At 37.8% G+C, this 144179-nt stretch overlaps 11 protein-coding genes across 11 annotated transcripts; 6 read left to right on the forward strand and 5 right to left on the reverse strand.

Annotated features, from left to right (window-relative positions):
* Positions 1 to 12339: 12339 nt before the first annotated feature.
* LOC309401488 (olfactory receptor 13H1-like) lies at positions 12340 to 13209 on the forward strand (the record flags this gene model as incomplete). Its single annotated transcript, XM_081970550.1, has 1 exon — positions 12340 to 13209. The coding sequence occupies one exon, from the start codon at positions 12340 to 12342 to the stop codon at positions 13207 to 13209; it is 870 nt and encodes a 289-aa protein (XP_081826676.1).
* A 6432-nt stretch (positions 13210 to 19641) lies between these two features.
* On the forward strand, positions 19642 to 20697 carry LOC309401489 (olfactory receptor 13H1-like; the record flags this gene model as incomplete). Its single annotated transcript, XM_081970551.1, has 1 exon — positions 19642 to 20697. The coding sequence occupies one exon, from the start codon at positions 19642 to 19644 to the stop codon at positions 20695 to 20697; it is 1056 nt and encodes a 351-aa protein (XP_081826677.1).
* An 11606-nt stretch (positions 20698 to 32303) lies between these two features.
* LOC309401490 (olfactory receptor 6B1-like) lies at positions 32304 to 33128 on the reverse strand (the record flags this gene model as incomplete). The annotated part of the gene is made up of 1 exon (XM_081970552.1): positions 32304 to 33128. One exon carries the CDS (start codon positions 33126 to 33128, stop codon positions 32304 to 32306), a length of 825 nt encoding a protein of 274 aa, XP_081826678.1.
* Positions 33129 to 38314: 5186 nt separating this feature from the next.
* LOC309401491 (olfactory receptor 2AP1-like) lies at positions 38315 to 39253 on the reverse strand (the record flags this gene model as incomplete). The annotated part of the gene is made up of 1 exon (XM_081970553.1): positions 38315 to 39253. The coding sequence occupies one exon, from the start codon at positions 39251 to 39253 to the stop codon at positions 38315 to 38317; it is 939 nt and encodes a 312-aa protein (XP_081826679.1).
* Positions 39254 to 45623: 6370 nt separating this feature from the next.
* On the reverse strand, positions 45624 to 46586 carry LOC309401492 (olfactory receptor 6C75-like; the record flags this gene model as incomplete). Its single annotated transcript, XM_081970554.1, has 1 exon — positions 45624 to 46586. One exon carries the CDS (start codon positions 46584 to 46586, stop codon positions 45624 to 45626), a length of 963 nt encoding a protein of 320 aa, XP_081826680.1.
* A 10073-nt stretch (positions 46587 to 56659) lies between these two features.
* Positions 56660 to 57430, reverse strand: LOC309401493 (olfactory receptor 2AP1-like; the record flags this gene model as incomplete). The annotated part of the gene is made up of 1 exon (XM_081970555.1): positions 56660 to 57430. One exon carries the CDS (start codon positions 57428 to 57430, stop codon positions 56660 to 56662), a length of 771 nt encoding a protein of 256 aa, XP_081826681.1.
* A 23456-nt stretch (positions 57431 to 80886) lies between these two features.
* Positions 80887 to 81852, reverse strand: LOC309401494 (olfactory receptor 6F1-like; the record flags this gene model as incomplete). Its single annotated transcript, XM_081970556.1, has 1 exon — positions 80887 to 81852. One exon carries the CDS (start codon positions 81850 to 81852, stop codon positions 80887 to 80889), a length of 966 nt encoding a protein of 321 aa, XP_081826682.1.
* Positions 81853 to 91822: 9970 nt separating this feature from the next.
* LOC309401496 (olfactory receptor 5AP2-like) lies at positions 91823 to 92773 on the forward strand (the record flags this gene model as incomplete). Its single annotated transcript, XM_081970558.1, has 1 exon — positions 91823 to 92773. The coding sequence occupies one exon, from the start codon at positions 91823 to 91825 to the stop codon at positions 92771 to 92773; it is 951 nt and encodes a 316-aa protein (XP_081826684.1).
* Positions 92774 to 97708: 4935 nt separating this feature from the next.
* On the forward strand, positions 97709 to 98740 carry LOC309401497 (olfactory receptor 6B1-like; the record flags this gene model as incomplete). Its single annotated transcript, XM_081970559.1, has 1 exon — positions 97709 to 98740. The coding sequence occupies one exon, from the start codon at positions 97709 to 97711 to the stop codon at positions 98738 to 98740; it is 1032 nt and encodes a 343-aa protein (XP_081826685.1).
* Positions 98741 to 110840: 12100 nt separating this feature from the next.
* LOC309401498 (olfactory receptor 1M1-like) lies at positions 110841 to 111683 on the forward strand (the record flags this gene model as incomplete). The annotated part of the gene is made up of 1 exon (XM_081970560.1): positions 110841 to 111683. One exon carries the CDS (start codon positions 110841 to 110843, stop codon positions 111681 to 111683), a length of 843 nt encoding a protein of 280 aa, XP_081826686.1.
* A 24604-nt stretch (positions 111684 to 136287) lies between these two features.
* On the forward strand, positions 136288 to 137211 carry LOC309401499 (olfactory receptor 6C4-like; the record flags this gene model as incomplete). The annotated part of the gene is made up of 1 exon (XM_081970561.1): positions 136288 to 137211. The coding sequence occupies one exon, from the start codon at positions 136288 to 136290 to the stop codon at positions 137209 to 137211; it is 924 nt and encodes a 307-aa protein (XP_081826687.1).
* Positions 137212 to 144179: the final 6968 nt, after the last annotated feature.

Here is a 144179-nt window from a genome sequence, read left to right on the forward strand (position 1 = left end):
GAGACAAAGATAGAAAGAGAAAGAGAAAGAAAAAGAAGGAAACTTCTTTCACAAAGGAGAAAAACAAATGCTGTCACTTTAAATTGGAACTGAGCCTGGCTGTGGAATTCTGGGAGTTGAAGTTCACAAGTCTTAATGCTTATAAATTAAATGGAAAAGGTGCAGGGAACAACACATTTGTTATATGGTTATATGTTATATGGTTTTATGTTTTTGAAGTTTTGTGGTTTGTGCAATATGGGCTTTGTGTTTCTAAAAGAGTTTGGATGATTCCCTGCTTGTGAATGGAGCCAAACTTTCTCTAGGGTCATTATCTCATTCTCTCTATCTGGCAGGAATGTGGAATGAGCGTCAGGCAGGTTTCCTTGCTGGCAGAAAGAAAGAAAAACAGCACAGCAATTTAGGGCTACTCGGAGGTCATCTAGTCCAACCAACAGCTGCAGCAGGAAACCTTACATTGTATGGATTATTTTGATCCCTCTAACAGAGAGGGAAATTGCCAGAAAGGAGAAGGTGTTCACTAGGACAAGGCTGCCATGCAGAGGAAGGCAGAGATAGTCCTTGACTTATGACTACAATTGAGCCTAAAACTTTGGTTGCTAACAAGTGTTGTTAAGTGAGCTTCACCACATTTTACACAATCCATGACATCTCCTGGTGAGTGGCATCAAGTTGGCCACTCCCACCCAGTCACATGACTGCCAAGCAACTCCCACCTGGTCACATGACTGCCAAGCCATTCCCACCCCAGCCATATGACCGCCGAGCCACTCCCACAAAACAAGCCATACTTACAGAATAGGTTCTAATTTTTTTTAAACCCACCACTGGACTAGGGGACACATCATAGCAGTGTTCCAATATCTCAGTGGTTGCCACAAAGAAAAGGGAGTCAAAATATTTTCCAAAGCACCTGAGGGTAGAACAAGAAGCAATGGGTGGAAAATAATCAAGGAGAGAATGTGCTTGAGGATACAGAAACAGGTTTAATTATACATTGGGAAATATGAGGGTAAATATTCATTCTCTGAGCTGAATTAATAATATTAGTTAGAAATGTTATTTCTTGGAAATTAAGGAAGAAACAGAACTTTTCATTTGTACAGCAACAATTTTTCTTCATATGTGTCAGTCACTCACTCCAAATCATAATGCACACAAACCCTAAATATAGTTATACTCAAGCAATAGCTCCCCAGTATGCATATTCCCCAATGCAATGGTGGCAACTATCTGTAATTCAGATGTAATATGAGGCTAAAGTTTCATTCTCTGTGCTCTGAGCTTGTGGGTTGGTTTCCAAACATTTTGTTACCAGGCTAGGTAACATATTCAGTGGAATTTAGGGGATGTCAGTGTTCTGTTTATAAGGCTTTAGATGAGGGTCAAGTGAGGGTTTTGTGATGGGTCACCAGTGAGTCTTGTGATGGGTGTTGTGATAAAGAGATTACCTCAGTCAGTGTTGTTGGGAGGTGAACTGCTGGTGGGGATAATTGCGTGGGTTGGTTGAGGGTCGGTGCTGTCTCTGGTTGGCTATGAGGTTAATTTAGATTCTGAAAGGTTTGTATGCTGGTTGTAGTTCAATGTGTCTGTTGATGGAACTATTTGTGGAGTTCCAGGCTTTGATAAGCTCACAAGCATGATGGGATGTTTGTGCTGCTTCAATTGAATTAGTGCTGTTTGGTGTGGGTGTGGGTAGAAATTAAGGATTTAGGATCAAGCCATTTGACTGCCTGTTGATGTTCATGGAACCCAGTTTTTAATTGGCATGATGTTTGTCCCAGGTAGACCTGGTTGCAATGGTTAAAGTTGGTTTTATAGATTACATTGTTTCTTTTATCCTTCTGTATTTTACCTTTGGTTCTGGATAATTCCTGGTTGGAGTGTGGCTGTGAGTTGTGAGTTATTGTTATTCCTAGGAGTTGGAATATTCTGGCTGTTATTTCTGACACCCCTTTTGTGTACAGTAGGGTTTGTTGTCTACTGTGCAACACAAAGTACAACATTAAACAGTCAGCCAAAAAGAGAAAAGAGCACTAAAGACACTGAGACAAGATGAAAGTATTGTCATCCTACTGGCTGACAAATGTAGACTGACGGTAATAATGGACAAAACAGACTATATTAGCAAAGCTGAAAATCATCTCAACAGCCCCAACACCATCAAATAACCCACAATGACTCAACAAAATAGATAGAGAACAAAATAAAAGACACTCTAAGAAAAATGGAAAAAGAAAAACAGGTAGCACCACTGGAGAGAAAGCACATGACATCCCTCAAACAGAAGGAGAACTCTGATCACTATATTTAACTTCCAGTGGGAGAAATTTAACCCTTTCCTTTAATCACTTTCTATTTTGGGGGAAAATATCTCAATTTTTCCTTGAGGACACTGGGTGATTTATCAGCTTCTCTTGTCTTAAAAGAAACAGTGAGTTTTCACAACGTTTCTAAAAGGAGATAAAGTGTTCTGGGAACCATTTAAAAAAAAAAACCCAATGCTCTCTAATTTACAGTTTATTTTTAATATATAAATAAAAAATGATGGATTAACTAAACCAAAGCAAACCCAGCATGATACCAAAGAGCAGAAAATAATAGTTGGGCTTGACTTGCAATTTGATTGATTGGAATCTGATTTGTTGCTTCAACATAGGAAGAAAAAATAGGTAGGTGGATAGGTGCCCATTGAGAAGGACTGGATCAGTCTATATACAAAACAAATGTTCTCCATCTCCAGGATGATGGGATTATCTTTCAGGGCAAAGCCATTCAGCCACAATAGAAACTGCACAACAAAGCTCTTTCATTGCATTATCCAGCAAGCTTCATCCAAGCCTATATATTTATATATGTTTTACAATTTATATATAAAGAAAACATATAATTTATAATTTCTTGGTTGTCATATGCCAACAATACTTCACTTTATAAAAACATATCTCTTAAATTATGATACAATGTAAATTTAACACTAGTTACCCACATTCTCTTCCAAGTATCTATCTATGTGTAATCCATCTACTGGTAATCCTCACTTACTGACTATTTGTCCAGCAACATTCAATGTTATGACAGAGCAGAAAAAATAATGTTACAACCATTTACATTTGTAGCGCCCCTTAGTCATGTGATTAGCCAATTACAGCCAATACTCATTATTCTGTGCTTTACCTGTGCTTGTCCATTCTCTCTGTTCTGTAATAGTGATGGAGGAACAAATTTCTGACCCTTACTATCTGCCAGCTCTCAATGTATAGAGGATCAAAGAGCTCTTGAAATCTCTCTTCAATGTTTCTGCTCTTGTGAGGGAGGGGGGTTGGAGACAATGGCCAGGCAAAGAAAAGATTGCCTACAGAAAATTATTTTTCCCTTGCTCTCTTTTCCCACTACCACATTTAATAAAGTCAGACAATCATTTTTGTCAAACAACCTTAACAATTCTTTGTATGTATGTGTGTGTGTGTGTGTGTGTGTTCGTGTGTACACACACACACACACACACACACACACACACACACACACATATATATATATATATATATATATATATATATATATATATATATATATATATGTTGTATTTGTGCTGATAAATAAATAAAGGGAGATTAGTATAGATCTATTTCAAGCTATTTAGCTTTCATCAGCTAGCCATACCCTTACTGGGATTTGAACCTGGGCTGTATTACATATTAGGCAGGAGTCTTAGCCACTAAGCCACAGGCTCTCCTCCTTACCAGCTGAGCCAGGAAAATAGGTATGTATTTGTGTTACAACTCCTGGTATGCCCAAATATGGGAGGAAGCTCACTACTCCCTCTTTCTGTCCTTCGGCTCATTACAGAAAACCATCCACACAGAAAACCATATTTTTATTTTAAACATAGAAGACAACAACAACAACAAAAAATTCCCATCCATTACATACAGCATGTCATTTGGTTACAAGGTTTTGTGCATCCATATTTTCAGTTACATATACAGTCACAAATTTTCCATCTAATATGACTAGGTACCTCACTTTCATTTTACATCATATATTCAGTTACAGTTAATATTTATTTCCTTTCAGCATACCTAATTCCCTTGCATTCTTGATTGTCTATTTAATAACAATATACCTTTATGTAATCACTTATCTCATTCTGATTATTTTTACAATATAAAAGATTTTACCAACTAATTATGTTTATACATCACTACTTCAGTTATGCATAGACCCACTAATCATCCATCAGGTATGCTTATGTTCATTTTTGTCCTTGTACATCATACATTCAAACAAAAATATTGTTCCTTCATTTTTAAACAAAGTATTCTAAATGCTCACTTCATAAATATACCAATCTTTCATTACTTCCTTATTAAACTCTTTATCAACAACAAAATATCTTTATAATATACATCACTACCTAGAGTTATGCATAATATTATCAATCGTCTATTAAATGTACACAGATTCATCATTATCCTTATCCTTCATTTTAAAACAAAATATTCTAAATTATTCAATTCATATGTATGTCAGTCTTTCATTGTATTGTCATTAATCTATTTAACAATGTAATTGTAGTATTATTTATCTCCTTCAGTTAAAACATTCATAAATCATTTTTCATTTCCAGGTTTTTTTGTCCAACTACTGATAAAACAAGTCCCATATCTTATAAAATAGCTCATCTTCTTATTCTCTGACTTCAAATGTTAATTTACTCATTTCAGCACATTCCATTATCTTTCGAATAACTCCCTCCTATTTTAGTATTGTTCCATTTTTCCAATTTTTTGCAAATACAATTCTAGATGCTGTTAGAACATTTATAATCAAATATTTCAAGTCTTTATTGTAAGTTTCTGGTGTAATTCCCAATAAAAAAAATCTCTGGTTTAAGATCTATGTGTTTGTGTATCATTTTCTCCAACCACATGAGAATCTTAGTCCAGTATCATTTAGCTTCAATGCAAGTCCACCACATGTGGTAGTAAGAACCCGGTATCTGATGACATTTCCAACACTTTTCGGATTTATTCTTGGACATTCTTGCAATTCTCGTTGGGGGTAGATGCCACCTCTAAAACATCTTATGCAAATTTTCTCTATATGCAGTTGACATTGTCATTTTATAATTTTGGGACCACAATTTCTGCCATTTCTCTAAATCAATCTCATGTCCAAAATTTTCTCCCAAGCTATCAAAGTTTCTTTAACTTGTTCCTCTTGTAGTTTAACCTGTAATAAATATCCATATAATTTTAAATTTCTTTTTATATAATAATACAATAGCAGAGTTGGAAGGGACCTTGGAGGTCTTCTAGTCCAACCCCCTGCCTAGGCAGGAAACCCTATACTGTTTCAGACAAATGGCTATCCAACATCTTCTTAAAGATTTCCAGTGTTGGAGCATTCACAACTTCTGGAGGCAAGCTGTTCCACTGATTAATTGTTCTAACTGTCAGGAAGGTTCTCCTCAGTTCTAAGTTGCTTCTCTCCTTGATTAGTTTCCACCCATTGCTTCTTGTTCTACCCTCAGCTGCCTTGGAAAATAGTTTGACTCCCTCTTCTTTGTGGCAACCCCTGAGATATTGGAACACTGCTATCATGTCTCTCCTAGTCCTTCTTTCTAATAAACTAGACATACCTAGTTCCTGCAACCGTTCTTCATATGTTTTAATCTCCAGTCCCCTAATCATCTTTGTTGCTCTTTTCTGCACTCTTTCTAGAGTCTCCACATCTTTTCTACATCATGGCGACCAAAACTGAATGCAGTATTCCAAGTGTGGCCTTATCAAGGCATTATAAAGTGATATTAACACGTCGCATGATCTTGATTCTTCCCTCTGTTGATGCAGCTTAGAACTGTGTTGGCTTTTTTGGCAGCTGCTGGCTCATATTTAAATGGTTGTCCACTAGGACACCAAGATCCCTTTCACAGTTACTACTGTTGAACAAGGTACCACCTATACTGTACCTGTGCATTTCGTTTTTCTTGCCTAAATGTAGAACCTTACTCTTTTCACCATTGAATTTCATTTTATTAGATAGTGCCTAATGTTCAAATTTGTAAAGATCCTTCTGTATCTTTAGCCTATCTTCTGGAGTTTGGGCTATTCCTGCCAGCTTGGTGTCATCTGCAAATTTGATGAGTTCCCCATTTATTCCCTCATCCAAATCATTGATGAAGATGTTGAAGAGTACTGGGCTCAAAACAGAGCCTTGGGGTACTCCACTGCATACCTCCCTCCATGTAGATGCAGTTCCATTGAGGACTACATGTTGATTGCGGTTGGTCAGCCAATTATGAATCCATCTGGTGGTGATGCTGTCCAACCCACATTCTTCTACTTTATCTAGTAGTAGGTTATGGTCTACCTTATCAAATGCCTTACTGAAGTCCAAGTAAACTATATCGACAGCATTCCCCTGGTCCACTAATTTTGTCACTTTGTCAAAGAATGCAATAAGATTAGTCTGACATGATCTGTTTTTGACAAACCCATGTTGGCTTTTGGTTATTACTTTGTTTGCTTCTAGGTGTTCGCTAATTCGTTACTTGATTATCTTTTCCAGAATCTTTCCTGGTATTGAGGTCAGGCTGATAGGTCTGTAGTTTCCTGGATCTGTTTTTCCCCCCTTTTTGAAGATGGGAACCACATCAGCTCTTTTCCAGTCCCCTGGTAGTTCCCCGATGCTCCAGGATCTCTGAAAGATATAGTTCAATGGTTCTGAGATCTTGTCTGCCAGTTCCTTCAGAACCCTGGGGTGTAATCCATTCGGTCCTGGCGATTTGAACCCGTCTAGAGTAGACAGGTGCTCACTTACCATTTTCTTCCCTATTTCAACGTGTTCCTAATCTGATTTTTGTGGTGCTGTTTTTGATAGGTTGGACTGTTTTATCCCTTTGTCTAAAGACATGCAAAACATGAGATAAATAGTTCTGCTTTCTCCCTGTTGCTTGTCACCTTCTTGCCACTTTTTCCCAGCAATGGAACATTTTTTCCTTAACTCTTTTCTTGTTTTTAACATGTTGGGAGAAGCTCTTTTTGTTATTTTTTACTTTTGTGGCAAGCCTTTCTTCATTGTGAGCCTTCGCTTTCCTCACTTCATCTTTAGATGCTTGGACTATTTGCTGATATTCTGCCTTAGTTATGTCCCCCCCTTTCCACTTTTTATACTTATCTTTTTTGTCTTTCAATTTGTCAGAGAGTTGTTTATGCAGCCATGCTGGTTTCTTTTGGGAGCTGTTATTTTTCTTCTTCATTGATATTATGCTAGACTGGGCTTTTGTAATCTCATTTTACAAAATTTCCCAAGCTTCTTGAGTTGTTTTCCCCTTGAGGATTCTCATCCATGGAATTTTTCCCAAGCTCTCTCTAAGTTTATTGAAATTAGCTCTCTTAAAGTCCAAGACTCTAGTTTCACTTTGTTCTACTACTTGTGTTTGCATAATGTTGAATTCCAATATTACATGGTCACTTGCCCCCAGGGTTCCTGTGGCTTCAACACCTTCTATCATTTCCTCTCTGTTAGTGAGAATTAAGTCCAATATGGCTGATCCCATTGTTCCCTTCTCTACTTTTTGGGAAACAAATTGTCTGCTAAGTTTGTTAGGAACCTGTTGGATCTTCCACTTGGTGCAGAGTTTGTTTCCCAGTTGATGTCAGGGTAGTTGAAATCCCCCACTACTATTGTGGTGTGCTTCCTATATACCTTAGTTAGCTGACTAGCAAAAAGTTTATCTACTTCCTCTGCTTGGTTGGGTGGCCTGTAGTATAGACATATGGCAATGCCATTCCCTCCCCAACCTTTAATATGGACCCAAATGCATTCGAGGTAGTTCTCATCATTTTGTTCTATATTTCTGTAGAGAGGTAATTATTTCTTATAAATAGTGCAACTCCACCTCCTCTTTTATTTGGTCTATTTCTTTTAAATAATTTAAATTCTTCTAGCTGTATGTTCCATTTGTGGGTTTAATCCCACCAAGTTTCTGTAATGGCAACAATATCGTATCTGCCCACTTTTACTTGAATTTCTAATTCGCCCTGTTTATTCCTCATACTCTGTGCATTGGTGTATAGACATTTGAGTCCCTTTTGATTTACCCTGTGTTTATTGTCTTCATAACCTGTGTTTTGCCTGACTGCCCCTATTTTCTTGCCACTTGTATGATTCATGCACATGGTATGGCACTCGCTATTAAATGCTTGGTTTTGCTTGACAGCGGGAGTGATATTCTTACTCGCACAAACATCTGTGTTATATGCACTGATAACCCTATAAATTTTAGATTGCTGGGGACAGAAATGTTCTGTATCAATTAATTATCTGTCCCCGCTATTCAGTTTAAATGTTTAACCAGAAAATTTTTGAATTTAATGCCAAATAACTCAGTCCCTTTCTTGGATGGGTACAAACCATGTCTTTTGTACAGTTTTTCATTGCACCAGCTGCAGACATCATGTCTAATAAAACCAAAGCCTTCCCTTTTACACCATTCCTTTAGCCACACATTAAACTCTGCTACACACTGGCCCTTCCCTTTTTGTTTCTTATATACTGGTAAAACTTCTGAAAAGGTAATCCTACAACCTATACTACATACGCCAAGCTCTGGAAATCATTCTTCACAGAAAGTACATCTTTTGGTGACAGATCATTTGTGCCAAAATGTATAATAGCATCAACATCACAGTCCTTACTTGCATTCTTGTCTATCTTAAGAATACTTATCTTGTCTCTGCTGGCAGTAGCACCTGGCAGACACCTGACCTCTTTTAAAACCTCCATATCCTTTCCTAAATTTACATCCCTCATGATTGAATCGCCAATCAGAAGGTGACTTCTCTTTTTGCATACCTTGCTCTTCTTGTGCAATTGATGTGTGATACCTATTCCCATTTCGCCATGGTCATTTTGGACCATGATCCCCTGCTTATTTGAGTCATCATTATCACAACTACCTTGACCTGTCTCTTTAGTGTTCCCATTAGGGTTAGCAAGGGCGCTATATCTGTTATGCTGGGTCACAGCAAAAGCTTTGTGTTTATGGTTCACAGCTCTCACCCTGCCAGATCCCACGGTTGTCCAGACTGCTCTTCTCCTGCAGGATCTTTGCGGTAGGGGTGGCTGATAGCGTGGCATCTCCATAGAGTGGAATGGCCGAATTGGACACCTAATTTCCTCTTGGAGAGCACAGATTAGAGATTCTAGATAGGTAATCTGTCTATGTAGACTAGTAATTTGTTTACAAAGGGGACAATATCCAAATTTGAAAAGAGTACTGCAAAAGACAGGTGCAAGACAGCTATTACATTGAACTAAACTGGTCATTTTGAAATAAATAAAATCCCAATTTTAAGCACACTAATCCAGAATGTATTATTACTATTTTGGTTTATGGACATATGATTTGTACGCCATTAGGCACACGGGCCACTACTGCTCCTCTTTTTCTCTCTCCTTCCCCCCTTCCAGCCAGCAGCTCTAATCACCAGCCACCGGAAAGTTCAAATGAAATGGAGTTAAAGGGCCACTACTGCTCCTCTTTTTCTCTCTCCTTCCCCCACTTCCAACCTGCAGCTCCAATCACCAACTACAGGAAAGTTCAAATGAAATGGAGCTAAAGGGCCACTACCTGCTCCTCTTTTTCTCTCTCCTTCCCCCCCTTCCAGCCAGCTCCAGCCAGCTCCAGCCCCCCTTCCAGATCCAATCACCAGCCACAGAAAAGTTTGAATCACTACCTGTTAAAATTTTGTCTAATTCAGTCATTTTGTTATAAAGACCTTTTGATTTTCTATCTTCATTATATCTAGAGTGTATCTGCACATATGAATACCAATTCATTTCTATTCCTTCTTGTTTCAACTCTTGGATAGATTTTAGTTCACCCTCTGCATTCAATATTTCAACATATCTAACTGTTTGTTCCTTTTTATATATTATTGGATATTGAAATGCTTTAATGGTTGATATCCAGACTGGCGTTTTTAAGTAACGTAATCTTTTAACCTTTTCCCAATTGAATAGCAAAGCCTCCCTTATATAATGTCTTCTAAAATAACCATGTGCTTTAGTTCCCTTATACCATAAAAAAGCATGCCATCCCAACAGTAAATCATAACCCTCTACATTCAATAATCTAGAGGTTTTTTTTTAGTGTTATCCACTCCTTAATCCATATCAGGTTAATAAAACTCCAAATTTGACTATTGTTTTATCCCATTTTTAACTTTCTTACCCCAAGCTGCAGGCAAACTTTTTGCTTTAAATCCTCCTTATTTTTTTCTCTCTCTTAACCTTTATTTGTTTTCATGGAATGATGTTCCATTCAATTGGTATTAGGCTCTCATGTCCATTGAAAATCTATATTAGTTGTAAATTATATTTACTCAAATAGCCAGTAACATTTAATGACCTCCATCTGAAATTTTGAGCTTAGAGTTGTCTCTATTCAACAATGGCTGACAGTTTGCTGTTGGATCTTGAGAATTTTCTTTGAAGAAATAGGCTCTGGAGCACAAACAGGCAATCTCTTGCCTTCCTCCTTGTCTGGGTAAGCTCCATTCAGTAAGGCATAAAGTGTGGCTACCAGTGAGTTCATTAATGTCTTCCCTGCCATTCAAAATAGGTGTGTTAGTCTGCCATTATTCTAACGAGAAGCTTCTCACATGCACATTTATCTCTATAAGCATATCTCTATGGCCACACACATTGTGCATTTGAATGGTCAGTTTATCATTTTTAAAACTTGTATATAACCAACGAAAATGTATGTAATATAAGTTTAAAGCTGTTGGAAAATAAGAAAGATGTCACCATTATTTTAGCCAGAAACATATATATAATAAAAAGTGCTTGGCTATGCTAATGTGTTGCCTCATGTAATCACCAAATCGATTTTCCAGTTCTAAGTGTTTCCTATGAACTCATGCAAAATAATTGTTTCCCTCCTTCATATGTTTAAATTCACTGCAACTCACTATTTCAAAGTTGTAGAGGTGGCATAACTTTAGTAGATAATGAGGCACTGGGGAATATGCCTAATGAGAACAAAGTATGTATATTTTTATATATACAAACATATATTGTGAGTTTGACTGATTATAAAACAAGCATATTTAAAATGAAACAAGAGTTGCTTGCTATTTCAATATTAATTTTCTAACAAAACATAAGGTGATCCTTCAAGATCCAGTTACTAAGAGGTATTTAAATATTTTATGTTCACTTAAACAAAGACTTTTTAAAATAACATATTTATTTTGAGTAATTATTAAAATAGGTTTCATGTGTGTGTGTGTTTTATTATTAAAAAGAACATAGAATCCAGAATCAGCTAACTACATTTGAAGACATTAGTGCATTTCTTTTTGTTATAAATTGCATCACATTTGCAGTAATATCAAGTTTGTTCTTAAATTTACAATAATGTACTTCATTTGGTGCATACTGATGCATACTGAGATATATTGCTAACTCCACAATTACAGAATTATTATGCTAACATTCAAATTTTCACAATTATGTCTATATAGAAGAAATGACATTAGAAGAAACTGACATATTAAAGTTATTCAATAAATGATCAGGTTTAATTAGCAATGTATATCTCTTTCATAAAAACCAGCTTAACTTTCAAATGAAACAAAGAAATAAGTGAAATGAGTTACATATAGAATATTTATTTGAATATATAAATATGCAAATAAATAGAAGGAACAGAAGCCAAATATCAGTTTCTGAAATTCTGAATAGGACTGGTTTTATTATTATTATTACTGCTAGGAAACTACATCTTGCAAAAACATTTTTGTTTAAGTATCTCAAAGCGAATCTTAAAGATTTATGGAAGTTTGTTCTTTCAATAATTCCCTACTAATTGCTGAGACAATTTCATCCAAATTAAAAAAAATGTTTCTGAATAAAGATTTAGTGTAGATTCTAAAAGGAAATCAATCCCATGTCAGCTTTAACAATTAACAATAACCTTCTAGGTAGCCAGCATAGAAAGTAAATATTTATTTTAGTTTACTTTTCTATAAACTAGAATCTTCAGATGAAATTTATCTGGAAATTGAAGATATTCCTTGATTCCTGATCATTTATGGAAAAATAATTCACACACACAGGCAAGATTATTTTAGATGTTAAACATTCAAATATAGATTATATTAAAAAGAAGACTTTCAAACATTTTGCAAATGAACAACATATATATTTGTGTCTTTTCTTCTTGTCCTTTCCAGATCAACCCTAATGCAGGAAATAGGAGAAAATGAGACCATAGTGACTGAATTTATTATCACAGGCTGGTCCAATAGACCCAAGTCAAGGATGGTTTTGATACCAGTTTATATTGTTTCCTATTTTCTAGCAATTGCTGGAAATGTCCTCATTGTTTTAGTAGTCATAAATGATCCACAGCTACACAATCCCATGTACTTTTTCCTGTGTAATCTGTCTTTTATTGACCTTGGATTCACAACATCTACAATCCCACAGTCAATTGCCAATTGCTTAGTGGAAAGGCCTTTGATGTCTTCTACTAGATGCTTTACCCAAATGTATGCTAGTCTCTTATTTGGAACAACTGAATGCTTCTTCCTGGCCATCATGGCTTATGATCGTCTGATTGCAATCTCTAGGCCATTGCACTATATTTTTATCATGAGCAGACCAGTTTGCCTCTTCTTGGCTGCTGTTGCATGGTTTATAGCCTTTACACTTATAATAGTTCCTTGCCTTGCAAAGCCAGCCAAATTTTGTGGAAACAATGAAATTGACCATATTGGTTGTGAATTTAAATCAATGTTTAGCCTCATTTGTACGGATACCTCTTTGAGCCAAATAAACATATACTTCAGTAGCATTTTGACACTCCTTCTTCCCCTTGGTTTTATTCTTTTTTCCTACATGCGCATTCTTCAGGCCATCCTAAGAATGTCCTCAGAAGGAGGCAGAATGAAGGCTTTTTCAACATGTGGGTCCCACCTGGCTGTGGTGACTATGTATTATGGTGTTGCTATATTTATCTATCTTCTTCCTCCAAACAAGAAGATGCATGAGATTGAAAAAACACTATATATTTTTAATAGTGTGCTAACCCCTGTTTTTAACCCTTTGGTTTATACTCTCCGAAATCAAGAGGTTCTGGGGGCACTAGGAAGAATAGTAGTTAAGAACAAGCTCTGCATGCAATGTTGAACATCAGTATACCTTTTTTAGCTTGTTGGTTTTGTAATGTTGAAAAGTCATTCACTGATATATTTGTTGTTCGTTTTCTGTTGAAACTGTGAAATCATTTTATTTCACTAACTGAAGCTGCTTGTGGTTATTGCTATTGATTTCCTAGGCATCTTCACCAAATGCTGCAAGCTGGTGAATAGCATAATGTACTTATAGCACTGTGTGCATAAACCTTAAGAATATAAACTATTTTGAATAAATTGACGAATACATTTTCAAGTACTGTGCTTCAGAGAAAGAAATCATTATTATTATGTAAAAACAATATTGTGCAATTTTTATTACTATTGTTTGTTTACACAGCAAAGTATAGAAATTCATAATAAAGCAGTATCTAAGCATCTTTATATTTTATTCCTTTATATTTAAAGGAAGATAGAGAATAGCAAAATAATGTGCTGATAATCTTTGACTGGGATATCTTACAATTTAGAAACAAAAGGAATTATACATACAAAGACAAACACACAAATATACACACAAATACACTGGCGAGAGGTTTAAAAATAAATCAGACAAATAGGATTCCAATATTAATTTCCAGGAGAAAATGTAATGTTAATGTGTATTATCTTCATAAAAAGCTGATTTAAGAGGTACTGTTGCAGTAAACAGGCTTGGTTTAGGAGTCATCTAAAGTATACAATGCAATGACTACAATAGTCACTACAGAGGACAAACAGCAAGAAGATTAGCAGAAGGTATTAATGAACATCAACTAGCACTCAGAAGAGATAATGAAAACTCTTTAATTTCATAACTCATGGACAGGCATAACCATAGTTCTAAATGGGAAAGTGTGACAATTTTAGATTAAGTCAAGTCCAAAAATGCTAGAGAATTTCTAGAAGGTTGGCATTCTGCTAAACTAGACATCAATAGATAAGTATAAGCAATATCTGCAGACCATACAAAAGAGATAATCAAGAAGCCAAAAAGGTAACAAAAAGACTAAAACAGGCAGATGAACATAGAATAAAACCAAGATTAAGCTCAGACTATCAATCAAGAATCAAATAATACCTCAATCAAGAAACTGCTGTACAAGGTAATAGCAGAACCCACTGGGCAATAGAATCTCCAAGACCACATCCATTAACCGTGTTAGGGCAAACCATTAAAATGTAAACTGAGAACAAACCACACTCCCTACTTCCATGTTTTCCCCAAAATAAGACTGGGTCTTATTTTGGGGGGGGTGTCTTATTTTTTAGGCCCCAAAATAAGCATTAGGGCTTATTTCTGGGGAGTGTCTTGGTAGCACAGTAGTTAAAATGCAATACTGCAGGATATGTCTGCTGGCTGCGTGCAATTTGACAGATCAAATCTCCCCAGGCTCAAGGTTGACTCAATCTTTCATCCTTTGGAGGTCAGTAAAATGAGGATCCAAATTTTGGGGGGAAATATGCTGACTCTGTAAACTACTTATAGAGGCCTGTAAAAGCATTGTGAAGCACTATATAAGTCTAAGTGCTAGTGCTACATTATTGTATCTGAAACTCAATATTACTTTGTTTAAAACTATTAAGTATTTATAAAATACTTTAAACCTTTTTAATAATTGTACATAAGAAATGATTGAAAGAAAGAATATTTTTTCTGTTCTCAGATATTATTTTGGTTTGGTTTCTTTCTGTAATATTCCTTTCTTCAGTAAATTCTACTCCATTGTGGTAAATTAAGTATCAATGCTCACTTATCATTTTGTGTATGTAAAATGCTTCTTGTGCTGATAGGTTTATTTTTTATTCCATCCTCTAACAATGGCCTATTTGACTTAATGAATTTGAAATCCAAATTAACCTTACCTTTGTCATTTCTTCAAATTCTGATATTTCCAAGATACTTCACTATGGGATTTTCCTTATTTTTCCATGATTGTGCATACAATAATCTTGCTGCAGTTACTATATATAATCTACCATGAGGTGTTTTTTTTTTCAAATTTATTAAATCATAATAAAAATAGTTTTGGCTTGTTAGCGATATTATTCCTTTAATTGCTTTGCATCATTGTGTGAATCCAAATGTTATAACTTTCACACAAATTTACCATCCATGATGGCCATTTTTCAATGGCCATTCAGTTATGATGGTGCCTAAAAATACAACTTTACAGGCCATTTACAACCATTCATGACCTTCAGAGGGTCAACATTATTGTCATTTGAGTCAGTACATATCCTATACCTGATCTTTGGTATTTTGGCACTCCCACCCCAAAATATTATTTTGCTTTTCCCCAAAAAATTGTTTTAGAAAGGAGACTAAAGAACTCCAGCATATATTAATGGTCTCTGTCTCAGATTTTGACTTTAGTGTTGTGTTTTATGTTCCTATCACTCTATTCAACAGTAGTTGGCAATAATCAAACTTGAAACTTAGCAATTTTATCACAATTTGCAGCTATCAAGAGCACAGAAGGGTGAACTAATGCCCTATTCCTTTTCCTTTCATTCAAGTGCAAAGCCCAGCTACTGACATTCTCATCAACTGCTGTTCAGCAGAGGGGTGTTAACCATTGTTCTATTTCATTTCACTTATTTGTTATACTTATATATTATAATGTTCTACTTGGAAGCCTTCCCCGTGCACATATATTTCTAGATGGGTATCCTTTGATCCATGGGTGTGCATTTGTATGGCAAATTGTAATTTTGGAAACTTATATTGCCTGCAGACATGCTATGTAAGATTGATCTTCAGCATATTTCTTTAAAAGGGAATATGTCACCATTATGTTAACTGGAAACACATATTACATAAAAGAATGCTTGAACTATGACACAGTCAGTCTTTATCTTATGACCACAATTGAACCCAAAATTTCCATTGCTAAGTGAGACAGTAGTTAAGTTAATAACATGATTGTTAAGTTTTACTAAGTGTTTTAAGCTTTCTTACCACAATTGCTAAGTGAATCACTGTAATGGTTAAGTTTGTAATGTGCTTGTTAATCTGGCTTTCCCATTGACTTTGTTTGTCAGAAGGTCACAAAAGATGATTATGTAACTCTAGGACACTTCAACCATAATAATTATGAGACACTTGCTAAGGTTCTGAATTTTGATCATCTGATCATGATGCAATTTCTACAGTTGTAAGTGTGAAAAATGGTCATAAGTCACTTTTTTCAGTGCCATTGTAACTTTGAATAGTCACTAAATGAACTGTTATAAGTCGAGGACTACCTGTAATGTGTTGTTCTAAGTACTAATTAAACCTGTTTTCCTTTCCAAGTATTTTCTATGAATGCTCATGAAATAATTTTTCCCTACCATCATGTGCATACAATCGCTGCAACTCACTATTTCCAAAGTTTTAGAGATGGCCTAACTTTAGAAGATAATGAGCCATTGGGGAATATGTCATAAGAGAAGAAGAACGTGAGTATATTTTTGTATATACATACATATATTGTGATTTTGACTGATTATAAAAAAGCATATTTGAAATGAAAGATTTCTGCACAGGTCATGATTCTTCCTTAATTATCTTTGTAATGATACCAATGTTAATTTTTCTCACAGAACTTAAGATGTTCCTCCAAGATCCAGCTACTTAGAGGTATTTAAAATATTGTGCACAATTAAACAAAAGACTTATTTAAAATAATATACTTATTTTAAGGCACAATTATGTTTTAATGTTTCATTCTTTAAAAAATGAACTTTCTAGAAATATAACACTGTATCATTAAATAGGCATTCAAGGAAATCATTGCTTTTCTTTTTATTGTACATTTTGTTTCATAAAATTATTTACAATAATATTATATAATTTATAGTAATTTGCTTTATATGGATCAGACTGAGACATACAGCTAACTCCATAATAACAGAATTACTTTACAATCATCACAAATTATAATAGCGCAATACCACTTAGAACTAACTGACATTTTTAGGTTGTTCAATACATGACCAGGTACAGTTAACAATATATATTTATTTCAAAACAACTTCATTAAACTTACAAATACAAGAGAATGTTTTTCATAAGTGGCCACTCTACGCAAAATTTATAGTTTCTGAAATTCTGAGTTTCTGAAAATTCTGTTTTTTTTTCAATGCTGGAAACTTCATTTTGAACCCTCATTATTATTCAGTTTCTTTGATACCTTCCAAATTATGGAAAAAATAATGGAACATGAGAAATTTACACAAGAATCTAGGTAACTAAAAAAAATTTCTTAAAACACACAAAAGAAATAATGAGGCATATGGGAATAATGCATAAAGGGAACAAAATAGTACAATCTGTATTTTTTTAAACTGATGAATATTATTTTTAAGGCAAAAAAAGAATAACAATGAAAATCATTGTTTCTTTTTTTAGTATTAATATTAATAAAGTTGTTTTATCACAGGAGTTCTATTCTGAATATTAATGAATCAGAAATGCCATTTCTTCAAACATGCCTTTGTACAATGATCAGATATTTAAAATGAATTAAAATATGGTTCAGTCTTAAAAGGAGATTATTTGAATGTAGGAATGTGCACCTAGTCCTTCAGTTTTTCATATGCAGGATATAGATTCATAGTGCTGTTTTGAAAACAAAAAGAATTTTTAAAATAATATTTTAATTACTTGCTTTATTCATTTATAATAACAGTATGAGCAATGTATAATATCTTCAGTGGGAAAATAATTCCTAATGATTTCATTGGATAAAATTAATTACTAGTTGTTCTTACGAATTCTGTAGCATATATATTTATATTAATCATTGCTACATATTCATGAATATATTTAATTAAACAAATTACAAATGTATTGCTTTTCATATACAATATAATAATATCCTGGTATATTAAATTTGGAAAATTCTCTGTCTTAGTATTTGTCCCTCAGAAAAATCAAATAATGTTAATAATTGTAATGTTGTCTCTATACTTCCACAAGTGAATAATTTATATGTTGATAATAATTTACCTAGTTCCATATTATTTCATGTTGCTATTCATAAAAGGTATGGCCATGATAAAAAAAAAACATGCTACATGACCCATTTAGCTGCACATATTGATTTCTATAGTTATAAAAACTAAAATCAAATTTTGGGATGAAACTTATAGGGTGAAGAAATTATTCAAGTTTCTTACACAACCAAAGGCATGAACATAATTTGTAGGAGAATCAGAACAGAATTTAATTAAGTTATATGAGGATCTATATAGGTTCAGTAATGGGAAGTTTTTGTTTTTTTCCACTATTTCCAAATTTTAATATTCAGCAGTCTGCAGTAGTACAAATCCTTTACCTTTATTGTAGATCAGTATGATCTAGCAATTATAGACTAATTAATATTTGCATCAATTAGAGAAAAAAGAGAGGAGACTTTCCTTTAACTGGGAAGAATCATATCACTTAAACAGAACTGCCTTTTTCTACATATAAATCCAGTCCACAGGTTTCTATGAGCAAGGCAAAGAAAGAATAAGAACTGTAATCTTCATATTTACTCAGTGATTTCATCCTTGAAGAGGATAGTATTTAAATTTATTTTTTATTGTTTATTACAGTCAAATGTCTTCTTACTTATTATGTTGGAGTGAATAAGATTGAAGAATCTACATATCTGGTCAAATATAAAAGTGAGTTAAGTCATTCTTTTTAAGACTCAGAAATTTCCTTCCTCCCTCCCTCCCTCCCTTTTCATTTCCTTCCACCAAAAATATTTAATTGTCTTCAATCATGCCATTTTAATTCCTTTATTGTATGTTTTTTTCTCCCTCTCTTCAGATTTTTTTCCTGTTTATTTGTGTAAATAGTATTTTCTAGTACATAATTTTATGCAAATTTTCTTAAGTTGAAAGATTGTTTTGAAATATTAATTGAAGTTTGAAGAGAGGCAGACAGACAGACAAACAGACAGAGAGAGAGAAAAGCAATAAAACTTGAATGGAAGTTTTCATGTGAATCTCTTTATACATGTTTTCTGATGTGTGTTTAACACTGTTTCTTTAATTATTATAAGGGTTAAGTTACCAAACAACACTATACTAAAAAGGTTTCTGAAAGATTAATGAAGGATCAGCGTCTCCATTCTACATGTAGGGACAATTTCTTTGGAGTAATGATGCTGATTTATTGCAAGTATATTTCCCATAGATAGACAAGAATCACCTCAATGATTAAACTATATTCAAAAACTGAATGAAAAGAGCACTCACCTACATTTGCAAATGCTGAGACCCATAACTGGAAGATGGATATTCTTTGGGATAAGTAGACTGAAACATTTATGTCAATCAGAAAAGCTTCCCCTGATGTTTATTAGTTCTTTGCAGAGAGATTGCTGAATGCAGAAGAATTAAATCAAAGCATACAGAGTGATGCAATAAAAGGCACAGGGTTTTTTTTTTCATGGGTTTTCCAATAAGTATGCCTAAAATGCTGACATTTGCAAAATTATTTTGGTTTATCGAAAGATTTTCACATTTTCCAGATAAATTTGTGGCTTTTTTTCATCTCCTTTCCAGAACAACTCTAATGCAGGAAGTAGGAGAAAATGAGACTGGAGTGACTGAATTTATCCTCATTGGTTGGTCCAATAGACCGAAGTCAAGGATGGTTTTAATACCAGTTTATATTGTTTCCTATTTTCTAGCAATTGCTGGAAATAGTCTCATTGTCTTAGTAGTCATATGTGATCCACACCTCCACAACCCCATGTACTTTTTCCTATGTAATCTGTCTTTTATTGACCTTGGACTCACAACAGCCACAACTCCTCAATCAATTGCCAATTGTTTAGTGGATAGGCCTGTGATGTCTCTGGCTAGATGTTTTATGCAAATGTATGCTATTCTCTTATTTGGGACAACAGAATGTTTCTTCCTGGTAGTCATGGCTTATGACCGTTTCATTGCCATCTCCAGGCCACTGCACTATACTTTCATCATGAACAGCACAGTTTGCATTGTGTTGGCTGCTGTTTCATGGTTTCTAGCCTTTCTGTTTACAGTAATTCCCTGCCTTGTAAAGCCAGCCAGATTTTGTGGAAACAATGAAATTGACCACATTGGATGTGAACTTAAATCTATGGTGAAACTGATTTGTACTGATACCTCTTCAAGCCAGATTCAGATATCTTCCTTTAGCATATTTATTCTCCTCTTTCCCCTTGCCTTTATCTTTTTTTCTTACATGCGCATTCTTCAGTCCATCCTAAGAATTCCTGCAGAAAAGGGCAGAATGAGGGCTTTTTCAACATGTGGGTCCCACCTGTCTGTGGTGACTGTGTATTATGGTGTTGCCATTTTTACATATCTTCTTCCTCCAAATGGGAACATGCATGAGGCTGAAAAAATCCTTTCTATCTTTAATTCTGCACTAATCCCTGTGTTCAATCCCTTAGTTTACACCCTCCGAAATCAAGAGGTTCTGCAGGCATTAGGGAAAATTCTAATGAAAAACAAGTCAGACATGCAATATTAAATGTCTCTGATGTTGTTCATTCAGCTGTCTATTAATTTCTTTGAATTTAATAGAATTTTCTTTTACTTACTTATCTGTTGTTTATTTTCAGTATGAGAAATATTACAAATCAATGATGGAAGTATTTGAAATCAGCTTCCATTTCAATTTACTAACTGAAACTTTCAAGTATCCCAAATGTGTTTTTTTTTTTCCAAAAGGCCAACTGGACTTTGTATTTCCCTGAGGATGTTTTGCTTCTTATCTAAGAAGCTTCTTCAGTTCTTGGATGAATAGGGAAATGTCTTCAAGGGGGGAAAATTCCAATTGCCTTCTGAAAAAGGACCTTTGGGACAACTATGGCCTGGATGACTGCGAATCTACACAGAGAAACATTTAAGTGGTTATTGAGAATTTTTTCCCCAGTATCTTAACCAAATGCTGCAGCTTGCTAAATAACTTAATGGACACTAAGCATTGGCTGAAAATGTTTCTATTTAGAGCTTTTTTTTTAACTCACAGAAAAAGTACAACCACATGCTATTATCTACTGATTGGGGCACCTTTATAGTTTATAAGCAAAAGATTTATGAAGTTACCACCCTCAATAAAGTTTCCCATGAGAAATTGTGTTGTCAATGTGTATTAACGCTATAGAAAGCTATTTTCTGTTTACATAAGTTCTCTTGCATGCAGAATAGCTCAGTAATGTGATGATGAACTAATTTTGTTCATTATTGTTCTCATTCTTTAACTTCATAAGTAGCACACTGACATATATGTATATTCTAACTCAGTAGCATGGAATTATACTGCTACTCTTCTGAAGTGATTTAAATAATTTAGAAAATGAAATGTTTCACCTGTTCAAGACATGGCCAGCTTCAGTTCCCATCATATATTTCTTTCAAAAAAATCTTCATGAACACTTTTCATGAATTACAAATTATAGAATATTTGAATATTTGATTGATTTTTTCCCTATTTATAGTCCTATATTGACTATTAGCCTTTCATTTTTTTCTTTCACTGTTAGAAATAACATCTCATAGCAATGAACTGTGGTGGAACAGTGTTAGAATAAAAGTATTGCAGGCTACTTCTGCTGACTGCCGGCTGCCAGTAGTTTAGCAGTTTGATTTTACTCAGTAAAATATTTTTTAAGTCTTTACTGTTTTTTATTCAATATATTGATTCTCTATTCCTTATGTTGCCAAATCCTTGCTTCCTAAATACCCAATAAGCTGGTTCTAAATCAGCACTCCAGTTATCATTCATTCTGTGCTAATTCTTGGGTTACTTGGCCAGTCACTCCTTTCTTCTCACTCCTTGAAGAGCCAATGGCAAACCCTTCTGAAAGTATTGGCAAGAGTATAACAGGGATTAGTCCAGGCAAGGTAAGGCCAGATTTGGAATACTGCATTCAGTTTTGGTTGCCATGACTCTAGAAAGAGTACAGAAAAGAATATCAAAGATGATTAGGGCAGTGGCGGGTTTCAATTTTTTTTAGAATGTATTCTGTAGGTGTGGCCTATTTTGTGGGTGTGGCTTGGTGGTCATGTGACTGGGTGGGAGTGGCCAACTTGTTAAATGTGGTGAAACTCATTTAACAAAGCTCTTGCTTAGCAACCAAAATTTTGGGCTTAATTGTGATCATAAGTTCTCTTTCTTTTTCTTTCTTTTTTCCTTTCTTTCTTTCCTTCTTTCTTTCTTCTTCCCTTCCTTCCTTTCTTTTTCTTCCTTCCTTCCTTCCCCCCTTTCTTTCTTGTCTCTCTCTCCCTCTCTTTTTTCCTTCCTTCCTTCCTTCCTTCCTTCCTTCCTTCCTTCCTTCCTTCCTTCCTTCCTTCCTTCCTTCCTTATTTCTTATGTCTCTACCTCACTTTCTTTGTTCTTTCTTCCTTCCTTCCTTCCTTCCTTCTTTCTTGTGTGTCTCTCTTCAACTTTCTTCTTTCTCTTTCTTTCTCTCTCTATCTTTGTCTCTCTCTTTTTCTCTCTCTCTCTCTTCCTTCCTTCCTTTCTCTCTTACTCTTTCTCTTTCTTTCTCTCTCTATCCCCCCTCTCTCTCACACACAAACATATATTCCAATTGGCAAAAATTTCTGTTTAGCCAGCTGTGAGGCTGGCAAAGAAGCCTTGTTTTCCCTGCCACCCGCAGCCTTGTTTTCCTGCCACCTGGTCCTCATCTCTGCTTCCTTCCTCAAGAGCTGGCTTCGGGGATGGCCAGTCTCTCCTGCCACTGCATCTTTTACTCACCTTCCACTCAGAGGCTCTGCTGTCAGGGCACCTCCCATTTCGCCTCTCACGAGCCTGTGTGTGGTGGAACATACAGCAAAGATGCATCCATGCAGTGACGTGCAGTGAGGTTTATGGCTGGTGAGACAGCAATTTTTTTAGACTTGTGGAATTCAACTCCCAGAATTCCACAGCCAGGCATGCTCAGTTCCGATTTAAAGCAACAGCTTTAAACTTATTTAAATAAGTTTTCTTCCTTCTTTTTCTTTTTCTTTTACCTTTACCTTCCCCTCCTCCCTCTCTCCACCCTCCCCCCTCTCAAACACACAAACAGAAACACACACACACACACACACACACACACAGAAGTTGGATTATAGTGTGTGTGTGTTTCTGTTTCTGTTTGACCGAGCACAAGTACGAGCCCATTTAAGGACGTACCTAGTGGCATTGAGAACGGCCAAACGTCAATATTGTGCTGCTCTCATTGCATCCGCAGAGAACCACCCTGCCGCCCTGTTTCAGGTGTCCTGCTCCCTTCTGTTTCAGAGGCCACAGGAGGCCCCTTTACAGGGTAGGGCAGAGGAGTTTGGGAAATATCTGCAGGATAAAGTCGCTCAAATCCGGAAGGATTGGGTCCCCTTCAGTGGCCCAGTCGAGACGCCAGTGGCGAGTCTTGAGAAACCTTTTTGGGAGGAGTTTGACTTGGTTGTCATCGAGGATTTGGACAGATTGCGTGGACGACTGCGACCTACCACATGTTTGCTGGACCCGTGTCCCTCCTGGCTTGTACTGGCATCCTGGGAGGTTACACGCGACTGGCTCCTGGGCCTAGTGAACGCTTCGTTGGGTGAGGGGTCTCTCCCGGCCGCCTTGAAAGAGGCGGTGGTGAGACCCTTGCTCAAGAAGCATTCCCTGGACCCTACGGAGCTGGCCAATTATCGTCCTGTCTCCAACCTTCCCTTTTTGGCGAAGGTTGTAGAGAGTGTGGTGGCTTCTCAGTTTCCACGACATCTGGAGGAGAATGATTATCTAGACCCGTGCCAATCCGGCTTTCGCCCTGGGCACAGCACAGAGACGGCCTTGGTCGCGTTGGTAGATGATCTCTGGAGGGCCAGAGATAGGGGTTGTTCCTCTATCCTGGTCCTATTAGACCTCTCGGCGGCTTTTGATACCATCGACCATGGTATCCTGTTGCACCGACTGGAGGGGTTGGGTGTCCGGGGCACCGTTTTGCGGTTGTTCGGCTCCTACCTCTCCGGCCGGACGCAACGTGTGTTGGCAGGGGAGCAGAGGTCGACCCTAAGCCCCCTTACTTGTGGGGTGCCACAGGGGTCGGTCCTCTCGCCACTCCTGTTCAACACATACATGAAGCCGCTGGGTGAGATCATCCGTGGTTTCGGGGTGGGATATCATCTGTACGCTGATGATACTCAGCTGTACATTTCCACCCCGTACCACCCCAACGAGGCCGTCGAAGTGATGTCCCGGTGTGTGGAAGCCGTACGGGTCTGGATGGATGACAACCGACTCAGGCTCAACCCTTCCAAGACGGAGTGGCTGTGGGTTCCGGCTCCCTGGTTCAACCAGATAATTCCATCTCTGGCCATTGGGGGCATTCAACTCGCCCCCGTGAAGCGGGCGCGCAATTTGGGCGTCCTCCTGGATGCCAGGCTGTCCATGGATGAACATGTGACAGCCGTGGCCAGGGGGGCGTTCCACCAGGTTCGCCTGGTGCGCCAATTGCGCCCCCTATTGGACCGGGACGACCTACGCACAGTCACCCATGCGCTGGTGACGTCTCGCCTGGACTACTGTAACGCTCTCTACATGGGGCTTCCCTTGAAATGCACTCGGAGACTGCAGTTGGTCCAGAATGCGGCCACGCGGGTGATTATGGGGAGTACTAAGTACTCCCATGTGACACCTCTCCTGCGCGAGCTGCACTGGCTTCCTGTGGTCTATCGAGTGCGTTTCAAGGTCTTGATTACGATCTTTAAAGCGCTCCATGGCTCAGGACCTAGTTACCTGCGGGATCGTATTCTGCCCCATACATCCCTACGACCCATCCGCTCGCACAGAGAGGGACTTCTCCAGGTGCCGTCCACCAGACAGTGCCATGGGGCGGCGCCTAGGAGCAGAGCCTTCTCTGTGGCGGTCCCAGCCCTGTGGAATGACCTCCCCCCGGATATTAGGACCACTACTGACCTCCGCTCCTTCCGTGTTAAGCTCAACACCCACCTTTTCCAAATAGCTGGCCTGGCTCAACCATAACTTCGTAACGCTCCTGATGGGTTTTTTAATTTAGTAATTTTATTTAAGGGGATTTTAAATTGTGTTTTTAATTGTGTTTTTTAATTGTGTTTTTAATTGTCCTTCACTTATAAGTCAACTCTCCTCCATGCACATATGTATATGTCTCTGTTCTTTTTGTATATATGTTTGTCTTATGTGTATTTTTATCCGTTTTGATTGTACGCCGCCCCGAGTCCTTTGGGAGAGGGTTGCGGCTAATCAAATAAAATTATTGATTATTGATTGATTGAATTCCATGTAGCTGATTTCCAGGGCAAAGGAGGAGTTATTTTTGCCCTGTCCAATGGCATTTTCTTTGATAAAAGGGATGGAAAGATGGTCTTTGGGTTCCCTCCTTGAATGAGAGAATCTGTTTTAGTCAAAATGTTCAAATGTAATAAAATGATCTTCCTGTCTCGATCTATTTCATTGGAAAAGATGCCCGCCTGAGGAAAGAGCCTTTCACATCTCTGAAAGCCAGCCCAGGGTGGGATCTCTCCAGGATGGGCGCAAGACCGATCCATGTTCACCAGCAAAGGGCAAAACTCTCTTCCATGGCCTCATTTCCCACCCGAAGCTTCCCCGTTTCTTCTCCATTCTTTTGCTTTCCATAAAAACAGGGATTCGCTTTGGGAAGGCAGGAGCCCAGAGGAGCCCACCGGCACCCGCACCGCCCACTCTGGAAGCCAAACTGCCGGCCGGGACTTCCCAGCTCAGCTGCTTCCCGGGCAGGTGGCGCCTGCCAGACGGGACGACAGGAGCTGTGAGGGAGCACCCTGCTCGGCGGAAGGGCTCCAGGGGCTCTTAGCGTCCGAAGAGCTCAGACGGGCGAAAGAAAGTGCTTTAGTCAGCGGGGTGTGGGGGAGAGGAGGAGAGAATGCCTGAGCATTCTCTCCTCTCCCCCTTCACCCCACTGACTAAAGCATTTTCTTTCCCTCGCGGCAGAGCTCAGAGGTTTAGAGGCTTTTTTAAACAGGCAGTCATTCACAGTGAGGCAGCAGCTAGCTAACCTCACTTCAGCACTCGCCTTTTCCCGTTTACATTTTTTTTCCTTTTCATGATTGGCAGTGGTGAGGCTCTGCCTCTCCTGCCTCCCCTGACCGCACGTCACTGCATCCATGTCTACTATTACTATCACCAGCAGCAGCAGCAGTGTGGTAGCAGTGGCAGCGGAGGCTGGTCTCTGCTTCTGTGGGTGTGGCTGCGCTCTGCTACCCATGCTTTGCAGCCTGGCTGGAAATAAGCGCACTGAAGTGGTGCTTCACTTGCTGCCACTCGGACACTGGGGAGACTGTAGTAGCACTTTCTGGGTTTGGGCAAAGGCAGCTGGGGCTGGGCTGCCACAGCCGATCTTTCACTGACTCCTAAAGAAAAAGTGGTGGTGGATAATTGGTTGTATGAGCAAATCATCCACCTTCTTCTCACACTTGAACACATGTGATGGGGATACAGAAATAGACCTACACACAAACACACAAACAGGTTTAATTATACATTGGGGAATATGAGGGTAAAGATTCATTCTCTGAGCTTAATTAATTATATTAACATTAGAAATCTTATTTCTTGGACATTAAGGAAGAAACAGAACTTTTCATTTGTACAGCAACCATTTTTCTTCATATATGTCAGTCACTCACTCCAAATCATAATATATGCATACAAACCCTAAATATAGTTATACTCAAGCAATATCTCCCCAGTATGCATATTCCCCAATGCAATGGTGGCAACTATCTGTAACTCAGATGTAATATGAGGCTAAAGTTTCATTCTCTGTGCTCTGAGCTTGTGGGTTGGTTTCCAAACATTTCGTTACCAGGCTAGGTAACATATTCAGTGGAATTTAGGGGATGTCAGTGTTCTGTTTATAAGGCTTTAGGTGAGGGTCAAGTGAGGGTTTTGTGATGGGTCACCAGTGAGTCACCAGTGAGTCTTGTGATGGGTGTTGTGATAAAGAGATTACCTCAGTCAGTGTTGTTGGGAGGTGAACTGCTGGTGGGGATAATTGCGTGGGTTCATTGATGGTTGGTGCTGCCTCTGGTTGGCTATGAGGTTGATTTAGATTCTGAAAGGTTGTATGCTGGTTGTAGTTCAATGTGTCTATTGATGGAATTGTTTGTGGAATTCCAGGTTTCGATAAACTCACAAGCATGATGGGAGGTAATGTGGCTAGTGATTTTTGTGCTGCTCCAATTGAACTGGTGCTCTTTGATGTGGATGTGGGTAGAAATTAAAGATTTGGGATAAAGGCATTTGACTGTCAGCTGATGTTCATGGATCCTAATTTTTAATTGGCATTCTGTTAGCCCCATGAAGACTTGGTTGCAATGGTTAAAGTTGATTTTGTAGTTTACATTGTTTCTTTTATCCTTCTGTATTTTACCTTTGGTTTTGGATAATTCCTGGTTGGAGTGTGGCTGTGAGTTGTGAGTTATTGTTATTCCAAGAATTTGGAGGATTTTGACTTTTATTTTTGACACTCCTTTTGTGTACAGCACGGTTTGTTCTCTACTGTGCAACACAAAAGGCAAAATGAAACTGTCAGCCAAAAAGAGAAAAGAGCACTAAAGACACTGAAACAAGATGAAATAATTGTCATCCTACTGGCTGACAAACATAGACTGACAGTAGTAATGGCCAAATTGACTACATCAGCAAAGCTGAAAATCATCTCAACAGCACCAATACCTACCAAAAAACCCACAATGACTCAACAAAATAGCTAGAGGACAAAATAAAAGACACCCTAAGAAAAATGGAAAAAGAAAAACAGGTAACACCACTGAAGAGAAAGCACATGCAACTGACACTGATGTCCCCTAAACAAAGAGAGAACTCTGATCTCTATTTTTAACTTCCAGTGGGAAAATTCATTTTCCTTTAATCACCTTTTTTTTGGGGGGGGGAAAAAATATCTAATTTTTTCCTGGAGGACACTGGGTTATGATTTATCAGCTTCTCTTGTCCTTAGAAGAAACAGTGAGTTTTCACAATGTTTTTAAAGGAGATAAAGTGTTCTGGGAACCATTTGAAAAACAAAACAAAACAATGCTCTCTAATTTGCAGGTTATTTTTTAAAATATAAATTAAAAAATTGATGGTTTAACCAAACCAAACCCAGCATAATTCTTCAATCTTTGCCAAAAAAGTAAGTAATTGCCTATGGTGAAAAAAAATCATCTTCATCTCATACGGTATATTTTCAATGTTTGGCTACATCTATATGTACATTCAGAAAATATGAAGAAGGTAAATAACACAATATTGACTGAATTTATCCTTATTGATTTTTCAGATGGACCAAAGTCTATGCTGGGATTAATGGTTTTCCTGGTAACTGTATACTGTGTAACAGTGGTGTGAAATGGCCTTATCATCTTGGTCACCACAATGGATCTTCATCTCCACACACACATGTACACTTCTCGTCAGCAACTTATCCTTACATCATATAAGCTATTCAACATCTCCAATCCCACAGATCATTGAAAATCTTCAAGTGGACAGACTTTCCATGACCTTTTCATTGTGTTATTTCAAATGAGTATTAGTGTATGGTTAGGCATAACTGAAGGTTTCCTCTTGGCTGTTGTGATTTATGACTAGTATATAGCAATTTCTTCTCCTCTGCATTAGACAATAACCATAAGCAAAAACTGGTGTATTCAGTATTCAGCATTTGGGACATGGTCTGTTGGCTTAGTTTTAAGAGTAATTCCCATTTATGTGATACCAGAGGACTTTTGTAAAAATAATGTGATTGATCATTTTTCCTGTGAACTCAAAGCCATTTTCAACCTTGTATGCTCAGATACTTCTTTGAATCAGGTAGCGATGCTACTCACAGGAATTCTCACATTTCTTGGCAGGTAAAATTTTACAGGTAAAAACTGTGAATTTATAGTTAGAGAAATACTTCATATACATGTTGATCTTGTTTGTCTTCAGTAAGAATTCTTTTTTTCCCATTTGCAAGTGTTTTCCTGATTTATGTACACATTTTTTTTATTATTCTTTTCCAAGTAAATAATTCATGCTATTTCATTGTTTTATTGACACATATACAAGGGTTAAATATCTAATTTTCATATTTAATACATACTATAGCAGAATGTATTGACTAGGGGTCACGTGATAGCTGTGTTCCAATATCTAAGGAGTTGTCATAAAGAAGAAGGGGTCAACCTATTATGCAAGGTACCTGAAGGAAGGACAAGAAGCAATGGATGGAAACTAATCAACCTAGAAACAACCTAGAACTAAGGAGAAATTTCTTGGCAGAATAATTAGTCAGTGGAATATCTTGGCTCCAGAAATTGTGAATGCTCCAACACAGGAAGTTTTAAAGAAGAGGTTGGGCAACAATTTGGATATAGGGTGTAGGGTTTCCTGCCAGAACTGGGAATTGAACTAGAATAGGGATATAAAATTCAAGGTCTGGGGGGCTGGATCTAGCCCGCAGGGTGCTTAGATCTGGGGGTCTAAGTGAATGTATTTCACTGGAAACAGTGAAGGACCTGCCTGCAGAGCCTCTGCCAACAAAAAAATGGAGCTTGGGAGGGCTGCATGCAGCCCTATTGAGCTCTGTTTTTGCTGGCAGGAAACTTGGAAGCCCATTTTCGCTGGCAGAGTGCTCGGGCCACAACAGGTAGCCCCAAAATGAGTGACATCAAGCTGGCCACACCCACCATGGCCATGCCCCCCCACCCCCCAGCAACAAGCACAACTCTGATGCGGCCCTCATTGAAATTGAGTTTGACACTCCTGGATGAGAATATCCTTCCAATACTTTTATTGTGTTATTCTGTTATTCTATCATTTTATGTTACTTTGGCTAACTAGCTTTTCTTGTCAATATAAATTTACTTATATTCTTTAAGCATATAGTTTACATTCACTGAGTTTAATGAGTTTCCTCTACAAAGATATCCTAACATTCAATATGGAATTAATATTTTTAAGAGCCTGATATATAAAATTATTGTTTGCCACCAATTGATGATCAATTGAAAGGAGAATATTGCAGCAACAGCTCTAATTATATTGAAGAATGAGAATCAAACCATTTGAAACCCTTTTGAGTGTAAAAAAAGGGAATGTTTTGTATTGCAGGCTACAGTTAGTTAAGTAACCATGAAAATATTATTTCCTACTGTTGTTTTTAATGTAATAAAATCTAGGGAAGACAGTGCTGCTCTGAGAATCCCTCAAGGAATTGGTTGTGTTATTGTATTCTGATTCAGTGCTGAGAAGAAGATATTTTCTGGGTCCTATACCATGATACTTTTTAATAGATAGGACATGGAAGTTGCCTGCTGTAGCCAATATTCTCTCCATTCTGAACCACAACCTAAAACCCAAGTAATCCCAAGTAAACCCAAGTAATCTCTCCCCCATTTTCCATAGAAAGGTGAAGTTAGAGCCTGGATAAAAATAAACATTAACCCTCAGAGAATTGATTATTTGAAGGTGAATTTTCATTTGAATATTATGCTACCTGAAATAAGTGCTCACATAGTCCTTTCCTTTATAAACTTCACAAAACAAAGCTGTAATCTGAACTTGAAGAGTTCCAAAGATATTGAGGAAATATAAAACAGAAACATAATTTTGTAACTTCTTTCATATATTTTTTCTTAAAATTTCTGTGCTTATTCATGGAGTACAAATTAGCAGTTTGGGGAAATGAGATATATACAAATCATACTGTACAGAATAAATAATCACCATTCAATTTTTTTTCTATTTATGTCTGGGTTCCCATAAACTGTCAAAGCATGATAGTACGAGCAAAGGTTAATTGCAGCAGTATTCCACTTCCCATTGGCCAGGCAAACAGCAGCAATGAGCTTGATTTGAATGCTACATTTAATAATGTGCATTTAATAAACTTCCAGCTGCCAAACTTTCATAGTGAGTTTTTCTTCACATTTTTAATTTTTAAAAAATCACCTGTGGTTTAGGGTTCCATTTTTTTCAATGAGCATATTATTAATAAAACCTAGAATAATAATAATAATAATAATTTATTAGATTTCTAGACCGCCCCCTCTCCCCGGAGGTACTCGGGGCGGTGTACAAGAATAAATTTTAAAAAACCATACAAACAATCGTATAGATAGCTAAAAATCAGATTAAACAACCCCTGTACGAATTTATAAAAGTTAAAAACAGGCCATAAAACCAATCATAAAATTTTGAAATAAAACTGAGGTGGGAAAGGTGGAATTAGGCCAAGCCGGCTAGCTGGGACAGGTGGGTTTTAAGTTTCTGACGGAAGGAGCGGAGATCCGTAGTCATTCTAATGTCGGGGGGAAGGTCATTCCAGAGGGTTGGGCCCATCACAGAGAAGGCCCTTCCCCTAGGCGTCGCCCGCTGGCACAGCCTAGTGGAAGGCACCCGGAGGAGTCCCTCTCTGTGTGAGCGAATCGGCCGAAGGGATGTATGGGGCAGGATACGATCCCACAAATAACTAGGTCCTGTGCCATGGAGCGCCTTAAGTTTCCTAGGTTTGGTATTTGCAGAAAGACAACTGACTAGGGGAAGTGGCTAGGTAACCCAATAAATATTATTGATTCAAAATTAAAGCTGCCCCTTATATCATCCTAATTGGGTTATTGCATTTATATAGCATGCTGTCCCCTGAAATTTGGTATATTAATTAAGATGGAAATACTTTATAGTCCTAAAGTATTTCCATCTTAATTAATCTAATTTAAATGCTAATTAAATTAAAAATTCTGTGAATCACCTTAAATTTATTTTTATAAAGGAAGTTTATCTAAGAACATACAGATTAAGAACATGCTTTTTTTGTAGTCATGTCCAAATTTGAAGCAACTCTAACTTAAATTACATTGGGACAAGTAGTTAACAAAAGAATTGTATACAAAGTTGTTGACTAAGAAGTATTTCAGTTATGAATATATATATATGAAACATATTAAAACAATTTCTCAAACTACAATCATTTTTGCTCTATAAGATCTATTCAAGAGAGTTGCATTTAACCTGACATGTAAATATATATTATTCAGCATTTTAAAGATCTCATTATAAGGTCAGTAAAACCACTTTTTGTCTTTATACCTAAAATGTTAGTGACTTTTAGGAAATATATTGAATATTTTCTTCACTGCTCCCTTTACTTCTTTGTTCCTTAAACTATATACAATGGGATTGACCAAAGGAGTGAGTAGAGTGTAGAACAGGGAGAACAGTTTTTTGGGGTTACTTAGTGAATTTAAGTTTGGTAAGACATAAACTATTATCAGGGAGCCATAGAAACAACCGACCACTGTGAGATGAGAAGAACAAGTTGAGAATGCCTTTTGTTTCCCTTTTATGGATGGGATTCTCAAAATGTTCTTAATTATGCAAATGTAAGATGTCAAAGTTATAATAAATGGAGCCAGAGTTCCTATGAAGGAGATAATGAAAGCTGTAATTTCCACCAGAGTGGTATCATCACACGAGAGTCTTATCAATGGGATCAAATCACAGAAAAAATGGTTAATTTTGTTGGGTCCACAGAAACTCAGTTTAGATACGAAATATATGATAAAACTGATAAACAATGAACCACTTATCCATGACCCAGTAATAAGCAGGATGCAACTTTTACTATCCATAAGCATAGTATAATGCAATGGTTTGCATATTGCTAAATAGCGGTCATAAGACATTACTGCCAGAAAATAGCATTCTGTAGTTGCAAGATACCCAAAGAAATAAAGTTGTGCAAAGCATCCTCTAATAGAAATAGTCCTATCTCCACTCAGAAACCTGACCAGAATCCTTGGCATGATGGCACAACTGTAGCAAGTCTCTAGGCAGGATAGGTTTCCCAGAAAGAAATACATGGGTGTGTGAAGTTGTCGGTCAACAATCACTAGAAGGACAATAAGGATATTTCCAGTCATAGTTATAAGGTAGATGAGTAGAAAGAATGTAGAAAATAAAGGCTGAAATTCCCCAGTGTTGAAATCCAGAAGAATAAACATCATGGGAATTGTTTGATTTTCTCTGCCTGGATTATTTTTTACAGACATCTAAATAAACAGTAACAACAAATTTAAATGGATTATTTTAAATTATCATTTTGCTAGGATTTTTGCTTGTAAATATGCAAAGTTAAGTTCGAAATAGTCAATCGTTATACAGTTCATTGTATTTTTATCTTAATAAACTTCAACATATATACAGTTAATTATTTTTCTCATTTTTAATTTAGGTATGATGAGAATAAAAACAGTTCTCTAAGGAACTCATGCATTTAGCATATATTGTTTGGACAAGGCCAAACAAAGAATCAATAAAGTGTATACTTAAAACAAATAATTGTTGTATCCAAGAATCACACACTGGATTTTAAAGTTAGGATAAAGATTATTCCCCAAAATTTTATTTTAAAATTTTCTGACTATTTCATAACAAAATATTTTAATTTAGAGATCATAGGCATTTTTTTAAAATTTCCATATTGACATCTCCACTCATTTTAATTATATATCACACCTGAAAACATGTGAGACTTTCAATTGTTGTATTTATGCTAAAAACATTATACATGATTTTTTTAAAAAGTAACCCTCCATATCTATTAAACTTATATGGATTTAAAATGGATATATGTATTTTAATTTCTGTAATTCCTAAAAATGATAAGAGAGCTGAATTTCATGTTCCTGGAAAGCATCCATCCTAAATAAATAGATGACTGTTTTAACTATGAGTTTTTAGACAAATGTATGGGACCAATACATGGATAGGACATAATAAGAAATAATATTTATGTAAAGGACTATGTGGGAGATAAAATGATAAACTTTTAAAAGAATTATCAATTAGATGTTTAGGAAAATGGATTCAAGTGATTATGATAAGAATACTATTTTTATAATCCCTCCACCAAATCTGTTGGCAAACTGTAGAGATATATAGCACTGTAATAACATTTCTTCTTTTACCTCTTGGCAATGCTTCCAATTGTTGAGATGGAAATCTTAGAGAGAAAAACTTGATTAAATAAGTAAATAAACAAATAAATTTAAGTGTTTTAAATTAAACAATCTCTTTCCCTTTTCCCCTCCCTCCCTCCTTCTCTCTGTACAATTACCTTAAAATCAGTATATCCTAGAAAGTTGTTAACTTGCTTTTTACCAACTACAAAATATTAAGATTATAGAAAGAACTGGAAATTAATTGTATGAGGTTTTCAACATACAGCTGCTCACTACCGATGCTGTCGGAGCCCATTCTGTTATTATCCATTCTGTATTGAATGCTTCAGAACATCTATCCTGAATATTCTTTAAAAAACATGTATTTTCTAATGAGAATGTAGATGAGGATATTTCTGTAAACTGAACCACATTCATTTATGTTTTATCTCAGCACACATATCAATTAATCTTAAAAAAACTTGGGAAACTCCCATATCATTAGTATTAACTCCCAATGGTTTCATTAAATCAAAAGCCATGAAATGCCTGCCTAAAAATAAATGGTTCATCCATTTATTGTACTTGTATGTACATATCTGTATTTGCTAGCTATTTTATTTTGTCTTATTTTGTATTTCCTCAGATACGTCTCGGCATAGGAATATGTAATCCAGGTGCCCTGAGACAAACTGAGATTCACACATGTGTAAGAAGGGGGTCCATGGCTGTATCCTAGATTCTTTGGCCTCTCCTCATTTCTAATAGATTTGATATTCAAAAGAGTAGATTATGCTTCCAAACATACTATTTCCATTTGTTATGCCTTACTCAGTCATCAATTGCTATGTAGGAAAAATAACATCAAGATGTCTGAATCTTAATCTTTGGAACAGAAAAAAAAATGAACAAGTTTTTAACCTCATAATTGTATTCTATAAAACTTCAAAGATTACTTATTTCTGTATGTACAAATTTTCTGTATACTAAAGCACAAGATAAAAGCATAATTTATTAAGAATCAATACTGAAGCTGAAATTGTATAGAGCCATGATAGCACAGTGGTTAGAATGCAATATTGCAGGCTTAGTTCATTGATAGGAGTTCAAGGTTAATTCAGCCTTTTATCCTTCCAAGCTCAGTAAAACGAAGACCCAGAATGTTGGAGGCAAAATCCTGACTCTTTAAACAGCTTAGAGAGGGTTATAAAGCATTCTGAAGCAGTATATAAATTTAAATGCTGTTGCTATTGATATATGTATTTACTCTATTTTAACTACAATTAGTCTTTGGCATACAACCATAATAGAGCCCACCCTTTACTGTCATATATTGTGATGGTTGTAAAATAAATTGGTTACATAATTGACTCAATTTCATGATTTTTTTTCTGGGCACTTAAGCAAGCACAGGGTTCATAAAGCAAATAATACAGTCATTAAGCCAATATCATGCTCATTAAGAAGACCAACAATTCACTATGGGTGTGGCATTGCCAAGAATTAGAAGTAAATGCCCTTTTTTGGGGAAAAGCCATCATCAAATGCGGTCACATAACCTCAGGATGCTGCAAATGGCTGTGTTGCTTGATGTCTGAAGTTCAGTCACATGACTGCAGAGGGAGCCTGACAATCCAAACTTCAAATCCAGGTCATAACCCAAATTATTCAGTATTCAAATATCAATGGATCACAATTCTAAGATGCTCTTTCACCATATATGTGAAGATATGACAATATGTGACTATTTAATTTTGCATGCCATTCTCAGATACATTAATATCCTATTGAACATTGTAAAAAAACATCACTACCTGTTTATTTTGTGTTGTATTTAACTTTTTATTTAAAAAATCACAAACCTTAAGTATTTTAATGGCATTTTTATTACCTGAATTCCCATATTTACATATTTTTAGTGAAGAGTGTTAAGTAGTTTTGAAATATACATGAATAGGAAAAAATCTTAATCCAGAATCATAGAACATTTCTATCATGAAATCCAATATACATTTCTACCCCCACCTGTTTTATAGAATGTTAGCAACTGGGCAGATAACAGAATAACAAAAGTTGGAATTGACCTTGGAAGTCCTCTACTCCAACCCACTTGAAAGCTTTTTGTACAGCCTCTTTGAATTCTTTGTTCCTCTGAGATATTTGTTAAGACATAGATGGTTATGAAGGAACCATAGAAACAGGAAACCACTGAAAATAGCAACTAAATGTTGTACAGCCTCTTTGAATTCTTTGTTCCTCTGAAATATTTGTTAAGACATAGATGGTTATGAAGGAACCATAAAAACAGAAAACCACTGAAAATAGCAACTAAATGTTGTCTAAATCACAGAATAAATGGTTAAATCTGTTGGGACCACAAAACTTAGCTGATGTACAAGAAAATAATATGTATATATTTGAGAGTATTATGCATGTTCCATTTAAAAGTAGGACAAAATTTTATTCATCAGCTCTCCGTTAGGTCTAAGTTGAAAACCAAAGCCAATATTACTTTTTTATATATAAAGTTATAGTAAAAGAATATTGCAAGTCTGAATATGTGTCTCCACTTTCTCCCTTTTTCTTCATAAGAACTAGGGAGGGTCATTCTCAAATTACATGTTTATCCCAAACTTAGATTTCACTTATTTCATTGTTGTCTTGGTTGTGGCTCTTCTTCCTGTTCTTCAAGATTATTCCTTCATCCCATTATCATTGATAAATAATGATCCTCAGTACCAATAAATATTCTGTAGTTAAAAGATACCCAAAGAAATTGTTGTGCAAAGCAGTGCTGGATAGCATTTACATACCGGAACTTTCAAGATAGCAGCACTATTTTGGTCTTCAATATGGATGTGGTGATAGTAGTACAGAAGATACTATGACATGAAAACAGTGTCCTCAGAATTGAATGAGGAACTAGAAAGATTCTTCTAGTTATTATGAAGATCTTACTTGTAATGTGCCCAAAGATTATGGATACTTATTTAGACCAAATTGCCTACTCCTATTGCCATGAATTCAGATATTTCTGCCCTAAAATTAACATCTTGATTATTTTAATGTATATTTGTGATTGAAGAGTTGGAGAAGAAGGTGATACCAGAAGATGTGTCATCAATTGTCTACAATCCATCAGAACTATTTGAAGGGCTGGAGGGAAGACACAGTTGCTGTGGAGCATGACATACAAGAAAGTCATCCTAATATGTTCATTTCTTCTTTAAACTCTCCAAACTCATTAAAAATAATTTTGTGAGATAAGAGGATCATAATTTTATTTGCCAAGAGAGCAGAAGTGAAAGTTATTTCTGTAGGTCCTCACCACTTGTCCAGCAGTTAATGAGTTGGGAATTGAAACTGTAGTTGTAGTGAAAGTCAGATAAAGATGATAGCTAGAGATCTGAGAGAAACAAATTATGCATTGGCTGCAGTTATCTCCAGTTGTATAAAATTTCAACACATTTTCTGGCATACATTTTCACATAAATTTTATTTCTTGAGTAGCCACGAGTATCAGTGGAGCCAAGATATGCTCATTTATATTTTACCACCATGAAAACTATTCTGATCCTGATTTTTATAATAAGCCTAAGCAAAATATTGGAGAGGACAGTAGAATTTATGTACTGCTTCATTCCTCTAATTCAATCATTAATTGAATTATAGGAATTTCAGTCATCTTTTTTTTAAAAAAAGTCAATACTTTTACTTAATAATATTACAAATGCCTGTGCACCATCTTTCATATATTTAAATACAATTCGATATTGTAAATCTTGATGTATGAGAACTACATACATCTCAAAATGATAAACTTCAAGTGATATCTATAATAAATATTCACTCTATAAGTGGTGAAAAAAAGAAAAAAACTGTAGAAGTGGAAGAGAAGTCATTGATCTTCAATAATAGAAATCCATTGAATTAATTTAATCATAGAATTGAAAGAATGTTATAACTATAACTGGAATGATATTTATACATATGTTAATATTCAATGAAAGGTATTCTGCTGCTGTAGTTAAAGACGGTGGGCTGGAAATTGGGAAATCAGAAGTCATAGTTCTGTAGTCATCAAGAGTCTAGATTGACACAGAGCTAACCATGCAAACACACACATACACACATACACCATTAAGTATTCCTAAAAATCTCTGAAATCAGCACAGAGTATTTCTAATAATTACCTTTACCTCTCTGTTTCTCAAACAGTAAATAAATGGATTGACCATGGGGGTAAGAACAGAATATAGGAAAGATAAGCTCTTATTCATATATTTGAATCTGTCAATTGTTGGCATAATGTAGACAAGCATTAAGGAGCCATAGAAAATGGAAACTACAGTGAGATGAGAAGAACAGGTGGAAAACCCCTTTTGTCTCCCATTCTCAGACTGAATTTTCATAATTGCTTTGATGATAAAAGCATAAGATATAACAGTTATAAAAAATGTAGGTATAATTCCTAGAGATGATGTTATCAAAGCAACACTTTCAATCACCCAAGTGTCACTGCAAGAAAGCCGTATTAAGGGTATGAAATCACAAAAAAAATGGTCAATTTTGTATTGATTACAGAATGTGAGTTGGGTCAACAAGGATGTCAAAACACCGATAAGCATAAATCCTGTTATCCATGACATTGAAACTAGCAAAACACATGTTTTGAAATTCATGAGTGTGACATAATGCAAGGGTCTACAAATGGCTAGATAACGGTCATATGACATTGCTGCCAAAAAGTAACATTCTGTAGCTGCCAGAGTACAGAAAATGTGCATTTGTAAAATACAACCCCAAAGAGAAATTGTCTTGTTTCTTGTAAGAAAACTGGCCATCATTTTGGGTAATATAGTTGCAGTGCAGCAGATCTCCAAGAAGGATAGATTTGAAATAAAGAAATACATGGGAGTGTGGAGACGTTTCTCTGCCACAACCAGTGTGATGATGAGAATGTTTCCAGATACAGTTAAAATATAAATGATCAGAAATAGCACAAAGAGGAGAGTATTTAGGTTCTTGGTGTTCCCAAATCCAAGAAGGATGAACTCGCCGATGACTGTTGCATTCTGCTGCTCTGAAGGCTTCAGATGCTCCATCTAATAATTCACACCTCAGATGTTGAGAAAATGTGAATTAAGGACCCATGTTTCTTGCTCTATTGTATGAAATCAAAAACTTTTATAAGATATGCATGCATTGCTAGATATATACAGATGCATGCATTGCTAGATAATAATGATGGTGCATAATAGATAAGAGACAGACAAGCAAACTATTATTAAATCATATTTAATCAAGGCCTATTAAAATCATATAAAATGCATAGTCATGACTAAGCCTGATGTCCTTGTTTGATTTTTTTCTAAATCAAATTAATTTTTTTCTAAATCTAATTAATGAGCTAAGTTTGCAAATTGTAAAGTGCACCAAATGCATTCTAATTTTTAAAATTAGAGTCTAATACACGTCAAATCTTCGCTAAAGATATTATATTACAATTTTGAGAAAGTTTTAATTTAGCAATTAGGCACCAAATTTAGATTAACATGCTAGTAATAATCTTATTTTTTAATATATATATATTTATTTATTTGTAAAATTTCTATGCCATCCATTTTACCTAAGTAATGGGTGATTTACAAACTATACCATAAAATAATATAAGAACATGACTAAAAATAGATAGTTAAAAAAACTTTTCTATCTTCCAAACTGTAAACAACATACTTATGATTAATGTTCTAAACTCCAGTTGCAGCAGTCAAGGTGACACAAGGAAGTCTTGCAAGGTTGTGAAATTTAAAAATTTAAAAACAAACAATCAATGTTCAATTGGCTGTAGATAAATATTATTTATATCACTTTGTATTCTCAATGGTATAAAATAAAGATCAAAACAACCAGAATAGCCCCAAGAGGGTGGTGCTAATAAATGATAATTGGCCTAGCAGAAATGAAGGTTTGAATGGGGTGAGTTTGAGAAGAGTTTTCCTTTTATCTCTCTCCCCCACTCTCTTTTTCTTTTTTTCTGCTAGTTAGAGAGGATATATCTTTATCAATGGAATTAGCAGTGCTAGAGGAGCTGATTCAAAAAAATGTTAGAGAATTCTTCTGTTTGGAAATTCTGAGAGACAGCATTAAATTTTTTTTCTTCATTAGAATTTTATTACTCATACTTTTTGTATTTTTAAATACAATACAACAAAAGACAATAAAATATAAAGATTACATAGCGTGATGATAATCTAAAAGCTACAGACCAGGAAAGAAAATCACTATTAATATCCACTCCTCAGTGTGAGACACTATTCATACCTCGCACTGAGGCATTAAATTTTTTTTGCTTTTCTATCATAACCAATGTGATGATGAAAAAAATTATAAATTTATATTGCAAGGAAATTCACTGTACTTCTTTTTCATTTACATATTTTTAGGTGTGTAAGATGCAGAAAAAAATGGGTGGAAATATCTGTGTGTCTTATACATCAAATTTTGCTAAAGCCTCACCTCCCACTGGTCTCACCCTTTAACCTCTGCCTCTCAGCAATTTGCCTCCTTGCAGCAAACATCAAACATATATCATGGAACATTTCTGATTAATTCTGAATGACTTCTGTATGAACAAATTTCAAATAGCAGCTACCAGTGACATGTGGTGAGGTTTATGGCTGGTGAGGCACTGACACAGTGGTGGGTTTCAAATATTTTTAGACTTGTGGACTTCAACTTCCAGAATTCCACAGCCAGGCATGCTCAATTCCGATTTAAAGCAACAGCATTTTGTTTTTCTCCTTTGCTCCTTCTTTCTTTTTCTTTTTCTTCTCCCTTCCCCTCCTTCCACCCTCTCTCCCTTTCCCTCCCTGTCTCAAACACACACACACACACACACACACACACACACAAGTTGGATTGGACTATTTCTCCTACCATCCTCCCTCTCTTACTCACTCTCAAACAAACACATACACACACACACAAAAGTTGTACTGGATATCTTTTCCAGTGGCTTGAAAGCAGCTCCCCTGCCATCTCCCCCGCCTCCTTCTGTGGTCTCCTAAGTGTTCGCTTGTGCTCCCCCCTCCCCAAGTGTAGTTTGATTGCAGGTTTGTTTGTCTGTTTGTCTGTCTGTCTGTTTGTTTGTTTGTTTTATTGGATTTATTGCAGCCACATTGCCTTTTCAAACTTGTAATCAGTGAAGCTGGGCTGGATTTTTATATAGTTTTATCCAGCTGTGTGTGTGTGAGAGAGAGAGAAATGGATGGGGGCCTGGGGAGGAAGTCATTACATTTGGGGAGGGAGAGCACCCGCGAGGAGACCACAGGAGGAGGCAGGAAGCCAGGCAAAGAGCCATGCTGTAGCACACACACCTTCCTCCAACCCCGCAACGTGGCTCTGCCTGCAATCAAACTACACTTGGAGAGGGAGAGCAAAAGCAAGCCAGAGTCCTTTCCTCCAGCCTTTGCCCAAAGCCCCACACAGCACCAGGAGGATGAAGTTTGAATTCCTCCAACTCCCTCCGACCCACACGTACCTTTTCCAGCTGCTTCAGAAAGGACTTCAACTCTGCTCTTGCCTCTGGTCCTCTGAAGAAGCCCCCCCAAATGAGCACCCTCTACTATGAGGCAGGAGAACTGTGTGCCTCCCCTATGTCAGGGTTTTTTAGGCTTTTAACCCTTGCTTAACTCTGCTTGAGTGATCATAAAATGCCTAAAGTCAGACTAGAGGAGGCATGCAATTCTCCTGCCTCATAGTAGAGGGCACTTTTTTAGAAGCTTTTTTTAACAGTTAAGCAGAGTCATCCATGATGAGGCAGCAACTAGCTCAGCTTTTTCCTTTTACAATTTTTTTCTTTTCATGATGAGAGTGGTGAGTCTCTGCCTCACTTGCCTCACCTGACTGCACATCACTGGTAGCTATAGTATAATACTCCCTTCTGACCAAATACTTTTTTTTCTTCCTAAGCAACTTCAAAATTTTATCAGTGTCCTAAAATGAACTGAATGAACTGAATCTATGTCTGGTATACCAACTCACAACAGATAAAAAAGTTGACAGTTCTTGACCATGATACTCTATTTTTGTCAATGCATTTATTTATTTATTTATTTGTTTGTTTGTTTGTTTGTTTGTTTGTTTGTTTGTTTGTTCGTTCGTTCGTTCGTTCATTCATTCATTCATCCATCCATCCATCCATCCATTCATTCATTCAGCTGTGACACATCATTTGTTCATATTTAGCTCACAAAACACTAAAGTACCCAAGTCTTTTCACATACAATGCTGTGTAGTGTGCTTCCTTATCACCAATCTGCAATATTGATTTTGATTATCTTCTTGCCTGTGTATAACACTCTGCATTTGTCCCTGTTGAAATATATATATATATATATATATATATATATATATATATATATATATATATATATATATATATATATATATATATATATATATATATATATATATATATATATATATATATTTGCCCATTATTATAGCTTGTCAGAGTTCTTTTGTTGGTATCTAAAGTGCTTGCTATCTTCCAACTCTTTGTCATCTGTACTTGCATTATCATATTTTTGTATCTAATTTCAGGGTTTTTCCCAGTACAAATCAAAATTAACACCCTGTGATTGCAGGTTCATGTGCTCCAGGTTAATCCCCACAAACCTCTCGGCAGCTATTGAATATCACATGTCTAATTCAACAATAATAAAAATAAAATAATAAAAATAAAATAATACATTAAAAACAAATAAACCCTAACCATGTCTTTATTGAACTTTGATTGCCATTTTCCCTTCTGTCAGTTGTTCCATCAGCATGCCCATTATATAGAAAGAAAAGCAGTCGTCAGTTAAAAATTAGGTTTTTGATAGTCAGCACCTTGGACTGAAAACTGGCAAATCACTGCTGTAACATTTCAATCCAGCAGAATTTCCTTAAACCAGTTTAGAATCCAATTCTAAAGTTTTAAGAGTAAAAAACAAAACAAAACAAAACAAACCACATAGAATACATTGATAATCACCTTGGATAACCAATAATGTAAGAAGGATGCTAGTATTACTTTGATATCATGTACAATAGATGCAGTTTTCTTTTTTATATAAAAAAAAGTTTTTATTGGTTTTACAAATATTTTGGGGAAAAGGGTACATAAGTATGGATAAAAATTTTGACAGCTACATCATACGGAAGGTGGTGCTTCCCCGGGATCTTACATCTCTCTCTTATTTTATACATATCAAAATATCATTATTACATACATATTAGCAGTTTAAATTTACCTCAAATTCTTTAACATCTTCAATCATTTACTTTACATCACTTCTAACCATTTCACTGTATTCACAATTGCAATGTACTTTTAATTCATTTCTGTGACCTGAGCCTCATTGCTGCCTCCTCTCCCCTGTCTGTTGGCAGAGCTATGGCCCCTCCCTCTTTCATATCTTGTGCACTGTCTCCTGTTCCATCTAGAAGAGTCTTGTGTTTTTCCATGAAGGCTTCCGCCTCCACCACTGTATTAATTCTCACTCTACCTCCCTCCCAGAAAATCAACAACCCTTCTGGAATTAGCCATCTAAACCAGATATTCTTTTCATACAATTATTTGGTTAAAGAGTAAAATTTCTTCCTCTTATCTCTTATTTTTTTGGTATCTGTTTTAAAATGGTTATTTCTTTATCCTTATATCTTAAAGGTTCCCCCTTTTGAACCCTTAGAATTTCATCTCTTGTAGTCTTTCTAAAAAAATTAACATGAACTTCCCTTGGAACATTGTGTGTTCTAGCACATGCTGAATTAATTCTATATATCAAGTCAATATCCCACCCTAGCTGTTGTATCTTCAACCTCCGTTTCAGGTATATTTTGAAATCTAAGAAAGAGGGACATCCTTTCAAAATCCATTTTTCCATATAGTTTTCAATTCCAGCATTTTGTTTTTGTAGTGCCTTCACCTCTTCTCTCATCCCCACAGCACCCTCCTCCAGGACGTCTATTTTCTGTCTATTTTGTGAAGTTTGTTGTTGATTTTCTCTGAGTTGTTCCTTTAAATCTGCCAGCTGCTTTTTAATTTCGCCCTGTCCCTTTATAAGCATCTGGAACATTTGTTGAAACATTTCATGAGACAGCTGTTCCCCCTCAGAGGCTTTAGGTTGTAAAAAAAGAAGATAATTGTGTTTGTTGGGGAACAGGGCTTTAAGCAGAGGATGTTGGGGCTGACGCCGGTTTGGGGGGAGGGCTTCTTCGCAGGCATTGCGAAACTCAGAGAAAGTTATAAGTCTAGACAAAAATATGTACCTGTAGAAGTGCACCGTCAGGCGAGATCCATAGGCAGGCAAAGTCCAATGTGGGATATTAGTCTTTCAATACAGCTCCCTGCCAGTTAATATCAATTTTTTCCAGTCCAAGGAAGATTATACAAAGAGATGCCTCTAGGATTTACTGGGGTATAGTAATTCCAACCCAGAAAATTTTTCAGAAGAGACAGTTCATTTGTAAAGGCAGTAGAATAGGGGGAAGAAACGCCATTTTGGCTCAGCCCTCCCAGAGGATCAGAGAGCAACAGTTCAGAAAGTTTCCATACATAGTTTATAAAGTCAGCTCACATTCTTTCTTTTGCAATTGTTCTAGAAAGTCCTTACCCCATTGCTTGAAAGAAGTGAGTATCAAAAGAGTTTTTTTCCAATTCTCTCTCTCTCCTCTGAGAGTGAGATCTTATAAAGCCACTTTTCTGAGAGGGGGGGGAGAAAGCCCCCCTCTCCAATCTTAACACTTTTCCAGGATCAAAGAGTCTTAAGAAAACTGCTAATCCTTATTTACAAGTTTATTCAAAAAAGAAAAAAGGAGACCCCAGGGGAACTCCCCTCTCACCGCATTTCAGCTGTTGCCTTCATATATAACGTTTCTTCCCATCTCCTCAGGACGAAGGCGCACATGGCATTGCGCACCCCCTATGCCTCTCGGCGCCTAGAGCAATGCTGGCAGCCCCCCTGAGGCCGCCGCCACTCCAGGGGGCTCCAGCAAGCAGCCCCTCCGGGAGGACGCCCCTACAAGGCACCCTGTGCCCCCCCAAATCAGAGGGAGCCCACAAAGATGGCAAATGGCAGACTGCATGTCCGTCGTCCTCAGAAACCGGAAGCAGAATCCAATAGATGCAGTTTTCAGTGATATATAATCAATAAAGATAGAACCTGTCATGAATACTTTATAATGTAATGGTTTGAAATTAACAAACCACAAAACTTTACTGTTAAAAAGTGACATCCCATGAACCAAAGGAACCAAAAGAGGCACAACTGGATTGAATAGATATTTACTGAATATTTATTTCTCTGGCAGTAATTACATTAATATATTCATGATTAAGGGAAAACCGTTTCTAAAAATTATTTGAAATAAAATGATTGAATACCTACAATGGAAATATTTTCAAACTGTATCCCTTGATGTTAATTAGAAGCAAAAAAAATTCCCATATTTGAAGAATTCTTTTCTAATGATTTCTTTTATGTCTTTATTTCGTAAACTGTAAATGAAAGGATTGACAATGGGGGTAAGAACTGTATATACAAAAGAAAAGCCCTTTTTCATATCTTCAAATTTTCCAGTGGTTGGCAAAATGTAAACAAACATTAAGGATCCATAAAAAATAGAAACTACAGTAAGATGAGAAGAACAAGTGGAAAATGCCTTTTTCCTCCCATCCTGAGATGGGATTTTTAGAATTGCTCTAATAATTAGGACATAGGATGAAATCGTTATGAAAAATGTAGATAAAAGTCCTACAGATGATGTTATCAAAGCAACACTTTCAATCATCCAAGTGTCACTGCAAGAAAGTCTTACCAGAGGTGTGAAATCACAAAAGAAATGGTCAATTTTGTATTGACTACAGAAGGTGAGTTGTGTCAACAAGGATGTTAAAATTGTGATGAATAATGAACCATTTATCCAAGATAATGTAACTAGCAAGATACATGTTTTGCTGTTCATAATAAGGACATAATGCAAGGGTCTACATATAGCTAGATAACGATCATATGACATTGCTGCTAAGAGGTAACACTCTGTAGCTCCCAGAGTACAAAAGAAATGCATTTGTAAAATGCAACCCCAAAGAGAAATTGTTTTCTTTCCAGAAAGAAAAATAGCCATCATTTTAGGTATTATAACTGAGGTGTAGCAGATCTCCAAGTAGGAGAGATTAGAAAGGAAGAAGTACATAGGGGTGTGGAGATGCTTTTCCATCACAACCAATGTAATTATGAGAAGGTTTCCAGATAATGTTACAGTATAAATTATTAAAAATAATATGAAGAGTAGAGGATTAAACTTTTTAGTGTTCCCAAATCCAAGAAGGATAAACTCTTTTATCCTTGATGAGTTCTGCCATTCTGAAGACTTTTCAAGCAGCATCTATTAATATGACATCAATCATTCATTATCTGGAAGTATATGGAACAAATAAGTGCATTGAAATATCTGTCAGGTTTATATAAAGTCAGAACTTGTTTAATTCTATGAAACAATTTTTGCACACATTTTCTTCCTTTCATGATTTATAGGAAAATTTACATGGATTTCAACCCAAAAAATATATAAGATATTCATATGAGACCAATTGAAATTATAGTCAGGAGTACATTGATTTCTTTGTGGGGAAGTATTTTCCCCAAATGGAATGAATGGACTAGATTATTTACAAATTACATGCTTTGGGTTTAAATGGGAAAAAAGTATTATTGCAATATATGCTAGTAACATTACAATAAATAATATACAAAATATATGCTAGTGACATAATGACAATTAACAGACACAAAAACCATTAATTTCATTGTAAATATTGCTGTTTACAAATTAAATATGTAAATAATAATTTAAATTCAAGTATTATTTCTGCTTATAGAAAATACTAATCATGAAATGAAAAACACATAAGAAGAATACCTAGGTTGTGGTTCTCAAATGATGTTCCAATGTCCCAGTTTATGTTTAAAGTTAATATTCAAGGATGCGATATTTTAAAGGAAACAAGCAATGTTTTATTAAATTTTGTTCAGCTATCTTTTTGTCCACCTCTGTTGCATCCTTCTTTTGTTGTCAATGGTATGAAGTTATACTAAGTGCAAAACAACCAGAATAGTCCCAAGAGGGGGAAAATGTTTCTAGAAGATAATTGGACTTATGGAAATAAAGGTTTGGGCAGGGGGGAGAGGGAGGGAGGAGAGACAGACAGACAGACAGACAGACAGACAGACAGACAGACAGACAGACAGACATAAGAGAAAAATTCTAATGGCACAATTTTTCAGGAAACTTGACCAACTTCTGATAATATGAAGAATTATCTGCTAAGTGTTAGAATCTAATCCTCCTCAGCACATAAACAAAAAGCAGGCCACAAAAGGCTTAATATAACTGTAAGGAAATATTTAGGTTGGCAAAAATTGACTCATGAGGTATGTCCTTCCCATTTTCCAGTGATTAAATTAAAGCATAGTTTTCTCCTTAATTCTAGATTACATGTTTCCTTAATTAGTTTACATCCATTGCTTATGTGCTTTGGAGAATAGATTGACACCTATATCTTGAAGAAACCACTCAGAAATTGGAACACATATATCATATAAATTTTCTAAATAAATAGTAAATAAGTAAATAATGGATTACCCTAATTTATTTATTTACTATTTATTTAGAAAATTTATATTGCTATCTACTCACACATGGTGACTCAAGACAGCTCACAAGAACATAAAAGTACTATGTAAAAGAACTAAAAATAATAATAAATAAAATAAAACTTTCCGTCCCTCCTCAATAACAACATACATTCATACCAGCCATTCAATGGGCTCCATCTTACTCTCAGTTTCTCAGCCTCCAGTTCCCCAAGCTAAACCACGTTTTCAAAGCCTTCCAAAAAATATTATGGGGGGAGGAGTTTAATCTCTGGAAGAGATTCCAGATGTATCTCCTTAAGGGATGGGACATTCCCTGCTTCCCTGTTCTAGAGGGTCAAGTAGATATGACCAGAGGGTACCCAGATGATCTGGTCCCAAGCCATGAAGTGTTTTAAAGATGACAACCAGCATCTTGAATTTCACCCAGAAGGTGAAATAGGCAACCAATGCAGCTCCTGCAGGAAATATGATACATGTGCACACTGAGGTCTGCAGAAAACTATATGGGCTGCTGTTATCTGCACCAACTGGAGCTTCCAGATCAATAATGGGATTGAATGACCATGATTAGAGATTGCTGCTCCAGGAAAAGCTGGTGCATAACTCACAGTTGTGAAAAGACCCTGTCATGCCACCTTCGATCAGGAGTCGTGGGTCCAGGAAAAACAAAAACAAAATTAGGCATAGTAAAGTGGTAGTAACACATCACATGATCTTGATTCTATTCCTCTAATAATGCAGCATTGGCTTTTTGGGCAGCTGTAGTACTAAAAGGAATATGAATATGAGCAATAAGCTGGCTCATTTTCAAGTGATTTTCAAGTGGCTACTGAGCTACTACATTTGTGCATTTGGTCTATTTTGCCTAAGTGTAAAATCTTACTTTTCTCACCATTGCATTTTGTTAAATAGGGCCCAATATTGAAATATATCAAAATCCTTCTTGACCTTGAGCCTATCTTGTGGAATGTTGGATATTCCTGCCAATTTAGTATTATCTGGAAATTTGATAATTCTCCTTAAATCATTTATATAGATGGTGAAGAGTACTGGTCCTAAGACAGAGCCTTGGGTTACTGTGCTTCCTACATCCCTCCATATAGATGCAGTTCCATTAAGGACTACACATTGAATACTGTTGGTCAACCAGTCCCTAACCCATCTGCTATTATTAGCTTTTAACTCATTTTTCTATCTTATCAACTAGTAGGTTGTGGTTTACTTTATAAAATACTTTGTTGAAATCCAAATAAATTATTTCCATAGCATTTTGCTTGTCCGCTAATTTAGTCACTTTGTCAAAGAAAACACTAAAATTTGTCTGGTGTTGTGTCTCAGCTGTCGATCTGCACAGTTCTGGACTCTCATTGGTTAAAACACATGGGGTGTACTGGCGGGAAAAGTACTCATTCTAATTGGTTGCCAGTTTGACAGCTGCTATATTTAAAAGCTGTCAAACTGGAGATGTTCCGTTCTGATGTTAGAGTTGTCGATAAACACTTCTGGCTAACTTGCCTCTCACCTCAGATCGTGATTCCTTGTTCAGGAATACAGAAAACTGGTGACAAAGGTGGGATCCTAAGTTTCCCTCAATACGCTTGCTAACGAGAAAAAAAATACTGCCTCAGAATAGCGACTATGCCTACATTTGCGCCATTCAGCACAGACAGAAAATCTTGGGAGGCATTCGTAGAATGGTTTGAATGTTTCATGATGGCAAATGACCTGGCTGAAGTTTCTGGTGACAGGAAAAAAGGTTATTTCCTTAGTGCATGTGGGCCGAAAATGGTTGGGACAGCGGGAGCCCTGTCAGCCCCGATGTCTGTCAATACAATGCCGTGGGAGCTTCTTTTGACTAAATTAAAAAGCCATTACACTCCGGCCCCGTCCAAGATCACTAGAAGACATGCTTTCAGGCAGTGTCTCCAAAAAGAGGGAGAATCCATTAGCCAGTATATTAATTGTGAATTTCCTGTGTTGGAGGTTGCACTGCTGGAGCAGTTTGTGTGTGGAATTAGGGACTTGCACCTGCAGCAAAGGTTATTATCTCCTTCCGAAATCAACCTCCAGATAGCGGTTGATGAGGCCAAGGCTGCCGAAATGGCTGAGAAATCGACAGTCCAGATTCAACACTACTAGGCTGCAGCTTCCTCAGGACTGAAATTGGCTACCGTCAACCAACAGGGAAGCCCTGTAGGAGATGTAGAAGAGGACCCTGAAGAAATTGACCACCTCAAAGCAAAACTTGCCAAATGGCCTCAGGAGGGTTGCATCATCTGCGGAGGCAACCATTATAGATCAAATTGCCATTTCAAAGCAGCTGTATGCAGACACTGTGGCAGGAAGGGTCATTTGGCCAGTGTTTGCTGTGCTTCCGTGCCCACTCCCAGCTAGGCAGGGGACAGCTATGGGGAAAAGAAGACCACTAGACAGATTGGAAGGTACAAGGCGTCCTGTGCTGCTATTGAGGATGACCCACCACAAGAAGCATGGGATATGCGATCCACAGGAGGGGGTGCCACGAGAGGGAAACAAAATGTCCTCACACTTCTGTTGGAAGGATCTCCATGCAAAATGGAAATCAACACCAGCTCTGCCAAGCCGATCGTCTCCTGGCACACCCTGAAACATAAAATGTCTAATCTGTCTAAATACTCTTTCTCATTGCAGGTGCGGCCACCGAGATTACTAAGGGAACTTCATTCTCATGCTGGGGAAGATCTCGGTGTTGGTCGGGCACAAGAAGTTTAGAGGCCGGTTATCACTCATTGTTGTTGCCAACCCCTTGAATATCCTGCTTGGTATTGAGTGGTTTGAGCCCTTGGGCCTGTCTGCTGCCGGCATTCACACATCTACAGTTGATGATGATTTTGAAAAGCTCACAAATGAATATACAGATGTGTTTGATGGGACACTGGGTAATTATAAGGGCAACCCTATTATACTTAATTTAGATCCACAGGTTTCCCCTATCAGATTGAAGGCAAGGAGGGTGCCATTCACCCTTAGGGCTAAAGTGGAAGCTGAATTGGATAAATTGATCCGCCAAGGGATCCTAGAGCCTGTCGATCATTCGCAGTGGGAGACCCCTATTGTCACCCCTGTGAAAGCGGAAGGGTCTATTAGGATCTGAGTGGGTTACAAAAATACATTGAATAAAGCCTTGCAATCCAATCCATACCATGTCCCAGTGGTGCAACACTTACTGCACTCCCTGGCCAGGGTTAGATCTTTGCTAAATTGGACATGGCACAGGCTTATCAACAGCTGCCTGTGGCAAGGCAACAGCCAATTCCCAAACAATTGTGACACACAAGGGGGCATTCCGGTGCCGGAGGCTCCAGTTCGGGATCTGTGTTGCCTCAGGTATTTTCCAATGTTTGATGGAGAGGCTGCTCCAAGGGCTAGAGGGGGTAGTCTTTTATTTTGATGATGTATTACTGGCCGCAAAGGATGGGGAAGACCTCATCCACAAATTGCGGGCTGTGTTACAGTGATTTAGGAATATTGGGCTATGTTTAAAAAGAAGTAAATGCTATCTGGGAATGTCCTCAGTAGAGTTCTTGGCATTGATGCTGAGGGAATTCACCCTACCAAGTCCAAAGTGGATGCTATCCACAATGCCCCTATCCCTAAATCAAAGAGTACGCTCCAAGCATTCCTAGGGCTGCTCAACTCTTACGCGGTTTTCCTCCTGCATAAAGCTTCTGTGGCAGAGCCACTGCACTGTCTGGTGGACGGTTCTGCGGTTTGGCACTGGGGCACTAGGGAAACTGCAGCTTTCACAAAAGTTAAGGCTCTCCTCACGTCATCGACAGTCCTCATACAATATAACGAGCAACTGCCCTTGACCCTCACTTGTGACATGTCGCCCTACGGCGTTGACGCTGTCTTAGCCCACAGGTTACCTTATCGTCAACTGAGCATAATTATGGTCAAATTGATAAAGAGGCACAGGCGGCTGTGGCAGAATAAATGATTCCACAATTATTTGTATGGCTGCCAGTTCTTGTTGATCACAGACCATAAGCCCCTCCTGGGCATTCTGGCCGGTGACCGACAAACTCCACAGATACTATCACCGCGTATGTTATGCTGGTCAGAATTCCTGGCTTTGTATTCATACTGCCTAGAACACCGACCGGGAAAGAGCCTGGGGCATGCCAATGCATTAAGTCATTGTCCGTTACCCCGCCTGGTACAGGACTCCACTCCTACATCCACAGTCCTAGCCATGGAAGGTATTAACTTACCACTCACTGCTACAGATATTGCAGCTTGTACTAACACTGATGAGGTGCTATCCCAGGTCCTTGACTATGTGTGCAGGGGGTGGCTGGCAGATGCCATACCGGAAGACTTCCTGCCTATTATCGTAGGTGAACGGAACTGTCCACCCTTAATGGGTGTTTGTTATGGGGTAGCTAGGTTGTGGTGTCGCTAGCACTTCGAACCCAAGTATTGAGGATATTACACAAGGGAAACCCGGGTATCATTCACATGAAAGCCCTGGCCCGCAGTGCAATCTGGTGGCCGTGGATGGACGAGGCCATTCAGGCATGGGTTTATCATTGTCCAAAATGTCAAACTACCCGATCTGCTCCACCTATAGCAGAGCCTTGGGTATGGGAGACCCCATCTTGTCCTTGGTCCAGGTTATATCTGGCCCAATACAAGGGGCCATGATCTTAGTGGTAGTCGACGCCATCTCCAAATGGGTTGAGGTGGTGCCCATGGGCTCAACCATGGCGGCGGCTACGATTAGGATATTACAGAAATTATTTGCATGCCATGGGTTACCGGACATGGTGGTCACGGATAATGGACCACAATGAATGGCTGCCGCTTTACAAACATTTTTAGCCTCCCTGGGCATTAGGCAGGCACTAACAGCCCCATTCCACCCAGCAAGCAATGGCCGAGCAGAATGTGCAGTCCGATCAGCCAAGGCAGCTTTGGGGATGATGGGAGCAGTAAATTTACAGGATAAATTATCACACTATTTGTTAAGGCAGCACACAACACCATGTCCTTTGACCAACAAAACGCCTGCGGAGATGCTCATGGGTAGGAGACTCCGCACAACTCTGGATCGCTTACACCCTAACTATGTCACCTGTAAAGACCCATTACAAGAGTACAATACCCGGGGGTTCCATAGCGGCGCCTGGGTTTTCAGCCAAAATTTTGGTGGGTCTCTAAAATGGGTGGCAGGGACAATAATGGAGATAACAGGACCCTGCTCTTACAGGGTCCTACTAAGAGGTGGTCAAGTATGGCGGAGGCACATATATCAGCTGCGCCGCTGAGAGGCTACAATGGATCTAGACACCACTGGAAAACCAGACTCCGATGCATGCGCACCTGCAAACCCTACCACCACAGAACACCGCAGAATCAACGACCCACTGCACGCCGCCTAACAGGCAAGTTCCTCACCTTCCCCAGTCACCAGACCTGACATTACAGCTGACACCGTGCCAGGCTACCCACCTCCAACATCTGAAGTTCCATCTGATTCATCTGGGGCCCCAGAGGAGGACCGTTGGCCAGCCCCTACTTCAACTCCAACTTGTCCTGTTTCGGCCCAGACACCAGGCCTCAGTCTATGCCGCTTGGAAAGGATCCTGCGCTGCCGGCTTACTTTTTGGGGGAGGGGAGTAGTGTTGTGTCTCAGCTGTCGATCAGCACATTTCTGAACTCTCATTGGTTAAAACGCATGGGGCGTACTGGCGGGAGGAGTACGTGTTCTAATTGGTTGCCGGTTTGACAGCTGTTATATATAAAAGCTGTCAAAACGGAGTTGTTCCATTAGAGTTGTCAATAAACACTTCTGGTTAACTTGCCTCTTGCCTCAGATCCTGATTCCTTGTTCAGGAATACACAAAATCTGATATGATATGTTTCTGACAAATCCATGTAGGCTTCTGGTTATAATGTGTTTTCCTTTAGGTATCCACACATTGCTTGATTATGTTTTCCAGAATCTTCCAAAGTATTATATGAGGGTGATAGGTCTGTAGTGGATCAATTTTTTTTAAAGATAGAAAGTATGTCAGTTCTTTTCAAGTCCTCAGATATTCTCTGGTGCTCCAGGATCTCTAAAAAATATGATTCAGTGGTTTTGAGATCATGTCTGCTAGTTCTTTCAGAATCCTTGTATGTAAGCCATCTGCACCTGGTGATTTGAATCATCTAGAATGTATAGGTGTTTTCTTACCATTTTCTTGCCTATTTTGACTTGTATTCCTAATCTGTCTTTTACAGTACTACTTTTGATAGGTTGTTCTACTTTTTTTCTTTTGCATGAAGACAGTTGTAAAGAATGAAGTTCCACTTTCTTCCTGCTGTCCATCACTTCCTTGCCATCTTCCCCCATTAGTAGACCAATTGTTTCCTTGGCTTTTTTATTATTCTTTCAATATTGAAAGAAACTTTTAAAATTAGTTTTGACATTTGTTGAAAATCTTAGTTCATTCTGAGTCTTAGTTTTCCTGAACTCATCTTTGCAATTGGTATTCTGCCTTTGTTATGTCTCCAATCTTCCATTTTTTATATTTGTCCTTTTTGTCTTTTAGTTTATCAGAAAGTTTTTTATGCAACCATGCTTGTTTCTTCTTTGATTTCTTATTTTTCTTTTCAGAAGTATTGTGGAGGACTGGACTTTTATCATTACATTTCTCTGAGTTCCCCAAGCTTCTTGAGTTGTTTTCCTCTTAAAAATTTCATTTATAGAATCCTTCCCAAGCTGTTTCTAAATTTGTCAAAATCACCTCTCTTAAAGACTCAGACATTCATTTGATTTTGTACTATTGATTTTGTCTTATTATACTAAATTCCAATATGATGTATGGATATATCCTTTCATTATAAAGAACTGAAAAACGTTCATTTAAATTTTATTTAAACAAACATAACTATTAAGGTTTGAACAATTAAACACGGGAGATAATGACTCCCATATCACTAGTGTTATCTCCCAATGGTTTCATTAAATTAAAAGATATTAAATGTATGTCTAAAAATAAATTGTTCATCTATTTGTATTGAATATAAATATTTGCTAGCTGTTATTTTCCACCTCTGTTGTATTTTCCTTGATATCTCTCTGCAGAGGTAAATATAGTCCAGATTCTCATGAGATAAGCTCACACATGTCCAAGAATTAATTCCATTTTTTAGCTTCTTAACTCCATCTCTGACACTGTTGGTTCTTTTTTCCTGATTTCTAATGGATGTGATATTCAAAGAGCAGATATGTTACCAAACCTATTGGTTCCTTTTGTTATGCCTTGCTTGTTCACTCCTCAATTGCTATGTAAGAAAAATAAAACCAAGATGTCTAAATTCATATGGATCAGAAAAAAATGAATAAATTCTCAAATTTGCAATTATACTACATAAAGTCTTAAAAACCTGTTTGTTTACAATCCTTCTGTTTACAAATTACATAAGACATTATTAAAAATCTGACTGAAGCTGCAATTGTTATGTGTCTACCCTATTTTATTAATAGATCTTGACTATCTATAATTATACTTAAATCTTATTCAATGTTGTTTCTGCCTGCATCTTTCCCCATTTATAATAATTGTTCTTGGTTAATTAGTTAGGTGTTACTCTCAGGGTCAATAGTTTATATAGTTTAATTCAGCAGACAAAGTCATTTCTGCATCTTGTGGACTCATCAAATTGAACATGAGAAGTTGTATTTTTAAAAAATGGAATTTTCAAATTCACACATTTCTTAATATTTGCAAATTTTGTACATAGTATGATAATCCATTCTGCTTCTGTGATGTTTTATATATTGTACATAATGCCTCAACTGATATCTGCTTGAAAGTTCATAAAGAAAAAAAATCTTACTGAGTTTAAAGTTATGAATACTGAATCTTTTCCAGCTCATGCAAGAACTATTCTGTATATAATTTTACAAAATCAATAAAAGAGACTTCTAAGAAATCCTTTTACCATATGTATAATGGTAAGAGACCCTATGTGACTGTTTTTAACTTCATATGTCAATCTCAGATGCTCTAATATTCAAATAAAGATTCACCAACAAAAATAAAATATGTATTTAACATATTTTTTTTAAAAAAAATTATTTTACAAACCTTATAAAAAACCCCAAAAATTAAATCAACATTTTTTTATTTTTATTTTATTTTCTGCAAAAGTTATCTACAGAAGAGACAGCCAAGAAACAACCCTTTTTGTAGAAAAAAATAGATCAAGTGCCTGTTAGGGTTGTATTAATGTGTGAAGTGCTTCAACTTCAACCTCAACAGGGCAGACACATAGTTTCCTATATTTCTGACTCTTAGTGAAAGAAGAAATTACATTTTTCTACGTGTACCTATTTGTCAGTGAATAATGTTACACTAATTTTGAAACAGACATGAATAGGAAAGAATCTTAACCCAGAATCCTGAAAGTTTCTCATCATGAAACGAAAGATGATACACATTCTTGTAATTTAAATTGCTGAAGGCAAGAATGTATCCCAAATGATCCAATTCATTGTAAATAAAAGTAATTTATTAATAGAACTGAATATAACTGCAGTATAATTGGAAAGATATCTATGCTATATAATATGTATTGAGAGGTATTTTTGTGGTATGGTTAAAGTGTAATAAAAATTGGGAAACCATTATTTCTAGTCATATACAGTAGTTACCAGAAGACAAGAGTGACTGAAAGACAAGTACACAAATACACACAGACACACACATACAAAAGCTTTAGTGTATAAATAATACACACACAATTAATTATCCCCACCAAAATACCTCCTTAGCACAGAGCATTTCTAATGATTATCTTTATCTCTCTATTTCTCAAACTATAAATAAAGGGATTGACCATGGGGGTTAAAATGGAATACAGGAAAGAGAAGCTCTTATTCATATCTTTGAATCTTCCAGTTGTTGGCATAATGTAGACAAGCATTAAGGAGACATAGAAAATGGAGACAACAGTAAGATGGGAAGAACACGTGGAAAATGCCTTTTGTCTGCCATTTACAGACTGGATTTTCATAATTGCTCGAATGATAAAAGCATAAGATGAGACAGTTATAAAAAATGTAGGTATAATTCCTAAAGATGATGTTATCAAAGCAACTCTTTCAATCACCCAAGTGTCACTGCAAGAAAGTCGTATTAAGGGTGTGAAATCACAAAAGAAATGGTCAATTTTGTATTGACTACAGAATACTAGTTGGGTCAACAAAGATGTCAAAATAGTGATGAGAAGAAATCCTATTATTCCTGATGTTAAAACCAGCAAAATACATGTTTTGTCATTCATAAGTGTGACATAATGCAAAGGTCTACATATGGCTAGATAACGATCATAAGACATTGCTGCCAAAATATAACATTCAGTAGCTCCTAAAGTGGAAAAGAAATGCATCTGTAAAATGCAGCCCCATAGAGAAATTGTTTTCTTTCCAGATAGAAAAGTGGCCAGCATTTTAGGTATTATTGTTGAGGTGTAGCAGATTTCCAAACAGGCTAGATTAGAAAGAAAGAAGTACATAGGAGTATGAAGATGCTTCTCCATCATAACCAGTATAATTATGAGAAGGTTCCCGGATAGTGTTATACTATAAATGATTAGAAATAAGAAGAAGAAAATAATGTCCAAGTTCTTACTGTTCCCAAATCCAAGAAGGATGAACTCTTTTATCCTTGTTGTGTTCTGCCATTCTGAAGGCTTTTCAAACTTCATCTATTAGTAAAATATCAAATGTTGCAGATTGGAAATTTATGGTCCATTTAGATTCCTATATAGCTCGTTGCAATGTACGAAAAAACATTTACAAAATTATTAACTTTCCATGGGGTGCATCAAAATTTGCATTAATTCCACAAAAAAATATAGAGCTTAATCCACATCATGTCACATTCTGATAGCTGATAGCCAGGACTATGTTGCTTTTATTGTAAATATTTCTTCCAAATAAAATTAATAGCCTCAATTATTTGCAACTTGCACATGTGTCATGCAATTAAAAACAATAATTTTAAATTATGTGTTTCATTGAAAATATTACATTTTAAAATTTTATTAGCTTAAATCTAAATAATTTTCAAGATAGAAAAGGTAAAAATATAATAATAATAATGAAATACCTATGAATCTCAATTTGAAAGTGACATTCTAATGTTTAGGTGTCATAAAAATAATTCTTCCAAGAATGTGCCAGGCATTGTTTTATTGGCTAAATATAATCATTCAGTTCATGTGTAGCCTTCTTTTGTTCTCAGTGGTATGACCCTACACCAAGGACAAAGTAATCAGAATAGTCCCAAGAGAAAAAATTGCTTTCAGAAGATAATTTGCCTAGTGGAAAGGAAAAATTAGGGGAGGTAAGAGAAAGAGGCCAGAAGGGAATGAAAGCTTCTTCCCTCCCTCATCTTTATCTACTTTTTTTTCCTTAATATTTTGAGCAGAACCTGGATATCTTCTTCTGTAGGTATCTTTTAATATCTTCCTCTTCTATTTTCTCTCAGCTATATAGGGTTTGAAAGTATTTTACTGCTATGCATTTTCCCCCCTTCCTTTTGGAGTTGTATCTCTCCTTCTTCATCCTCTAATTGCTGCATTAATTTCTTTTCTTTTTCTTTTTTTAGTTTATAGGCCAGCCATCTCCCCGGTTTGTTGGAATTTTTGAAATAATTTTGTCTATTTGATCTAATTTTCTGGGCCATTTCTTTTTGTGCAATTAAATTTAATCTGTTTCATTATTTCTTTTTCTTCTTTAAGTTCCTGGTTCTTTCTGGTTTTATATCCCAATTTCTCCAGTTTCTCCTGGAGCTCTGTATATTGTTTCTTTTTATCTTTGTTTCTTCTTACTGTGTATGCTATCATAATGCCACGCACATAGGCTTTTGTTGTATCCCATAGGTTTTGATTGGTTGTCTGTTCATTCCAGTTTTCCTTTAGGAAAAACACTAATTATTTTTTCACATATTGAACATAGTTCTTTTCTTTCATATTGCTCTGATTCATGGTCCATCTCTTTTTCCTTTTTGCCTCTCCTTTTCATTTGATTGTTAATGGGTTATGGTCCGCCCACATGTTTGGTGTTATTTCTACTTCCTCTACATCCTTCTCCATTTCCAGGTCCATCCACACCACGTCAATCCTGGACCATGAATTATGGGGGTTTGAAAAGAATGTGTATTAACTCTTCTGTGGGTTGATTTCTCTCCAGACATCTTCTAGATTTAATTCTTGGGCCATTTCAAAAAATGCATTTGGTAGTGTTCTTCTTTCATAATTGTTTTTTATTATCTGTTTTATAGTCTTTCTTTGGATCTACCATTGCATTAAAGTCCCCTAATAAGCATATGTTGTCCAGTTCCAGTTCTGCAATCCACTTATGTAATTTACTGTAGTATTCTTTCTGGTTCATGTTTGGTGCATATATGGCTGCAATTAGTACTCTTTTTAATTTTATTGATACTTCGATTAATAACATTCTTCCCTCTTCATCTTCATATACCTGTTTAGGTTTTAACCAGTCCTTTATATATATATTACAATTCCTCTTTTCTTTGTTTTGGCCAAGGCCAGATGTAATTTCCCTAACTTCGGAGATTCCAGGATACTACCATTTCCTTTTATAATATGAACTTCATGTAGGCATGTGATATCCATGTTTTGTTTTTGGACTTAGAAATTGTTTGTCTTCTTTTTATAGTTGAATTGAGTCCATTTATATTGACCAATATTAATTTCACTTCTTCCTCCATCCTGTTACTTGTTTATCGCCTTTGTTCCTCTACTTGATTTTGTTTCCCTTTGGTTTCTTGTCCTCATTCCTTCTCTTTCCTGAACTTCTGTATCGGTCTTCTCTCGCACTTTTTGGTCTGATCCTTTTTCCTCCATCTGCTGCTCTTCTTGGTTTTTGGTTTCCAGTTCCTCTTTGCTGTCTGATTCTTCCTCTATGTAATGTTCATAGAATTCCTGGGCTTTATCTATGTGTCAATCCTTATTTTCTTATCTTGCCAGGATATTAATATGCCTTCTGGTATCAACCAGCAGAACATTATTTTATATTTTATCAGTGTGGAGAGAAATGGGTAATTCCTTCTTTGCTCTCTGATTCTCTTTGGTATCTGTTTGAGGGTTATGACTTCTTTTCCTTTATGGACCAGCTGTCCTTTTGTAGATTTCATCTCTGACAGGGTTTTTTTTTTTTTTTTGCAAATCTTATATGTATTTCACGGGGCAACCTATGTCTTTGTGCAAAATTAGTATGCACTCTGTAGATTTCATTGATATTATTCCTCAGTTCACTTTTGTCCATTTGCAATTGGTCAGCTAGAAGAATCCTCATGAGTTTTGGTAGGTCCTCATCTTTTGTCTCTGCTATATTCTGAAATCTTAAATAGAAAGAGGATATTTACAATTCTAAATGGACTATTGTCTCCCCCAGTTCTCTATTGGCTGCTGTCAGTCTTTCTTCTGTTGCTTCCAATTTCTTTTCAGTTTGTTCTGTCCTTGCTTCTACCAGTTTTATTTTCTTCTCATTTTTGGCTATTGTTTCCTGTATCTTCCCCATTCTGTCATCCAACTTCTTTATATCATCTTTCACTTCCCCTAGATCACCTTTCATTTCCTCATGATTTTTGGTTATCGATTCTTGTGTTTTTATCTTAAATAGAAAGAAGATTGTTCTAATTCTAAATGGACTATTGCCTCCCACAGCTCTATATTGGCTGCTGTCAGTCTATCTTCTGTTTTTTCCAATTTCTTTTCACTTTTTCTGTCCTAGCTTCCACCATATTTATCTTCTGCTCATTTTTAGCTATTGTTTCCTGTATCCTTCCCATTCTATCATCCAACTTCTTTATATCATCTTTCGCTTCCCCTAGATTGCCTCTCACTTCACCTAGATTGCCTTTCATGTCCTCATGATTTTAAGTTATTGATTCTTGTGTTTTTATCCTAAATTCCCGAATCATCTTTAATGAGGCTTGTGGGCTTTGTAGGGTTGGTGCAGATCCTGCTTTTTCACTGCTTGGCATGTCTGTTGTTAACTTCTGTCCTGCTGGAAAGGTTATCATTGGCGATGTTTTCTTTACAGTTTTGGTAGCTGCGGATGTGTTTGCCATGGTTCTCTGCCCTATTGACAGCTGGGTAAGCATGGCTAGGGTAGTCATATGACTGGGTGCTAGTGAGTGATGTCAAGTGGGCACACCCGCGCAGGTTCCCTGTGTTTTCTTTTCTGTGGGAAAAGGCTCTTTAAGTGTTTAAGGTTGAAAACCCCTGATCTAGTCCATTAATTCCATCATATATTTACAACAAAAGAATGTGTAATAGGAACAACCATAAAAGATTATTCCTTTCCAACTTGGTGTCAGCAAAATTTTATATTCCTTTTTTTTTTTACTTTTAAAAGTGGAACACAGTGGCCCCTAGGAAGTCCTGGGAACTATCCCAAGAAAATGATGCTGGAGGTTTAGTAGAGGACTGAATAGTGAGCACCAGTGCAGGAGGAAGACAGTGCCCCATTGTGACTGGAAAGTCTGCTTCTAGGATGGGTGAACCTGTATATTTGCAGGCAAATAGTTGCAAGCAGTCCTGAAGGGAGTATCAGTTGGAGTGAGTATATTCCTCAGTGAGAGAGATCAGTGAAGAAGCCTGATAGTGCAGAGGTTAGAATGTAGTATTGCAAGCTAACTCTGCCCACAATCTGGAGTTTAATCCTGACAGGGATAGAGGCTGTCTCAGCCTTCTATCCTTCTGAGGTTGATAAAATGATGATACAGATTGTTGAGGGCAGTATACTGACAATGCAAACCACTCAGAAAATGCTAAAAAGCACTATGGGGCAGTATATACATCTAAGTGCTATTGAAATCAGTTTAGGGGAAAGAAAGTATCTGGGGAACTGGGAGAAGAGATCTTTCTACTTAAGTGTACCAATTCAGCATTGAAATGTTGGATTTTTTTCTTTTTAATTCAGCTTCAAGTTATTTATTTCTCTTATAGGGGAACTTGGGTAACATCATGAATTTCAAAAAATAGTTAAGTGATAAATTCAACATTGGTGAATTTTTTTAGAAAGTAAAATCTATAGGGGAAGAAAATTAAGGCATCACTTTTAAACAAATAAACACTTTTGCTTTTTAAGACAGTGATATTTTTATATTACCCTAAAATATAGATTCCTAAAATAGAACATGCAGCATAACTAATTCCAAGAAAATGAAAGAAGGAATATTAACTTTCAAGCCCTTTGTGTATCTTCATGTATATCCATTTCAATTCCTTTAACTTTTTATAAATAAATTTATTGAGCAAATTTAATATTCAAGATACAGCACATAGATGTTACAAGTATCCAAGACATGCCAATACCAGTATAGAAGCTGGACAATCAATGATGTTGATAGTGGAAACATGAGGCCACAGTACTAATGCACTAGTGAAGATCAAAGATGTTAAGCAGCACTGAGTCCATCTGGTTAAAAGACGTCTGAGGCCAAAAGAACAACGTTCAATATTCTGATCTCAGTGCTTTGCATTTTAGCAGCAGGTCAATTTGAATAAAGGGGGGGAGATGAAATTGCCCCCCACACACCACACCAGCTTACCACCAGAACCCCCACAACCAGGCCATACACACCCCAACAACTACCTCGTGTCCACATCACCGGTGGTTAACTTAGCCTCCTGCTCTGTTGTGGCCACAAGAAAGCAGAAGAAATTGGCCAGTGGCCATGCAGGGTTTTGCAGCTGTCAGGGCTTGTGTGGCCTGACTGCAGGAACCCTGAGGCAAGCCAGTGCAGAGCACATGGGACAGCTACATCCCCATCTTATGGTGGCAGCATTGACATGCTGCACAGCTTCCTACCCCAACACCAGCAAGCAAAAGTGTGCCTTCCATACATGGGGAAAAAGACGTACCTTGAAAATAAGCCCTAGAGCCCAAAAGAAAATAAGACTGAGTCTTATTTTTGGGTAAACAAGGGAATCATGAAATAATGCACATCCAATACAATTTTGCCTGTTTCTACAAAGGAAAATAATGGCCTATTACTTCTCTAACATAGAAAATTGGAAGTATATGGAAGCAGATAAATTTCCTTAAGGAGTCATCAGCCACCTGAAATAGTTATCTGAATAATCTGATTCCTTGGGTAAATATTAGTGTCAGAAGGATGTTAATATTTTGGTATTTAATGATATTATCAGGAAGAAATGCAGTTACTTGTGATGGCAGAGTATGACAAGACAGAACTTGCTATTCATTAATTCTTTATAATGGCATGATTTACAAAGCCTGCAGTCATAAAACTTCATTGTTAAAAAGTGACATCTTGTAATATTGATTAGAAAACAATAAAATATTATTTCAACATAACAGAAAATAAGTGATATCAATAGGAGAACTTTATTTATTTATTTTATGCAGCTTCCCATTTCACTGAACATAATTCTGGTTAGCAGAGTTAAAATAATGTCAGAGTGGTTAAAAACTAAAAGGCCAGTTTGTAGGAACTCTATCTCTACTGCACAGGTTCCCTATGGCTCGTTAAGGCTCCCTAAGCTTCTGGAAACAAGACAATTTCAAGGCATCCTGAAAGATTAAAAGTATTGGGGTTTATCTCACCTTGGCAGTGTGAATCTTGTGTGAGGAATGGATGATGTTCCAGAAGACAGGAGTCACAGTAGAAAATACATATTTGTATCCTGGCAGATAAAACTGATATAACCCTCCTGCAAGGCTTGGTGGGATGGGTAGTAGATGTGATCACAAAGATGCAGTCCTTCAAATAACCAGGGAAATTTGTATAACACAGAGTAAATATCATTCAACATATACAATTGAAGGACATATTTATATTAAAGGGACACAGAAAATATCTGGAACTTGAGGAATTTCTTTTATGTTTTTGTTTCTTAGACAATAAGTGAAGGGATTGAGCCTGGAGTAAGAATTTCTTTCAATTCTTCCAGATTTGATGAATGGATTGTACTGCTTACTATATATTTTTTTAAGGGAATGTATTTCTAGAACGGGAAAGGGGAAGGGGAATGAGAATTAGAATGGTAAGTGGGAAGATGGAAAAGGAGAGGGAGAGGGAAAGAGAAGGAGTAAAACTTGAACCTATTTCTGAATTATGTGTATTTCATTAATATTAATTTCTTTAAAATTTATGTTAAGTTATGTAAAAGTATCAGAGATGACTTCCGGTATCCGAAGGCAATGGACGCGTGCGTCCGCCGCTCGCTGTTTCAGTGGGCTCCCCTTAAGTCTAGAGGGAGCACAGGGTGCCTTGGAGGGGCGCCCTGCCATAGGGGCGGCTTGCTGGGACCCCCTGGAATGGCGGCGGCCATGGGCGGTCTCCAGCTTTGCCCCAGGAGCTGGAAAGCGTGGGGGGTGCGCAGAATGCCACCACGTGCCTTCGTCGAATGGAGCCTGGAAGGAAACAATCAATTTGAAAGATGCAGCTGAAGTGCGGTGAAGTGGGGAATCTCCCCAAGTTTTTAACTGGTTTACTCAATTGATGAACTGCAGTTTTTTTTTAGAACTTTGTTTCAACCTTTGGAAGAGTTAAGATTGGAGGGGGGGAATTTCCACCGCCCTCAGAAAAGCGGCACTTGCAAAATCTCTCCCTCTCACAAGAGAGAGAGAGAGTTAAAAACTTACTTTCACTTCCCCTAAACAATGGAAAAATAATTTCTGACCACAATTGCGAGAGAAAGTATGGTTGAACTGACTCTTCTTTAAACTATGTATGGGAACTTTGGACTTGTTGTTTCCTGACCACCTGTAAAGGCTGAGCCAAGATGGCCACTTCCTCCTTCTTCATTGTCTTTATGAATGAAATTCCTCCTTTGGAAGATTTTACAGCTCTGAACTAGTCTCCACCCCAGAGATCTCCAGGAGCCTTTCTAAATATGTTTTCTCCTTGGATTTGGAATATTTTGATTCACATGTTTGATCTAGTCCTGTATTAGAAGATTTATTCTCCCTTGGATTTGCCTGCCTTATGATCTCTACCGGCTGTGCTCTCCCACAGATGCCATTTCTTTGCACAGATTAGTAACTATCTCTGAAGTTTATGATGTGTCCAAAGAAATTACCGCCTGGCAAGGCTTCATCAGCCCCGACATCTACATTTCTACAACCTAAAGCCCCTGAAGCGAGTACAAAGGACTTATCTATTCACCTGATGCTTCAATCTATCTTAAAGGAACAGGACTAAATGAAAAAAACAACTGAAAGACTTAAATGATCAGCTCAGAGAAACGAAACAACAAGCCACAAGGAATGAACAGAGAATAGATGTACTGGAGGAGGGTGCAGTCGGGATGAGGGACAAGGTTAAGACAATCCAAAGGGGGAATGTAGAATTTGAAAACCACATGATAAAAATGGAATTTGAAAGGATGTCTTTCTTCCTTAGGTTCCAAAACTTGCCAGAAGTTGAGAATGAAGATCTTAAGGAGATTATGACCACAATACTAGCAGAATACATTAATAGAGATAAACAACAGTTGTGGTGGGATATAGACTTGATTTATAGGATTAATTCAGCATATGCAAGAACACACAATGTTCCAAAGGAAGTTCATGTTAAATTTCTTAGAAAGACTACAAGAGATGAGGTTCTAGGAGCTCAAAGGGGAGGACCACTAAAATATAAAGATAAATAAATAACCATTCTTAAACAGATTCCAAAGAAAGTAAGAGATAAGAGGAAGAAATATTCCTCTTTAGCAAAAAAATTATATAATAAAGGGGTCTGGTTTAGGTGGTTATTACCAGAAGGCATGTTGATTTTCTGGGAGGGCAGCAGAATTAGAATTAATACAGTTATGGAGGCAGAGGCTTTCACTAAAAAAAACATAATGCTGTCCTAGATGAAATGGGGGATGGTACACAAGAGATGAGGGAGGGAGGGGCTGAGGCTCTGTCAATGGACAGGGGGGAGGATGCAACAACTAGAAGACTCAGATCACAACTTCCGATTCCAGCGGCTGATGGCGATGGGCAAGTCTTGCTCGCCCCGCGCTTCCCCGGTGGGCTCCCCCACTCCTTGGGGGGCACAGGACGCCCCGTAGAGGCTCCTGCCAGAGGGGCAGCACCACGGGGGATCCCTGGATAGGCACTGGGGAGCACGATGGGGAGACGCTCTGGCGTCTTCACTGTGAGGCTGTGCGGAGAAAAAGAGAGCAGAAGGACGCAGCTGCGGTCCGGTGAGGCATAAACTCCCCTCCATTCCCCTTACCAAGTTGAAGAAAACTGTCAGCAGTTTAAGTTTTTTCCTTTCGGCTTGATTTGGAGAGGCGCGGCTGGAGAGAGGGGGATTTCCCCCCCTCAGACAGGCGGCTTGAAACAATTCTGCTCTCAGCCCCAGGGGAAGGAGGAGGGGGAGAGCCAACCAATGATGTCACGCCCTTACTAAGTGAATTTTTGGATTTAATCCCATAACATAATGATGATCTGGAAACTTTGGGAACTTTGAACTTTGAAAACTTTGTTTTTGCCTCTAAACCCAAACCTGGCAGGGCAAGATGGCACACTTCCGTTGTCTTTATGAACTGTGAAACCTGACTCCACCTTTAAAACTTCAGGCTTCCGGTCTTTGTCTCCATGCTACTCAGACAAATCTCTTGTTGATTGCTTTCTTTTGAACTCCCTGGAGTGAAAAACTTTGCTCTATTGCTGTGATTAGAAAAAAATCCTATTCTGCCTGGACCTTTTGTCTCCTGGACTCTCCTGGCTGTTCTGCCTCTCTGACTGATCATTCTCTATACTGATTGAACTCTTTACTCCATAAACAATGTCACCTAAAAAACCACCTCCTGGAAAGCCTGGCTTTGCTGCCTCTGCCCCAACATCTGCAACCTCCAGTCCTAGTACACAATCAACGATAACAGCTTTGATGCAACCTAAAACTACAGAGACGGAGTTTCAACAAATGTTCCAGCAACTCCTACAGGGACAAGAGGAAATAAAGAAACAACTAAAGGAGATGAAAGAAGAAATTAAAGAGAACCAGGCCCAAATTAATAAGAACTCACAGAGACTGGATCTTTTGGAGGGTGGGACGGCTGAGATGAGGGAGGGGATGGAAGGGGTGCAGAAGGGAAACAAAGAACTTGACACCCAACAGATGAAAATAGAATTTGAGAGAATGTCCTTTTACCTTAGATTTCAAAATGTGATGGAGGCAGATGATGAAAATATAAGGGACATCATGACAAGTATTTTGGCTGAATACATCCAGAAAGAGAAACAACAGATGGGGTGGGAAATAGATCTGGTTTATAGAGTGAACTCAGCTTACGCTAGAACACATAATGTACCCAGGGAGGTACACATTAAATTTCTCAGAAAAAGTACAAGAGATGAAATTCTGAGTGCACAAAGGGGGCAAGCCTTGACATACCAAGATGGGGAGATAACCATTCTGAAACAGATCCCCAAGAAAGTGAGGGAAAAAAGAAAAAGCTATTCGCAATTAGTGAATAAATTATACCAGAAGGGGGTGTGGTTCAGATGGCTGATGCCTGAAGGTATGCTAATATTCTGGGAGGAGACAAGAGTTAGAATTAATACACCCATAGAGGCGCAGGCCTTTATGGAAAAAAACAAAGTACTCCTAGAAAAACCAGATGATCCTTCAACAGACATACAGGACACGGGAGGGGCCGGAGCTCTGTCGGCGGGGGGAGATGGGGCAATACCAAGAAAGCTCAGATCACAAAAATGAGCAAGAAAATCCACCTGATATAAATTGATCGAAATTATTAATTGAATTTATATGCTGACTATATGTTACTATTTAGTAATGAATTTTGTGCAAATGTATACTATGAGTATGGAGGGGGGGGCACCTACCGCACATCGCAACTGCCAAAATTTGTAACCTTTCCTTTACTTTTTTCCCTTGTAAAATGTTAAAAAAAACCAATAAAACTTTGTTTAAAAAAAAAAAGACTCAGATCACAAAAGTGACTTGAAACATTATTGCAATTGTTGTATAATGTACCTTTATGGAAGTGATACAAAAATGATTGAAATATACTGATGACTTAGTGTTAAACTTAAAACTGCTAATTTCTATTCAAATGTTGATGTATTTCTATTCTTGTCTGTAAAAGTTGTGAGACTTGGGGGAGACTGCTCTCCCACGCACGATGTAGCTGTCAAAAAATTTATACCCTTTTTAACCCTTTTCCCTGAAAAAAATTGTAAAAACCAATAAAACTTGTTTTAAAAAAAGTTATGTAAAAGTATCCATTTCAAATTAATTCTGCTAATAGAAAATATAAGAAAACATTAATAAGGATATGAAATAAAAGAGGCATGTAAGCAGCCTACCTGAAGCACAGGTTCTTTTAGCTGAAGACAGTCTTCCTGTTATCTTTGCAGGATGTGATAGTGTCATTCAAGTCAGCCTCACCCTTCTGTTCCCCCCCCCAGTGGTTTAAATCAAATAGAAAACAATCAGAATGTTCCTGACAGAAATATTTTCTGCCAGAAGATCTTTGACATAATGGGGACAAACCTTTGAAGGATGAAGAACTTGCATACACAAACATACACAGAGAGAGAGGGGGGGGGGAAACAGAATAATGATATTTTTAAAGAAAGTTTCTTTCTGCCATACATTTACAATATCTGCCTATTAAGGGATAATGTTGCTTCTCTAATCAGTTAGGTATTACTTAGAAAAGAGAATGCTGCAGAGTATTAACATTTGAACCTTTGAAGCACATTTTTTTTAAAAAAAATATCAATTACTTTATTTGAATTGTATGGTTAATAGTAATCAATTGGTTTTTTTAAAAAAAGAAAATGAAATATAGATGACATTCATCAAAAGAAGGAGATGGTAGGATAAAATGAAAGAGTAATAGAATGGAATGGCATGGATTTTGATAATCTAGCCAAATTCTTGATCAGGAGATAAAATCCATTGTTACAATATTCCAGCACATCCTTTGGACAGTTCAGTATCTCTTAAAACATTCTATTTCATTATCTAACAACATTATCTAACAACATATAATCAGGATTTATTTTCTTAAAGTGCATTTGAAATCAACTTCCTTTGTACTTTAAACCCATTTCTCTTGTCTTTTCTTGAACATTTCTGCACAATGCTAGTTCTTTTCCTGCAAAGGTAGCCTTTCAGACACTTCATGATCATTTTAAACTCCCACAATTCACCCTTCCATTCAACTTCTCTTTTTATAACTAAATATCTTTAAAATCTCTTATTCTTAATCCTGCATTTCTCCTTACAGTCCTTTTATTTATTTACTATAGGGTCAATATTATCAGTATCTTAAAACATAGCACACAGAGCTACAGACAATAATCTAGGTATAGCTTCATCAATTCAAAATAGAGAATGTTGCCTTATTTGTGACACTATTTTTCTGTCAATGTAGGATTTTTCCCCTTTCTTCATTTATATCTTATTGTGTGCTGTAGGTGTTACGTTTGTGACAACCTAAGTCCATCACATATTTTACACACAAAATGTTAATTAGCCTGGTTTTCCTTACCCCATTTATCCTCATCTCTTTGATTTTTTTTTCTTACCCTTATGGAAACTTGTGCGTTCTGCTTGTTGAAATTTATTTGGTTTCTGCTCTCCCCTTCTGTTTACCATCTGAATTAAATAACTGCATGGGAATGTCACGTGGAATGCAATGTGGAACATCATATCCTTCTCCCCAGATAAATCTGCATAGTTTCATAAAGGCCTTAAAACCTGGGTCTATCAACTGGTCTAAAGCTCTGATAGGGCTATATTATTCTGGAAGTGATTACTGGATTTGAAGATTTCCCATTCCACTTTATATTATAGCACCTGCCATCTTAGCTTTTTCTTTTTTTTAAATTTATTTTAATGTACTTATTGACTTACTGTTTAAATTTTTGTAATTCTTTAATTAAACTGATAATAGTTTTATTGTAACTGATCAGAGTTGCAGGAACAAGATGGATGGTAAATAGATAAAACCAATCAGTCAATTTTGCAGAAACACCTCATTTGCAGTCCAAATGAGGATTGTGTGATGGAATAGAAGACACAGATTGTAAAATGAACTTCTATGAACAGGGATGAGGGAGGGCTGTGAAGGGATAGAAGTAGGCAGTAAAAGATTAGCAATGATTAGTGCAGGAAAATACAGCAGGAAAAGGGAGAAGTCCTGCACACTGGGACCAAGCCACAAGTACATTGTTCCTCTGGTCTCTTCCAGTTTCAATTGGATGGCTTTCAAGGTCTGGGCTTTGGGATACTGCTGATGAATGCTAGGCCAATCAGCAACAAATAACTCACAATTTAATTGTTGAGGAAAAGGTTGATATAGCATGCATTACTGAGAACTGGCTGGAACAGAAATGTGTGATTCCTGGGAAGGGAAGAGGGGTGGAAGTGATCATCTGAGATAATTGAGAGTCATTTAAAGGCCTGGACTCTCATATTGTAGGTTGCGAGAGTCTGTTTCTTAAATTGGGCACAAAGAAGTGGTAGGGGGATTGTTGCTTTAGTACCAGCTCCCCTTCTGTGTAACAGTACCCGTCTTAAACTCACTGTCTTTATGGCTGGGTTGGTAGTGGAGTTCCCTGGGTTCATCGTCCCAGGGGACTTTAAACTGCCTTCAATTGGAGTTGAGTGGGAGATAGTTCATGGCAACTGTAGAAGCTATGGACCTGACCCTATGTCAGAGTTCCAAATAGCATCCAAAAGTAAACCAGAGTCCGAGCCAAAAGATTCTTTGTCCACCGTTTCAATTTATTAACAGAGCCATGTTGGTACACCTGAGAAAGCCAGAAACTTAAGCCTTCCTGGTTTTCCCACCCAGTTGAAAGTTCAAGATCTTGCCCCCACACCCACAAGTCCAACACATGGTCCAATCTTTCACTGCCATGTTGGCAGCTTTAACCCATCCAGTTCTGGTCAGGTGCAGAGACAAAGGAAGACCTTGGCTTTCTAGAAAGATTTTTGTTATGGCTACATATCACACAACTCTGTATAATCCCCCTCCCATTTTCCCACAATAGAAAATGCATAGCAGAATAATAGATAATATGGCAGGCCTGAGGTTCAAAAGAAAAGATGACTTGCAGACCTGATAGGCAGCCACCCCGCAGAAAAATGTGCCCTGTAAAGATAATAATGTAGTGGGTTAACATAAGCACAACTAACCATCTCTTCCCCCCCCCCCGTGGGGGTGGATCCTTTGTCTTATCAGGAAATTTATCATGAAATTATTTTACTAATTTGTCAGCTTTCACATTCCAACTTTTTACCCATGTAGCTTCAAACAAAAAGTACCCCTTCCAATGTACTAAATATTGTAAATGATCTCTATACAATCTGGAGTCTAATTTGTTTTCACTTCGTAGTGAGTTTCTCCCTGTATTACCACCAGAGGAGGGTGTGGTTGGGTCTACAGTCTTAAATTAGACCCAATCACAGGTTTCAGCAAGCGACAATGAAAAATTGTGTTTATCTTCCCTAGGATTCTAGGTAGGCTGAGTTGAACCATTACTGGGTTAATTATTTTGACTATTGGGAAGGGACCTATAAACTTTGGCCCTAATTTCTTGCTAGGCATCCTTAATCTTATATAGTTAGTAGACAAGAAAACTTTATCCCCCACATGGAAGGGATGACCTTGGCTTTCTAGAAAGAATTTTGTTATGGCTAAATATCACACAACTCCATATAACTCCCCCTCCCATTTTCCCAGAATAGAAAATGCATAGCAGAATATTAGACAATGCGGCAGGCCTGAAGTCCAAACAAAAAGATGGCTTGCAGGCTTGACATCCTAATTGTCTTGGAGCCAACTCATTGGTAATATATCAGATCTGATTTTTTCTTTCAAGGAAATGGTGGCATGGTCTAGATTTTGAGGAAATATGGATTTTTCCCTTCTCGGGGTCAGTCCTCTCACTGGTAGACCTCAAATTCTTCTGTAATACCTCCTTCAGGTTTAGAACAGCCTATCCCCGGTGATAACTGGACCTGATTGGATTACAGAGAGAGTATGAGGTTATTCCAGAAAATCTGTTATTCTTTCCAATTTAAGCCCTGGTGGACTACCAAAGTCGCAGTGACTTTAGATTAGATTGTACCCAGGGTTCCCAATATTCCCTGTGCTACACATTGAGGGAACTTAAATGGGATAAGAGACACCTAGAGCACTGCTGGCAGAAGGCAAAAAGCAAAAATCAGTGGGCACGAGCTAGAACTGATATTAGGGTATGTCTTGTGGTGGTAAGAGTGGAAAAACATAACTATTTCTCCACTCTTAAGGCACCCTGTCTTGACTGACTTTCTTCTTGGGGAGAGTACAGTGGTGGGTTCCAGGGTTTTCCCTGGAACCAGTAGTGCTGCCCTCATACAGAGGGTAGTGCTGCCCTCATACAGAGAGCAAACTGGTTATCTGCTTTTTGAAAAAAAGTGGGCCTACCCACCCACCCACCCTTGGATTATACTTACCTTTATTCTAGTTTCTGAAGCCCATGTGATCTGGGGCGGCAGCTTGAATTGCTGCTCCTCAGCTGTTTTCCTTTTTTCTGAGTAATTTTTTTTCAATTGTGTGTGCATGCACGTGCAGCAAACCAGTGGAAAACTGGTTAGGAACCCACCACTGGGAGAGTAATATCAAAGTTTATCTAAGAGTTCCTGTGAGAAATATGCTACACATCTGATCACCAAAGTTGCTAATATTCACTCTATTTTGGATTCCAGCTTTAATACAGAATCTCTGGGACTGGTGGGGGCTATGTGTTACAAGACATAGGGTAGATTTTGAGCTTGTAGAAAATAATAATAATAATAATAATAATAATAATAATAATAATAATAATAATAATAATTTATTAAATTTCTAGACCGCCTCCTCTGGGAGGTCTGGGAGCCCCTTGAAGGAGGGAGGACTTCTCTACAGAGGACCATTACTGAACCTAATCAAGCTGGACAGTTTTCATCCAGATTTCTAGGCATTCCTCCTTATTGTTGCTGTTGTCTAATTTATATTAATTTTGGAGCTATGTTATAATGATATATGTTAGTGGAATATTAGATATATAATTATTATATAATACTTTTTTATTATATATAGCTATATTTTATTTTGTTAGTTACATTAGAAAATTTTAAATAAATCCTAAAATAATTTGTAAAATACAAAAAAATAAAAGAAAATTATAAATGGTTGAACAAAGTACCATATTTTTCAGAGTATAAGACACACACCGGAGTATAAAACATACCAAGATTTCGAAGAGCAAAATTAAAAAAAAAGTTTTTGTACTCTGCAGACCTCCCAAAAACAGGCCATTTTTTTTTACAAAAACGGGCCCTCTTTTTCAGAAAAAGGGCATGAAAAGTTTTTAGGAGGCTTGTAGACTGCTTCTGGGTCGTGCCCCCCCAATGAGCAAAAAATGGCCCATTTTTCAGTAAAATAGGTCCATTTTGGTCAAAAAAAAGGGCATGCATAGCCTTTTGGAGGCTTATAGAGTGCTTCTAGAGGCTGTGGGGGGGGGAAATAAAAATGGCCCATTTTTCACTCATTTTTGCCCTCCCAGCCCCCAGGAGCACTCTGGAAGCCTCCTAAAGGCTATGCACGGCCATTTTGCAAAGAGGATGGGGTTTCAGGAGGCAAAAAAATGCTATTCTCAGTGTATAAGATGCACACAAGGGTGGTGGGGTGGCGGTAGTTATTCGGGAATGTTTGGAGCCGAGAGAGTTCACTGTTCCTCAGATACCCGGGTGTGAGTCCCTTGGTGTGAAATGGGGCCCAGGGAGGCAGTGGGGCTTGCTGATTGTATACTTGGCTCCTCGCTATGCATCAGCAGCCCTGCCCGAGCTCCTCGAGCTGATCTCGGAAATGGCAGTTGAGACCCCCAAGCTTCTGGTTATGGGGGACTTCAACTTGCCGTCGACGGGAGAGGCTTCTGAGGTGGCTTGAGAGTTCATGGCTTCCATGACGGCCATGGACCTGACCCAATTAGTTCAGGGCCCCCTCACGAAGGTGGTCACACACTGGACCTTGTTTTCGTATCTGAGCAGTGGACGAGTGATCTGGGAATGGGGGATTTAGTCATCACGCCCCTGTCATGGTCTGATCACTCATCTCTCTGGCTGAACTTCCCTGGCGCTACCTCCCACCGCGAGGAGGTGGAACCAGACTGTCTAAGCTGGTACCGCCCCAGGCACCTGATGGAACCGGATAGATTCCAGACGGAGCTTGGGCCAATACCTATAGCCCTGACCCGCTACCGGTCGGAGGACCTAGCGGCCGCCTGGAATAGGGCGGCGGCTGGGGCCTTGGACCGGGTTGCGCCTTTGCGACGTCTCCTGCGGCAGCGATCCACCCGGGCTCCTTGGTTTACCGAGGAGCTGAGGGTGATGAAACGCCACAGGAGACGTCTAGAGAGCAGGTGGAGGTCCTCACGCTCCGAATCTGATCGAGCACAGGTAAGAGCCGACTTGCGGACTTACCTTGTGGCATTAAGGGCGGCCAAACGTAGACATTGTGCCGCCCTTATTGCGTCCGCCGATAACCGCCCTGCCGCCCTGTTTCGGGTGACCCGCTCCCTCCTATCACAGAGGACGCGGGGGGCACCCCTGCAGGGAAGAGCAGAGGAGTTTGGGGAATATCTGCAGGACAAAGTCGCTCAGATCCGGAGCGGATGGGCCCCCTTCAGTGGACCGGACGAGCCGTCAACAGCGAGTCTTGTGAGACCACTCTGGGAGGAGTTTGACTCTGTTGCCCCCGAGGATTTGGACAGGTTACGTGGACGGCTGCGACCCACCACATGTTCAATGGACCCGTGTCCCTCCTGGCTGGTACTGGCATCCTGGGAGACGACACGAGGCTGGCTTCTGGGCCTGGTGAACGCTTCGTTGGGTGAGGGATCCTTGCCAACTGCCTTGAAAGAGGCGATGGTGAGGCCTCTGCTCAAGAAGCCTTCACTGGACCCAACGGAACTAGCTAATTACCGTCCAGTCTCCAACCTTCCCTTTTTGGCGAAGGTTGTTGAGAATGTGGTGGCGCAGCAATTTCCGCGACACCTCGACGAATCCGAATATCTAGACTCACGCCAGTCCGGTTTCCGACCCGGGCACAGCACAGAGACAGCCTTGGTCGCGTTGGTTGATGATCTCTGGAGGGCCAGAGATAGAGGTTGTTCCTCTATCCTGGTCCTATTAGACCTCTCAGCGGCTTTTGATACCATCGACCATGGTATCCTATTGCGCCGGCTGGGGGGGATGGGAGTCGGAGGCACCGTTCTACGGTGGTTCGGCTCCTACCTCTCTGACCGGCGCAATGTGTGTTGACAGGGGGGCAGAGGTCGACCCTGAGGCCATTCTCTTGTGGGGTGCCGCAGGGGTCGGTCCTCTCGCCCCTCCTGTTCAACGCATATGTGAAGCCGCTGGGGGAGATCAACCGTGGTTTTGGGGTTGAATACCATCTGTATGCTGATGATACGCAGCTGTACATCTCAACCCCAAACCACCCCAACGAGGCTGTCGAAGTGATGTCCCGGTGTTTGGAAGCCATCGGGGTCTGGATGGGGGACAACAGACTCAAACTCAACCCCTCCAAGACTGAGTGGCTGTGGCTACCGGCACCCCGGTTCAGCCAGCTAACTCCATCGCTGGCCATAGGGGATGAACAACTCCCCCCTGTGGAGCGGGCACACAATTTGAGCGTCCTCCTAGATGCCCGGCTGTCTATGGATGACCATGTGGCAGCCGTGGCAAGGGGGGCGTTCCACCAGGTTCGCCTGGTGCGTCAATTGCGCCCCCTACTGGACCGGGATGCCCTACGCACGGTCACTCATGCGCTGGTGACGTCTCGCCTGGACTACTGCAATGCCCTCTACATGGGGCTTCCCTTGGGATGCATCCGAAGACTACAGCTAGTTCAGAACGCAGCTGCGCGGGTGATTATGGGGAGCTCAAGATACTCCCATGTGACACCTCTCCTGCGCGAGCTGCACTGGCTACCTGTGGTTTTTCGGGTGCGTTTCAAGGTATTGATTACCATCTTTAAAGCGCTCCATGGCACAGGACCCAGTTACCTGCGGGATCGTATCCTCCAGCACACATCCCTACGACCAATCCGCTCTCACAGGGAGGGACTACTACTGGTGCCGTCCACTAGGCAGTGCCATCAGGCGACGCCTAGGTGTAGGACCTTCTCTGTGATGGGCCCAACCCTCTGGAATGACCTCCCCCCGACATTAGAACTACCACTGACTTCCGTTCCTTCCGTCAAAAATTAAAGACTCACCTGTTTCGATTAGCTGGCCTGGCACATTCTTAGTTTTTACCTCCCGATGGATATATTTTAATGGTTAATTTTGGGTAATATTTTAACTCTTGGGTTATTAGAGTTTTTAATGTACTATATTTATTATTCTATATACAGTCTTGCAACCTCCTCCACCTACGTATTTAATTATTTAACTGTTTTATGTATGTATTTTATAACGCATTTTAGTGACTGTACACCGCCCCGAGTCCCTTTCGGGAGAGGGGGCGGTCTATAAATACGAATAATAAATAAATAAATAAAATAAAATAAACACACCCTTTTTTTTTGAGGGAAAAAGGTGCATTTTACACTCCGAAAAATACGGTAAACAAAATAATGCAAGCAGAAACAAATCCTTGTTTAAATTAAGAATATTATATGATAGGAACACTAGTAACTATAGCCATCTTCCTAAAGACTACAAGAGTTGGTATTTTTTGAATATAAGGGATTGTTCCAAGTTATGAAGTTCCCTTTTTGCAATATAATTTTCTCCAACTATAATATTAATTCCATCTGGTAATTAATTCCAAAATCTTAAACCGAATAATTTTTCCCTTCATTCTTCTCCTATGACCATTCTTCTTACAGAAAGTATTTAAAAGGCCTTGAAGTAATCAATCATTATTTTTAAAAAGGGAAAAAGGGAAATTTGGGAGAGGTAGAGAAAGAAAATCACATGAGATAATATAATTTATTATATTAAATATAAGTTTGCCTATTCCAAGTGACTATGGTTTAGGATTGGAAAGTTTATTAAATTCACAGGACATTTTGAAAGAAACTGAAGCTTGAACAATACTTTTCACTTGAAAGATTTTCATTTAAGAAATTACATATTTTTTCTTTCTTAAGGTAAACCTCCTAATGATCTTTATTTTTTATATCATTCTATCACTATTCTCATCACAGCAATTTGGTAACATACAAACAGAGAGAAAGACAGAGACAGTGTGGTCGGAGATGGAAGCGTTATTAGTTATCTTCAAGGGAAAGAATGGGCTGCTATTCTTGTTTGCCAACAGAAAATAATAGTAATGAAATAAAATATGGAAGCAAACAAACAACCGATAGTGTTTTCTATGTTTGGTGCAATTCCAAAATATAGTTTAAAGGTATTTGCTAAGTTCAGAAGATTATGTTCCCACATGACCTACAGCGGTGATGCGCTTTGATTGGATATGGCTTACTGTACTATTTGAACTAGAAATTATGTTTGATAAACCATTACTTATATCTTAGCACTTTCTATGAATTTGCTAATTGTAGCTTATTCAATAAAGCAATAAACTAATACTCTATTAATAAATTATCTATAGATAAAACAATAATTTAGATTAATTTGTTGAAATGCTCATATTTTTTGAGTTGCTACAATGAAATACTGAAATAGTCTTGTTCTAGTGTGTGTGTGTGTGTGTGTGTGTGTGTGTGTGTGTTCTTTTTTTTTACTTTCAACAAACTTAATAATTAACTCATTTATTATTGTAGGATTTGATTTCTCTTCAATGCTTTTTTATTCCACTTCACAGGATTCTTCAACTATTTTAATAGACACTTTTATAGATACAAAACCATGATGCTGGACAGGAATGGATGCCTAGTGTGAGATCCCTACTAATCTCCCCTCAATATTGAAGAATAACATGTGAGATCACTCTCCCTCGTCAAATGCCTAATATGCATTTGACAATGCATAGGGCCAATAGAATGCCTGACAATGCATAGGGCCAATAGAATGACAAAAAAAATCCAAATCCAAATGCAAAAGTGGTCCAGAGCATCAGATAAAGATGCAGGACTGGTGAACAGAGGAGAGTAAGAACTGAGGGGTAGATGTCAGACCAGGATGGTTCATGGTGGTGGTAACTACAGAGGCCAAGAGCTAATGGAACTGGGGCTCAAGACTGTAGAGGGAGCCCAGTGGCCCCTAGGAGAGGCCTGGGAACAATCCCAAGAAGATGATGCTGGAAGTTCAGTGGAGGACTGGATAGTGAGCACCAGTGGAATAGGAGGACAGTGCCCCATGGTGACTGGAAAGCTTTTTTTCTAGAATGAGTAAACCTTTGAAAGTGAATGGTTGCATGCAGTTCAGATAGAGTATCAGTTGGATGGAGGTAGTGAGTATATTCTTACCCCTGTTGGTCAATGAGAGAGATCAATGAAGAAGCCTGATAGTGCAGAGGTTAGAATGCAATATTGCAAGCTAACTCTGCCTACAGTCTGGAGTTTAATCCTGACAGGGATCAAGGTTGATTCAGCCTTTTATCCTTGAGGTTGATCAAATGAGGATACAGATTGTTGAGAGCCATATACTGACATTGCAAATCACACAGAGAATGCTGGAAATCACTATGGAACAGTATATACATCTAAGTGCTATTGCAATCAGCTTAGGGGAAGGATAGTTGTTTCTGGGGAACTGGGAGATGAGATCTTTCTACTTAAGTAAAACCAATTCAGCATTGAAATATTGGATTTTTTCTTTTTAATTTAGCTTTAAGTTATTCATTTGTCTTATGGAGGAACTTGGGTGACATCAATGAATTTCAAAACATAGTTAAGTGATAAATTCAACATTGGTGAATTTTTTTAGAAAGTAAAATCTATAGGGGAAGAAAAATAAGGCATCACTTTTAAACAAATAAACACTTTTGCCTTTTAAGCCAGTGATATTTTTATATTTCCCTAAAATATAGATTCCTGAAATAGAATATGCTGCATAATTATTTCCAACAAAATGTAAGAAAGGAATATAACTTTTAAACCTGTCTTCATATATACCCATTTCAGTTCCTTTAACTTTTTTATATGAATTTATTGAACATTTAATATTCATGATACAGCAAATGGATGTTACAAGTATCCAAGGCATGCCAATACCAATACAGAAGCTAGACAATCAATGACGCCAGCAAATGGATGTTACAAGTATCCAAGGCATGCCAATACCAATACAGAAGCTAGACAATCAATGATGCCAATAGTGGAAGCATGAGGCTACAGTACTAATGCACTAGTGAAGATCAAAGATGCTAAGCAGCACTGAATCTATCTGGTTAAAAGACCTCTGAGCCCAAAAGAACAATGTTCAATGTTCAATGATCTTGTGCTTTCCATTTTAACAGAATGTAAATTTTTAGAGATCAGAATCCACAGAATTGAGGGCTGAACACATACTTTAAAGAAATATCATTCTGCTACACATACCCTATTTCCCCCAAAATAAGACCCATTCTGAAAATAAGGGCTAGCATAAACCTTACCACAAAATAAGCCCTACTTAAGTGCCTGAGCAGCTGCCCACTCAACCACTCTTTCCGGTTGTTTGTGGTGCCACCAACATAAAGAAAGGGGGGAGGTGCAGCTGCCCCATGCACCCCAACACCAGCTTACCTCAGGACCCCCACAACCAGGCCATCCATGCCCCAACAACTGCCTCTTGTCCACAGCACTAGTGAATCACTCAGGCTCCTGCACTGTTGTGGCCACAAGCAAGCAGAAGAAGTGGGCCAGTGGCCAAACAGTGTCTTGCAGATGTCCGGGCTTGTGTAGCCTGACTGCAGGGACCCTGAGGTAAGCTGGTGCAGAGCACATGGGGCAGCTCCATCTCCACTTTTAGGCAAAAGCATTCTCATGCTGCACAGTTTCCTGTCCTAACAAACAGAAGTGAGCCTTCCATACATGGGGGAAAAACAAGACACCCCCTGAAAATAAACCATAGAGCCCAACAGAAAATAAGACTGAATCTTACTTTTGGGGAAACATGGGTATCTGTGAAATAATGCACATCCAATACAATTTTATTTGTTCCTTCAAATGAAAATAATGGCCTATTACTTCTCTAATATAGAAAATTAGAAGTACATGAAAGCAAACAAATTTCCTTAAGGAGTTTGAGGCAGCCAGTCACTTTAAATATTTTTCTGAATAATCTGATTCCTTGGATAAATATTAGTGTCAGAAGGCTGTTAGTATTTTAGCATTTAATGATATTATCAGGAAGAAATGCAGTTACTTTTGATGGTAGAGCATGACAAGACAGAACTTGATATTCATTAATTCTTTATAGTGACATGATTTACAAAGCCTGTAAACATAAAACATCATTGTTAAAAAGTGACATCCTGTAATGCTGGATTAAAAAACTATAAAATATTATTTGAACATAGCAGAACATAAGTGATATCAATAGGAGATGATTATTTATTTATTTTATACAGCTTCCCATTTCACTAAACATAATTCTGGTTAGCAGAGTTAAAATAATGTCAGAGTGGTTAAAGACCTAAAGAGCAAATTTGTTGGAAAAGAGCATCAATCAAAATACACTATCTCTACTGCACAGGTACCCAATTGATCTCTAAGGCTCCCTAAACTCTGGAAACAATACAATTTCAAGGCATCCTGAAAGATTAAGAGTATTGGGGCTTATCTCATCTTGGCAGTGGGAATCTTGGGTGAGGAGTGGAGGATGTTCTAGAGGGACAGAGTCACAGCATAAAAGACATATCTGTGTCCTGTCAGATGAAACTGATATAATCCTCCTGCAGGACTTGGTGGGGTGGGTAGTAGAAATGATCACAAAGAGGTAGTCCTTCAAATAACCAGGGGAAATTGTATAACACAAAGTAAATATCATTCAACATATACAATTGAAGGAAATATTTATTTGGCATGCACTAATATTAAAGGGACACAGAAAATATCTGGAACTTGAGGAATAGTTTTCTGAGGATTTCTTTTATGTCTTTGTTTCTTAGACAATAAATAAAGGGATTGAGCATGGGGGTAAGAGCTGAATAAAACAAAGAGAAGCCCTTTTTCATATCTTTGAATTTTCCAGTGGTTGGCAAAATGTAGACAAATATTAAGGATCCATAGAAAATGGAAACCACTGTGAGATGGGAAGAACAGGTTGAAAAAGCCTTTTGTCTTCCATCAACAGATGGGATCTTCAGAATTGCACTGATGATAAAAGTGTAAGATGAGATAGTTATGAAAAATGTAGGTAAAACTGCTATAGAAGATGTTATCAAACAAGCACTTTCAATCACCCAAGTGTCATTGCAGGAAAGTTGTACTAAAGGTGTGAAATCACAAAAAAAATGGTCAATTTCATATTGCTTGCAGAATGTGAGTTGGCCCAACAAGGATGTCAAAATTGCAATAAGAAGAAATGCTGTAAGCCATGACATCAAAACTAACAAGATACACGTTTTGTCATTCATAAGTGTAACATAATGCAAGGGTCTACATATGGCTAGATAACGATCATATGACATTGCTGCCAAGAGGTAACATTCAGTAGCTCCTGGAGTAAAGAAGAATTGCATTTGTAATATACAGCCCCAAAAAGATATTGACTTTTTTTCTGTAAGACAGTTGGCCATCATTTTGGGTAATATAGCTGAGGTGTAACAGATCTCCAAACAAGATAGATTAGAAAGAAAGAAGTACATAGGAGTGTGGAGATGATTCTTTGTTACAACCAATACAATAATGAGAAGATTTCCAGATAAAGTTATAGTATAAATGATTATAAATAACACGAAGAGAAGAATATTCAAGTTTTCAGCATTCCCAAATCCCAGGAGGATGAATTCTTTTATTCTTGTTGTATTCTGGGATTCTGAAGATTTTATAGACTGCATCTATTAGTAAAACATCAAAAGTTGATTATCTTGAAATTTCTAGTTTATGTAGGCATAGCCACATATCTAACAATTTAAAAATAGTATACATGAGTAAAACTATTTTTTATTTTATTTTTTGCAAATGCAATCACTTCAATTGAGCTTTAGCAAAATCTGCCACCGAGTATAGAAAGGAGAATTTCCATCCTTAATAAGTCACATACACATAAACCTCACTGACATCCTGAATAACTGATAATTATGAATGCATTAATTTATTTGAATTCTTCCAGATTTAATGAATGGACTCTACTGTTTATTATATTTTTTTTAAAAAAGGGAATGTGTTTCTAGAAGGGGAAAGTTGAAGGGGAATGAGAATTAGAATGGGAAGTGGGGAGATGGAAAAGGTGAGGGAGAGGGGGAAAGAGAAGGAGTAAAACTTGAATCTATTTCTGAATTATGTGTATTTCATTAATATTAATTTCTTTTAAATTGATGTTAAGTTATGTAAAAGTATCCATCTCAAATTAATTCCGCTAATAGAAAATATAAGAAAACATTAATAAGGATATGAAATAAAAGAGGCATGTAAGCAGCCTACCTGTGCTTCAGGTTCTTTAAGCTGAAGACTGTCTTCCTGTTACCTTTGCAGGGTGTGATATTGTCCTTCAAGTCAGCCTCATCCTTCTGTTTTTTCCCCCCAGTGGTTTAAATCAAGTAGAAAACAATCAGAATGTTCCTGACAGAAATGTTTTCTGCCAGAAGATCTTTGACATAATGGGGACAAACCTTTGAAGGATGAAGAACTTGCATACACACACACACACACACACACACACACACACACACACACACACACACGGGGGGGGGGGGCAGAATGATGTTTTAAAAGAAAGTTTCTTTCTGCCACACATTTACAATATCTGCCTATTAAGGGATAATGTTGCTTCTCTAATCAGTTAGGGGTTACTTAGAAAAGAGAATGCTACAGAGTATTAACATTTGAATCTTTTAAACACATTTTTTAAGAAAAAATATCAATTACTTTTTCTGCAAAGGTAGCCCTTCAGATACTCCATGATCATTTTAAAATCCCACAGTTCACCCTTCCATTCAAAGTCTCTTTCTATAATTAAATATCTTTAAAATCTCTGACTCTTAATCCTGCATTTCTCCTTACAGACCTTTTTTTTTAAAAAAAATTATTTACTATAGGTTCAGTATTATCAGTTTCCTAAAACATAGCCACAGACAGTAATCTAGGTATGGCTTCATCAATTCCTTCATTGTATCCTTCTCCCCAGATAAATCCTCATCATTTCATAAAGGCCTTAAAACCTGGTTCTGCCAACTGGCCTAGGATTCTCATAGGTCTATATCATCCTGGAAGTGATTACTGAATTTGAAGATTCCCCATTCCACTCTATAGTATACCACCTGCCATCTTACCTATTACTTTTTTTTTGACTTACTGTTTAAATTTTTATAATATTTTAATTAAATTTATAATAGTTTTATTGTAAGCTGATCAGAGGTGCAGGAACAAGATGAGTGGGTAAATAGAGAAAACCAATCAATCAATCTTGGCAGAAACACCTCATTTGCAGTCCAAATGAGGATTGTGTGATGGGATAGAAGCCACAGATTGTAAAATGCTAATTTGTTGAAATGCTCTTTTTTTTTTCATTGTAATAGTGAAATACTGAAATAGTCTTGTGCTACAGGATAATAATACATGTTTCCAATTACCATAGTGTATTTGTGTGCCTGCATGTTTGTTTGTGCATGCATATGTGTGTGTGTGTGTGTGTGTGTGTGTATTGTATTTGTACTGATAAATAAATAAAGGGAGACTAGTATAGATCTATTTCGAGCTAATTAGCTCTCTTGTAACACAAATACATACATACATACATACATACATACATACATATTAAATACATACATACACACTTACACACACAAATAAATTAAAATAATAGTATTTCTTCAAATTCAGAAATCATTCATATGATATTCTTCCTCCAGATGCAGACAAATGCTTTTGAAAAAAAAAGGGAAATGGAACATACATTACTAGGTTTGGAAAAACTTGAAGATTTTTCAGTGCTTCTTTTCTTGGTGTTTCTTATGATTTACACTCTGACTGATTGAAAATGTTTCGATCTTTGTCCTGCTTGTATCTGAGCAGAATTTTCATACTCCTATGTATTATTTCTCAGCAAATTTGTCCTGCTTAGAAATTTGTTATAGTTCAACTATCCTACCCAAGATGATTGCAGATTTTCTAAGTGATAGAAAGTCAATTTCTGTCTGAGGTTGTTTCATGCAATTATTTTGTTTTTGGTTGTCTTCTCAGTGTGGAATATTACCTACTGTCAGTGATGTCTTATGATAGATTTGTTGCCGTCTGAAAACGAAGATGACCTAATTAATTTACGAACCTTGAGACAAAGTTCAAAAGAAATCCATTCCTTTATTAGGATCAACATTCTGGCATGTTCTCCTGAGGAATAGAAACTGACTTTCACTTAATTGCCTCTGTCTGGGTCATGAATCACATTCACCAATAAGGTTGTAGAAATATGAGATCCAACTCTGGCCGAAGATATGCATGGAATCTTCCCTCCAATGCCAATCTGATAATAGTCATGGCAACGCTTTCCAAGTTTACATCCAGCTCCCCTCATTTCCCGAAAGTGGCCTGTGTGACACAGAAACAATTTGAGTACAGGTACATAATTTAGGGATACATTCCTCCCCCAGGCTTGCCTGGATTTTCTGCATGGAATTTTGCTATAAGATGATCAGCCTGGATATTCCTACTTTTTACCCAAGATGCCTCTGATAAGGGGTAGCCTTCTACTAGATTAAGTATTGGAGTTGTCTCCTGTGCCACCTTGAATCAAGGACTCATTGAACTTCATAATGGGTTTGGCCCCCTATGTCCATAGGACTCAGGGGCTCCCAGGGTAGTGGTCTTAGAGTGGATCCGATCACGGGTTTTAAGAGGCTACTATGAAATGCCAGGTGTATCTTCCCCAGCAATTGAAGCAGTTTCAATTGCATTGTGACTGGGTTGATCATCTTCACTATGGTCCCATAAACTTTGGTCCCAGTTTCTTGCTAGGCAGTTTTGATCTCAAATATTTTGTGGAGAGGTAAACCTTCTCTCCCACCCAGAATGGCCATTGCGGAGCCCGGTGTTTGTCTGCCTGTTTCTTATAGGTTTGTGCCACTTTAGCCAGTGCCTTTTTGACATTTTCCCAGGTCGCTTTCAGCCAAGCTGACTGAGTAGGGGGGATCCCTTGGATACTCAGGCTTTGGGACGAAGTCCACACCACTCACTATTTTGAATGGAGTGAGTCCTGTGCTGCTGTGAACAGCATTATTGTACACCACCTCAGCAAAAGATAAAAGGTCTGACCAATTGAATTGCTGATAGTTCACGTAGCACCTCAGGTGCTGCTCTACCATGGCATTCAGTCTCTCTGCTGCCCAATTGGTGCTCGGATAAAAAGCTGAACTAAGATCCTGAGATGACCCAATGGACCGCAGGAACTCCCTCCTGAGCTTAGCCATGAACTGGACCCCTCTGTCTGAAATAATTCTTCGAGGTGCTCCATGCAGTTGGTAGATACACTTCACGAACAGCTTAGCCAGCTTGTGAGCCGAGGGTAGTCCGCTGCAGGGTATGAAGTGTGCCTGTTTAGAGAACAGGTCTATTACAGTCCAAATCAGTTTCCCCAACTTTTCAGCAACACTTCTATAAAGTCCATTGTGATCTCCTCCCATGGCCTCATTGGCTCTGCTACTGTTTAAGGAGTCCATGGGTTTTTCACGGTCATTTCTTAATTGTGGCACAGATGGTGCAAATTTTCACATAACCATCCACATCTTTCTTTATGCCAGGCCACCAGAATTCCCTCAAGACTAACTGTAAAATATTTAGGAACCCAAAGTGCCTTGCCAGTTTGGCGTGGTGGCTCCTTTGGAGAATTAGGGTGTGCAGGGATTCTGGGACGTAGAGTTTCATCCCCTTCCATGCAAGGTCATCTCTTTTTGTCAAGATGTGTTGGTTGTTTTGGAACCAGAGGTCTGCTAGCAGTTCAGTTTTTAGCCTTGTAGTTAGGTCACTTGCGGGTTGGTTTTGCGGCATTAGTTCAGTCAGGTGGCATAGGCTCCTCCCATTATGGACCCATCAACTTGCTTGAACCGCATTGCGTGGGCCAATCTTTTTGCTCTAATCTCCAGTTTCAGGACTGTGATTAGGTTGCTCAAGCACCTCGTGCAACATGAGTCTATTAGAGCTTGAAAATCCCCCTGTTTTCATGTTTTTGGGGTTGTGAGACATATTGGAAAAAGGAAAGTGTTAATTGTTTCATTCACCATTGGGTCATTTTCTCCCTCCTCCTCGCTGTCATATGATTTGGGCGACTGGTTGTCGTTGCCTAGGATTCCACCACATTTGCCTGAAGGGGAAGGGGCCTCTGCAGCCTGGAGGGCTTTCCCGGATGTGCTGGTGGTCTGTTTGGGGCCTCGTTCTGGTCGTGCCCTGGGCGGTGGGTCTGGCCTTGGTTTTGGGACTGGGGTTGGGCATGCAGCTGTCATGTTGCCCATCCCCCACATCTGTAGCATTTCAGCGGACTTTGAGGGACGGCTAGTCATAGTATTTATTTATTTCTTAGATTTTTAGACCGCCCCTCTCCCAGAAAGGGACTCGGTGGCCTGCTGTGGTGCTGTGGTTCCCCGTCGGCTGGCTGGTTTCAGGTCAGATTGACCTCTCTCTTTTGGGCCGGTTGCTTTCTCATGTAGTTGGCGCACAGCCCACTGTCGACTTTTGTTGCTACCCGGAACCACTCAGAGAGTCGATTTGGGATGTCGTAGTATGCAATTACCTGGGCAATTTGCTTGTCCAGGCTTGTTCTGAAAAAATGCACCAGCAGCTGCTCTGATAAAGGGGGTAGCCTTCCTATGACCTTCCTAAATTCATGGATGTGCTCTTTGATGGGGTGGCCCCTCTGCTTTAGGTTGCTGAGTTTCTCTTCTGCATATGGGTCCTTCTCCACCTTCTTAAATCTGGCCTCTAGCAGTTGCAGGAAGTCATCTATGTCTTGCAGTTGGCGGGGGGCTCTCCCCTTGTGGAAGGTTGCTAACCATTCCCTTGCTTCTCACTCTAGCCCCTCTGTGATGGCATTCACCATGGCCCTGGGGGATGGGTAGAGGTGCCAATAACATTCTAGGTGGATATCAGCTGAATCAAGTTATAGAGCTAGTTGGTCTGAGTTCCTGTCAAATTTTCCCCTTAATTGGGGTGGGTCATTCAGCCCTACTCCTCCAACCTCCTGTCAGCCACTATATGCTTGCGCCTGATATGACTGGCCATCTTCTCACCTCTAGTTTTGAGGTAGGGTGGAGTTTGCTTGTCCTGGGCAGCCTGCCTGCTGCGTGGGGGAGGCACTGGTTGCAGTTTTGGGCTCCTTCTTTTTCTATTGGGCGGAGGAGCGGGGCTGCACTCCAGTCTGCATTTCATCCCTTCAACAGGATGAGATGTCCCTTCCCTCTCTTTTGGGCAGCATGATGGCCCCTCATCAGCAAGGGTGGTCCAGTCAAAATCCTCCCTCTGTTGCTCTATTGCACTCTCCAGGGATTCCATCTGGGGCATTGGGAGCCTGGCTTGTGCCCAGTACCACCTCCAGTCCACTCTTGCCAGCTCGCTTGAGATCCTTCTCTGTATCTCGGTACTAGGGTAAGGGAACTCTACTTCAGCTGCCTTAGGGGCTAATTTCCACCAGTACTCATGCTTTCTTGCTTCTGTTGCTGGAGTTTTGAGGTCTCTCTCTTCAGCCATGGTTGCCTGATTTTCCCTACAAGCACCCCAAATATCGGGGGAGTGCTTGAAGAGCCCGGGATTCAGGAAACCTGGAAATCTTGATTTTTAAAGTCAGTTATGGCTGTCTGTGAAGTTCTCAGAAGATGACCTAATTAATGTATGAGCCTCGACACAAAGTTCAAAAGAAATCCATTCATTTATTAGGATCAACATTCTGGCATGTTCTCCTGCAGAGCTGAAATTTAATTACATTTGAACTTTACCCCTGTGTTCCCTCCCCTCTGTCTGGGTCATAAATCACATTCACCAACAAGATTGTAGAAATATGAGATCCAACTCTGGCCGAAGGTATGCATGGAATCCTCCCTCCGATGCCAACCTGACAATAGTCATGGCAATGCTTTACAAGTTGACAAAACCACTGTATTATTCCATGATTGTGTATAATAGAGTCATTTTCATTTGCATAGCACCATTATGGTTGTGTGTAGCCTTAATTTTAGTGATAATCATATGTTTGGTAGCACAAATATCATTTTGTGGGCCCAAGGAAATTGATCATTTCTTTTGTGACTTCAGTCTACTACTCCAACTTTCTTGCACAGACACAACTCATGTCAGACTTTTAGCTCTTATATTTGGATCAATTGATATTCTTCCCCCATTCATTCTAACCATTGCCTCCTATGTTTGTATTAATGTTGACATTCTGAGAATTCCATCCACAACTAGAAAATGAAAAGCATTTGCCACATGTTCATCTCATCTCATTGTGGTCACCATCTTTTTATGGAACTCTGATTATTGTCTATATTTTACCAGACACTGGCACACTCAGGGATGTTAAAATGGTTTTCTCGATTCCTTACACCATATTAACTCCCATGATCAATCCTCTTGTTTACACTTTGAGAAATCAAGAGGTCAAGAAATCTTTGAAAAAGGCATTGAGTAATTTCATTTGCTTCAATGAAAAGAAAATATTTAACATTTAGGAAATATATGAACATAATTGTAAGCTATAATTGAAGAAGTTAGGACTTAGATCTGTCTGTGTGAGCAAAAAAAAAAATGATTTCACTATTATTGTCCTCCAACTTCTGCAAATTATACTGGGAATTTGCAAGAATGCAAAATGGAACTATGAATGCTTGGAAAAGCTTCAAAACTTTATTTATTCTCAATATTTGACTGCAGAAAAGGAGATCGAAAACACAAACATTATTCTCATATAAGATTTTGGCTTTCTTCAGCACACCCTGAATCATAACTTATCCTAAGATATGTTTCTCTCTTCACTTACACTACATAAAACTATATCATAACTGCAATAAATTTCATTGGTCAGAAATTGCAATAAGGATAATTTATCTAATTGAAATACATTATTCCAAAAGTTGTTGAACAATTTCTATGTTGATGGAAATCTTTCCAATACAGTTGGAAAGATTTACAGTTATTGCAAATGAAATAATAAAATAGTTCAGTAGAATGGGTATACTTAATGAGATTCCCACACACCATACTACAAACTTCCAATCTCTTTGGCTGAGGTGTTTGTATCTATGTAATCTATGACTGTTTTGATTCACATCAATAAAATGATACAGGTGCTACTGAATTATTTGGGGCTACTGGTATGGGAGAAGGCGCCAGAAGAAAAACAATCAAGCCTTGTCTTGTACTGCTAAGTTTTGATTTGTTGCCAAAATTTTGATTGTTATTAAAGTTAATTTGAAACTATTTTTAAATGTTACACTATATTTAGTTCAATTATTACTTTCCATCATTCCAAAAAGTGATCATCAAAATATCTCCTCCATTTTATTTGTTTGTCCTGTCTGTCTGTCATCTATTGAAATGTATTGACCCCCAGTAAATCCAGTGAATTCTTTAAAAAATATTTTAAAGAAATATGCAGACTCAGATGGAAAATTGTTGCTCATTCTAGATCATGAATCCCCACACTCTTAAGCTCATTGATTTGTTCATTAATTTGCAGATTGTTTATTGACTCCCAAACATTTATTATACTAAAATAATTTAATAAATGCTACTTTAAGTAATAGCACAATGAATAATAGTAATATAATGGATCATCCCATGTGACTCTGCCCTAAACCATGTATAGTTAATCAGTCTGTTTATTCATTAACTTTTCCTATATTAATTAGACTTTGCTTAGGTCAAAAGGGATTTCATAGTCCCCCCCCCCCCTACATTTCATTCTCTATGATATAGCTCTTATAAATTAAACTTGTCTGTCAGCAAATTGAACATAAAACAGCCTGGTATAAAGAACTGCACTATTTAATACAAATACAAAAGCAGAGTTGGAAGGGATCTTGGAGCTCTTCTAGTCCAAACCCCTGCCTAGGCAGGAAATCCTATACTGTTTCAGACAAATGGCTATCCAACATCTTCTTCAAGACTTTCAGTGTTGGGGCATTCACAACTTCTGGAGGCAAGCTGTTCCACTGATTAATTTTTCTAACTGTTAGGAAATGTCTCCTCAGTTCTAAGTTGCTTCTCTTCTTTATTAGTTTTCACCCATTGCTTCTTGTTCTACACTCAGGTGCCTTGGAGAATAGTCTTTGTTGCTCTTCTCTGCACTCTTTCTAGAGTCTTCATATCTTTTCTACATCGTGGAGACCAAAACTGAATGCAGTATTCCAAGTGTGGCCTTACCAAGGCATTATAAAGTGGTATTAGCACTTTATGTGATCTTGATTCTATCCCTCTGTTTTGTAGCTTAGAACTGTGTTGGCTTTTTTGGCAGCTGCTGCACACTGCTGGCTCTTATTTAAATGATTGTCCACTAGGACTCCAAGATTCTCCTCACAGTTACTACTATTGAGCAAGGTACCACATATACTGTACCTGTGCATTTTGTTTTTGTTGCCTAAATGTAGAACCTTACTCTTTTCACCATTGAATTTCATTTTATTAGATAGTGCCCAATGTTCAAGTTTGTCAAGATTCTTCTGTATCTTAAGCCTATCTTCTGGAGTGTTGGCTATTCCTGCCAGCTTGGTGTCATCTGCAAATTTTAGTGAATGCATTTACTTATATATACAAAGTGTTTTCGTAGAAATGAATAGGTTATATTCTACATGAACTATTGCAAGATGTTGAAATGTTGCAAGATGTACTATCTGATGTGTATCATCAGACTAAAATTTTGCAGGATTTTTTCCAAAATGCAAAATTGTAGAACAGAACTAACATACAAGGTAAGATAATCAAACACTCAATCAATTAAAAAAATCTTGTTAGTTTTTTAAAAAATTGAAATAAAGTCTTAATATTTGTTGGTTAAAACTTCTAGAAAGGAGCATAGGTAAAAATCAATGTGAATTCAAACACATATTTTAACCTAATAAATGTTTTGGAGTTTTTGTAATATAATTGATAATTTATAGGAATAACTTAGCAAGTGAAATAGGATTTAAATCCTTAACTGATTAGTGAATACAGTTTTATAATGGAATGGAGGCAAAAATTGGGAAGCATCATACACTCAGAGGTTTACAATACAAATATTATAATTATAAATGAATTTACTGTGGTTGCTATGAACTTATATTTTTTAAAAATATTAATATTTATTAAGAATTATTTAATAGAGTAGAACAGAACATACAAGAAGGAAGGAAGGAAGGAAGGAAGGAAGGAAGGAAGGAAGGAAGGAAGGAAGGAAGATAAAACTGAATAAAAAATAAAGTTTAAAAAGAAGTAAATGAATTTTGAACTTCTTTCAATAGATAACACTCCTTTCCTATTAGATAGAAGTTCCTTCATTCTTCATTTAATACACACCTTTCTTAACCTTCAAAATAATAATTAAATTTTTCTTCATTCAGCAAAATATCTATATGAAAGTTCCAAACTTTTAGAAAAGTTTTTGTTATTTTTTTCCCTGATGAAACATGTCAATTTTGACATTTCTATGAATTCTGGAATTTTCACAATTTCTTCCTCTGCTGTATTGCTTATTCATTAGTGAATCTGTATCTAAGGTAATGATTAATGATTAGGTCAGTGAAAGATGGCACTTTGAGATTTCTACATATGTTTCTTTCATAAAATATCTCACTATTTGCAAATATGTTTTATCCACAGATGCAACTCTTAAAGAAAAATGATATAGAAATGTCGACAAATGTTACCAAATTGATCCTTATAGGATTCATGAATCCCCAAGAGCTACAACTTCTTTTCTTCTTCTTCTTTCTTTTAATTTACGTGATAACTTTGGCTGGGAATATTCTGATAGTTGTGCTTGTCATAAAAGATAAACATCTTCATACACCAATGTATTTCTTTCTTGCAAATTTTTCCTGTGTAGAGACATGCTATAGTTCTACTGTTCTTCCCAAAGCTTTGATCAGTCTTCAAACTGGGGACAGATCCATCTCATTCCAACTGTGTTTTGTTCAACACTATTTCTTTGCCTCATTAGGAGCTGTTGAATGTTATCTCTTATCTGTAATGTCATACGATCGGTATTTAGCTATCTGTCACCCTCTACATTATGCAAATCAAATGAGTGGTAAATTCTGTGTACAATTAGTTAGCAGCTGTTTTCTTAGTGGATTTTTGGCTATTTCTATAACAATTGCATTAGTGTCCAACTTAGATTTTTGTGGGCCAAACGAAATTAATCATTTCTTTTGTGATGTCTTCCCACTCATAGAATTGTCTTGTAGTGATACCCATCTCCTAAAAATTATAATTTATCTTATTTCATTTTTATTTACCATACCTCCATTTTTGCTGACTATAATTTCATATAGTTGCATTATCACTGCTATCCTGAAAATTTCTTCCAGCTGTGGTAGACAAAAAGCTTTTTCTACATGTTCCTCTCACCTTATTGTGGTTACCCTTTTTTATGGCACCATAACAATTGTCTATATCTTACCCAATACTGATACACTAAGGAACCTTAATAAAGTGTTTTCTGTCTTCTATGCTGTTTTGACACCCATGATAAACCCACTTGTCTACAGTCTGAGAAACACTGAAGTAAAGAAAGCACTGAGAAAACATATATGTCAGTTATTTGTCAATTTGTTATCCAATATCTACAAAGCTAAGTAGGTCTATCCTCAATATGATAATTAGCCTTTTTCATAGTTTATGTTTCTATGGTTATTGAAATTAATATTTCTAGTGAAAATCATCATAAGGAAGGCTATTAATGTTGTGAAATGTTGACCCATATATTTTTCCACATCACTAATGAGAGTGGTAGAGCTAGCTCCGTCATATTTTAGACATTGGTTATCATTTATTATTGAATATTTTCCTTTATCTCCATTCATAAGTAAAGATAGGAAGCAGGCATAGATAAATTTGACACCCCCCCAGTTTCCCATAATCTTATTTCTTTTTTCCCCAGAACATTTTTATTTATTTATTATTCTCTTACATTCCATTTTAAGTATACATTCACATAATTATTTTTCTTCTTTACATTTATCATTCTTATACATTTGTTATTCCATTTTATAGATTATAATATAGGTTTGCTTTGTTTACCCTCCCTTCCTCCTGTTGTAACACCACCTTATTTTTCCTTTCTTTTCTCCCTCTCTCCCTTCTCTACTTTCCTCCTTCCTCCTCTCCTTTCCCTTCCTTCTTCCCTTCCCTTTTTCCTACTCCTACTCTTCCTCTTCCCCCACTTATCCTCTCTCCTTCTCTTCCTCTCCCTACCATCCTCCTCTCCTTACCTCTTTCTTCTTTCTCCCATCTTCCTTTCATTCTCTCCTCCCCCCCTCTCTCTTTTCTATTATTATAGATGTCTCTTTTGGGTCTCAGTTTATGTTTCCTTGGGATGATTTTCAGCAAACCCAAATATAATTGGTATATTTTCTTGTTCCCATAACTTCACTAATCTATTCTAATTATATCCCCCCACTCTTTGTATCTCTCTATTATATACATACATACTTACGTATTTAATCTTTTATTTTCTGTTTTCCCCTTCTCCCCACACACATACTTTTCTGTAACAGTACATCACCTGGGTTCTATATCTTCTTCCTACTTTCCTTTCTAGTTTGCTTTCTCTAGCCAATCATAAAATCTTCTCCATGTCTTGAAGTACTCCAATTCCTCTTTATCCTTTATTTTCATTGTCAACCTGTTCATCTCTGTGCAATCTAATATCTTTTTTACTTTCTCTTCATCTGTTGGTAGTTTATTTAATTTCCAATTGTGGGCAAATAAGATTCTTGCTGCTGTAGTTACATGTAAAAACAAATAGGTATCCTCTTTCTTAAATTTCTGTGGGATAATACCTAATAGAAATATTTCTGGTCTAAATTCTATTTCTTGTTATAATATTTTCTTTAACCATACTCTTAACTTAGTCTAGTATTTCCTTGTTTCTGCACATGTCCACCACATATGATAATAGGAACCTATTGCTTGTTGACACTTCCAACATTTTGCTGATTTAAGTTTAAACATATTTGCTAATTTTTCTGGTGACATTTGACATCTATAAAACATTTTGTATAAGTTTTCTTTGTAAGCTGTTGACATGGTTAATTTATAGTTCCTTTCCCATAGCTGTTGCCACTTTTCTAGCTCAATTGTGTAACCAAAATTCCTTGCCCAGGTTACCATTGTCTCTTTAACCACTTCTTCTTCTAACTAGTTTATAGTAGGTAGCTATATAGTTTCTTAATTATTATTTTTTTTCGGTTCCCATAAGTATATTATGCAACAAGGCTATTAATGTTGTGAAATGTTGGCCCATCTATTTTTCCACATCACTAATGAGAGTGTAGAGCTAGATCCATCATATTTTAGACATTGGTTATCATTTATTATTGAATATTTTTCTTTTATTTTCCTTTATCTCCATTCATAAGTAAAGATAGAAAGCAGGCATAGATAAATTTGACACACAAACACAGTTTTTCATGATATCTTATTTCTGTCAAATTTATGTGCCCTGTCACTCTCCTAATCTAATCTCTTTTATATGTTTTAAATATGATTATCTGTTTCTATGCATCAATGTACACACAGAGATAAAAAGGGTGAGTCTAGTTTGGTAACAGAATTCTTAATTATGGATTTTAGCTTCTTTCTGTTCTTTGGAAAATAGAACCTCACAATTCAAAAACAAAGATGTGCATCAATTTATTCAGGAAATACTAAATAGATCTTAAACATTAAATGCAAACTGAATACATTTGTTGGTGTTAAATAAATTATTTTAAAAACCATCCATATGTTTAGAGTTTTTCTTTATCTGACATAAAATATTTAATTAACACAAAAGAGAAATAAAACAGGAAACGGTCAAGATTATGAAGATTGCTGTCTTCCAACAAAAACAAATTATTGCTATGCTCTGGAAATATATTGTATATTCTTTATGTGTATTTTCAATACATTTTCAGAATGTATTAAATGGTTATAGGTTATTTCTTGGAAAAAGTGTATGTTTTATCTTTTGAAATTCTTAATGGAAGATGTGCTAAAGTGAATAGTCTATATCTGAGAATCTGTCCATATCACAACACCAGCAAGACCACTACACATGTCTTTCTACTACCAATATAGCTCAGAAATTCTCCTTTATTGACCTTTGTTATAGATCATAATGAATGCTTTGGGGTTTTTTAAAGTAATTTTTATTTTATTCAAAAAAGTTAAATACAAAACTAATTTTTTTACAAGAACAAGCAAACATTAAAAAGTGCATTAAAAACAAACAAACAAACAAACAAACAAACAAACAAACACATATACACCTATTGTTCCTTTAGTTGAATACTGATAAATATATTTCAACAATGTTAATTTCCCACACCTTGAAAAGTCATGCCCAAAAGTTTTTAAACTTCTACCATATTTTTTGGAGTATACGACACACCTTTTTCCCTCAAAAAAAGAGCCTGAAAATCTGGGTGCATCTTATACACTGAATACAGCATTTCTTTGCCTCTTGAAACCCTGCCCCTTCACAAAATAGCTGTACATAGTCTTTAGGAGATTTCCAGAATGCTCTTGGAGGCTGGGGAGGGCAGAAATAAGAAAAAGAATTTGCCTCCAGTCCCCAAGAGCACTCTATAAGCCTCCTAAAGATTATTCATGCCCTTTTAAAAAAGAGTCTGTTTTTTGCTTGTTTTGGGGGGGGGCATCCCTCCCCAGGAGCATTTTTCAAGCCTCCTAAATGGGCTATTCATGCCCTTTTCGGGGGAAAAATGGGCCCATTTTTGGGAGGTCTGCAGAGTGCAAAAACCTTTTTTAAATTTGCCTCTTCAATATCATGGTGGTCTTATACTCTGGTGCATCTTATACTCTGAAAAATAGGGTAATTTTATTTGCATATTATTAACCTATTATCTGTCTACCAAATTAATCACAAAATAGTTAACAAATAGAGCAACACCACCACAAAAAAAAGACAAGAGTAAACTTTTAAAATCCTCTCTTAACAAACAATTGTATAGAACTCATTTTATGAAACTCATAAAAAGCTTGCCACAGCTTCTTATCCAGTCCAACAATAGCCCTAATTCATCCTGGACCAAATATCCCATGTTTGCTTCTTTAATGCCATTTCTTTTCAATTGTTGTCTCAGAATAGAGAATAAATCCATTCTCCAAATTTGATATATCTTCCCAAAAGAATCCAGATGAAGTTGTTTTCCAGTTAAATATGATAAACCCATTCCCAATTTTCCTTAATCATTCTAGGGGAAATCAATTTATGATTTATCCATTCAGTCAGTTTTGGCCGATTGTAAAGGTATTCTGTAAATTCTGAGAAATTAGTTTTATTATATTTTTATAGATATATTTTAACTTTAATTTTATAGTATTATTTTAGGAACTCTAACTTTTAGTTTTCTTTCACCTCTTTTAAGTTCCGAAAGTATTATTAAAATGGGTTTTTTCTCACTTCTATTATATGCTGATCTATGATCAAAATAAAGATTTGATTGTCTGATTGTTTTAAAATATCCTTATATATTATTTTCTATAATGTTTGGGAATTCTCATCTATGACTTTATCGGTGCTTAAAATTGTGACCTCTTTATAATTTCAAATCCCTCACCTTCGTATTTATATTATCAGTGAGTTCTCCATGGCTTAGAAAAGGTATATGTTTTGATTCAGAAAGAAGAAATAAATTGTAAAATACTCTTAATATAACAAGTGTCCACTAAATTAATCTATAATACATTGCTCTCATTTCAAAAATTGAAGGGAAGGAAATGATATTTTTGCTGTACTCATTATGGAATAACAACCATGTCCATGAAAGTAAATTCCCATTGGATTTTGTAATTTCCCTTTCTACAGGCATATTGAATTCCCAAGGAAGCACTTATGTTGTTGAAAACTATATTAAAATTGAAGTCTTCTTTGTATCATACATTATAACTCAATATTAATATAAAATAAAGAGTTGATAGTTACTTTACACATAGCTTATTTTCTAGTTGCTTATATGCACTATTTTCTGTTTAAAGTGTAATAATTATTTTGGTCATTTTTCAGAAAACTTAGTTGCATCTATGAAATCATTAGCAGAAACTGCTCTTAAATAATTCCTGTAAGAAAGTAAAAGACATATGGTAACATCTAAATAAGATTATTAAATAGAAATGTGATTTTGTCAGCCTACTTTCTTATTATACAAATATGTTGAAATTTCCAGAGTGGGGAAAACCTTTGATCAATAACCATGACACTATAAAAATATGAGTTATGTTTATTAATTTGGTACTCTTGTTTATTTGCTTATTTATTTATTTATTTTCTTCTTATTTCTAGAGATTTTCAGAGTTTTCAGAAGTTGTCTTCTGAAACAAAAGTTTTTTAAACTATGCAAGCATTTTATCTATAATTCTAATACTTTGTGACACTACCAGATGACAACTGACCTTATTTATTTATTTATTTACAGATTGAAAGTATGTTTTATATTAATGAGTAAAGGAAATAAGAAGATACTATGTAATGTTTGTAACAACTAAAGATTGTTATTCTGCTGTTTGTCACAGATGCAGGTTGTTGAAACTCTAGGACTGCAAAATCAAACTGTTATCAAAGAATTCATTCTGCTGGGATTTACACATATTCAGAACATAAGGATTATTTTGCTACTGATATTCCTTATAATCTACATCACAACCATTGCTGGAAATATCCTTATTGTTCTACTGGTGGCAACCGACAGACATCTTCATACTCCTATGTATTTCTTCCTTGGAAATTTAGCCTGCTTAGAGTCTTTTTATAGTTCTGCTATTTTACCCAGAATGTTGGCTAGTTTCTTCAGTGGAGACAGATCAATATCAATCAGTGGCTGCTTTGTGCAACATTATTTCTTTGCATACCTAGCAGCTGTGGAATGTTATCTCCTTTCAGCAATGTCCTATGATCGATATGTGGCTATATGTAAACCACTTCATTATGTGTCTGTAATGAATGGTAAGTTGTGTCTCCACCTGGCAGCTGGATCTTGGGTAACTGGATTCATTGCCAGTACTATAACAATAATATTAATGTCACGGTTAGTCTTCTGTGGTCCAAATGAAATTGACCATTTCTTTTGTGACACCTACCCAATTATGCAGTTATCTTGCAGCAATACTCTTCTTTTAAGAATCTTAATTTTAACTTTTGTATCTCTGTTCACTCTTCCCCCATTTACACTAACATTATTGTCATACACATTTATAATATCTACTATCTTTAAAATTCCGTCTACAATTGGAAAACAAAAGGCCTTTTCTACCTGTTCTTCTCATCTCATTGTGGTAACTCTTTATTATGGATCTATCACTGTTGCATATACCTTACCAGATTCAAATTCCTTGAGCGACTGGAACAAACTCATCTCTGCCTTTTATACAATCCTAACACCTTTGATCAACCCTCTCATATACAGCCTAAGAAATAAAGAGATAAAGGATTCTCTTCAGAGGTCTATAGTCATAAGATGGGTTAGAAATCAGGTAAATGGTCATATCAATAGGCTTCTGCAAGCAAACATCACCAGGCGATTGGAAAATGTCTCAAGAAATAAATAAATCTCTCTTGATACTTATTAAAATCAAATGTTTGCTTATTATATACTCCATATAAATAACATTAGTGATAATATTAATGTTGATACTACTACTAAACATTTGGGTTTTTAAAAAAAATTAAAAAAGAGCATAGAAAGTAAATATGAGTAAGCCCTCTTACTCAGAAATTCTCATGCCAGAAGAGGCAGATATTAACTTGTGGTTTCCATTAAAAATGCTGACTCCAACAATTTGTCTTTTGCATATCACAATCTTAAATTCACATTCAAAACTCCATGTCTGTTGTTCCAAATTGTCATTATTGGGAATTTTTAAAAGAGTGTAAGGCAGGTTAGTTGAAAAGTTATGTCAATCTTTTATAAATTGCACCAATATCTGCTAGTAAATCCAGTACTAATATATGCCCATTTCAATTTTAGGACACATTCAAATTATATTAGTAATGCAATAATTAGAGTTTCTAATCAACTTCATTGTTCTGTTAAATTATCAAACTTATGTTTAACTTTTCAGAAATTATACTTTTTCAGAAATAGTGCAAAAGTTGTTCTGGGCTGTGTCATTTTTATTGTCACACTTCATGCCAGGACTCAACTGAAGCCTGATTCTTTAGACACTTATGCCTTTTGGTTTCACATGTTATTAAGATTGTTTCTCCATCTGTCCATATAAAATAAATCCCTGTGATCAGAGGTTTAAACTCTAGGTTTTTTTTTCTGAGTTCATGGGGTGTTAGCTGTTCTCTTGGTAAACTTGGTAGTGCCATCTCTGTTGAGATCCTGTTTTCTGTAACCTGAAGCCATTAATTCCTGCCTTACCTGCTTTATTTCTTATATTCATATCTTGGTTTGATTTCCTTTTTTTTTCCATTACAATAACAAATATTAAAAAAGGAAAAAAGTCAACACAAACAAAAAAAACTATTCAAAGGTAAGTCTGGAACTGCATATTATATACATACTGGTATGTAGTTTTTGTTCAGCATGTTTATTTTGATATGCATTTTAAAATAAGTATTAATTCGTGATTTAAATAATTATTCAACCTGTAGTCAGTTATATTGTAATTTTAAGATAAATATGAGCAGCAACTATAGGACAAGCAAGGGATAATAGTGTTCGGATTAATGAGGCATCTCCATTTAAGACATGCTTCACCCCTGTTTGCCATGTGTCTTGTGAGCTTCCATTTCTTTTAGTTAACACACACTGACTGAATGATTCCATTCATTTTGTCCTTCCAATTTGTGTCCCAGGAGCATAAACTGTCACAAAAAACCTCACATCTAGTTTTATACTTACAAATAGATTTTGATGTAAGATTTCAAATCCACATTTGTTTCAAATCATCCATTTATTTCTCTTTTTATTCCTTGAACACATACAATTATTTGAACTCCAAAACAAATGTCCATCCTAATGTCACTTTGAGAAATTGATCTAGCAGTGCAACTTCCAAAAGAGGCAATGTGGTGGTGTTTTTGATAGGTAAAGTAAGGACTGGTTTTAATCCTAACCAATAAATCAGTGTAGATTTGGAAAGAAAATGAAACTATAAAAGTAAGCAAAAATTCAGCTAGGTGTTTTGTAACCATCCTAACAGATTTAGAATCTAAATTATAGTATTTTATCATAGAACTCCAAATGTGTGCACCACATTGTCCAACTGTATACAAAAGTTCCAACATTCTTGATTTAAAATATGGTAGTAGCTAGAATACTTGGTAGAATTTTTGCATTTTGTTTGGTATATAGAAAATTCTGCAGCTTAATCTCTAATTCTCATGTTTTGAACTATAGAATATACTGATTGGAAGCATGCGGTAACCAATTATATTTTTCTGGAGTGATAGAACTAATTGTTGTAACTCTTTGGAGAAAAATAAATCCAGTTTTAAATATGTGGTTTTAATTTTAAAGAGTTCACATTTTTTTTTTAAAAAAGAATTTTATTGTTTTTTTTAACATTTATAAGGGAAAAGGTAAATGGAAAGGTATACAAATTTTGGCAGTTGCAAAGTGTGGCAGGCGCCCCCTCCCTCCAAACTCATAAAATACATCTGAATATAAAACATTAATACACAATCATATATAATCAGCATATTAATTCTAATAATATTTTCAATCAGTTTATACATTGTAGTATATGATCCACATATAATTCCATTACTACTTTCGGTCAATTTATAACAATGAGATTTTCTTATTCATTTTTGTGATCTGAGCTTTCTTGGTATTGCCCCTTCTCCCCCCGCTGGCAGAGCTCCGGCCCCTCCCGTGTCCTGCATATCCATTGTAGAATCTTCTGTTTTTTCTAGATTTGTTTTGTTTTTTTCCATAAAGGCCTGTGCCTCTATGGGTGTGTTAATTCAAATTCTTGTCTCCTCCCAGAATATCAGCATACCTTCAGGCATCAACCATCTAAACCACACCCCATTCTGGTATAATTTATTCGCCAATTGCGAATAGTTTTTCCTTTTTTTCCTAATTTTCTTGGGGATCTGCTTCAGGATGGTTATTTCCCTGTCGTGGTATGTCAGTGCCTGTCCCCTTTGTACACCCAGAATTTTGTCTCTTGTGCTTTTTCTAAGAAATTTAATATGGATCTCCCTGGGTACATTGTGTGTTCTGGCATAAGCTGAATTCACTCTATAAACCAGATCTATCTCCCATTCCATCTGTTGTTTTTCTTTGTTTATTTATTTATTTATTTATTTATTTATTTATTTATTTATTTATTTATTTATTTATTTCTTAGATTTTTAGACCGCCCCCTCTCCCAAAAAGGGACTCGGGGCGGTGTACAGTCAATGCAAATAAAATACAGTCATAACAATAAAAATACATTTAAATACATTTGGAGGGGGAGATAGGCTGTACAAGAAATAAGAAATAAATATATTCTAACCCTAAAAACATCCCAATTAAAACCCCAAACCCAATTAAAATAAAATAAATCCCCGGGAGGTAAAAACTAAGAAAGTGCCAGGCCAGCTGATTGAAATAGGTGAGTCTTTAACTTTTGACGGAAGGAATGGAGGTCGGTGGTGGTTCGAATGTCTGGGGGGAGGTCATTCCAGAGGGTTGGGCCCATCACAGAGAAGGACCTACTCCTAGGTGTCGCCCGCTGGCATTGCCTAGTGGACGGCACCAGGAGGAGCCCCTCCCTGTGTGAGCGAATAGGTCGCAGGGACGTGTGTGGTAGGATGCGATCCTGCAGATAACTAGGTCCTATGCCATGGAGCGCTTTAAAGATGGTGATCAATACCTTGAAATGCACCCGAAAGGCCACAGGTAGCCAGTGCAGCTCGCGCAGGAGAGGTGTTACGTGGGAGTAACGTGTACTCCCCATAATAACCCGCGCGGCTGCGTTCTGAACTAGCTGCAGTCTCTGGATGCGTCCCAAGGGAAGCCCCATGTAGAGAGCATTGCAGTAGTCCAGGCGAGACGTCACCAGCGCATGAGTGACCGTGCGCAGGGCACTCTGGTCCAGTAGGGGGCGCAATTGGCGCACCAGGCGAACCTGGTGGAACGCCCCCCTTTCCACGGCTGCCACATGGTCCTCCATTGACAGCCGGGCATCAAGGAGGACGCCCAAATTGCGCGCCCGCTCCACAGGGGACAGTTGTTCGCCCCCTATGGCCAGCGATGGAGTCAGCTGGCTGAACCGAGGTGCCGGTACCCACAGCCACTCGGTCTTGGAGGGGTTGAGTTTGAGTCTGTTGTCCCCCATCCAGACCCCGACGGCTTCCAAACACCGGGACATCACTTCGACAGCCTCGTTGGGGTGGTTTGGGGTTGAAATGTACAGCTGAGTATCATCAGCGTACAGGTGGTACTCAACCCCAAAACCACGGATGATCTCACCCAGCGGCTTCACATATGCGTTGAACAGGAGAGGCGAGAGGACCGACCCCTGTGGCACCCCACAAGTGAGTGGCCTCAGGGATGACCTCTGTCCCCCTGTCAACACACATTGCTTCCGGTCGGAGAGGTAGGAGCCGAACCACCGCAAAACGGTGCCTCCGACTCCCATCCCCTCCAACCGGCGCAATAGGATACCATGGTCGATGGTATCAAAAGCCGCCGAGAGGTCTAATAGGACCAGGATAGAAGAACAACCCCTATCTCTGGCCCTCCAGAGATCATCAACCAACGCGACCAAGGCTGTCTCAGTGCTGTGCCCGGGTTGGAAGCCGGACTGGCGTGGGTCTAGATAGTCGGATTCGTCTAGGTGTCGTGGAAATTGCTGCGCCACCACATTCTCAACAACCTTCGCCAAGAAGGGGAGGTTGGAGACTGGACGATAATTAGCTAGCTCCATTGGGTCGAGCGAAGGCCTCTTGAGCAAGGGTCTCACCACCGCCTCTTTCAAGGCGGTTGGTAAGTATCCCTCACCCAATGAGGCGTTCACCAGGCCCAGGAGCCAGCCTCGTGTCACCTCCCAGGCTGCCAGTACCAGCCAGGAGGGGCACGGGTCCGTTAAACATGTGGTGGGTCGCAGCTGTCCACGCAACCTGTCCAAATCCTCGGGGGCAACAGAGTCAAACTCCTCCCAGAATGGTCTCTCAAGACTCGCTGTTGGCGGCTCGTCTGGTCCACTGACGGAGGTCCACCCGCTCCGGATCTGATCGATTTTGTCCTGAAGATATTCCCCAAACTCCTCTGCTCTACCCTGTAAGGGTGTCTCCCGCGCCCCCTGCGATAACAGGGAGCGGGTCACCCGAAACAGGGCGGCAGGGCGGTTATCCGCGGACACAATAAGGGCAGCACAATGTCTACGTTTGGCCGCTCTTATTGCCACAAGATAAGTCCGCAAATAGGCTCTTACCTGTGTTCGGTCAGATTCGGAACGTGAGGACTTCTACCTGCTCTCTAGACGTCTCCTGTGGCGCTTCATCACCCTAAGCTCCTCAGTAAACCAAGGAGCCCAGGTGGGTCGATGTCGCAGGAGAGGTCGCAAAGGCGCAACCCGGTCCAAGGCCCCAGTCGTCGCCCTATTCCAGGCAGTCACTAGGTCCTCGGAGCGGGAGCGGGACAAGGCTACAGGTATTGGCCCAAGCTCCGTCTGGAATCTATCCGATTCCATCAGGTGCCTGGGACGGTACCAGTTTGTAGAGTCTGGTTCTGCCTCCTCGCGGTGGGGGATAGCGCCAGGGAAGTCCAGCCGGAGGGATGAGTGGTCTGACCATGACAGGGGCGTGATGACTAAATCCCCTATTCCCAGATCACTCGTCCACTGTTCAGATACAAAAATGAGGTCCAGTGTGTGGCCCCCTTCGTGAGTGGGGCCCTGCACTAATTGGGTCAGGTCCATGGCCGTCATGGAAGCCATGAACTCCCGAGCCACCTCAGAAGCCGCTCCCGTTGACGGCAAGTTGAAGTCCCCCATGACCAAAAGTCTGGGAGTCTCAATTGCCGTCGTTGAGATTAGCTCGAGGAGCTCGGGCAGGGCTGCTGATGCATAGCGATGAGCCAAGTATACAATCAGCAAGTCCCACTGCCTCCCTGGGCCCCAGTTCACACCAAGGGACTCACACCCGGGTATCTGAGGGACAGTGAACTCCCTCGGTTCTAAACATTCCCGAATAACCACCGCCACCCCACCACCCTTACCCAGGGCCCGGGGCTGATGGAATGCCCGGAAACCTGGTGGGCACATTTCCACGAGGGGTAAACCACCCTCGTGGCCCAACCAGGTCTCCGTGATCCCAGCAAGGTCTAGCTCCCCCTCTGAGATCAACTCATTAATGATTGGGGCCTTGTTGGTAATAGACCTTGCGTTGCAAAGCATCAGCCGCAGGCCCTGGCTCTGTAGCACCTGTCCACCTAGTCTGCAGGGCTTGGTACAAGCGACCGGGCGTAACCAGCAGCCACGGTCTCCCAACCGACCTTGGGATCTTATCCAGTCCTCGCATCCCTTCCTCCCCACGACCGTTGTAATAGGGCAACCCTCTGCTCGAATGACCTTTACTTTCCCCCCCTCCACCGCATCCCCGTCCTTCCTAGACTCACCTGTTTGTCTGGCGCTGGCTCTCCTCCCGGTCTGAATAACCCTCCCCCCCACCCTGGAACCCCCTAAAAAAGATAAAAAACATTTTACTAAAAATCCCCTTAGCTTCCGGTTCCTGCACCTCTCGGGGTCCACGAACCCGTCCTCGAGGCGGGCCCTTGAAAGAGCCAAGGGCCAAACCTGCGAGAGAGGGGCCTCCCGCAGGCGGAGCAAATCTAGCCTCGAATAAGTTATTATCAATTCCAATAGGGGTTAAGGTGCTGTAGGTGGTAAGAATAAGTCAGTATGGGGGGAGGTTGAAGGCATTAGTCCCATAAGTCAATGTGGGGGGTAAGAGGCATTGTCCTAGATAGTTCTTCAGTAAAGAGTGGGGGGGGAGCAGATGTCCAAATGATGGGATTAGACGGATGCAGCGATAATGGTAAGAATGGTAGAAAAATGGGTGATAGCCCTAGCTGTAAAGTTGGTAATAACCCTCCGTAGTCTTAGATGGTCCTAGGTGGGGATAAGCTCAGGAACAGAGATTCAGGGTCCTTGGTGGGGGGGGGCAGTCTTGGCCCAGGTATCCGGATAGCCATACTCCCAGGCAGCCTTCCAGCCTCTCCATGGTCATAGGCCCGGTCCATGGCCCTAGGCCAGATCTTCCAGAGGCCTCAGATGATCCAAGCCCCGCAACCACCATAACCACCATCTTCCCTCACTCTGTCCTGGCTCCCACCTGAAGGGTCCAGTAATCCAGGCTCTCACCCAATGCTCACCCAGCGTTCCTAAGTTCCAGGCGTTGGTCTTCCGGCGTCTTCTCAACAGCGCCGGCCTCCAGGAGTCACCAGGAGCCGACAGAGGATGATACGAAGCCTCTGTGAAAAGCCTCTGCAAGGCTTTGTGTATGTATTCAGCCAAGATGTTAGTCATGATGTCCCTTATATTTTCCCCATCTGCTTCTATGACATTTTGAAATCTAAGATAAAAGGACATTCTCTCAAATTCTGTTTTCATTTGCTGGGTATCAAGTTCTTTGTTTCCCTTCTGCACTGCTTCTACCCCCCCCCCTCACCTCCGCCTCCCCACCCTCCACAAGGTCCAGTCTCTGTGAGTTCTTATAAATTTGGACTTGGTTTTCTTTAATTTCTTCCTTCATTTCCTTTAATTGTTTCTTGATTTCTTCCTGGCCCTGTATAAGTTGCTGAAGCATTTGTTGCAAATCCATCTCTGTACTCTTAGGTTGCATCAGGTCTGTGATCTTTGATTGTGTGGCAGGACTTGATGTTGCAGATGTCGGGGCAGAAGTAGCAAAGCCAGGTTTTCCAGGGGGTGGTCTTTTAGGAGACATAGTTTATAAAGTAAAGAGGTCAGTCAGTATAGAGAATGGACAGCTGGAGAAGCAGAGCAGCCAGATGAGTCCAGGAGGCAGAAGATCCAAGCAGAAGAGAATTTCTCTAGTCAGTCTGGCAATAGAGAAGAATTTTCCCCCCAGAGAGTTCAAAGAATAACAATCCACAAGAGATTCTTCTGGGTGACACGGAGACAAAGACCGGAAGCCTGAATTTTAAAGGTGGAATCAGGTTTCACAGTTCATGAAGACAACGGAAGTGTGCCATCTTGCCCTGCCAGCTTTGGGCTCAGAGGCATAAGAAAGTTTTAAAAGTTCCCAAAGTCCTCAGATCATCAATAAGTTATGGAGTTAGATTCAATGAAAGATCACTTTTGCAGGGGTGAGGCATCATTGGTTGGCTCTCCCCCCTCCTCTTTCCCCTGGGGCTGAGAGCAGAATTTTTCCAAGCCGCTTGTCCAAGGGGGGGGGGGAAATCCCCTTCCCTCCAAGGAAATCCGAAAGTTAATGTTTTAAGAATGCTGAAAGGTCCTTCAAGTCAAGAAAGGGAATGAAAGGGGGAAGCGCCTCACCGCACCACCGCTGCTTCCTTCTATTTTTTCATTGTCCGATCAGCCTGTTGCGAAGACGCGAAGCGCCCTCCGAAACTGCTCCCCGATGCCTAGAGCGAAGCGGGGGGGCCCCACCACCGCCGCCAATGCCGGGATCCCCCACGAAGCCGCTCCTTTGGCAGGATGCCTCTCCGGGGCATCCTGTGCCCCCCAAGGAGTGGGGAAGCCCACCGGGGAGCCAGAGTGGGCAAAGGACTTGCCCGTCGCCGTCAGCTGCCGGAACCGGAAGTCAGAGTTCACATTTTTATTGACCTTTTATTTGACCCAATTTGCATTATAAAATGGTTTTCCAAACTTATGTTTTCTTCCTCTTACCAATGCATATAAAATAAAATACTTTGTAAATGATGAAAAATGATGTTTAAATATATATATATCAGTGCACAAATATTTTATACGACAAGTCTACCAGAACTATGATAAAAGTTCCAGGTGATCTTTAAAAGAATCATATGTGCTATTCCTTATTTGTCTGTATGCCGCTAGTCATTAGAAGTCTACTTACTGCATTTTGCTCAAATCATCAACACCAATATAGTTGGTGTTGCACATGAAACATGGGGGAGGGGGGAATCTACCAGTTTTCAGTCCACAGTGCATAAATATTAGGGGAGTTTGTGTCTTTAATGTCATAAACTACTATTTCAATTTACAAGATTGTCAAGAAATAATTCTGTTTAAATGTAGGTGTGAGCAGACCTCATAGTTAGTGATAACATGAGTTTCCTGGGAACATTTAAGCACCAGAAGTTTTTGGTTACATATGAAGTATTTCCACAAATAGGAGATAATATTTAGATAGTATAAAGAATTAAGCACTTTAGCCAACTTGTAAAGTTGCATAAATATAGTGCCTTAAACCAAAGCAACATTACTTGGAGGAAACTGAATTTTGAATAAGACAGGACAATCAAATTGATTCTATGATTGGACCAGGTTAATACAGAACACCTAACTGTAATTAAAATAATACACATAGTACACAGAAACAATTATACTAAAAAGAGCATTTGAGAAATTCGAGGGAATACAGATTGCAAAGTTCTGATGATTTCATTCAAAGTTAATTGGATACATCTGATCACTAAAATGGGACTATAATACAGTATTTCTGTGCACAGGAAATGTTAGGCATTGCCCTAAATTTTAGTGAAGCTCCCTATTGATATTTTTTATTGTATTTATTTAGAAGATACATATGACCATCTATTTTAAGCAAATCCGGGCTGCTGGTTTTTCTTGTTTTGTTGATGTGGTTTTGTTAGGTACTTGATCACATTTTGTATTTTGTATTAAATATTATACATGTTTTAATACTGTACATGTTTTGTGTGTGCAGAGGTGTGTGTGTGTGCCTGTGTGCCTGTGTGCATATGTGAGTTGTGATTTATTGCTTATTGTTGTATGCTACTCACATTGTTGGAGTTAGACAAGTGTATTCATATTTTAAATGAATGAATGCATTTATACAGTAAATTCAGTAATTCATAAATAAATAAATAATAAATTAATAAATTCACTTAACTCAGTCAACCTAGGTTTGTGAAATGTTTTATCACTGTATATGAACTTTTTAAGATGGAGTGTTAAAGAGTGAATTAAAAGTAAATAAATCAAAACTGTACTTGTTCCGGTTGAAGTTGTTAATCCATTTGTAAGTCCTAGATCTACTTCAATATTTTTCTGTCTATACATCTGTAGAATTAATCTGTCAGTAAGTCCTATAATATGTTTTGCTGTCTCTAATCAATTCCTGTGTGTTTGCTATGTCTTATGAGAATTATGATTCTTATTATTGTTATATTAGTATATTTGGAATATATAAGCCAAGGGAGGAAAGTTTCTGTGTTCTCTCCAGAGTTGATATATGCATAACAAAATGACCTAAGAATGTTTGTTGATGTAATTAGCTGTAATTTGATCTAATTACAGATGTGATCAGAAATATTTCCTTGATTGTATAAATATAGGTAAAATGTATTTACTCTGGTTTTGTTAAAGAAATGTGAAATTGTAAAGAAATAGGCTAATAAAGTGTTGAAAGAAATACTAAACATGAATTTCTCAAATTATCTTATTTCAGTGCCAAAGATGGTTGTGTATTGCTGGATATGGTGAAAGTGACTGACAACACTAGGGGATTTTAAACATTTTTTGGGGAAAAACACTATGAAAATGCATATAGCAAAAAAGTTTCTGAACAAGTTGCTTTACATTCCTAACTTACTCTGAAATGATGATTACTCCATCAAAGGTATGTAATTATTGTTATTGTTATTATTTACTGCTCATCACTTATCATTATTGTCTGGACTGTGGCCTAGAATTATTTGCATATATACGTAAATGATTGATTTCAAGGGCAGCGGTTCATGTATGCTGTTTGTTTTTGCTTTTAAAAGCAAAGAAATAAATCAGAGAATTTAGCTGAACATTTACATCTGTTGTCATTTATAACACTGAGAGTATTGAGTCAAAGGATCTTTTAAACCATGTCCTCATAAGAGTAAGATGTGTACCACAAACACCTCAAGAATTAATCCATTCATAAAATCAATCCTCTATTCACTGAGGTCAATAAGAGAAAAATATATGTGACTGCCCTGTAAGCCTTGGAAAATTATCTCAAAAGAGTTTTGTTTTATTTCACTCTTCAGAATACCTTCATTTCTTCTTCCATTTAGCTTCAAAATTAAACCTAGTCTCTGTTGTTGTTGTTATTGTTGATGATGGTGATGATGGTGATAAGAAAAAAACAAAGGCTAGCTTCATATTACACATCTAAACTGTTTCCTGAATCAACCCATTCCACTAAGTAATAGAGCTGTGCAAGTGTTTAGAGATTACTTCACTTTTTGACTGTCAAAAGAATCATACAACTGAAACTGTAAATGATTCCATCCTCTTGTTTCTAAGAGCAGCAATCACTGTGTTTCTCTCTGCTTCACAAACTCTTCTCAACACCCTCCAAGATTTTGAAAACGCTGGCAGATGCTAAACATAGACTGTGAAATAATACACATACACATAAACCATTTTACCCATTGGTACTTGCAAAAAAGTAAAAGAGGCACCCGCGTTGGCAAATGCCAGAAGTGCCAATATAACTTTGAAGTCTTCTCATAGAAACCTTCATCTCTTAGTAAAGACAGAAGTTGATGTCAAGGCAGAAGAAACTAGTGAAAACAAAAAGGAAGGAACAGTAAAAACAGGAAAGCTAACTGCTCTAAGGCTAATCTAAGATACCATGCACAGCATTATTGAATAATACAAAGTATTCTGGGTTAAAAAAAGATTGATAAGGTAAAAATTAATTAATGTTAACATCAGCATAGCTCTTTGTTCCTTGACTAACCTGGCTGAATATGACAGAGAAGCCTAGGCAAAATTTCATTAATTTATATTTTTTCTAAAATGTTCACATATCTTGTATTATATTAATTGTATTTCATAAGCATCACTATAAAATTGAAAAGAAAATAACTTCTAGAAATGTCATTATTATGTCTATCTCTGCCTGACTCTAGCTTTACCTCTATATCTATCCATTATCAAAAAAATAAATAAAAGAAAATTAAATATCTATTGCAATGTTTTTCAATTTTGCTTTGTACACATAATTTTGATCAACAACGAACATATTAGCTCAATAATGCATTACAGCAAACAAAATACATTCCAAGCAAAATGATAACTTTTTCTGTGAAAAAAGGTAACATTTTAAAGGTGATATTAAAAATAGTCAGATCAGATTCTCAGGTGTATCTAACGACTGAATTGCCATACATAATTATATCATATTGTACAGCACATTGAACATAATGGATTTATCTGTATTTATAATTATATACATACATGCATGCATGTATACATACACGCATGCATGTATACATACATGCATGCATGTATGCATGCATAGGAAATTGACCTTTCTACAAGTCAATTTTGAGACAGATATGTTAGGATCAAAGACACAACAGTAACTATGATTTACAAGTAATATTTTTGTTTGCAGGTACGGTTATTTGAACATTCAGAAGTGGAAAATCAGTCACATATAACTGAATTCATTTTGTTGGGATTTGGAGAAGAGAAATTTCTTCATACTCCTCTGTTCACATTGTTCCTTCTCATTTATGCTATTACTATGGCTGGAAACATCCTCACTATTCTACTGGTTGTCACAGATCATCACCTTCATACACCAATGTATTTTTTCCTTGGGAATCTCTCATGCTTAGAAATTTGTTGCAGTTCAAATATCTTGCCAAGAATGCTTTCCCATTTTATTACAGGGACTAAGACTATTTCAATCAATGGATGCTTTGTGCAAGAATTTGTATTTGGTTGTTTAGGAACTGTAGAATGCTGTTTATTATCTGCAATGTCCTTTGACAGATATTTGGCTATATGTAAGCCATTATATTATGTCACCATAATGAATGGGAAGTTGTGTCTCCTGTTGATTGCCATCTCTTGGATAAGTGGTATTTTTGCAAGCAGTTTGATAATTATCATAATGTCCAAACTCACCTTTTGTGTTAACAATAAAATTGATCATTACTTTTGCGACACATTTCCAGTTATAGAATTATCTTGCAGTGGCACATACGTATCAAAATTACCTCTCTATCTTGTTAGCTCTGTAGTCACTTTTCCTCCTTTTACATTGACTTTAACATCATACATTTATATTATTGCAAGTATAATGAAAATCCCTTCTACCACAGGAAAACAGAAAGCATTCTCCACCTGTTCTTCTCATCTTTTGGTAGTCACCATTTTTTATGGCACACTGATAGGTATCTATGCAATACCAAATGCCACAAAAGTCAATGGTCTTCATAAAGTGTTCTCTGTCACTTATACCATCTTAACCCCTATGCTTAATCCTATTATATATACTCTGAGAAATAAAGAAACGAAAGTTGCCTTGAAAAGAATCTTGTCATTGATTTTTGTTCAAGTTCATATGAAAAGTCAGATTTGAGAACGGGCAGCTATACTAGTTTCACATGCATGCTATCAAAAAGTTATTTTTAATTGGTGGGTAATATGTTTCTATTTTATGGTTGCTATGTATATTTGTTATCTGTAATTCTGTATGGAACTAAATTGTAAGTTCATTTGTAACAATAGCAAATACTATGTATAAAATCAATAATAAAATTTATTTATTTATTTTATTTACTGAGCGCTTATAGACCGCCCCCTCTCCCGAAAGGGACTCGGGGCGGTGTACAGTCCATATCAGAAATACATCATAAAATAACTATAAAATTAAACAATTAAAAATTATTAAATAGATAAGTAGATACGAAGGAGGATAAAAAGGTTTAAAGGAACTGCACAGCTGAGTAAATAGTTTAAAACCCCTACAAATATCCCATACAATTGAATTTAAAAAACAATTCCCCTAAAATACCAGTTGAAATATGTTTGCCAGGAGTAGCAGTTATGGTTATGCCAGGCCAGCCAATCGGAACAGGTGTGTCTTCAATTTTTGTTGGAAGGACCGGAAGTCGGTGGTGGTTCTAATGTCGGGGGGAGGTCATTCCAGAGGGTTGGGCCCATCACAGAGAAGGCCCTACTCCTTGGCGCCGCCCGTTGGCATTGCCTAGTGGACGGCACCAGGAGAAGTCCCTCCCTGTGAGAGCGAATTGGCCGCAGGGATGTATGTGGAGAGATGCGATCCCGCAGGTAGCTAGGTCCTGTGCCATGGAGCGCTTTAAAGATGGTGATCAAAACCTTGAAACGCACCCGAAAAACCACAGGCAGCCAGTGCAGCTCGCACAGGAGAGGGGTTACGTGGGAGTACCTAGTACTCCCCATGACAGCCCGCACGGCAGCGTTCTGGACTAGCTGCAGTCTTCGGGCACGTCCCAAGGGAAGCCCCATGTAGAGAGCATTGCAGTAGTCCAGGCGAGACGTCACCAGTGCATGAGTGACCGTGCGTAGGGTATCCCGGTCCAGAAGGGGGCGCAATTGGCACACCAGGCGAACCTGGTGGAACGCCCCCCTTGCCACGGCTGCCACATGGTCGTCCATTGACAGCCGGGCATCTAGGAGGATGCCCAAATTGCGCGCCCATTCCACAGGGGGCAATTGTTCGCCCCCTATGGCCAGCGATGGAGTCAGCTGGCTGAACCAAGGTGCCGGTAGCCACAGCCACTCAGTCTTGGAGGGGTTGAGTTTGAGTCTGTTGTCCCCCATCCAGACCCCGACGGCTTCCAGACATCGGGACATCACTTCGACAGCCTCGTTGGGGTGGTTTGGGGTTGAGACGTACAGCTGAGTATCATCAGCGTACAGATTATATTCAACCCCAAAACCACGGATGATCTCACCCAGTGGCTTCACATATGCGTTGAACAGGAGAGGCGAGAGCACCGATCCCTGTGGCACTCCACATGTGAGTGACCTCCGGGTCGAACTCTGCCCCCCTGTCAACACACATTGCGTCCGGTCGGAGAGGTAGGAGCCGAACCACCGCAAAACGGTGCCTCTGACTCCCATCCCCTTCAGCCGGCGCAATAGGATACCATGGTCGATGGTATCAAAAGCCGCTGAGAGGTCTAATAGGACCAGGATAGAGGAACAACCTCTATCTCTGGCCCTCCAGAGATCATCAACCAACGCGACCAAGGCTGTCTCTGTGCTGTGCCCGGGTCAGAAGCCGGACTGGCGTGGGTCTAGATATTCGGATTCGTCAAGGTGTCGCGGAAATTGCTGTGCCACCACATTCTCAACAACCTTCGCTAGAAAGGGAAGGTTGGAGACTGGATGATAATTAGCTAGCTCCGTTGGGTCAAGTGAAGGCCTCTTGAGTAAGGGCCTCACCACCGCCTCTTTCAAGGCCGTTGGTAAGGATCCCTCACCCAATGAGGCGTTCACCAGGCCCAGAAGCCAGCCTCGTGTCACCTCCCAGAATGCCAGTACCAGCCAGGAGGGACACGGGTCCATTGAACATGTGGTGGGTCGCAGCCGTCCACTCAACCTGTCCAAATCCTCGGGGGCAACAGAGTCAAACTCCTCCCAGAATGGTCTCACAAGACTCACTGTTGACGGCTCGCCTGGTCCACTGGAGGGGGCCCATCCGCTCCGGATCTGAGCGACTTTGTCCTGCAGATATTCCCCAAACTCCTCTGCTCTTCCCTGCAAGGGTGCCCCCCGCGTCCTCTGCGACAAGAGGGAGCGGGTCACCCTAAACAGGGCGGCAGGGCAGTTATCCGCGGACGCAATAAGAGCGGCACAATGTCTACGTTTGGCCGCTCTCAATGCCACAAGGTAGGTCCGTAAATAGGCTCTTACCTATGTTCGATAAGACTCGGAGCGTGAGGATAAAATAATGATAAATAGTTAAAATAAATAATTTATTTCATTTAGTGTTATCTTTGTAAAGTTTGCATGTTCTTCTAAAAGTCTGAATTGCATTTAAAATGCAACATTCCTATTAAATTTGTTCATGGTTCACTTCTTTACCCATCTAAAGAGCTATCTGCTTATTTCATCTCAGCTGCTCAATTTTGTTATCTTTGGAACACCTGGACCATAGGAAGATTTAAGAATGGCAGAAATATATTGGAAAGGTATTTTGTATAAACTGCAAGTTGCATTAATGCCAAAAGAGTAAGAAAGATAGTGATGGAGCTGGAAAGATATTCAGAAGTACATATATTTCTCAGGGGGTTTTCCCATATTGCAATTAACATATTTTTATTTTTTAACCCAGACTGTATAAAATAGAGTTTTATATTTTAATATTTTATAAATACTGTAGATAAATGAATCCCATATTTTATTTTATTTTATTTTAAAAATAGCCTTTTGATGTAGCAGATAGTTTCACTTTCATTACTACTTCATCTAGAGCATTAATTTAGACTAGATTAGATTAGACTAGGCAAATTTTTGTCTGGCTGCTTAAACCAAAACTGATTAAATGTCAGGCACAATTATTACAGTTCTCTGTAATAAGATTTGTTAAGATTAACAGAATGGGGTTGTGAAGATTCCAGAAAGAGAACTTAGTTCTCCACTACCTCAAGACTGCTGGAAGAGTCTAGAAGTAGAGAAGATAGAAAACAGTTAAGAGAGACGACGCCAGAGAGCAGTGATTTACCTAGTTATGTATATACTGTAAAATGTTGTTATAATTGTGGTAAGAAGGGTCACATTGCCAGGTTTTGCAAAAAGCCAAAACCACAGAAACCTCTACAATCTAGAAAACATGAGATTAATGTGACTATAGCTAATAATGCATAATTTAACCACAATTTGTGGATTATCGACAGTGGGGTGTCGATGTGTATTACTAAAGATAGAAAAAACTTTGTAAAGTTGGTCACAAGTAAACAACACGTGTCTTTAGCGAATGAGTGGAGGCTAGAGGTATCGCTGAAGGTATTGCTAAATGTCCATGTATTGCCAAAACATTGCATATGCTATATGTACCAGATCTAGGTTACTGTCTCTTCCTGAAATTGTCCCTTCTGGACCTGATGGCTGTGATTTGTTTGTGCATTGCCTTGGGGTTGTCTCCTCGTGCATCACCTCTCAGGTTTCAAGGTTTATCTTGAGAGCTGTGACCATTAGAGGAGAAAGCTGTAACCTCCTTTAGTTGAGCTTTTGGTGATTGGCTGCTCTGTCTCTTTTGTAGTGGTCGTGTTTTGGCTGTGACTGTAAATAAAGTATTATTATTATTAGATGTACCATAAATTAGGTTTAATTTGCTTTCAGTTAGAGTTTTGGTTAATCATGGCTACATTGTAACATTTAAAGGGGATAATTGTTTTATTGAAAAAGGGGGTATTAAGGTTACTGCTAAGCTACAAGATGGGTTATATGTAATGTCTGATTCCTATGTTGTTAATTCTGTGTGTCGAATGTTAAACCCCATAATGAGTGTATTCACTTAATGCATAGGCGAATGGGACATATCAGTTTCAAAATGTTGCAAGAAACAGTGAAGTTAGTTGATGGAGTGAAGATAAAGCCATGTAGCCAGTCTATAAATTGTAATGTTTGTAATGAACAGAAGAGTAGAGCTACTCTGGCTAATAGGTTAAACAGGTTTTAGACCAAGAAACCATTAGAAGTGGTATTTGCAGACTTAATATGGCCAATGAAACCTAGTTTGGGGGGGTGCCTGTTATGTACTAAGCATTTTAGACCACTATTCCAGATATGGGTTTTGTTTTTTGTTAAAGAACAAAACACAACCATTTCAATGGTTCACTAACTGGGTTAAATTTATAGAGAGGAAAACAACTCATAAGATTATCATCGTAGTGACTGATAAAGGTACAGAATTCATAAACTTCAATTTTACAACTGTATTGCAAAAGGCTGGTATACAACATAAGCGTTCTGTATCTTATTGCCCACAGCATAATGCATTTGTGGAAAGAAGAGGGCAGACATTGCAATCTATGGTTAGAACGATGCTGGCTGATGCTGGATTGCCTGAATCATTGTGGGGTGAGGCGATGATGTGTGGAAATCATATTTTAAACAACATAATTAACACCACAACTGGTGAAATACCGTTTACTAGATAGTATGGCAAGAAACCAGACCTCAGTTACATACACATATTTGGAACTCCAGCATGGGTTCATATTCCCTTGCAATTAAGACATAAAGGACAAGAAAGAGCTCAACAGCTAATTTTCATAGGCTATAATTCTAACCACCGGTCATACAGATTTTGGCAAAAAGGATCAACAAAGGTTTTTAGCAGTGCAAATGCAAATTTATGGAACATATAGGGTCGAAAAGGTTAGATCCAAATAATGAAGTGATTATAGAAACCAAGCCAAGCACTAATGAAGATGATGAGAAACCAGCATTAAATAATAAAAATGGGTTGTCTACTGAAGAGGGAGTAGTAGAGCAGGAACAAGTAAAAATAGAAAGTCTGGTAATAAGTCCTGAGTTACCAAGGCATTCTACACAAGTAACTAGGCCACCTGATAGATATCAGGCAACTATGGTTTATCAGATTAACAAAGTTTCTGCAACATACCATGAATTGACCACATTTCCTCTAGAAGATCAAAAGGAATGGAGAACTGCAATGACTAAAGAACTTAAGTCTTTGCAGAATATGAAAGTATATGAAAACACTGATTTACCTCCAGGTAAGAGGACAATTGGTAGTAAGTGAATATATAAAATAAAAACTGGAATACACAGAGCCATAACATACAAGGCTAGGCTAGTGACTCAGGGTTTTGACTAAACAGCCACAGATTACAATTAAATATTTGCACCTAGTCGAAAATCCACTACACTTAGAACTGCTTTTGGGCTGCAAAAATAAGTATTTGATTAAACACTTAGATGTAGAAACAGCTTATCTACATGCACCATTAAAACACACAGTTGTAAAAAACCAGCAGGAATCAAAGACAATGACACCTCTAAATGTTGGCTTCTGAAGAAGAGTCTTTATGGTTTAAAACAGTCTGGTTATGAGTGTAACCAGTGTGTAGTCAACGCTTTAACTAGCATCGGGTTTAAAGCTGGTTTAGCCAATCCATGTCTGTTTAGGAGGGAAAGGGATGGAGAAGTGTCATTACTTCTTTTATTTACCGACGGTATAGCATTGTTAACTAAGACAGAACAAGAGGCTATTCATGTAATTGAACAGTTAAAGCAACATTTCACCGTAAAACATCTAGGTGAAATACGTCAGTATTTAGGATTAAGGATTGATAAAACCAGGGGAGGGTTTAAAATATCACAGACGGATAAAATAAACAATTTATTGAAACAATTCAAGATGGAACTATGTAAACCCTCAAAGATTTCAACAACAGCAATGAACAGAGTGCTATGTTTGATAAGGGGTTGTACCAATCACTAATCGGAAGTCTATCATATCTAAGCAATTGGTCAAGGCCTGATATTGCATACAGCACAAACCTATTAGCTAGGTATAATTCAGACCCAACTGAGAGGCATTGGCAGACTATAAAAAGGATGTAATGTCATGTTGAGATAGAACTTCAAAAGACCTTACAAAATTGTCGTAGTTTTCATCAAGTGATGGGAGCATAATATAACCTTGGTGCTGCTCCGAAAAAATTAACTCTTGAAACATCTGTTTCATGTAGTTCGGATGTGCTAACATGTTACCACCCTTGGTGAATTGTGTTCTAAAGAGTTTTCTTGTAATATTGATATGGGCACCCACAGAGTCTCAAACATATAGTTTCTTTAAATTGTCCCAACGTATAGCAGCAGAATTTTCACCTTGGATATGACTCAATTGTTGGTCAGCCAGTGTGAGACCGATAATGCATAACACCCGTTCATTCCTCTTCTGGAACTCTGCATTCTTTTTTACATCATGATCATCGTTTGCATCCCAGGCAGTGATATCCGGTGGGGTCTGTACTACATCCCATAGCCCTTCACTACGCAATAGCAAACTACATTTTCCAGACCAGGATTTGTAGTTTGTGCCACCGAGCTGGGTGACCAACGAAAAATTTGGAGTTTGGCCTTGTGCCTTCGTCCCAGGTATATCTGACTAACCAGATATTTGCAAAACTATAACGTGTGTAGCAACTCCACTCTCTTAATGCTGCAGCTGGCACTCTGGATACAATGGGTACACTGGGTATTCTGGGCTCATAACCAGTGTTAGGGGTATTTCCATTGGGAGACAGAAAATAGTGCAGCAGAATGTACAGCTAGAGAGAAAGAACGTTGCCAGTAGAACTTTTTCTACTTCCACATGAATTGAGTTTCAGACAGTGCTAGTAAAAAACAAGTAGCTTTACTACTAATAATTGCTTCACAAGCAGTGATAGTAGATATATGTCCAAACACACTTCAAACAACAAACAATTGCTTACAGTCGCAATTCACATTCCAGTCATCAAATGATAAAGCAGTTATCAAGCATAGGACAAGCAGAGAGAGTGAGCTCTCCTGAGTTCCTCTTATTGTAGAGCTAATTACAGCTGATAAGTACATTCACCCATTTAAAGCAACAACGACCATTTGTTATTGTATATAGATATATGTTGCCTACCCAATACTAGGAGTATACTCCCAACTATTATTATTATTATTATTATTATTATTATTATTATTATTATTATTATTATTATTATTATTATTATTATTATTATTATTATTGCATGGTTAATCTTTGGTGAGATTCACAGCCTTTGGGGCTGGTTGGTAGCTCAACAGCTCGAGTCCTAACCAAGGACCTAGGAACTGTTAAGGTAACGTCTAAGGATATAAGATGTTCCAAGTAGGGCGATTTTTTGTAGAATCAGAATGTTCAAATCTGATAAATTTAAAATTTCCAAATAGCGAGGTAGTCCTTTAGGTATTGCTCCAAGGGCTCTAATTACAATCGGGACAACACACAATTTCTTTTTCCACAGTCGCTCAACTTCAATTTGCAAGTCCTGGTACTTTGTGATTTTTTCTTGCTGTTTATCTTCAATTCGTGCATCTCCAGGTATTGCAATGTCAATGAACCATACTTTTTTTCTTTTCAACTATTATTATGTCAGATGTGTTGTGGGCCAAGTGCCTGTCAGTCTGGATTCTGAAGTCCCACAAGATCTTGACTTTCTCATTCTCTAAAACCTTCTCAACCTGATGGTCCCAGCGGTTTTTGCTATATTCAAATCCAAACTTTTGGCACAATTTCCAGTGAATGATTTTAGCAACGCGGTCATGGCGTTGTAGGTAGTCAGTTTGTGAAATTATGCTGCACCCACTGATCAAGTGGTCGATTGTCTCGTCTTTCTCATTTCAGAGGCGACATTTGCTGTTAGTGGTAACATGTTGAATTTTTGCCTTCGTGTAGTTTGTGGCTACGGCTTGTTCTTGAGCTGCCAAAATAAAGCCTTCTGTTTCTTTTTTCAGTGGTCCTGATCTTAACCAGTTCCAAGTTAGCTTTTGGTCAGCTTTGCCTTCAATACTTTTCAAGTATTGGCTATGCATAGCTTTGTTTCTCCAATTTTCAGTTCGCTTCTCAATTACTTCTTTCTTATATTCTGCTTTTGACTTAGTTGTCTTCAAAAGGCCTCCTTTATTTACTTCCCTAATCATTGTTTCTTCACTTTTCTGGATGTAATCATTCAAGCTGTGTCTTTCTTCTTCCACAGTCTGTTTTACTTGTAGGAGTCCTCGACCACTCTCTGCTCTTGGTAGATACAATCGGTCAACATCACTTTTAGGGTGCAAAGCATGATTCATTGTCATAAGTTTCCTTGCTTTTCTGTCCAAATTGTCCAACTCCAACTGGATCCAGTCAATTATTCCTGCAGAGTATCGAATCACAGGTATAGCCCATTTATGGCTTTTATGATGTTTCCTCCATTCAATTTGGACTTTAAAATCTTGCGAATTCGTCGAATGTACTTGGCTTAAGTTAATTCCTTGAATTTATTATGCATTAAGTCAGAGGCCTCTCAAATCCCCAAGAACTTGTAGCCTTCTTCTGGTTTTACTGCCTTTATCATTTCTTCATTCTCAAGTTCTATTCCATCATCTTCTGTGACCTTGCCTGCTTTGGTTGCCATTGTTGCACATTTGTCAATTCCAAACTGCATACCAATGTCTTGGCTAAATTCTTTTGTGCTTTCAATTAATAAACTCGGTTCAGCTTTTGTTTTACCAAACAGCTTCAAATCATCCATGTACACCAAGTGTGAGATTTTCAGTCCTTTCTTTACAAGTTTGTATCCACAGTTCATCTTCTTCAAAATGAAGGTCAGTGGTATCATTGAGAGTATAAAAAGTAGGGGTGAAAGGGAATCGCCCTGGAAAATGCCTCGTTTAATTTCAACTTCATCCAGTTCTTCTTCATTAGCTATAAGCTTCGTTTTCCAGAGGTTCATTGAAGTTTCCATGAATGTTTTTATGTTGCTGCTGATGCCAAAGATTTTCAGGCTTTTCTTGATCCAGCTATGGGGAACTGAATCAAACGCTTTCTTATAGTCTATCCAAGCCATGAACAGCTTGGTTCATCTTTTCTTTGAATTCTTTAGGATTAGCTTGTCAATCAGCAGTTGGTCCTTTGTTCCTCTTGAATTTTTGCAGCATCCTTTCTGTTCTACAGGAAGCAAGTCGTTTCTTTCCAAGTATCTGTAAATTTGGTTTGCAATGATACCAGTAAGGAGCTTGTATTTTGTTGGCAAACAGGTGATTGGCCTATAGTTTCCAGGGTCCTTTCCTTTTTCTTTATCTTTTTGGATCAAAAATGTCCTTTCAGTTGTCATCCATTCATCATTTTCAGGTGTTTTTAAGATCTGGTTCATTTGGGCTGCCAATCTTTTGTGCACACTTGTAAGTTTAGGTTTAGGTTTAGGTTTATTTAGATTTATATGCCGCCCTTCTCCAAAAGGACTCAGGGTGGCGTACAACATTAAAAACACACATCACAAAAGTTAAAAAAAAAAAGATTAAACCCATTTCAAAAAGACCAAACCGATTTTTTTTTAAAGAAACCTTAAGTTTCTTTTAAGTGCCTTTAACCAGAAGCCATGTAACTCATCTGGTCCAGGTGCACTCCAGTTCTTCACTTTTCTTGACTGTCTTTGCACCATTTCTTTTGCTATTTTCACATCTTCCATTTTAGGCACTTTAATAGAATCCTCAATTTCTTTGATCCGTTTTGCATTTCTGTTGTGGTTCTTGTTGTTTTCCCACAAATTCTTCCAGAATTTCAGAGCTTTCTCTTTATCGGGCTTTTCATTTGTTCTTACTCCATCTCCACTTTCTAATCTTTTACAAAACTGGTGCTGATTTGCTCTGAACTGTGAGTTTTCCTTGAACGGAGTTACTCGGTTTTCATACCTTTTAATCTTTTCAGCAACAGCAACAACCCTCTGCTTCAGCTCTTCAATTACTACCGCAATTTCCTTGTTCTCCAAATCGCATCTTAGTTTCAGGCTGCTTTTGACCTGCTTGTTCTTTAGCTGCCCTTGCCTTAGGTTCTCCACGAAATTTTTTGATCTTCAATTCCAACCGAATTTTCCACTTAGGCTTCCCCTTCTTGCCTCTTTGGTTCCTTTGTATTTTTTGTTCTTTATCTTCATCCATTTCAGCAACCTCTTCCTCCTTTTCTTCCTCAGTTTGCTGCTGCTGCTGCTATTATTATTATTATTATTATTATTATTATTATTATTATTATTATTATTATTAATGCAGGCCTAATATTATTATTATTATTAATGCAGACCTATTATTATTGTTGTTGTTGTTGTTGTTGTTGTTGTTGTTGTTGTTATTATTATTATTATTATTATTATTATTATTATTATTATTATTATTGCAGGCCTCCCATATAAATAAGATAAGATTTTCTGCAAATCTTTCTGTAAGATAGTTCTGCAGGTCTGAAGGTACAAACTTCCTGCTTTTAGCCAGCTGATCAAAAAAGACAGATCCTTCCAAGTTTCTTTCTTTGACTGTTAGATGCTCCTGTCTCTCTTGTCTGATTGTTTCTAGGCTGCATCTCTTCCCCTCATTCCCACATTCCATTACTATTTTGATAGCATATCATCTGCACTTTCTCTAGCAGTAAAAATAACCATCATCAAAACCTCATTTATACTGTTATCATTTAATGATGATAAACCTTAATTGAAAACCTCAGAGAAACTAAGATGCTCTCAAACAGAACCATAGGTAATATAATGCTTTTGAATGGTGCTCAATTCTGCCAATACATATGCTAATAACTACATAACAGTGGTGGGTTCCGGATTCCATTCCAACCAGTATGGTTGGAACGGCCCCGGTGTCACCCACATGGATGTGTGTGGCACGCGCATATGTTGTACTTGCCTGCGATGCTTCTGTAAGCCTCTGCGATGTTCCAGGTGGTCGGCAGTATGCGCCATGCATGTGCACGGAAGCGCCAAAGGCTTAAAGCGCAGGTAAGGTGCTCAGGCAGGTGGGTGGTATCTAGAATGGTATCTGGTGCTCCAGGCAGTCTCTGGTACACCCTTACCGGGACATACCTCCTGTGACCTACCACTACTACATAACAATATTTGATAATTAATACATAACAATTTGATATTTCTTTAACATTATGTGAAGGATGGAAAGGAACTAATACAGTTTAAAATACAGGTAACTTCCAATTGCTCAGTGCCATTGACTTTCTGATTGAAGAGTCTAATATCAAAGAAGCACCCCAAATTTGAAGAGATGAAACACAGAATAATGGAGTTGGATGGGACCTTAGCTTGAAGTCTCCATGATTTCTAGTGTAATCTCAAGGAATGCCTTCAAAGTCACTGCCGCAGTAAGATGAGTGGTATATAAATTTAATAAAGAAATAAATAATTCAGGCAATCTTATCACTTTAACAAAATAATTAATTAATTATTTAATTAATTCATTTAAACCAGTGGTTCCAAACTTTTTTCTCTATGCCCCACCTAAGCATCTCTAAAATCCTGATGACCCCCTCGCCCCATGACATATAATTCTTACTTTACTCAAAAAGTGAACTCTACTCACATGGAGGAAGCCTAAAAGGCCATTAACTTAGTTTAAACAAGGTTCAAATTGCCCCCATTAAAAATCAAATTGCCCCCCTGTGGGGTGTGGGGCCCACACTGGGAACCACTGATTTTAACTGAAGTATTCGTTGATATCACTCCTCCAATATCTGAGAAGGTTAACATACTTCACACCATTGGTCTTTATTTTTGCAACTGATCTGACCAAAGCTTTAGAGAAACTTTGGTTATAGACCTTTACATTATTGAAAAGTGAAAAAAAGAATGATATAAGTATGAAGTTTGTTATATTTCTGTTGTATTTGTGCTGATAAATAAATAAAGAGAGACTAGTATAAATCTATTTCAAGCTATTTAGCTCTCATCAGCTAGCCATACCCTTACTGGGATTTGAACCTGGGCTGTATTACATATTAGGCAGATGTGTTAGCCACTAAGCCACAGGCTCTACAAAGTAACATTAAAAAATATGGTTTTCTGCCTGGATGGTCTCCTGGAGTGAGCCGAAGGACAGAAAGGGGAAACAGTGTGTTCCCTCCCATATTTGGGCATACCAGGGGTTGTGACATAATACATACCCATTTCCCTGGCTTAGCTGATAAAGGAGGAGAGCCTGAAGTTTCATATCAGTATATCTACAAATCCATAGAGGCAAATTGATTGTTGCTATATTCTTATTTATAATAAATTGCATAATCTCTCTGTCTCTGTCTCTGTCTCTCTCTCCCTTCCTCCCTCCCTCTCTCTTCTTCTCTCTTCCTCTTTCCCTCCCCGTCTCTGTTCCTCTTTCCTTCCCTCCCCCATTTCTTTTCCCCTCCTCTCTCTCGGGGGTGGGGATACTGCCTTGCAAGAAATCCATGTTATACTGGGTGAAACAATTTATTTAAAATAGTGTAGTAATTCCTAACAATAATATGTGCTTTTCTGACAAAACAGAAATATTGGCTTTTTTTCTTCCTCCTGTAGATATTCACAATAAAATGAAACAGCCATTTCATGCAAGGAATAAGATTTCTGCATTCAAGTAATGACTTATATTGCAAAGCATAGACATATCCTTGTAAGGTAGTATTAAGCATACAGTACTTTGTGGAATTAAGATGTTCAAGAGATTCCTATCACACATTTCTTTCTTTGGAATACTGTACCACAGAGGACCAAACATTCTCCCATATCAATCTGTGAGCATTAAGAGCTCACAAACTTTTAAGATAGAATAAAGTATAATGTTTTGTTCAAATAGATCACTAATTATTCTCAGTTGCTGCTAATTGTTACCTCTTCAATAAATTTTCCCTGAGGACAGTTAATAGAAAATACATTAACCATAATGCCAAGAAAACTGGTACTAGATTGATAAATGAATCATTATATATAAAACATACATGTCTGGATCTATATTTTCAAATGTTATGAAAGATGTTTCAGGAGAAAAGAAAGATGAACCTAATTGGACGTTAAAGATATATGGTGATGCACAATTCTCAAATTTCAAATACCGATAATGGATGAGGTATATTTGTTTTGCTTTATTTTTGCTAGAGTACTGATCTGAATTAAATAAATGAAATATTCCTTTAATTTGTTCTTTGTTTAGTTTAGTTTAACCCTAGTCAAATCAATGTAATAAGTCTTAGGGTAAGTAACGTTAGAAGAATTGAATAGTGGTTCTTGAAATTAAGGGACAAATATTTCCCTGTATAAATAAATAATGACTACATGATACTTTACTTTTTTTCTTCCTAATTCTGTGATTTAAAAAAAATTAAGCCTGTGTAACTGATTTCTTTCAGAAACAGTTAGTTGAAACACATATCTTTGAACCTCAAGAGTGAAATCCTTAAAATAGAGCAAAAAAACAAACAAACGAAAAACAGTAGGGCCATTTTGCTGTAAGTTTGAAAACTCAATACCAATGTTAAAAGACTGAAAATAATTGATTTTTTAAAATAATGTAGACTACATCTTCAACTAATGTACCAACATTTCTTCTCCTTTCATATTTCATGATGTATTTTCATGATGCATTTATTTTGTATTCATTTATTCTACCTTTGCTCAAAATATTCTGAAACTTCAAACATTTTCCTAATGCGTTGTTAATCACATGTTTATACTGTGCAGAGAAAAATATTATAGAAGGCCATATACAATGGAGATAGTAGATAGATAGATAGATGATAGATAGATAGATAGATGATAGATAGATAGATAGATAGATAGATAGATAGATAGATAGATAGATAGATAGATAGATAGATAAAATTGTTATATAGATATATTTTGCTGGGAATCTTAGAAAGAAATGTTCAGCTATCTTGTTTAAAACAACTATAGCTTCTTTACTGTACGCTCTGCATTGGAATTAATGGAAATTAGTTATTATAAGTTTGTAAGAGCAGGCACTTTTAAAAGATATGCAACATTTATGAATGTTACAATAATGGAATTAGTAGCCTTGATGAAATATGAGTCAGACTTCTGAAGGTGTTTTTTTTTTTTTTCATTATCACATATTTTGAAATCAAAGAAAAAAAATTCAATATAGACTGTTGGTTTGAACTCTGATTTTAGCAATTTGGTTACAAACTTTTCATCACCATTCAAGGAGACATTATCAATGCATTATGAATTGTTCAAATTCAAAATACAAATACAAATTCAAAATGTACCTTACAATGTTTCCTCGAATGGTGATGAAATGTTTGCAACCAAATCACCAAGCTCGGAGCTCAAACTAAAAGCCTAACTATCAACCTGAGTTACTAATATTCAAATGCATTTCAAAATGTCTATACGTCTGTTATTTTATTTTTCCCAGGGAGAATTTATTACAGAATTAATAAATCAGACTTACAACATTGAAATCATTCTTCTGGGATTTGGAAACCATCATATATTACATATTCCTCTCTATCTGCTCTTCTTCCTCATCTATATAGGGACCATGGCTGGGAACCTACTTATTATTCTATTGGTTGTTTATGATCAACACCTCCACACTCCCATGTATATCTTTCTTGGAAATCTGTCATGTTTGGAGTCCTTTTGCAGCACAAATATCTTACCACGAATGTTATCCAGCTTCCTTACTGGAAGCAACATGGTTTCACTTAGGGCCTGCTTTGTACAACATTATTTCTTTGCTTCTTTGGGAGCTGTGGAGTGTTATCTGCTATCTGCAATGTCCTATGATCGTTATATAGCTATATGCAAACCACTCCATTATATTACCATGATGAATGATAGAATGTGTTTCAGACTGATAGCTTTCTCTTGGATGAGTGGCTTTCTGGCAACTTCAGTAACACAGTTTACCATGTCCCAATCAGTTTTTTGTCATAATAAAATAGATCATTTCTTTTGTGACACTTTTCCAATCATAGACCTGTTTTGTGGTGACACTCATGCCTTCAAAATATTTCTTTACGTGTTAAGCTCAATATTTACTTTTCCACCATCTGTATTAACCCTAACCTCTTATACTTTTATTGTTGTAGCCATAATGAGAATGCCTTCTACTCTAGGGAAACAAAAGGCATTTTCTACTTGTTCTTCTCATCTCTTGGTAGTAACTATTTTTTATGGCATACTGATGAGTATCTATGTAGTACCAAATGCCAATAAACTGAATGGACTTCGCAAAGTCTTATCTCTTTTTTATACTATCTTGACTCCAATGCTCAATCCTATTATCTATACCCTCAGAAATAAAGAAGTGAAAAATGCTTTGAGGAGGCTGCGTTATATTTTTGTTCATATTTCAAGAAACATATTTTATAACAGGAAGTTCAATTGTTGAAATACAATATGTTTAAGATGTTTGATAGGCATGCATTTATTAAATTACTGTTCACTTTAAATACTCTTTGCAAATGTCTGTTTTCATCAGAAAAAAATTAATGATTATATGTGTGTTAAAGTGTTATATATGCTATATAGGTTATATGGAAAAATTATAAGGAATGCACTTTACATTTTGACATTAATATTATCTTTCAAACTTAGTTGACTAGTATGGCTTTGCCAAGCATACAAAAGAGTTCGGTATAACATTTTCTTACCAAACAAATACTCATAAGGTTTGGTGAATTGCAGCTCATGATCAGATATCAAAGGTAACAAAATATTTATCCTTTTAATGATATTGATTAGTTGGAAGAAAAAATGAATCATGTTACTTTTGATTTGGGACTATAGATTAATACATCTTTCGTCCTACAATCTGTTTGCTTGTGTGTATGTGTATAGTTGCTTTGAATCCCTGTTGACTGTTTGTTGAGTCATATGTCCCTGCAGCTTTCTTGGCAAGATTCAGAATGATTCACCACTGCCTCCTTCCTAGGATAGAGAGAGAGATTAATTAGCCCAAATGGCAGAAGTAGAACTTATAGCCTCCTGGTTTGTAGCCTTGTGGCTTGAATTCTCAGTAGAATGAAAAAAATATATAAATTTCAACACTTTGCCCACGCCATGCCATGCCACCCCAAATCCCTAAAGAAAGTAGGCAAAATATTATGGGCATATTCACTACATGGCAGAACTGTGGCCAGTTTTTGTGGCCTATTTCTTCTCTTGGACATTATTAAAAAAATCAGACGCCATGGACTGATATATGTGTATGCTGAAATGTACGGCTCAGGCTCTGCCAAATATACTTGGACTGAACAGGAAAGTTGTTATGAAAAAGAAAAGGATTATTGTTTTATGGGTATGCAATGTACAATAAACAGCACATTTCAGAAAAAAGAAAAGTTTATTTGGTGATTCTTATCTCCCTACTAACTGTTTGTATTTGAATTCATACCAAATGGATTTTAGTACATTTCAGCAAATATCATGTTGAAAGATGACTTGACTATTATCAGGTTGGCATTCGAGGGAGGATTCCATGCATACCTTCGGCCAGAGTTGGATCTCATATTTCTACAACCTAGTTCGTGAATATGATGTATGACACATGAAAGAAGGGAGGAGATAGAGGAGTAAAATTCAAACACAATTAAGCGAAAGCCAGTTTAGGTTCCACAGAAGATCAAGCCAAGGTGTTGATCATAATAAATGAATGTTTTTTGTTAGAACTTTATAGTTATAGTTTATAGTTTATTTAATTTATAGACCGCCCCCTCTCCCCGTAGGGACTCGGGGCGGTGTACAGACCATTCATAATCAAAACAATAAAAATGACATGAGACATAAGACATGAAACATAAACAACTCATATACACGGTCTGTTATAAAATCCCAAAACCAATTTAAATATTAAGAACAATTTTAAAACCCGTTAAAACCCCAATATAAAATTTAAAAAGCCATCCAGGAAGGTTTGAATAGATGTTAAATGCAGTTACGATTATGGTTGTAATTAGGCCAGACCTGCTACTCGAAACAGGTGGGTCTTGAGTTTCTTGCGGAAGGAGCGGAGATCAGAGGTGGTCCTAATATCGGGGGGGAGGTCGTTCCAGAGGGTTGGGCCCATCACAGAGAAGGCCCTACTCCTAGGCACCGCCCGCCTGCACTGTTTAGCGGATGGTACCCGGAGGAGGCCCTCTCTGTGAGAGCAGATTGGTCACAGGGATGTATGGGGTAGAATGCGATCCCGCAAATAACTAGGTCCCGAGCCATGGAGCGCTTTGAAGATGACGATCAACACCTTGAAACGCACCCGAAAGGCCACAGGTAGCCAGTGCAGCTCGCGCAGGAGAGGTGTTACATGGGAGTACTTAGTACTCCCCATAATAACCCGCGCGGCTGCATTCTGGACCAGCTGGAGCCTTCGGGTGCATCTCAAGGGGAGCCCCATGTAGAGAGTGTTACAGTAATCAAGGCGGGAAGTCACTAGGGTATGAGTGACTGTGCAAAGGGCGTCCCGCTCCAGTAAGGGACGCAATTGGCCCATCAGGCGAACCTGATGAAACGCCCCTCTAGCCACGGCTGTCTCAAGGCTCGAAAATTAATTAGGTCATTTCTTGGGAACTTCACAGAGAGCCTAAACTGACTTTTAAAAATTTATGAAGATTTTGGAACTCAGCAATCTAAAGCAGAGGGGCTGCCCTGTCAAACAGCACATCCATGAATTTAGGATGGTCATAGGAAGGCTACCCCCTTTACCAGAGTGGCTACTGGTGCATTTTTTCAGAACAAGCCTGGACAAACAAATTGTCCAGGTAACCACATACTGCGACATCCCAAATCGACTCTCTGAGTGGTTCTGAGTAGCAACAAAGTCGACAGCAGGTTGTGCACCAACGACATGAGAAAACAACCAGACCCAAAAGAGAGAGGTCAACCTGACCTGAAACCAGCCAGCCCACAGGGAACCACAGCACCACAGCAGGCACTGAGACCAGCCCTCCCTTGAAGTCTGCTGAAATGCTACAGATGTGGGGGGATGCACCACATGGCAGCTGCATGCCCAACCCCAGCCCCAAAACCAAGGCCAGTCCCACTGCCCAGGGCATGACCAGAACGAGGGCCCAAATGGACCACCAGCACATCCGGGAAAGCCCTCCAGGCTGCAGAGGCCCCTTCCCCCTCAGGTGAAAGTGGTGGAGGCAATGACAATCAGTTGCCCAAATCAAATGACAGCGAGGGCAAGGGAGAAAATGACCCAATGGTGAGTGAATCAATTCACCCTTCCTTCTTCCAATACACCTCATGCCCCAAAAACAGGAAACCAGAGGGATTTTCAAGCCCTAATAGATTCAGGCTGCACAAGGTGCTTGATCAACCTAACCACAGACTTGAAACTGGGGATCAGAGTGAAAAGACTGGCCCATCTGATCCAGTTCGAGCAGGTCAGTGGGTCCCTAATGGGAGGAGCCTATGCCACCCACCAAACTAAACCAGTGAGGCTAGAACTAGCAGATCCCTGGGAAGTAATTCAATTCATAATGGCCCCCAAAATTACAGACATAGTCATACTGGGACTTTCCTGGCTAGACAAGTGGGGAATTACCATCCGGTGGCAAGGGGTACCTGCAGAATTAGAATATCAAGGGACCCCCAACCCCTCCCACACCAGCAAGCAGAAACACTACCCACGGTGGAAATCCCCCCAAACAGCCCACAAGAACAACTGGCAACCACATCTGACAAAACCCCAGAGGCCGAACGGATTCTGATGGAATATTAGGACATCGCAGAAATATTCAGCAAGATTGAGTGCAATGTTTTGCCTCCCCACTGGGAGACAGACTGTGTCATTGAAATCATCCCTGGGGCAAAATTACCCAAGCCCAAACTGTATGCCATGACACCCTGGGAAATGCAAGAGATGTGCAGATACATAGACAAAAACCTAGCAAGGGGGTTCATTGAGGAAGCCAAGCCACAGGTCGCTGCACCAGTCCTCTTCAAAGAAAGAAAAAGATGGAACTATGAGGTTGTGTGTGGACTTTTGAGGGATAAATGGGGTGTGCGTACACAACCTATATCCCCTCCCCCTCATGAAGGACATGCTATCTCATCTGGCCAAGGGAAAAGTCTTCACCAAATTAGAATTCAGAGAAGCATACTACCGAGTACGTATCAGAGAGGGAGATGAGTGGAAAACAGCATTCAACTGCCCCCTAGGGAGCTTTCAATTCAAAGTGATGCCTTTCGGACTGCAGGGGGGCCAAGGGGTCTTCATGCAGTTAATAAATGAGTTGCTGCATGAGCACCTCTACAAGGGTGTCCTTGTCTAACTAGATGACATCCTTATCTACACTGAGACCATTGATGACCACTTACCTCTGGTCCACCAAGTACTGAAAAAACTTCTGGCAGCCAACCTGTACATCAAGGTATCAAAATGGGAATTCTACCATACACTGTTAGACTTCCTGGGTTACTGAGTGCCAAATGAGGGAATAGAGATGGACCCAGCCAAAGTACAAGCCGTCTTAGGCTAGCACCCCCCCCACACCCACAGACAGCTACAAAGCTTTCTAGGGTTTGCAAATTTCCATAGGCAATTCATCCCCTACTTTGTGAAGATTGTCAAACCCCTGACAGACCTCCTGAAGCCCAGGAACAATAACTTATCTGGGACAACCCCTAAAGTTGTCTTGGACGAGGAGGCGTTCGAAACACTGAAAGAAATGTTTGAAAAGGAGCTGGTGCTGAAGCATCCTGACCCGAACAACTCTTTGTGATCCAGGCAGATGCCAGTGACATGGCAGTGGGAGTGGTGCTACTCCAAAGCAACAACCAAGGAAACTTACAACCCTGCACCTACACCTCCCACAAGCTCATAGATACAGAGAGACGATGGGCCGCTTGGGAAATGGAGGCTTTCACAGTGAGATGGGCACTGCTAACATGGAGACACCTGTTGGAAGGGAGCCAGAAACCATTCGAAGTCTGGACCGACCACAAAAATTTGGAGGCGCTTAGGACCCCATAGAAACTATCACCCAAACAAGTCCAATGGGCCCAATACTTCAACCATTTTGATTTTGTCTTAAAGCACATTCCAGGCAGGAGGAACTTTCTAGTTGACGCCCTCTCCCGCATGCCTCAGTACAAATGCGAACAGGAGCACGTAGTGGACACCATCATTCCCTTTACACAAACAGCTGCCCAAGTAACTACCAGGCAGCAACACCGTGACTGGCAAGACCAACTGGCAAACATCCTAACCACGAGACTCAAAACTGAACTGTTAACCGACTCCTGGTTCCAAAACAACCAACATATCTTGACGAAAAGAGATGACCTTACATGGAATGGGACAAAACTCTACGTCCCAGAATCCCTATGTACCCTAATTCTCCAGAGGAGTCAGGACGCCAAACCGGCAGGCCATTTTGGGTTCCTAAAGTTAGCCCAGAGGCAATTCTGGTGGCCTGGCATAACGAAAGAGGTGGATAGTTATGTGAAAAGTTGCACCATCTGCACCACAATGAAGAGATGACCAGGAAAAACCCCTGGACTCTACAAACAGTAGCAGAGCCAACAAGGCTATGGGAGGAGATTGCAATCGACTTTATAGTAGTGTTACCAAAAAGTGGGGAAAACATGGTGATTTGGAATGTAATAGATCTGTTCTCCAAACAGGCACGCTTCATAGCATGTAGCAGACTACCCTCGGCTCACAAGCTGGCTAAACTGTTCATGAAGCATATCTACCGACCGAATGGAGTACCTTGAAGAATTATCTCAGACAGAGGGGTCCAGTTCATGGTTAAGTTCTGGAGGGAATTCCTGCGGTCCATTGGGTCATCTCAGGGTCTTAGTTCACCTTTTCATCCAAGCACTAATGGGGCAGCAGAGAGTCTGAATGCCATGATAGAGCAGTACCTGAGATGCTAAGTGAACTATCAGAAGTACAATTGGGCAGACCTTTTATCTTTTGCTGAAGTTGCGTACAATATTGCTGTTCACAGTAGCACAGGACTCACACTGTTCAAAGTAGGAGTGGCATGGCACTGTCCCAATGCCTGAGTATCCAAGGGATTCCGCTCCCCTCCTCAGTCAGCTTGACTGATTGGATGTCGATGCTGAAAGCAACTTGGAAAAATGTCAAAAAAGCACTAGCTAAAGCGGCATGAACCTATAAGAAACAGGCAGATAAATACCGGGCTCTGCAACAGCCATTCCTGGTGGGAGTGAAGATTTACCTCTCCACAAAACATTTGAGATTAAAACTGCCTAGCAAGAAACTGGGGCCAAAGTTTATGGGACCATTCTGCATAGTAAAGATCATCAACCCAGTCACAGTGCAATTGAAACTGCCTCAATTGCTGGGGAAGATACACCTGGCATTTCATAGTAGTCTCTTAAAACCTGTGATCGGATCCACTCTGTGACCACTACACCGGGAGCCTCCGGGCCCTATGGTCAAAGGGGGTCAAACCCATTATGAAGTTCAATGAGTCCTTGATTCGAGGTGGCACAGGAGACAACTCCATCTTAATCAAGTGGAAGGGCTACCCATTATCGGAAGCATCTTGGGTAAAAAGTAGGAATATCTAGGCTGATCACCTTATAGCAAAATTCCATGCAGAAAATCCAGGCAAGCCAGGGGGAGAAACACATCCCTAAATTGTATACCTGTACTCAATTTTTTTTTGTGTCACACAGGCCACTTTCGAAAAGTGAGGGGAGCCGGATGTCAACTTATAAAGGGTTGCCATGGCTATTATCAGGTTGGCATTCAAGGGAGGATTCCATACATACCTTCGGCCAGAGTTGGATCTCATATTTCTACAACCTAGTTTTTGAATATTATGTATGATGCAGGACAGAAGGGAGGAAATAGAGGAGTAGAGGTCAAATGCAATTAATCAAAAGCCAGTTACGCTCCACAGAAGATCAGGCCAAGATGTTGATCCTAATAAATAAATGTTTTTGTTTGAACTTTGTCTCGAGGCTCGTAAATTAATTAGGTCATCTCTTGGGAACTTCACAGTTGTGATTTTATAATATATTGCTTCATTTGAAACATGGATATAGGTTGTTTTCAATAGTAAGCTAATGAAGAAACTTTACAGGTATTTTAAGAAATATAAGATAAAAATAAGAGAGAAAAAATAATTACAAATGAAAAATGGAAACAAAGAAAAAGATCTAGTTTAATGAATTTTTCTTATCAAATGAAATTTGCAATTAAGCCTAGTATTCACAATTATAATATAATGCTTTGTGGAAAAAGATGCAACCCAGTAATCCTGCACCAGAGGCCAAGATGCAAAAGATTTCTTCAGCAACCATGTATCTCCCTTTGGAGTTTAAATAAATGGGTACAAAGGAGACCCAAACACTACAAAATACCAGCAAGCTGAATGTAATGAATTTACCTCATTAACTATGCTATCATTAACTAACGTTAGCTATCAAGCTATCCTCGCAAAGGAAGCTACAATAAAACTAACGAAGACTAAGCAGCTCACAATAGGTACCTAAGGACCCAATAAAACATGGCAATTGATCCTTCATTACACTTAACTGTGTCCATTGTCCTCTGGGGTGTGAGGTCCAAGTCTGGAAAGGGAGGACTAATTGATACTCAGGCAACACAGGTTACAAGCTGCCCAGAGAAGCATAATTGAGTTAGCCACTCTTTTCTTCAGTTTCTTATCTTGGTTCCTGGCTGTATAGTTTTGAAAACTAAAATGACTATGATGGTTTTGGCCAATAGAGGAAACGGCAGCAGAAAAGATGAGGCCAAACATTATTTGTTGGAGAAGACAGTTCACTCTCCTAGGCTTTCCAATAAAAAGCAAGGAAGAAAGGAAACAAAGCAGAAGCAAAAAAAAAAAAAAAGGGGGGGGGCGGCCATAAGTGATGTCCTGGTTGTTATTCAGCCATTTACAAACTACTCTATCATAATGAATGACAAAATGTGTTCCAGATTTATAATATTCTCTTGGATTAGTGATTTTCTGGCAACTGCAGTAACACAGTTTATCATGTCCAAATCAGTCTTTTGTGATAATAAAATATACCATTTCTGCAGAATTGGACACTGACAAACAATCTCCTAATTTTTTGAAATTTTAAATTGAAGATCTTCTGTTTCCCCAGCCTTCCACACCCTGCTTTTTCCCTCGTGATCTGCATATGCCTTGGGAGTAAAGAACTTTTTTCCTTATCTGATTAAAAAAAAATCCCTCACAAAACATCAACTATACAATTTCATTTAAAAAATCTAGTCACGTGAACGTAATATTAATAAGAAAGCTATTAAAAGAATGCTACAATAAACAAGGCATTAGGATTAAGACTGAATCTCTGTTCAAGTTTCCACCAAATCAGAGACAGTGGTAACTACTTTATTTATAGACAACTTGGTAACATATTCTAATCTCAGTTTTTGTAATATTTGATCATTTTTATGGGGTATATTTCCTTCATTTTAGATATTTGTCATGCCTATTTTAGGTACAGGTTTCATGATAAAATAAAATAAAATGTGAGAATGAATTTAAATTATCTTAGTGGTTTACAAGTACAGTCAAAATTTCTTACATTTCACAGAGAAGGAGGTTTTAAATTGGAAATAAACATATCCAACTTTCTTTATTATGTCTAACATATTTATATCTAATTTTAAAGATTTCATTTTTTTAATGGAATTTTTCTTAACTTCATTCTGTTAAAGAAACAGTGGCATATTGTGAGGTTAAGACAAAGCAGTATCAGTGAAAACATTCTAATGTGAATGAGTTCTGAATAAATTCTGTCTCAGCTTCCGATGATCCATTTCCACATCTGTCATGTCTATTCCATTGAAGGTACATAGCTCTTTTGTTTTCTATTAAAACTCAAGTATCTGAAGAATCATGGTATTAATAAATGCTATTAAAAATTAAATGAACTGGGGAAAAAAAATTACTTGAATCAGGAGTGTATAGTAAAAAAAAATGTTTTATTTAAATCAGCCATTGCCTTTTTGTTATGCCAAATATAAATTTGTTTGATATTTGCGAACAATCTGTAAACATATTACAAAGTTGAAACAAAAGACTGATAGTTCCTTATAGAAATGGCTGGTTTATATTATTATGAAAAAACAAAAAGTTGGAATTTGATGTTAATGCCCTATTTTACTCCAACAGAGATAGTCAAAAGACAATGCTTCTTTTTCTTTTCTAATCCTTCCTCACTTTTCTTCTCCCCTTTCCTCCTCAATGTTTTCCTATTTTCTTTTGTATTTTGTATCTAATTTTATTTTATAACTCAATAAAAAATGTTAACAAAGTAAAAATATTTTATTAGGCATATCTCTCTCTCTCTCTCTCTCTCTCTCTCTCTCTCTCTCTCTCTCTCTCTCTCTCTCTCTCTCTCTCTCTCTCTCTCTCTCTCTCCTGTCTGTCTGTCTGTCTGTCTCTCTCTCTGTGTCTATCTATCTATCTATCTATCTATCTATCTATTTATCTATCTATCTATCTATCTATCTATCTATCTATCTATCTATCTATCTATCTATCTATCATCTATCTATCTATCATAGGAGAAAAACCAACAACAACAATGACATTGACGAGGTAGTGGACATGGACCCCCCCTGATTAATATATATATATTAATCAGAGAAAAATGACAATTTTGCCATCTTACTTTTCCCAGAGACAGTTATTTGAAACTACCGATATGATAAACCAGACGTTCAATGGTGAATTCATTCTTCTTGGATTTGGAAACTATCAGACACTACAAATTCTTCTGTACCTGCTCTTCTTCTTCATCTACATGGGGACCATAGCTGGGAACTTATTTATTATTTTACTCGTTGCTTTCGATCAACACCTCCACATTCCCATGTATTTTTTCCTAGGAAACCTTTCATGCCTGGAGGCCTGTTGCAGTTCAAACATCTTACCACAAATGTTATTCAACTTAGTTACTGGAAGTAAGGTGATTTCTTACACCACTTGTTTTGTGCAACATTATTTGTTTGGTTCTTTTGTATCTGTGGAATGTTACCTGTTATCTGCAATGTCCTATGATCGGTATTTAGCTATATGCAAACCGCTCCATTATGTCACCATGATGAATGACAGAACTTGTTTCAGACTGATAGCCTGTTCTTGGATTAGTGGTTTTTTAGCAAACACTATTACACTGATTATCATGTCCAAATTAATTTTCTGCAATAATAGAATTGATCATTTCTTTTGTGACACCTTCCCAATTATAGAATTATTTTGTGGGGACACATATGCTTTAAAAGTTTTTCTTTATGTTTTAAGCTCAATATTTACGTTTCCACCATCTGTATTAACCCTAACTTCTTACACATTTATCATTGTAGCTATAATGAGAATTCCTTCCACTGTAGGGAAACAAAAAGCATTTTCCACCTGTTGTTCTCATCTCTTGGTGGTGACTATTTTTTATGGGACTCTGATGAGTATCTATGTAGTACCCAATACTAACAAACTGTATGGGCTTCGTAAAGTGTTCTCTGCAATCTACACCATAATAACCCCCATACTTAATCCTATTATATATAGTTTAAGAAATAGAGAAGTGAAGGATTCTTTGAGAAGACTGTTACATTTTGTTCAAGTTTAAAAAAATATTAAAAAATCAAAGTATATTCCTGTTTTATATTCTTAAAGGAAATTATTTTCTTCTGATAGTTTAGATAATGTTTCATTTATTAACTGTTCTGTCTTCAAAACCAGTTCTGTAGAAAAAATGTTTAATCAGAAAAAAAATTGTTTCATTTTATGTGCATTGAAATATTAAATGTATCATTTTGGGCTAAAGTACATGGAAAAGTCTTGAGCATCATGCTTGAGATTTTCAAGTTATGTGAATTTTTAGAAACTTATTGATATTGTTTAGCCAAATGTTAGACTCAATCTAGCAAATGTTATTAAAAGGCATGATAAACCTCAAAGTTTATTTGTTCAAAAACGTTTGTTAATTAGAAAAAGTCTTATGGATTCAGGAGCTGACGTCACAATGGTACGAGTTGTGATCTCGGAGCTCCAAGATCGCAGTCAATTTTTTTTGCTGCTGGACAGTCCTTTTGGACCTACACCGTTCTGGTTTTGGAACTAGAGTGACCGTGTTTACTAGTCGGAAGAATGGCAGAGCACCAGAAAGAAACCATAACATTACAACAGATTATGTTTGAAATTCAAAAATTATTAGAAACAATGGAGAGAATTGAGAAGAGATTGGAAAATATGGATTGTAATGCAGTGAAATTCGATGGAAGAGTTGAAGATATCCACCCAATGGAAAAAGTGGAGATTAGAGTCCTGAAAACCAGGGGAGAAATGAACAAAGAGGCAAGATAATTGTGGATACCGAGGGTGAACTGAGTGTGGTTGGAGATGGAAAGAGTGGAACATGGAAAGGGATACTAGATGGAAAGGAGCTCTACCCCAGATTTCAAGGTATAGAAGAAGAAAAAAGATATGGATTCAAGGAGAGAAACTTTGACAAAAGCACTTATGATAACCAAAGATTAAAGCTGATTAAAGGAGCTGACGGAGGGTCTCGAGATTTTACAAGATATGTAAAAGACAACAAGTTGCAAAGAGAAGTCCACATAAATTTGATTAAGAAAATAACCAGAAGACTAATTCCAGAAATGGCAAGACATAAGACTGCACTATTACTGGAAAGACACAGGTTGAGATATGAAAACTAATAACAAAATATTAGTCAAATTTAGTTAAAATTAGACCATTATGTTAAAAATGAAGTGATAATGGATATAGTTAGATAAATAATTGAAAATGATAACAATGTACACATATGTATTGGTTTGATAAGAGGAAATGTGGTATATAAATGCTAAATGGTGATCATGAAAGGAAGTTTAGAAACTTTGTTATGTATGAAAGCTTATAATATTAAAAAAGAGTAAGTTAAATTTAGTTAAGCTAAGATAAAAAAAGATATGATGATGGATGTTCTTAAATAAATGATTGATAATGATAATAATGTAATATTTGTATTGACATGATAAAAGAGAAATTGGATATAAATTGTAAACAGTGATTAAGAAAGGAGGTTTAGAAACTTTGTTATTAAACATAATTAATTTTTATTTAGAAAGTGTTATAAAGATGTAATGTTGCTGGATAATATTGAAAATAGAAAATGGAATGCCATGTCATGTGGTTTTGCTTTAAATTTTTGAATATTTTATATAAAGGGACATAAAAACAATTATAGTCATATGAAGATTGAGGTATGATGATAATAATAATATATATATAAATATTTGATTAAAAATATATAACTTGATATGAATTGTAGGTGATGACTGTGGAAGGGTTACACGAAAGCTCTTTGTAACCAATTGACATACTTTTTACAATTTGTAATGGAAGACATTTTTATGGTGTTTTTTGTGTTTTGTCTGTTTGTGTTTATTCAAAAATAAAATAAAATAAAATAAAATAAAATAAAATAAAATAAAATAAAATAAAATAAAATAAAATAAAATAAAATAAAATAAAATAATAATAATAATAATAATAATAATAATAATAATAATAATAATAATAATAATAATAATAATAATAATAATAATAATAATAATAATAATAATAATAATAATAATAATAATAATAATAAAAAGTCCATATTATATATGGATGATTTGAAACTCTATGGAAAGTCAGAAATAGAAATCCAATCATTGACAAAGACAGTCCGAGTATTCAGCACCGATATTTCAATGAAGTTTGGCATGGAAAAATGTGCCACTGTATCCATAAAAAGGGGCAAAATCACTGCGTGTGAGGGAATTCAAATGCCCAATGGCCAACTAATTAAATGCAACGAAAATGAAGCCTACAAATACTTAGGCATTCTGCAGTTGGATAACATCAAGCATGGAGAAGTAAAAACTATTGTCAGGGGAGAGTACACCAACAGAGTTAGGAAAATTTTGAAATCTAAATTGAATGGTGCAAATACAATCAAGGCCATAAACACCTGGGCAATACCAGTTATAAGATACACAGCTGGTATAGTTAACTGGACACAAGCTGATTTGGACATTTTAGACCGAAAAACCAGGAAACTAATGACAATGCACTACAGTTTACATCCACGTGGTGATATTGATAGACTATACCTACCCCGGAAATCAGGTGGCAGAGGATTATTACAAGTGAAGCAAATAGTTGAAGAAGAAAAACATGCACTGGCTGATTATTTAAAAGAAAGTCAAGAACATCTATTAATCGAAGTAAAGAACAAAAATCTATTGAAGGCCCAACAGACGAAACAAGAATACAAAAAAGATGTGATAAAATTAAGAATGGAGAGTTGACAGAACAAAGCATTGCATGGCCAATTTCTGGAAAAAATAAAAGATAAAGTGGACAGTGAAAAAACTTGGTTATGGTTAACAGCAGGTACATTAAAGAAAGAAACAGAGTCACTAATCCTGGCTGCGCAAGAACAAGCTATCCGCACAAATGCCATTAAGACCAAAATCGAAAAATCCTCTGATGATGCCAAATGTAGACTTTGCAAAGAGGCTGATGAAACTGTTGACCACATACTCAGCTGCTGTAAAAAAATCGCGCAGACTGACTATAAAATGCGGCACAATTCAGTGGCACAAATGATCCACTGGAATTTGTGCAAAAATTATAACATTAAAACAGCAACAAACTGGTGGGAACATAAGCCTGAAAAAGTCGTCGAGGGTCAGATGGTCAAGATCTTGTGGGATTTTCGCATACAAACAGATAAAATACTGGCGCATAATACACCAGACATCACACTGGTTGAGAAAAAGAAGGTTACAATCATAGACATCGCAATACCAGGTGATAGCAGGGTTGAGGAGAAGGAACATGAAAAAGTCGCGAAATACCAGGACTTAAAAATTGAAATCCAACGATTATGGCACAAACCAGCAGTGGTAATTCCAGTGGTAATCGGCACACTGGGTGCTATTCCAAAAGCACTGGAATTACATTTAAAACAGTTAAAACTTGACAAAATCACCATCAGTCAAATGCAAACAGCTGCACTGCTTGGATCTGCACGTATATTACGAAAATACGTTACGACGTCCTAGGCCCCTGGGTGGGGCCCGACTAGTAATCAATGCCAAATCCAGCGAATCAACTGGCCGCTGTGATACAATCGTATAGTAGTAGTAGTAGTAGTAGTAGTAGTAGTAGTAGTAGTAGTAATAATAATAATAATAATAATAATAATAATAATAATAATAATAATAATAATAATAATAATAATAATAATAATAATGTCTTACAAGACTCCTAAATTTGGGCTCCCATAGACTAATGCAGCTATCCTCCTACAGGTCTATAATTGTCTTGTTGATAGTTTTGGTCCGAGCGTATTAGACAATCATTTTCTTTCTTCATGATTGTTGGGTTTATGGGTTGAAAAGAATGAAATTTTAAAACCCCGAACTTAAGAGACAAAGATTATTCTGAGGATAATATGTAAAAATAGATAGGAAATTGTAGCATAAACACTGAGGATTGGGAATAATGTTTCAGTATTGATAACCATAGATCCCTCTGGATCAAATCCAGTGATGAAACAAAGAAACAAGCCTCTTTGTCCTCCGATCAGAATGACCCAGTGACTTCCATTCATCTTGCAACAGGTAAGTATCTGTATGTAGAGTTTCCTTCACCAGGATATATATACATACATACACACACACACACACACACACACACACACTGCATACAATATTCATCTATTGAGGCATTTGACAAGAGGTAGAACATATAATTTTAGAAAGATAACTCTGCAGAATCATTTGCCTTCTAACTTCTAACAAAAAACTTGGTTATCAGAGTATATCTTTAACTCCCCTCCACAATAGAGTTAGGAATGCGGTGAAGTCAACAGTAGACAATCTAAGGTTAAAATTTTGGGGGTTTGGGGAAGAAACCACAGTGTCAGGTAGTGCATTACAGGCATTGACAACTCTGTTACAGAAGTGGGAGCTCTGTTTTCTGCAATCAAATTTGGAATGGTTTACATTTGTATTTATTGTGAGCTTGTATATTATTGTAGTTGAAGCTGAAGTATTCATTGACAGGTAGGACATTGACAGGTAGGACATTGTAGCATGTATTATGCTTAGGTTCGATCAAAGACAGTGAATTTAATGACATGAAATTTAATGTGGAGCAAAACAAGGTTTAATACTTAGGCAGGAAAAAATAGAGGTACAAGTACAGATTTGGCAAAACCTTGCTCAAAAACAGTAAATGTGAGAGGGACCTTGGACTTCTAGTAAACAATCACATAAATATGAGCCAGCAGTGTGTGGTAGAAGCTTGAAAGGTAATACAATCCTTGGTTGTATAAATAGATGCATAGTATCAAAATCACATGAAGCATTGGTCACCAATGCTGATGTTGAGACTTTGGAAAGATGTTGAGACCTTGGGAAAAGGTCAAAGAATAGTAACTCAGGTGATTAAACGCCCAGAGACTTTTTCAGGATTGGGTTTTGGCTATTCTAGAGTAAAGAAGTAGTAGGATTAACATGACAATAGTATTCCAGTATTTGAGAAATTGCCACAAATAGGAGGGGGTCAATTTATTTACCAAAGGATCTGCAGACAGGACAAGAAACATTGGATGGAAACTAATCAAGGAGAGTAGCAACCTGGAACTAAGGAGGAACTTAATAATGAGGACAATTAACCCGTGGAACAGCTTGCCTTCAGAAATTGTAGGTGCTTCATTACTGGAGGCTTTTAAGAAGTGATTGGAGAGTCACTTGTCCGAAATGGAATAACACCCTTCTTCACTTTCCTTGCTTTTGATCTGATTTAATTAAGCATTCTATGACACTAAACATTCTTATTCCTCTGCTTTTAGCAGTTAAATCAATGACACTCTTTAAGAGAATGTGCAATTTAAAAAAAAATATTCTTGAATTTTAGGGTACACTGATATAGCACTGCTGAATAAAAACACAAACACTACTGCGTAGAGCTTTAATAATACTGTTTAATGAATTAGTTATTATTACAATGTTTTTAGTCACTGGCAATACATAAAGGTCACTTATTTCGATGTTGCTTTGGACATTTCCAAATTTTCCCATTAGCATTTCTTCATTCATTTGTTTGCTTAAATAGTTTTAATTAATCCTCTAGTGTTGAAAAGGTAGTATTTCTCATAGGGACTGTTTGAACCTGTATGGAGATCAATACTCACTGCTTCTGAACATTCTGTCTACTTGAGATGTTTCTTTTATACCTTTAAATGTAGGCTTTGAATCTGAGACTGAAAGAAGTGCAGATCAAGTTGTAAATTATGTTTTTCTTCAAATGTAATGTGTTATATATTATAGATTCAAGGTGGGAAAAGGAAAAGGGAAATTGCAGTTATGATTTCATGGAAAAAGTCTGCATTCTGCACATTTTAATATAAGAATTAAAACATGTTGAATTGACCATACTTGGATAAACATTTCTAATCAGCCAGACATTTTAAATAGATTTACCATTTCAGTTCACTTCATTAAACACACATGGAGCTGGATCTCAGGTATTTATTTTTAATCCCTATACTGTTGTGTACAATATTAGGAAATGAAACAAAAACTTTCACGTAATAAGAAAAAAATATAACCTTAAAATGGTCTCATGCAAGTGGCAGGATCTAGTTAATAAATTCTGGTGGTTTTTTTTTATGGGAAAGCACAAGTGAACTCCAGAGCTGTCAAGTAGAATGGGAAGTCAGAAAATACTCAGTACAAAGTTATGACAACTTATTTTTTTAATTGTTGCCAATAAAACTATATGATTATATCTATGTAATATTTATCTTTTTACATCTTTAATACACATTATTTGGTTAGTATGACTGAATAAAGCAGATGATAAGAATAAGGATGAAGATGGCTGCTGAGAAGTAAGGGCTTTTCTTTCTCTTATTCACAAGCTGCTATGTTTGCTGCCACACCTGGTTCTTTTACAGTCCCCCCCCCCCTAGAATTGAAAGGTGGGCAATAAATTAGGAATGACCCAAAACAACTTTTGGATGGCAGTGGAACCAGTAGAGAGGGGGAATCTTGAAGATTGCAGCTCCTTATGGGAGCAGTTGAAAAATCAATTGGCATTTACACCTCTTCCCACCAGTACATTATTATAAGCATGCCTAGGATTTTTTTTTTTTTTTAAGGATGAAGAGGATGAAAACAAAATGTTTTCAAGTGGAATTACTTCTTAACTTAAATAAGGAACTGCCATATCATTAAATTACTTTTATGCCATCAGTGACAATGATTCTTACCATTGTTAAAAGTTTTCATATATGAGAAACATAGCTAGAATCTGAGGAATCTTTAATTCTAGAAGGAAAGATCCTAGGTATATCAGATGACTGTAATGGAAATTACCATTCAACTGATGACCAGAGATCTTACTTATTATGTTTTATTAAATGTATATATTCTTGCACATTCATATTCTACATTCACAACTATATTCTGAATACTTTTAAGTCTCGTATCTTGTTTTCCATAGGCTCTGCAGCTCCTTGATGTAACCTAG

The sequence above is a fragment of the Natrix helvetica genome (genome assembly GCF_964273705.1).
Source record: "Natrix helvetica genome assembly, chromosome: Z".
Taxonomy (NCBI): Eukaryota; Metazoa; Chordata; class Lepidosauria; order Squamata; family Natricidae; genus Natrix; species Natrix helvetica.